Source organism: Artibeus jamaicensis, unplaced genomic scaffold (assembly GCF_021234435.1).
Source record: "Artibeus jamaicensis isolate MK-2021 breed Jamaican fruit bat unplaced genomic scaffold, CSHL_Jam_final scaffold_369, whole genome shotgun sequence".
NCBI lineage: Eukaryota > Metazoa > Chordata > Mammalia > Chiroptera > Phyllostomidae > Artibeus > Artibeus jamaicensis.
Window position 1 is genome coordinate 767,969 of NW_026522042.1, and position 138,637 is coordinate 906,605.

General features: G+C 56.9%; 3 protein-coding genes and 2 long non-coding RNA genes across 11 annotated transcripts; 3 read left to right on the plus strand and 2 right to left on the minus strand.

The window, feature by feature from the left end:
- Positions 1-1,808: 1,808 nt before the first annotated feature.
- MIER3 (MIER family member 3) lies at positions 1,809-23,255 on the plus strand. Of its 5 annotated transcripts, XM_053657376.1 has the most exons (15): positions 1,809-1,898; positions 2,787-2,811; positions 5,617-5,759; positions 8,032-8,166; positions 8,649-8,720; positions 9,627-9,747; positions 10,721-10,806; positions 10,989-11,061; positions 12,533-12,684; positions 13,721-13,802; positions 15,137-15,231; positions 19,109-19,236; positions 19,319-19,461; positions 19,547-21,081; positions 21,187-23,254. In XM_053657376.1, exons 1-14 carry the CDS (start codon positions 1,890-1,892, stop codon positions 20,002-20,004), a joined length of 1,722 nt encoding a protein of 573 aa, XP_053513351.1. In that variant the 5' UTR covers positions 1,809-1,889; the 3' UTR covers positions 20,005-21,081; positions 21,187-23,254. The 5 variants fall into 5 exon arrangements, with proteins under 5 accessions (XP_053513351.1, XP_053513352.1, XP_036988567.2 ...); XM_053657377.1 differs by lacking the exon at positions 8,649-8,720; XM_037132672.2 differs by lacking the exons at positions 1,809-1,898; positions 2,787-2,811 and adding an exon at positions 2,831-5,160 and having other exon boundaries at positions 21,187-23,255.
- Positions 23,256-26,092: 2,837 nt separating this feature from the next.
- Positions 26,093-32,193, minus strand: SETD9 (SET domain containing 9). Of its 2 annotated transcripts, none has more exons than XM_037132651.2 (6): positions 32,064-32,193; positions 30,313-30,680; positions 29,114-29,237; positions 28,799-28,914; positions 27,501-27,606; positions 26,093-26,420 (listed from the first exon to the last, which is right to left on the minus strand). In XM_037132651.2, the coding sequence occupies exons 1-6, from the start codon at positions 32,159-32,161 to the stop codon at positions 26,333-26,335; spliced, it is 900 nt and encodes a 299-aa protein (XP_036988546.2). In that variant the 5' UTR covers positions 32,162-32,193; the 3' UTR covers positions 26,093-26,332. The 2 variants fall into 2 exon arrangements, with proteins under 2 accessions (XP_036988546.2, XP_036988554.2); XM_037132659.2 differs by having other exon boundaries at positions 26,334-26,420; positions 27,501-27,602.
- A 7,378-nt stretch (positions 32,194-39,571) lies between these two features.
- MAP3K1 (mitogen-activated protein kinase kinase kinase 1) lies at positions 39,572-95,886 on the minus strand. 2 transcript variants are annotated; one of them, XM_037132640.2, is made up of 20 exons: positions 95,499-95,886; positions 68,719-68,869; positions 66,470-66,670; positions 64,678-64,878; positions 64,211-64,327; positions 63,487-63,635; positions 63,015-63,136; positions 62,225-62,306; positions 61,937-62,120; positions 59,956-60,228; positions 57,107-57,228; positions 55,707-55,798; positions 55,284-55,473; positions 53,768-55,025; positions 53,285-53,437; positions 52,508-52,670; positions 47,001-47,132; positions 43,758-43,900; positions 43,128-43,259; positions 39,572-42,141 (listed from the first exon to the last, which is right to left on the minus strand). In XM_037132640.2, exons 1-20 carry the CDS (start codon positions 95,846-95,848, stop codon positions 41,992-41,994), a joined length of 4,365 nt encoding a protein of 1,454 aa, XP_036988535.2. In that variant the 5' UTR covers positions 95,849-95,886; the 3' UTR covers positions 39,572-41,991. The 2 variants fall into 2 exon arrangements, with proteins under 2 accessions (XP_036988535.2, XP_053513191.1); XM_053657216.1 differs by lacking the exon at positions 59,956-60,228 and having other exon boundaries at positions 95,499-95,885.
- Positions 95,887-96,108: 222 nt separating this feature from the next.
- On the plus strand, positions 96,109-100,765 carry LOC119039776 (uncharacterized). Its single transcript, XR_008390092.1, has 3 exons — positions 96,109-96,890; positions 97,617-98,587; positions 99,843-100,765. It is a non-coding gene; the product is annotated as an uncharacterized LOC119039776 (long non-coding RNA).
- A 22,779-nt stretch (positions 100,766-123,544) lies between these two features.
- Positions 123,545-126,516, plus strand: LOC128626180 (uncharacterized). The gene is made up of 3 exons (XR_008390102.1): positions 123,545-123,736; positions 124,464-124,871; positions 126,421-126,516. It is a non-coding gene; the product is annotated as an uncharacterized LOC128626180 (long non-coding RNA).
- The last annotated feature ends 12,121 nt before the right edge of the window (positions 126,517-138,637 follow it).

Sequence of the window (138,637 nt, forward strand, 5' to 3'; positions counted from 1 at the left end):
GCAAAACCTCTACTTTACTAAAAGGGGCACCTGTAGGTAGATATGGTACCAACTCGCGCAGGTGCATGAGTCTGTGTAGTTCTCAAATGCAGCAGAGTGGGAGCTCGGGCCCAGTGCATCATTTGGACTGGCCGCACTATGAGGTAAGGACCGGGCAGGCGGTCGGACACTCTCTGCCTGTGGCGCAGGCGCTGTGGTCAAGCCCCAGGCACTGTCGTTGGCTCGGTCCACAGGGTTTGCTCACAGCCACGTTTCTCAGGTGAATCCCTTGCACTTAGTTTCAAGCCATTTTTTTTTTTTTTTTACTTTGAAATTTCTAAATGCCTCATTGAGGACAGCATGTACAAAATGAGCCAAGCCTCTGGCTTCAAAGTTCAGCTGTTTTGGGGTTATTTGACTGGACAAAAGGTCGAAAGATATCTTTCTCAGCAGGAAAAGTGTAATTTTCCACGTCTCTAATGATGTTCGGTTGAAGTGATTTCCCCCTAAAATCTCCACAAATAAATAACCTGTTCCAATGGAGTAACTAATCATGAGACGGCAAAAACGTGGGTAGTGACCCTCTCCCCTCCTTCCCATACCTGTCTGCCTGCTCATCCTGAGGGTGCACCTTTGGGGGGAGCCAGAGATCACCCCAGGTTAAAACTCAGACCTTTCAAGTCTGTACTAAGGGCACGGAAAGCACTTCTAAAAAGGCTCTAAACCGGCGGGATTACGGCAAAACCCACACCTCCATTAGGTGCTAGTCTGGGTTCCACCACCAGCTGGGAGAAGAGCCCTGGTATCTGAGACCACCCAGCGCCCCATCTGCGCAGGTGGGGCGCCACCTCGCTTCGTGACTGTGCAGGCACCATCCTGCTCGTCCACGGACTTCATTTTCCGTGCAGAGCTCGTTCTGGCCTCCCGTGCCCTGGTAACTCGGCTCACTTTGTTGAACTTGCAGCATTTACCATTGGGGGCGGAGTCGTTTTTAGTGTTTTTGTGTAAATTGCTCGATATTGCTCAGTATGAAGTTGAACCTGCCGGGAGTTAGACTTGGGGCTCCCAAGACAGAGAGGAGGGCCACGGGCACGTGTAGGAGCAGGTCCGCGTGGGAAGCCTCGTCCTCCCCCCCTCCGACCGCTGTCCCCTGGCCTGCAGGGCTAGCTGCCATTTTGACCATAAACAAGTGTTGGGCTCTCCCCGAGGAGGTGGGAGGTGGAGTTTCTGAGACAGGGTTGGCCTTGACGGGCTTCCCATTCCTGCCCCCAGGTGTCTCAGGCGTGTCCCTCTGCGTCACCAATGGACTGTCAGGTGACTGACAGCCCCCAGGACTGTCGCAGCTCCTCTCCTTCGAGCACGATTCCCATTTCACGAGTGTCTTCCTCGAGCTGCGCGAGTCTGGCCGTGCCCGGATCTGGGCCCACTCGACGTCGCGGTCCTCCGAGGCCCCCCACGCTGCTGCGCGCCCAGGTCGGGCAGGCGGGGCCCGGGAAGGCCCAGGGGCCGGGCCTCCCGCCGCTCCGCCGCGCGGCTCCGTCCCCCGGGTTAAAGAACGTCTGCGCCGCGGCCCCTGCACGTGCCCCGCCCGCGCCCCGCGCCCGCCGCGACGTCGGGGGTCTCGGCCGCGCCTCGCTGGACGTGAGTCCGTCGGGCGCGCGCGCGTCCGTGCGCGCCCCGCGCGCCTCCGGCCGGGCAGGAACTTTTCTGCGGCCGAGGCGGGGACCGAGTCTGGCCGCTGGGCCGGGGGCGCGCGGGGCGGGGGGCGTGGGGGCGGGGCGCGGGCGGGGCGCGGGCGCGGCGCGGGCGGGGGCGCGGGGCGGGCGGGCGGCGGCGGCGGCGGCGATTGGCTGGGGCGCCATCCGGGGCCTGCTCGGCGCCGCTCGCTCGCTGGCCCTGAAGGCAGCAACATGGCGGAGGTGAGCGGGGCCCGGCGGGAGGCGGCCGAGCGGCCCGGCGTCCCCGCGTCCCCGGCCCGGGCTTCGCGTCCCTGGGTGTCCCGGGCTTCGCGCGTCTACCGCGGCGGCGGGCGGGCGTGGGCTGCCGGTGGGACTAGGCCGCGGCGGGCGGGCGGAGGCGGCGGGCGGCGAGCCCGGGGCCGGGGACGGCGCCGAGTCGGGGCCGCGGGCGGACGGGGAGCCCGGGCGCAGCCGGCGGGCGGACTGCGGGGCGGCGGCGGGGCCGCGACAGTGCCGGCGGGAGGAGCGGCTTCTGGCTGCGGGGTCTTTGCTGCGGGCGCGAGAGGGAGCGGAGGGCGGGATGCGGGCGTCCGAGGTGCGGGGCCGGCGGACACCCTGCGCGATGCACTCCGGGGCCCTCGGCGGCCCTGTCCCCTGCAGGCTGCCGGCCGCCGGCCGCGTCCCCCGGGACGGGTGAGCCGGGGTTGGGCGGGTGGCGGCGAGGCCGGGGGGCAGGACCCCCGGGAGGGATCAGCGTCTCCGCTCTCTGCACGGAGGATGCATTCGTGTTCCTGTTTGGGGGTGCTGTCTGGTTGCGCTCCGATGTCCGCGCGGCCCGGACAGGGGTCCTGGGCGCAGGGTGCGCAGGTGCCGGGGAACGAGGACAGGACCGGGGACCCAGGACCCGGGGGTTTTGGGGACCTGAGATGCGGCTTGGCGCCGGTTGTTCGGACCCATGCTCTGGTTGTAACTCGCTGAGCGCCCGGAGGAGCAGCACCCGCCTGTTACGTTCGGGTCCGCGCCCGGGGCTGGGGAGGGGCCGGGAGGGCCCGGGGAGAGCCACCTCCTCGCCAGCTGTCCCGCTCCCCTGGTCGCCCGGCTAACCGTTCGCTCTCTTCTCTCTCCTAGGCTTCTTTCGGGAGTTCCAGTCCAGGTGTGTCCTATTTTCTCACCTCTCCTGTGGGCCCCCCCGGTGATGGGGCTCAGAGATCAGCCGCTGAAGGGTTTCCCACAAAAGATTGTCCTCCGGGCCTTCTTTTATCGTTTGTTTTTAAGAGTTTCAGTGCCCACTTTGGTAATTAAGTTGTTGTGATCAGCCCAGAATAACAGAACTTTTTGGCAACACAGTTGAATCGTAATCATCTTTTCTATTTTCATGCTTTTATACTGTTTTTCTCTTTTCTCGCCTGTGTAAAAAAATACCGTGTTACAAAGCTGATAACAGACAACTGTTCTTTAATTCTAAAACATCGTGTTCTTTTTTCCAAGCGGGAGACAGTTAAGGTGAAGCCATCTGCTCACAACTCCGGAAATTTGGTGTGGATGTTACTTTTTACTCTATTTGTTAGAACATCGGGGCTGCTATCAATAATTAAGCACTGTGCCCATCTCCCTGATTGTGTCTCATACGTTTTTCATAGTGGAGAAGTATCTACAGAGTGTGTTAAAATTGAAATCTGAGAGTTAGGTAAAGCTGCCTCAACCCGAAGCAACACCAGATTTCCGAGTTTGGCAGGAGAAGCAAGGGCAGGTCTGAGGTGAGCCTGCTGAGCAGCAATGTCCAGCACACCGTTTCTGAGCCTTATGTGGCCACAAAGCCCTGCTTTGTGGGATGTGATGAGGCCCGGGGACTCGCCCAGAACTCCAAGTGTTGGCACCATGCCACCCTTCAAAGCCTGGGGACCCCTGAAGCCGTCCCTGGTGAGGGCCTGGCCTGTGCTGCCCAGAACGTGCAGGTAACTTTGTGTCTGTCTCTCACCCTTCCAGCCCCCTCTGGGCTGCCTGCCACCTCCCCCTCTGGGTCTGCAAGACCAACTCTCTGACCCCGAGTAGCTCCCTGGGTGACCCTGGAGGACCAGGGGGCTGCTGTGCAGAGGCACCTGGCTCACAGGGGCTAGGGGTGCCCAGGCCCTGCACGGAGCCCCACCCCCGCAGGTCCCTGTGTGTTGGGTCCACTTTTGGGGTCTCACTGAATTCTCACCTAGGGTATTGTGAAGTAGTTAACACTATGGACAAGAAATTTGTGGTTATTTAAAAATAACTGCATACATCTTCACATTTAACAGTCGTTTTAGGATGTCTCTAATTTTGAGACAAACATTCCTTTGTTACAACTGGTTCTAGGAAAAGAACGTTTACGAGCACAATGCCAAACATCTGGATGACAATGGGGTTTTTCCATCTCATACCGCTGCCCTTTCGACGCTGCGGTCCGAACAGCAAGCGAAACGAATTCATAGTCTGTTTTCAGGCGATGAGTCGATTTTAAAGAGACTTTCAGAGCTCACAGAGACACTCGAGGCCTCGTAAGCCAGCTCTGTGTGCCTTACAGAGGAGAAGCTGGACCAGGCCCCTTGCTTCTGGCTGTCATCACCTGCCTCCCACTCTAACAGGGGGCCTGTGGGGGGTGCCCAGTGGTGTGGGGGCCACCCTGACACAGGGATGTCCAGGAAGGCCTCAGAAAGTTTTGTGAGGGTAGATGTTCTGCTTTTCAGCTATATAATATTTTTGCTTTAAAGTTAATTAACCCACCTATACTTCCGCAAGTTTTTTAAATAAGCAGGTAATATTTTCAGCATTAAAAAAGTAAGGTGATGTAAACCTCCTAAAGAATAAAGTCTCATAGGAAGTATGTGTATTTATTTTTTGGAGCAAATGATCAGGGATATCTATACTCAGAATCAAGACCATTGAATCATGTCTGTGGTTTTTTTTCCATAGTGAAAAATCTTAGGTCAAGATCAGCACTTTATTAATGATCTCACACTGTCCTTAAGTGTTTGAAATTTCAAAATATTAAATAGCTTGACTAAAAAGAGATTAAACTTTCTGTATTAAATACGCATCTGTGCGCCTCTCCCTCCATTCACCTCAGGGTTCTGATACTTTTTTCCTTCCTGGCTCTGAGACTCACTGGTCTAATCGGATTAGATTCTGGAGCAAAACACATGGAGAAAGTCCCATTTTTCATCATTTGATTTCATTCACGGGATTATGGATCTTATTTATCTTTCCACTTTGTTTTCAGAGTATCTTGTAACTTCATATTTGCCATTCAAATGTGTTACGATCACACAAGCAGCTCACAACGGGCCACATCATCCAAAACTACGGTTTTCTGTGTCCCCTTCATGTGAGCTTCAGGATGCTTTAAGTCACCTGGGGAAAGGCAAGCTCTTGCAGTGTGACGCCGCCCGGTTCACGCCCGGGAGGCGGAGAGGCTGCTGCGGACCCGATCGCCGCACAGCTGCTTCACAGAGGCCGGAGCTGGTTCAAAAACCAGGTTTCTGTTGTATTTTGCACCCTTAATTGAGGTTTGGAATTTGGGTAATATATTCTCTTCTCCCAAAGTGTCTAGCCTTAGTGTATTTCTGGAATCTTTGATCCATTAGTTTTATACACATGTATTACACTAACCCCATAAGCAAGTTTGACTTTTCTCTTAGAACGTTTATTTAGGAGCACTGCGTTTAGAACTCACTCTGCTGCTATTTAAGTCTTATTCTTACGGACTTGAGTCCTTATGAGTATCGTTGAGTTCCTCCGCCTGCCGCCCCTGCTGGGTTCGAGGTCTTCGCAGCCCTGTGTGGTCCGGCTCTGCGGCCTCTGAGGGGCGGAGCCAACGCGCCTGCGGGGCGCAGGCGCGGTAGGCCGGAGGCGCTGGCCGGGGAACGCAGGCACGGGCTTCAGTGTGTAAGCGAGCAGACCTGCAAGGCCATTGACCTCGTTCGTCCCACAGGGTCTCTGTCCTCTGAGGACCACGACTTCGACCCCACCGCGGAGACGCTGGCCCAGGGCTACGATGAGGACAGGGCTCTGGAGGAGGAGGAGGTGATGGACGGGGGCAAGGACTTCGGCTCGGAGATCGAAGACCTGGAGAAGGTACAGGGTGTGGCTTTTACTGCCAGCGAAGGTTTTTGAAATTTCTGTTTAAGTTATTTTCCTCTCTGCTGGTTTTGATCTAACTTTTACAGAGTGTCACTGTAAAAGTGACAGCCTAGGAAGATAGCCTAATAAGTACATTTTTACTTAATTTTTAAAGCTTATTCTGTTGCCTTAACTTTTAAGTGTACGCCAGCACAGTGAAGGAAGGCGGTGCACCTGATGACGGACGGACTGTGGGGACTCCAGTCCGGGGGGCCCGAGACTTGGTCCTGAGCCCCTGCCCGGCACCCCTGTGCCAGCCCAGGCTGCCGGCTGAGGGCCGGGCCGAGTTAGCGGCAGGGCCCCGGGGAGCGGCCTTTCCCACAGGTTGTGTGCAGTCTGGTAGATGAGATGTCCTGAGAGCGTCAAAGGGGAAAATGGTTTACTCTTAAATGTAAGTCAGCAACATCTGATTGTCTCCCCCACCCCGCCCCCGTCATCTTTTTAAAAGTTGGCAGGAATAAATGTTTTGATTTGATTTTCAAGTCAAGATCGATGTGATTTCAGATCAGCTGGATTTGAAACTCACATCTGTCCCAGGAGTGCAAGGAGAGGCTTGCGTGGGGGGCTGGGAAAGTGTCAGGTCATACTTCCCCATGTGTTGACCTTATTGCACATTTGTGATCAGCCCAGAATCACAGAACCTTTCAGGAATACGACAGAGTAATCACCATCTTCTGAGTTGTCACATCCGTTTCCTCAAAGACAACACAGCACATTCTGACAGCAGTAGTCTCCTCTGCCGACCCTGCCCAGCGGGTGGGCCGCGGTTCCCGCCGCTGCACATGGGTCGGGCGCAGAGTCTTCTGGGCTGGGCTTGCTCTGCTGGGCCTGGCATTTTCCAGAGTTGTTCACTGGCAGATGAATCCACTGCCATTGCAGTTAGATTCATTCATTTAAAAAACGCATAGATCTGTAAAAGCCAAACGTGTTTGACAGATAAAATTGATAGGAGACACACAGGAGGAAAAGCGTTGCTTCTTTTAGGGGTGATGATAAAATACCAGCTGTGGGTGAGAAAGGATGCCCGAGCCTTGAGTCCTGCCCCTGCCCTATTCCGGCAGCTCCTTCCTGCCTCCAAGGCGGGTGTGGGGGGACCCAGAGCACCTGGGGCCTGGCGTGCAGCTGGCAGTATCAGCCCTGCTCTGGGGCAGGGAGCGGCTTGACCCTGCCCCTGAGATCCAGGAGCTCGGGGCGAGTGTGGGGACAGCTGGGAACACAGAGTGCCGTACGCTGCACTGAGAAGCACAAGAGCTGTCAGCAGGGCATGCTCTGAGGGGCAGGGGGCCTGCTTAGCCCTGGGGAGGGTGGTCCATGGACGTCTTTTGGGGGGCGCTGCTCGTGGAGCGCAGATCCAAGGACCCTGCCAGGGTGCAGGTGCAAGACACCTGCCGCCCCATGCTTGTTGCTGCAGGCAGGAGGTGGCAGCCTCAGCACGTGATGTGGGAGGTGGTGTCTGCATGCTGGGCTGTGCTTGGGCAACACAGGCAGCTGTTTGTCAAAGACCGGCAGGGACTGGACTCTTCACGCCACGTGTTAGCGGCCACCGGAAGGCGCGTGGCCCGGTGGAGGTGCACATGGTCTGGCAGAATCTGTTACCTTTTAGAGGTGGTGAGAGCTGCCTTGATCTGTGTCCAGTGAGTGTTAAAAGAGGAAACTGGGGGAGATTTAGAGAAGTAATTGGGAGCAGAGTTCCTCACTTGCCTTCCCGCAGGAACAGAGTCCCCATTCCAGCGACTTCGCTCCGTTGGTGAGCACCGGTCATTAAAGCCTTAGCTTCCTCACCCGTGAGGTGGCGTTAGTAGCACAGCCGCCAGCAGATGGGTTAGGAAAATGAAGGCAGAACAGGAGGCAGACCCAGCGAGTGGTAGGAGGTGAAAGGCTCGCTGTCTTTCCAATGGCGTTGGTGTCAGTGACTGTTCAGCAGGGGGTCCGATCAGGAGTCAACGTGCGGGATAAGTAAGCGGAGCGGTGAACTGCGCATGGCGGGGGGGGGGGGGCGGCGGACGGGAAGTCACAGGAAGTCACTGACTGAGTGGAATTGTTTTCAAGGTGGTCCTGGGAAAGGGGGACCAGGGGGCTCCTTGTGGGGCGGCTGCGCTCGTGTTAACGGTGGCTCTCGGGGCTCGGGCCTGGCATCCGGCAGGGCGTGGAGAGGGCACTGGAGGGTGGCCCCGCCTGACTCTCCCCCGCGCGCCCGCGCCCCGCTCACGAGTGCCCGGCCCCGCAGGAGGGAAGCCTGCCTCTGGAGGACCTGCTGGCCTTCTACGGCTGCGGGCCCACCCTGCCCGCCACCGCGGACTCCAGCGTGGACAGCTCCCCGAGTGGCCTTGCGGATGAGCTGCCAGACATGACCCTGGACAAAGTGAGTGCGGGCGTCAGAAAGAGGGATTCCAGGGCCACGGCCACTGGCTGTTTTTGGTAGCGTTTTCCTTAAATGAAAGGGTGTTAGAGTTCTGAAATGTAAACTCCGTCTCCGTCCATCGCTCTTCCCGCTTTGGTGACTGATTTGAATGTTGTTTGGCTTTGATCACACCATGGTAACAGCGGTGGTGGCTTCCTAATGCTTTGCATGTTTGCGGATCCGTGATGTCCCGTCTTTCCTGCGCAGACGTGTTTTGCCTGAACGTAGATTTTGTTCTAACCCTTTTTGACTGTGAACACCTGGAAGCACTGCTCAGTGGAGCCCGGGAGCCTTCCGACGGAGCTGGCTCCAGCGGGGGGGTTGGAGACAGGTTCCGGGCCTGGGGCCCTGCGAGGGTCAGCGGGCCCGTCGCTGGCAGGCTGCCGTGGGGCAGGCCCGGTCCCTGCTGAGGAGCATTCACACCGCGCTGTCTCTGCTAACAGATCCCCGGGGAGCCTCCCTCGCCTTTCCGCTCTCAGGCAGGGAGAGGAATCCACATCTTGGAGCCTCTTCCTGTGAGTTACGTTCCCACTTCTCAGTCGAATGTCGTGTGAATGTGCCGCCCAGAGCCGGTGACTGTGTCCGCTCGGCAGATGGCGTGTGCCAGCCAGGCCCCGGCACTGGGCGGTTGCCACCCGCACGGCCTTGTGTGCGGGCCCGTGTCCGCTGAGGTGGCATCGCTGCTGGTCAGGGCTGCTCACTAGTGGGCTTTCCACGTGGTGGGAGGGTGTTGCCAGGCGTTTCCGTTTGTTTCGGTCATCCCTCAGTGTCTGCGGGGGTGGGGTGGCCCCAGGACCCCGGGGACACCAGCATCCGAGAAGCTCAGGCCCCTGCTGCGGGTGGCGGTCACCCCGGTGGCTCCAGCCCCTGACACCACAGTGCTGGGAGCAGTGGCGGGCGGCCCTGTTGTGGGGGTGACGTGCGGAGGGGCCTGGGTGTCGGGGCGGACTGCCGCCTGGGCCTGGCTGCCCAGGATGCGACAGCGACAGTGGCACTTTCCCAAGTAGTTCAGGTCCACAGTTGGCTGGATTGTGGATGTAAAACCCTCAGATACTAAGGGCTGACTTTATTCTGGCAGAAAGTGAATTTAATTGTTAACCACTTAGTAAGATTATTTTTGTTCTGAAGTCACTGAAGGTTAGCCTGCAGCTTCAAATAAGCTCTTTGCATACCCACAAATTAGGCAAATTGTTTTAAATGTATAATAGTATCGTTATTAAATATAATTGTCTTAAGTGTTTTTAAATATTTACGTGAACTAAGTTACAGAATTTCAGATCTTCTCAAAGCTGAAGGAGCTTCAACTAGTTCTTAACTACAATACCACAATAATGTCTATGAATAAGGTTATGAAAAGATGTCTTTAAAAGCTGGCGAGGGGCTGGTTTCTAACTCTGGCCGCTGTGCCCCTGCCCTCACAGGAGGAGATAGCCAAAGACCTCTTGTCCGGGGACGACGAGGAGACGCAGTCTTCTGCAGACGACCTGACCCCGTCCGTGACCTCCCACGAGACGTCCGACTTCTTCCCGAGGCCGTTGCGATGTAAGGCTCGGGGGTGCCTGCCCGGGGGCCGTGTCGCCGCTCTCGCTTAGCCGGGTTTCAGTGCGTGCAATGGCCTGTCAAAATGTTCTTAAAGTTTTACCTGGTTGAAATAAAACGCCGTGAAGACCTAGTAGGAACATAAACTTTTTTACTGGGATCCAGGTTCACTGGTGCCGTGTTTGGGGACCGGCCACGCGCACGGTTGGGCATAGCGACCAGCTCCCCGGGGCCGCCTGCTCCTGGGAGAGTCGGTCCTGGCTCAGCCGTGGGGCTTCGCTGATGGTGAAAGGCCCGACTCTCCCGTCTTTAAAAACTATCGGTCGCTCAAATGTTATTTTTTACTTCTAGTGATTTGATCATTTCTTTTAGTTCTCGGTGTTATCCCTTAACACGTATCAGTAATACTCAGAAGGTCCTTGCTGGGGAATAATTTCTCACGTGCAGCTTATTTCCCAGGCATTTTTGTGGTCCAGCTGTTCAGTTCACTAGTACAAATGCACACGCGTGTGTGCAGACACTTAGTGTGCGGCCCGGGCTGATGAGCGGAACTGGGCCCCAGTGCTTGATCTGCCTTTTCAGGGCGGCCCTCGAGGGCGCCCCGAGCCTCCCCAAACTCCCGGACCGAGCACCAAATAACCGTAAGGACACCGCCAGGGGCGTCCAACCTGCGGCCCAGCACAGAATGTAACTACTGGAAGACTGAGGCTCTTTTTGGTTCCCAGTCTCAGTGTGTTTAACGTGTGGCCCAGAGACGCCCAGAGGCCCGAGCGCCTGCACACGCCCTCCTTGTCTTCTGGGCCTTGGTCAGCGTCAGAAGTGTGGGAAAGGTGCGGGAGGGTGCGTGTGTTCGCTCTGCCTCAGGAGTCAGCATGTTCTAATAAACGCCAGGTTACGACAGGTGCCAGGAACTCTTGTGTGGGCGCCACAAAAATAGGCGACAAACGCCTTCTGAATTGAGTTTCCTTCCTCCAAGCGAACACGACCTGTGACGGGGACAAGGAGTCAGAGGCGGAGGGCGTCGAAGCAGACGGCGGGGAGGCGCCCGAAGACTTGAGGAAGGTAAGGTGAGCGGTCACCAAAACTTAGTGACCATTCGGACCGACGAGTTAAAGTGGCTTTTTAAATAATTTAGGGGATTTTGTTACCACGTGATGCAGTTCCTTTTGACCTGCAGTGACCGATTAGCGGGCTGGAAACCTGCAGTGTGTGTTTCTGTAGTGAGTTGTCCGCGTCCCCTGCAGGAGATCATGATCGGCTTGCAGTACCAGGCGGAGATCCCCCCTTACCTCGGGGAGTACGCCGGGCAGGAGAGAGGTAAGGGGCGTGGGTTTCCACACCGCTCGGTGGGCCGGATGCCTCGTAACACGGTTATTTCCGTGGCAGTGGGAGAGTCTGGGGTCCCGGAAGGGGTGGCCCGGCTCCGGACGCTGCCTCCCGTGAGCGCCACCCCGCCCCTCGGCTGGCATCCGGCTGCAGCTCGGTGGGGTGGCACCGCCGGAGGTAACGGGAGTGCCAGGACGCGGTCCTCTTGGGAAGAAACCCCGCCCGGGCCTGGAGGGGGGCGGTGGGACGGGGGGCCGTGCTCTCGGTCCCACACTCCGCTTCAGCGTGATGGGGTTCTCCTCACGTGGCTGGCAGACCCCTGCGCTAGCAGGTTCTGAAAGTGGGGAGAAATAGAGACCCGGGTCTCCTTTCCTGGGTGAGCCTGGGCAGGCAGGTGTGGCCGCGTGGCTTTGGCCTCTTTCCTGACGAGCGGCTCGGTTGAGGTCATGGCAGCAGCAGAGCACATCCCGAGCTCTCCCCTCCCCCTGGGCGGGCAGGCAGGGGCCCGGCCCCGGCGCCCCAGCTTGGCAGCCTTGGCGGTCTTGGCAGTGCCGTCCCCCGAACGGCTCTCGGAGTGCTGGGGGCAGCCGTCCCGGGAGGCGCGCGGTGGCTGGTCGTCTTCAGATGCCCCGCCTCTCCACGCCTGCCCCCCAGTGCCCCCCACTCACACTGGGGAGGGAAGGTGGACCTGCTCTGTCCTGAGGGAGCACACCCCAGGTGTTTCACCCGGGTCCATCTTGACCAAAGTGCGGGCACGTCCTGTATCAACCTTCCCACTGGCTGGGAGCCGTGGTGCCACCGTCCCCAGCTGTGAGCCCGATGCACTGGCCCCGGTCCCTGGTGCACGGCGGCCCCGGCAGCTATTTTGTCAGCTCTGCCCAGTGCTCGTCCCACACCCAAGGAACAGGTGGCCCCTGGGGCAGAGCTCCATGGGGGGCAGGGGAGCGGTGGGCACTCTCCTCCTGACAACACTGCGGCGCTGCAGCTGCCCCAGGCGCACTCCTGGCTCGGTGACGGCCCGCTGGTCCCTGCGGCCGCCTCTGTAAGAGTGTGGGCCGTTCAGTTCTCGTACTGTCTCATTCTTGACTGATCTGACCTCTACAAATAAAAATTCAACTTTCGGGACAAAGTCAATGAAGGGAAAACAGGCCTTTCTTGGGTATGTCATCGTTGGCGAGTAGTTTGGTTTTCATTTGTTTTTGTCTGCCAGTTTGCAAGTTCTAGACCTTCGCAGGGCCCCGTTAGGGGTTCGGGAGAAAGCCCCGTTGAGGGTGCAGACGAGGCTGAGTGGGTGGCTCCCGCCCTGTCAGGACTCGGGTGACACCGCTGGGCCTCACGGCAGAGGCTGCCGGGCGGGGCTGAGTTTAGCCGCCGAATACTTACTTGGTCCTTGATCAGGCTGAGAAGCTGGTTCGAAGCTTTGCCGGGGAGCTTGGCACGCTCACCGCTCCCGTGTCCCCAGGGCCCGAGCAGGAGGACCAGCTGCTCTGGCGTCCCGGCGCGGTCCTGGAGAGCAGAGTGACGGAGTACCTCGTGGAGGCTGCGCTGCGGACCGGGGGCGAGAAGGCGGCCGCCCGGGGCGCGGCAGGCGCAGCCACGCGGGACAACGAGCAGGTGGGTCTGCCGAGCACACGGCTCCCGGCGTCTAGTTCCCTTCGCTGTTTCACGTTATTTTTACTTTTGGATAATTCTTTCTCTGGTAGGTTTTTAAAACTTGGAAAATGCCGGTTTATAAAAAGACTCGAGATGCACATTGTGTCTTTTCTTCCGGTCTCTCCTCTTCCGTACGCGTCCTGCTATAGGTACTATCCGTGCTCTTCGGTCACTGAATCTCGCCTTTCTGTGCCGTTGAGAATCCTTAACACGCCGTTCCTGACGGCCGTGTGTCCCATTCCGTGTCCCATTCTTCAGACCTTCCCTCTGGGACTTTCAGGTTTTTGGTAAAGGTCTCTCTGGGTTACTCTTGAACTCCCCTCTCCTGGTGGTGTGGTGTGGGGGCAGGGTGTTGTCTGCGAAGGACTTTCCAAACAGCCCCTGTCTCGCCCCCTGACATCTTCGTGTCCCTCCTGCCCCTGGGCTCGGGTGTTGCCAGCCTGGGTGAGTCTGACCAATGGGGACGCGGACACACGTGGAGAGGTCTCGCTGCTGACCCGACAGGGGCGCCACGGGCTGTCAGTGGGGTCCCGCGGCTCAGTGCTGGTGCTTCCCGACCGCCACGCGGCAGCTTTGGAAGAGCCAGCGCCTCCAGTGCAAGCCCTTGCCCACCGGGGGCACGGTCTCCGGCTTCCGTTTGCCTGCCGCGGTGTCCCCGCTGAATGCGGTGCGTGCCTGGTGGATGTAGTGCCTCAGTGCCCCTCCCGTGTGCACGTGTGCCTGGCGCTGTCCCAGACGGGGTCTCTGTCACCACGTGATTGGATGTCGTGGGTCCAGAGGGTGTTGGTGTCCCGCGCTTTTTCTCCAGCTGCTGGTGTCCTGCAGACTGAATGTCCCGGCACGTGTGTTCCCGGAGGCACCGAAGTCGAAGGGCGTTTCAGCCTGTAGCTGTCAGGACTTTCAGATACACCTGGCTGCTTGGCTGGTTGTCTTTTAATGCTGTTAAGTATGAACTGGTAGTTATTTTTATTGACTGGTTTCTTTCTCTCTCTCTCAGGCATTGTATGAACTTCTCAAGTGTAACCACAACGTCAAGGAAGCCATTGAGAGGTACTGCAGCGACGGAAAGGCGTCTCAAGGTGAGGAGCCCCCGGACGGGGTCAGACCGAGCAAGCGCGGTGGCGGGCAGAGCGCCCTGCAGCACTTCCGCGAGGCCTTGTCCGTCTGCGGGGCGCCTGACCTCTGCTTCTCCCTGGCCCTCTGTTTTTAGACAGACCAGAGGTTGTGCCAATAGAGTTAGCCCCTGTCACCTCCGCTTTCTGGAAGAACTAGTTACAGAGCAGAGCAGACCCCAAGGATGGCAGGAAACCCAAAGTAATTAAAAAGAACACTTTATGATATCACTGGGAAAAAAGGTGTTCTCTTTTTTGGGGGGAGGGCGATGGACAGGAAATAGAAGAAGAATAAAGATTTAAAAAAGAAACGTGGTTAGTATGTGCCATTGAGTTTATTGCAAGAAGTGTATTTTTAGTGATTACGTGACATTTTTCCAGGGCTTAGGTTTTGTGTGTGTCGAGGAAAGGGGTTCACTGTAACCTCCGTGTTTCCGTCACCTCGGAGACGGTCGCACGTCCCTGGTCTTCGTTACTGTTGCCGAGTGAGGTGGGACTTGGTAACGTTCCAGGACCGGCTGGACACACACGGAAGGTGAAGGCAGGGAACTGCAGCCGCGGGTCGAGACAGTCTGTTGAAGCATCTCCTTGTAAAAGTTGCTTCTTTGAGAAGACATTATTTTAAGCTCTTCCAACTGTCAAAAACTAAGCTACTGGTTTCCTTCCCAGTTCAGCCTGCTCTTCCCTGTCTCTTGGGCTCCCGTGCACGGCCTTGGGGGCTGCCCCCGCATCCCTAAGTGTGCACCGCCCGGCCCCTCTCTGCCTCCAGAGCAGGGGCTGGGCTCCCGAGGGCGCAAGCCCTTTCCACGTCCCTCACCTCCTCAGAGCACAGCCCTCGGGGCCCTGGCTGCAGGGAGCACATGCTGGTGGCTGTGGTCTCTGTTTAAAGACTCACAGTTCTGATGTGAGGTCAAAATAAAGCTGCTTTTTTTGAGTAAAAATCCTGTTGCTTTAATTTAAAAAAAAAGTATATATATAATGTATGCATATAGTATTAAAAAAACCCAGAACAGCAATGAGCATAAATTGCAGAAAAACATTAAATTTTTTCCCACCGTGCAGTAGAAAACGCCCCAGTGTCTGTATTTTGGTATTGTAGGCTCTTTGGTAAGATTTATAGTGTTTGTCCTTTCGGTGATTCTAACAGAAACCTCCAATACATAGAACGTGTGTGTGTGCATGTGCGTGTGTGCGCGAGAGAGAGTGTTCATGGCCTTTTACATGGCAGACACACCGAACGTAAATCGCCGCTTTGTGCAGAAGTGTTTGAGGCCAGTGAATTCTGTTCTGAACCCCCCTAGACGGGATGACCGCGTGGACGGAAGAAGAATGCCGCAGCTTCGAGCACGCGCTCATGCTCTTCGGGAAGGACTTCTATCTGATACAGAAGAACAAGGTGAGGCAGGCGGGTCAGGTCAGAGCGTGCTCAGTGGGCACCTGGGCAGGGGAACGGCAGCGGCGCCCGAACCCTCCCTGCCGGGAGCGTGTCCACCCCGCAGCCGCCCTCGGTGGCCCGCTCTGCACACGACGCGGGCTTGCTGGGGCCTCTTCCGCCAGTTTCCTTGGCTTTCGTTTCTTTCCGAACTGTGTGGCCTCAGAAATGCCTTTCTTCTGCAAGAAGTGCAGTTGCTGCAGACACGTCGGTTCCAGTGACACGGGGTGTCGGCGGGGGGGCAGGAGCCTTGCTGCCAGGGGGCTGCAGGGGACTGCACTCTGTGGGGTCGGCCCTGAGGAGGTGACAACTTAGGGCCACCCAGAACCTTTTACACAGACGTTCAGTCATAATCGGTCGAACTGGGAAGCAGTGAAGAGGCCCTTTGAGTTGAGCCGATGACTGGCCTGTCCACACGATGGACTGTTGCGCTGCTCTGAACAGAGGCCAGCTGTCCAGCCACAGAAGGCCAGGGAGGGCCCTTGAATGCGTCTTGTGCACCTGCAGTGTCCTTGTGGCCCCGGTCACCGTGCAGAACGGGAAATGGTCACAAGGGCGCTGGTTCCCAGCGTGAGTGGGAGGGAGCGGGGGCCCCGCGGAGCTGGAGTGTTCCAGGTGGGTGGGTGGGTGGGCGTCCCTCAGCCCCCGTCCACACCCACAGGATTCCCAGTGCAGGGACCCCCACACAGATGAGGGGTCCGGGGCCTCGCAGGAGGGCCTCTGGCTGGGGGGGGGGGGCTCGCTGAGCTTTCTGCTCGCTTCCGTTGTGAGCCTGGAACCCCTCTGCCTGCACTTTGTTTAAAAAGCGCGTGTTTGTGTTCTGTTGGTTTGGAAGCGTTAGGTGTTCTCGGAGTTGGTCATCGCCAGCCCCGGGAAACCACAGGTCTTTGGTGCTTCGGTGGGGCCGGACGGTGCGATTCCTTTTCAGACCGGCTCTTCTCCCTTGGCGGTGCGTTCGCGAGGCCTCTGCGTGTCCTCGGGGGGGTTTGACTGCTCGTCTCCTCTCTCCTGCTTCTTTTCATCCCACCTGTGGGGGTGCAGGCTTGTCGGTCCGATCACCCCCTAGGGCGTTGCGGTACCTCCCAGGAAGGGCAGCGCTGTGGTCGTGGTGGTCGTGATGCCGGCTCGCAGGCAGGGAAGCCGCTGGCTTGGTCCTGCCAGCGTTTGGGGTCCTGGCTCCAGGTCGCAGCTGCCCCAGCGGGTGTGCGGCCGTGTCTCCGTGGTTTGATTGGCGCTTCCTTGACGACAGGGCATGGATGCCTGCACCCCTGCTGCCTGATGCCATCTTCAGCCCACTTTTCAGTTAGATGGGGTTTCTGTCCTTACTGTTGAGTTTCAGGGTTTCTCTGCGTGTTCTGCATAACAAAACGCTGCATCAGACACACGTTTCGGAAGAACGGGGGTCCGGCAGGAGCAGGGCCTGCTCCAGCAGTGACACGGGTGTCAGAGTTTATAGCTTTAGTGTGAACGTGTTGGCTAAGATGTCACACAGTGTGCTTGAGTGGGTGCTGTTGTGTTACAGAATGACACACTTACGGATTTTGTAGTAAAAAGATTTTGTTCTTGGTTGGTGTGGCTCAGTGGGTTGAGCGCCGGCCAGCAAACCAAAGGATCGAGGTTCGATTCCCTGTCGGGGCACATGTCTGGGCTGCGGAACAGGTTCCCAGCAGGGGGTACACAATAGGCAACCACACACTGATGTTTCTCTTCCTCTCTTTCTCCTTCCCTTCCCCCTCTCTAAAAATAAATAAGTAAAATCATAAAAAGATTTGTCATAAAAAAGGCGTTAATCTGCGCCAGACCCTGTGTTTTCTCCCAGTCCGTGGCTCGTCTTTTCCTTCTTTCAACGGTGCCTTTTGGAAGCAGAAGGTTTTAGTTTCCGCTGAGTCCGACTGACTGCCCTCCCTCCCAGTGTTACGTCTGCACAGCCTTAGGGCCGTCAGTTGTTCTCCCCGCGCTGTCTCCTGAGCCGGCCGCAGTCTGCCTCCGGCAGCCCGTCCGTCCTGCCCCGGCCGTCTGTCCGTCCTGCCCCGGCCGTCTGTCCTGCGTCCCTCTCCCTGGAGGATGGCAGGTCTGTGCCCCACTCTCTTTTTCTTTTGCTCGTGGGCGTCCAGCCATTCAGCACCATCTGTGGAAAGACTGCCTCCCTCCACCGCTTTCCGGGTCTCGAGTGTCAGCCGCTGTGCGTGTGTGGGCCTCCTCGGGCTGTCGGCTGTGTCCCGTTGACCTGGTGCACGCCCGCCTCTCCCCAGCACCACCGCCCGGTCCCTGCAGCTTCGTCCCCGAAAGTCGGGGGCGTGCGTCCTCCGGCTGTGCCCCCCTCCCATGCTGTGTTGGGAATCACAGGTGGGTTTTGTTTGGTTCCCACGTAAACTTAAAAACTAGTTCATCGGCATTTAATAAATGATTTGCTGGGTTTTGCTCAGGATTGCGCTGAGTCTGCCAATGAAGCTCAGAAGAACTGACGTTCTAACGGTAATGCATGTTCCCATCCGTGAAACTGCTCCCTGCATCTGTGCAGGTCTTTGGTGTCTTCAGTCCGAGCGGGAGGTCTGGCTCACGTAGACCACACGTGATGTCACGTGTTCCGTCAGACTCGCACCCGTGCTCCGGCTCCGTGGCGCAGACACGGAGGGCACCGCAGTTTCCGTCTCAGACGCGGGCCGTTTGTGTTGGCGCTCGGGGAGCAGCCTCGTGTGCGGTGGCCCGGCCACAGCCCTTCCCTCTGCCACGTGTTTGCAGGCGGCTCTGGGCTGTCCGTGCCGTCCGCACGCCTGTGAACAGGGGCCGTTTCTGGTCTTTGTCTCTGTGTGTTTTTTAAATTTTTCTTACTGCATTCGCTGGACTTTCCAATGTGATGTCAAATAGTGTCACGTTTTTTGTATGAAAACTTAATGTTTTCTCAACGATGCAATGACACATTTAATTTAGTGAATACGTAAGAGATTTTAAAGGAGTCTGGGTTGCCCCCAAAGACCAGTTTTGCAGTGACTTACGAAGTTTATCTATTTCATGAATAATTAAGTCCTGTTGCTTACTAGGCACAGTTTTAAGCACTTAGCAATGTATTTGTGAGTGAGACAGGGAAGGCCTCGTCCTCGAGAAGCCTGTGTTCTCGGCAAAGACTCACAGTTCCTGATGCTTGTTGGAAGCTGCGCTCTGTCTTTCGGTGTAAGAGGCTCACCCTGTACCACCCCTGCTGTCGCGTCCCACCCCCGTCAGGGCGGAGGTGCCCGGCCCCCATCCGGCGAGACAGTGGAGGAAGTGGCTGTGGGACAGCAGCACGGCCCCCCTGGGGCTGAGCGGAGGCGGACTCTGTGCGGCCGGGATGCCGCAGCTCCCATGTCGTCACTGTCGTTCTCTCCGCAGTCTGCGGGTGGGGGAGCCGGCTTCCAGGGGCAGTAGGGCGCTGACCCCCTTTCCCAGGGGATCCCAGGTCTCATTCGGATCAGCAGCCCGTCTTCCCAGGAAGGGGTGCCTGCGTCTCTGAGTAGTAGGTAGCTTCTGGTGGAGCCCGTCTGGGATGGAGCCCTCGTCCCTCAGTGTTAGGAAGGGCCTGCCGCGGTCAGGGTCCCCGGGAGAGGTCGGGGGGCAGGCGGCGGTGCGAGTGTTTTGGGGTTCTCCATAAAGGTGTGAGATAACGTCTAGATACACATTTATGTCATAAACACATACATCATGGCTTAAATAAACGTAGGGCTTTTGAAAGTAATTTCCTAAAATGTTCAGAATTTCATAATTCTGAAAATGGCCCATGGATTGAAGTTACAGTGGTGTAAACAAAAGTCAGTCATAAAAAACACACAGGGTCTGCTTTTAAAAGCCCCGCTTGCTCCGCCAGGTGAAGACGCGGACGGTGGCCGAGTGCGTGGCGTTCTACTACATGTGGAAGAAGTCCGAGCGCTACGACTACTTCGCGCAGCAGACCAGGTTTGGGAAGAAGCGCTATAACCACCACCCTGGTGTCACGTAAGTGCCGCGGGCCGGCCCCCGGGGCTCCACGCTTCCGCCGGGTGCATGTGCGGCCCCACAGTCACGGGTGTGTCTCCAGGGACTACATGGATCGCTTGGTGGACGAGACGGAAGCTCTGGGCGGGGCGGTCAACTCTCCGGATTTAACCTCCAGCCGGGCTGAGCCGGCGCCCGAGCCGCCACTGAACATCCTCAGCTCCTTCACCGCCGGGGACCTGACAGGTAAGGCAGGGCCCTCGGTGGCCAGGTGAGGCCCCACTGCCACAGGGGGGGCCGAGGGCTCAGAGCACTTTCCTCTCCCCTCCAGCTCTGGCGGGGGGTGCTGCACCCGGCTGCGGCCCTGCGGACGGGAACTGCCTGGACGACGGCTTCCCGGCGCTGGGCAGTGCGCCCCGTGCACAGGCAAGCCACGTGCCGGTGGGCACCGAGGAGCTGCTCGCCCTGCCCAGCAGCGGGGAGGGCGACTGCTTTAACTTATTCGAGACCGGCTTTTACCCCTCGGAGCTCAACCCCATGCACCTGTGTGGCGAGGAGTCAGAAAGGCCTGCCAAGAGGCTGAAAGTGGGCATCGCCGTCCCCGACCCTTTTATGAGTGAGGTCTCCGTCAGTAACTTGGGTGTGGACTTCGAAAACCACACGCACCGCATCGCCAGCGCCAAAATGGCCGTGTCCGTGGCCGACTTCGGCAGCCTGGCCGCTGGAGAGACCCACGGCTTCATCAGCACCCACGCCCTGCACCAGCACGCTGCCCTGCACTCCGAGTGAGCGGCCGCGGCGCCGGGCTCGAGGACAGGTCAGGGGTGCTTAGTCTTTCACTGGAAGTGCGACCGCCTTCACTATGACATCAGTGATGTCAGTATGTATCAGAACTATGTCTTGATTTATCAAGAGTATTTCCCTGTTTCAGTCCGTGAATGTGGGACGAACTGTGATGGGCAGAGTCGGGAGGGGACTGAACTCTGCGGTGCAGCTCCCAGCACCTCCCCCCACCCCTTCTCCTCCCGCCCCCCCCCCTCCCCGAGGTGAGACCTGCAGACAGGCCACCAGCCCAAAACCAGCACCGGAGTCCGCGCGAGCGGAGCGGCTCCTCTGCGCCTCAGCCCCTTTGCCGCGGCGGATGCCGTGGGGTCACAGTGTTTACAGGGACTGGTCCCGAGCCCTGCTAAATGTAGCATTTTTTGGTTTTCTTAACTCAAAGCAGGGGTAGGTTTCTTTAACTGCACAAACATGCAAGGATTTTTTTACACGGAAACTTCTCTCATGTTACTCGACTGGAGCACTTCGGTTTACAAGCAGCGCGGCCCCTCAGGACACGCCGGACCCGGGTCGGAGCCTCCACGGGGCTGCCTTCCCCGGGGCTGCTCGCCGCTGCCGGGAGGTTTTTACGTAACTCCGTCTATTGGCTGCAGACTTGGCGTTGGGAGGTGTGGTATCCAGGTGGGGTTTTGTCCACCATTGTCCAGACTGTAACTGTGAAAGTCGTACTGGCCATCGTAGTTCAGTCCCCCGGGGGCAGTCGGCCGCGGGGCCCCACCAGCCCCGCTGGGGCAGGCCTGGCTCGCGGTTCACAGGCTGTTGGCTAGGACACCTCTGCCGTGTCGGAGGGACTTCTGGGTCTCACCTGTGACGTAGGAGAGCCTCGAAGTATGTCCAGGCGTCTTGTTTGGCTGGGACAGTCGACGAGAAAAGTGTGAGTTGCTCTCTGAAGTGGTTGCGTCTGCAGCTCCTGTTACTCATGCTACGACCACTGGAGTGCGAGCGAGCCGCCTCCCTGCCCCGTAGACGCGAGTCTTCCTGTCGCGAGGCAGAGTCGGGCCACGCGTGATGCAGTGTTAGGACGCAGTAAGCTTTGCTTTTATGTTTCACTTAAAACAGAATTTTCCTGTTTTAAAATTTTCGCCACTTTAATTAAAGTTCTCGGTTTCTACTGGTTGTTTTGCTTTCCAGACAGCTCCGGTGCCCGGCTGCACCACCGGTCTCTGTCGGTGGCTGTGGCGTCCCGGCCATGTGTCAGGCAGGAGCCTATGGCGGCGGCGGGTGTGTGTTCCAGACTGAACCGCCGCACCGCCCTCCCTGGGGGGGTGTGTGCGCTCGCTGCTCTTTGCAGCGTCTCAGCGAAGGTGGGTCTGCAGTTCACACGCAGCACAGCACGCTCACCGTCAAACGCAGTTCAGCGCAGTGGACGCCGCAGGCGGAGGAGGGACCCGGCGTCAGTCCTGCTGGTGCCCCGGAGCCAGCATTCCCGCCCGTGCACGCCGCACACTGCCTGCAGAGGGCGCCAGCTGGCCGTCTGCGCCACGGGGCTGTGGGCTGTGCGCTGTGCGGGACGTGGGCCAATCAGTGCGACTTCTGTAATTCAGTAAGATACTGGCCACAGCCCCCGCTGTCACACCTTTAATTTTCTCTCTGCGTTTACAGTGGCTGCTCTGTGTGAAGTGACGCCCACAGGGCGCAGGTCCCGTCCCTCCCGGGCGCCTTCGCTCTGGAGCTGCCCCCAGACGGCTTCGGTCCGTCTGCATCGCTGGCGTCTCGGTACAGGATGGAAACGGTGTTTCTTATATAAAGTTTTGATTGTCAGCAAGTTGAATGGACACTTTAGTTATTATTTGAATAAAGGTTTTTGACCAAATCCAGAAATTGATATGAGAGAAAAATAAATTCCAGCTACTTTCGTAGATGTTTAAATGCCAGTCTGGTCAGCCTCTTAGAGAGGGCTGGCTGGCTGGCTGGTGACGTTTACTTTTAATTCCTTGTTAAAATAAGGCAATAATTTGCAAGATTTTTGTATATATGTGTAAATTCTCCCTATCTTTTTAGATCTGACTCACTATTTTCTGACTGTTCTGCCACATACGCGGCCATCTCTGTGTGTTGCTGGGACGTACGCAGACTGCCGCTGCGACTCCACCGTGTAAAGTAGCTATTTATTGAGTTGCCTTTTGAAAGTTGGGTTTGCCGTTTTTCCGCCTCTCCATTTAAGTATCGTAATGCAGAATTTGTTACTGTTTATTAGAAGAATTGCGTTTGAGAGCACGAAAATAGCCAATTTGCAGTCGTATGAAGAAATGATAATGCCTTTGTTATCAAGTATTAAGCACAATTCTTATAACAAACTGTGATAAATTCTTTTGGGGTTTTGTTTGGTGTTTTTTGTTTTTCTTTTTTGTGTTGTTTTGCTGCATCATCTTCACATGAACAAACCAAAAATCCACAATGAGCAGTTGCAGTGTCGGCCGGCGCGTTTTCGACGCCCAGAGCCTCGGAGGGGCTGCAGGCGTGGCCGCTGCCGGGACCACAGCCGGGCTCCGGCCACTCTGCGGGCAGCAGCGTCTCCACGTGGGCTTCCTCCGCGTCCGGGTTTCCTCTGGTCACAGTCAGCTGCTGGGTTTACTTGAAGGATGTACAGTACTCTTTAAACAATACTAAAGTGTATACAATTAGGTCAAAGCATTGTGCAATTGTTTCCTTTTAATTTGTAAAATCAAGGGGCATAAATACTCGAGAACATCGGCTCTGATGGAGCGTGGTGATTCTGTTAATTTAACCAAAGCCTCTAGTGAGTCTTTCAACTTTGAATGTAAACTAATGAAGAAACCTGACCACCAAGGAGATTGTTTGCCCAGAGTTTCAAAGCACATTGTCTACAAGTGGGAATCGAAGTAATTTATAAGAATATTGACATGACTATGTTTTTTAAAAAGTTCTTAATTTTTTCACTAAAAGGAGGAAACTGTTAGTTTTATTGTTAAATATGGTAGATACTAAAATTCTTCTTAGATAAAAGCAGTGATTTCAATGGTCCCAGTTTGAAATATGCACCCTGTGAGTATGAGATTAATTAGTGACAATCAGAACGAGTTTTAGTATCAGAGGTTCAAGAGGAGCTGCTCTTGCTGCATTGGTTTTAATATTTGTACATAAGCACCGATTTTTTTGAGCATTACTTTGTATTTGTTGTACTTTAATACGTGTACAGCGCCAGAAATAAAAACCTGGGGATCTTTCTGTTCTTGGTTTGTGTGACTGTTTGGCACGGATTCTGATCTTATGACTTGTAAGCCGTGACACGTGGGCGGACTGCTTTAGGAAAGAAGGTGCCTGATTGGTAAGTAATCAAGTTTGAAGGTGTTTCCTGTAAATTGATTGTGAAGCTCTGTTTACGATGATGCTGTAGGTGCCCCAGAGTGAGGACCACGCTGTCGGTTTAATTCAGGAAGCACTTGGCAGACGTCTTGTGTTTCCCACACGATTGCAGGTGACCATGTCTTTTAGGAAAATGTCCAGAATCTGATCACCTTATTATCTGACAATGTGTTTGTGATAAATTAGTCTTCTTTATAATATTCACAGTTCAGCAGACTCTGGAAATACCTTCCCTAAGTCTTTGTCTTTCAGACTGAAGTTCTCTGACCTCCCGAGTCTGTGCCTGCAGCTCACATGCTTGGCCCGGAGCTTCCCCGGCAGCTGGCACTTGGTGTGGTCTGGGCGGAGCACACGGAACGTTCAGATTCTGTGTCAGACTGAGCGGGGGAGGGGGACACGAGACCCGACTCCTCCGCCTTCGCTCCTTGTCCGGAACCACGTTCCTCCCCGTGCAGACACCCAGGAGCGGGTGCCTCCTGCAGGGTGGGGTGGGGCTGCGGGTCTGCAGGCGGCCGGGTGCTGTGAGAGGCGTGCGGCTCAGGCTTTCCCAGGAGCAGCAGAGTGACTGGTGGCGCCTGCCGGCAGGGTGTTCTCACTGCACACACGTTTGATTAAACTGGCCCCTGGGGCCGGGCACGGTGCACACTCACCGTCCAGGCAAGTGCCCCGGAGCCTCCCCCGTCTCTGTGTCTGTCGGGGTCCTCGGGGCACTGAGTTCAGGGTCCGAGGCAGCAGTGCGTGCGTTTTCCTGGGGGGCACTCGCCAACACTGGGGAGGCGCAGCCGGGCGGTGCTGCTGGGTCTCGGGGCCCAGACGGGGAGAAGCCGAGACGGCCTCCGGGTTATTCCCCACTGGAGGGTTCACCAGCGTTTCACGAGCATGTTGGCAGCGAGAGTGGCCGTTTATAATCTAAAACATTGTTTTAGTGAGAAAAAAATGTGGTTCTGCTTTTAAAAGAAGTTTTTTAATCTTCACCCGAGGTTATGCTTACTGATTCTAGGGAAAAGAAGGCAGAAAAACACTGATGTGAGAGCGAAGCCGCACTCGGGTGCCTGTCGTGTGTGCCCCAGTGGGGGACCGAGCCCGTGATTTTTTGGTTTACGGGGCGACGCTGCACCCACATGAACCACCCGGCCAGGGCGAAGGGTCCGCCTTTTTTAAATGCCTGCAGCGCCACGCGCTCAGTGCAGTCGGTGCCCTGGGTGAGCTTTTCACGCCCTGTGAGCGTCTTCCAAGTGGGGTCTGCGTTTCAGTCCTGGACTCACCCAGCGCCTCTCGCGGGGCAGGGAGGTCTTCAGTAAGTGTTCAAGGACATGGTGTCACGCTGAACAGAGTGGTATAAAGAATCCAGGAAGAAAAGTAACATTTACCACGTTTGACCTCTGTAATAGGCATGTTTTTCTGGACTACTGCTGAAGCCGTTGACGTTGTAACACTTCACTCTCGGCCCGCACGCTCAGCGTGCCCACGGGCGCCGGTGTCCGGGCTCTTGCCCAGATCTGGGCACCAGGCTCGGCTCCACAAGGGTCGGGCTTTTTCACGGGCTGGGTCCCCCTGGTGTCACAGGGCCGGGGTGACACATGAGTCTGAGAAGAGTCATGAAGGCATCTCGTGGCTGTGTCTGCACATGTAAATGCCCCCGGGGGAAAGAAGAAAGTGGAACAGGGACGCTCCGGGTGGGTGGCAGCTAGGGACTGAAGTCTCAGTAGGGGCGGTAGGTGAGGTGACGTGGAGATGAGCTCCGTGGCGACGGGGGAGATCGGCAGGCAAGGGGGCTGTGCGCTTGTCCCGGGGCAGGTGCGGCTGGGTGGGGCACTCTCCCGCACCAGAGGGTGAAGTGGACTCTCCAGCAGGGGGCAAGAGCCGACTCCGTGCCTTTGTGAGAACCCCACCCAGTGACCACCTAGTGACCACCTAGTGACCTGCTCTGGGGGGAGCAGGAGGGTATCGGGACCACCGCAGACAGAGGTGCTGCCGGGGAGTGGGGGGGGGGCGAGCCCCAGGCCATGCGGACTCCACGCCGGGGTGGGAGGGCCCAGGACGGAGCAGCGCCCTCGGCCTCGTCCGAGTTGGGAACGGAGTTGGATGCAGGCACTCGGGCTGATGGAGAGCAAAGCCTATTACTGAGAGAACCCTCTGGGAAAGGTGACCTCAGGGCCAAGGGGGCTCACGCACCCTCCGTCACTGGAGGGCAGGGCTGCAGGCTGCCCCAGGACACGCTGAGTCCACAGAGGAGGACCCGGATGGCCCGGGGGTCCAGCCCCCCCCAGAGATCACCCCAGAAAGTCAGCCCTCCTCTGCAGGTGCAGGGAGGATGCAGGCATCGCCATCGGAGCCTCCCGCAGGGCGAGAAGGGAAAAAGGCTGGGTGTGCCCGCCACCACCGGCACCGCCGGCTTCGCACGACTTCCCCACCCAGCGACCTCCCAGGTGCTGTTGTAAACTCGGTGTGTGTGACATACGTTCAGATGACACAGAGAAGATAGTAAAGTGGCCCCTCCCCCGGTTTCTCCCTCAGCTAAAGCAGTCTTTAAATTTCAGATACACGCCTGCACAGGCAAACTCCAGCTAATTCGCAGCAACGCAAACGAATGTTTGGCCTTATTCTATAAAAATTTTTACAGAAGTTCGTACACATCAACAGTAAAAGAATTGCTGGAGATGTGGCTGAAATGTTATAAAGCACCACAGATAAATGAAACATTGAAATGGTAAGTTCAGGCAGTAGGCTTTAATAAGCTGCTGTGTATTTAGCTGAAAATTAAATAAAATTGGAATTGCACTGGAAATTTGAAATTGTAATGCAGCAAACAGCTTTTATCATGGACTTGAAACAAACAAAATATCGACAAAAATAGCCAGTTCCGGCTCCAATTAGCTGTAACACTGGGCTCTGCAGGTGGGATTCAGAGAGGACCACCTCGGGCGCCGACGCCTCTCCCCTCCCAGAGTCAGCCGACGACCGTGTAGTAGTTGGAAAGGAGCTCCTCCCCTTGTCCGATGTCCCTCAGCGCGACGAGGACCACACACCGCAGGGGGCTGCGAACGAGAACACACGCGTTACCGGGATGGGCACGCACCAGCACGTGTGTTCATTCAGCCACTGCGGGCTTTGTCAATGTCACGCTAGTCACATCCCTCACTGTCCCCTTCGTTTCCGCACATCCACGAGGGAATTGCTCTCGGCCCCGAGAGAGCATTTAAAAGTGGACCGTGTCTGCTCCGTATCACGTGGAAAGACCGCAGCTCAGCGACTGCACACAGCCGACCACGCCCTGTGTTCCGGTCCTCGAGGCCAGAGCTGCAGAAAGCACTGTAAAGCCACACCCGCTATAGTTTAACACTCAAAACTAACTGGCATCTTCGAATTCTGCAGAGCAGGAAACATTGCTTAGAATTAACTGGATGAAGAGGACTTTCTAGGACACGACAAGACGTCCTCGATGCCCCGCTCATTCCATGCCTCCCGGGCCCGTGGGACAGCACTGCCATCGAGCCCCGGAGTCCACGGCTAACAGCCTGGTTGTCAGGTACGCAGACACACACGGGGAACGGTCACCGAGTCTCAGGTGCAGGCAGTGGTCTGTGTTTCAAACGGCCTGGTGTTAAAAGCGCGGTGAACTAGGACCCCTCGCGGTGCAGTCTGCCGGCAAGTGGCAGCCAGGGATGTGGCCCCATGGGGCAGGGCCCCCCCCCACCTGCCCATTAAAAGCCGTTACTTGAGTCTTCCCAGCAACCACACCAAAGATTAATGTGACAAGAGAAATGTCAATCTCGACTACTTCTTTTTTCACTGTTTCCTAAGTTGTATTTTATCCCGTGGTTTAAGTATGTCCGGCATACTCTTGTTTTCTCACCAGTTTCAACGCTCACAGTGGAATGAGCGGAGGCGCCCGTGTGAACCGGGCTCACGTCGGGTGGGGTGGGTGATCCTTGCAGTGACTGGGGCGAGGGTGTTTCTGAAGGACTCGTAAGTAGGAAAGGCGGACATAAAAGTCCAAGTTGCAATTTCCCCCTAAAAGTCCTCACCCTGGATTTTGTATAGCTTCTTTCAGGCAGAGATGTCTGTGAAGTGCACCCCGAGACTGGGGCAGGGCCAGGCTCTGCAAGGAGACAAACCTTTGCTGGTCGCAGCTGTAGGCGACATTCGGGAGGTACTGCTTCAGCTCCACAGGGAAGGCCAGAGGCACGTCCAGCTCCTGGTAACAGACGTTGGCGGGTCTTTCTGGGGACAAGTGCACTGGGTTTAGAAGCCGAGCATGTACTGGGCAAGGGCACGGCAAACAGTGCCGAGTTACGGCGCTGACGCACGGATTTCCCCGTGATCAGAGCATGCTCAGAGTAGGCTTTGCACATAGGAAACATTACATATGTGAGTGAGTGTGTGTGTGTGTGTGTGTATGCTTTCTGAAAAAAGATTTATTTTCAGAGAGAGGGGACGGGAGGGAGAGAAAGAGAGGGAGAGACACATCAACGTGTGGTTGCCTCTCAGAGGACCCCACCCGGGAACCTGGCCACAACCCAGGCAGGTGCCCTGACCAGAAATGAACCAGTGACCCTTTTGGTTCGCAGGCTGGTACTCAATCCACTGAGCCACACCAGACAGGGCTATCCATGCTTTTAAATTCACTTTTTGAAGATCAGGAAACAGGCTCAAAAGGTTAGAGGGCAAGTAGAAAAGTCAGGTGCTTGAGTTCCTGCCTTCCAAACGCCCAAGCCTGTGCCACGCACGACCAGACAGTCGAACTCTCACTCTGGGGGAGCGCAGCCCCAGGAAGGTAAGCGACTCACAGACTGAGCGCCCAGAAGGGGCGGCCAGTCCCGTGGTTCAGCTTCGAGGCCATTCCGAGGTACGGACCACATCATCTCTGAGTTGACCATGAAAGGATGATGCTGGCAGTGATTACGAGGGCAGTGACGCACAGCATATATTCACTGCGGAACCAAACCAGTGAACTACGAAACCGCAGTGGATGCTGTCAGTTTCTCCTGCTTGTCCCTGCTGTTTGCCTCAGAGGGTTACAGTCCAAATCGCTGAGATGCCAACTCTACGTTCTGGCTACGAGGCACCCAGAACAGACAGACCCACAGCAGCAGAAAGCAGATCAGTGGTTGCCGCAGACTGGGAGCTTCCGGAGGAAATGGGAACCGACTTCCATAATATAAAGTGGACTGTGATGATGGTCAAACAACTCTGTGAATTATACACTTCAAATGGGTGAATTGTCTAGTAGGTGAATCATATCAATACAGCTGTAAAAAAAACGAAGTTAGGATCAAGGAACTATAATTTTTAATAGGAGACATAGATAAGAGAGGGAATAGAACGAAAACAAGCCATGGAAGTGACGGGTCCGAAGGCACCCCGTCACACGGCCGTTCTCGGTCGCTCTCCCGGCCCCACGCAGCCAGCTCACCGTTTGAACAGTTGTTGACATACTGCCCTACAGCCAGCGGGTTCTGAACGTCTGCCGTCAGCCAGGTGCTGTCGCTCATTTGTAAAGGGCCGAGGCGGTCCCTTCCAGCGCAAGACCTGAAAACGGGCAGAAGCACCAGCTGGAGGAGTCCGCTTCTGGGCCTTCAAACTCAGCTGTACAGATCAGGCCTGCAGATTTCCAGAAATTGCCTGGAAACGGGCAATTTCTCAAGAAAACTCAGTCTCATCAACAGGACAGCTAAGGCCAGTGGCCACAGTCACCTGTGGTTAAATCTGAACATGGGCATCAACTCACCTGTACACGACTTTGGATATTCCTCTGTTATTTCCATCAATGAGTATGCCATCCAAGCATCTAAAAATAAACGGATTTCCAATAGACTGGAAAAAGACTGGCTCGTATTTCTGATATACTGTACCTATTATAAAACGAGACGGACATTACAGCAACACGTGAAAATCACAAACACTTTAAGGACCTTTCTCTGGAACATACACACAACATGTATGAATTTGTTTTAACTTCTCGGCCTTTTTTCAATCTCTTACCTCCAATCTAGACCATCGCATTGTCTTTGGCTCTTTTCTCCCTTTAAATGTGTCCAAGAGCAGACAGAGCACAGGGCCTACATCCCCACACGGCCAGAGAAATCAACTTGGGTGGCAAAAATGCGAACACGCTTCAGGCTCGGTCCCTCAGAGTTGCGGTGTGTGTGCCAGTGTGTTTGAGTCAAGTGTGACCAGACATCTGTCAGCGTGTCACTCGGGAAATGTCTTCACCGGCAGCCGGTTGAATACTGCAGGCATGTGTGGGAGGAGGGGAGTCTGTGCTCAGCCGTGTCCCCTCTTGTGGGCCGCAGTGGGGGGGGGGGTTGCACATGCCTTTTGGATTCCAGGCACGTTATCTGTGCTGTACACTTTAATATGAATTTGTTGCTGGCTTGTTCTGTTTGGTCTTTACAGAGTTAATTGTACAGGAAGAAATTGAGACGCCCTTGCTTAGGGATGAGAACTAGAAAATCTTGAAAGGACTTTTTGAAAACATAGCTGTATTTGACTTAAACATACACATATATTTTCCATTATACCAAATAATATGTTAGTTTAACAAATGACATATTTGACCGAGCATTCTAGTTAATGATTTTGTGCAAAGAAGCTTCTTTACTTTCTAAGTATAGCAATGGCAGGAATGTCTTTATTTGGTGACTTACAGGATTAAATTCTCTCCTGTTTTAACCCATATCATTTTTAGCTTTGGTTATCAATTATCTAAGTCAAAGTGATATCCCAACAAATACTTATGGATACTTTCTCACACATAAGATAATCTACAAACAGTTAATGTCCAAATCAGGATTTAAACATCTGTGGACATCTGAGTTTGCAGTTCAACCCCTTGCTCTGCCATCCCAAGGCCAGGTGTTTTGTTTTTGTTCTTTGAACTTATATTTATATAACAAACTCTCGGCAAAGTACTACTTGGGCCATTACCAGGGTACATGGATACAACTGCGCCTTTTGGTGCTGATCCTCTAGAAACGAAGACGCCTCTTCCGGCAGAGACCAATGAGCTAGTTGCGCAGGCAACGCTGAAACCCAGCGTCTGATACAGGATTTCTTCTGGTTTAACAGTACGTCCCCGATGATGTCTGTATTCAGGCAGGCTCACCCTTGGAGGCTGGGCTAACAGCAGGTCTTGATACTTCGACTGCACGGGCTCGGGCAGCACAGTCAAGGTAGCTGACTGCTTATAGAAATCGTGGATGAACAGAGCCTGGAAAACCCTCAGTAACGTGACTAGGACGTCTTCGTCTGAGATAACTTTGTCTTTAAGTTCCACTGGAACATACCGGAGGGTCCTGAAAATGGGAAAGGTTTCCACTCACTCCCCTTCAGTGATAAAAGCCAGCCTGTCTGGATGCCTTCTGGGCCTTCAGGAATATTACTTTCACGTGTTTGAAGGGTGGGAAACTTTCAGAGAAGAGATGTCTGGGGGCTGCGTTACTAACTTCCAATAAATACCCACCCAAGTTTAAAACGGCCAAATTTATGGAAAGGCCCGGCGTGTGCCAAACGCGGTCGGGGCCTTATGTTCCTTATCTCCTTTTTTCCAGACCAAGAAACCGAAGCACGGAGATGTTAGACACTTGCCCCAGGTCCTAACGTTAGTGAGGGGCGAGGTGGGGGACGAGGGAGCGGGGCAGAGGCAGCGCTCACGGCCACCTGCGAAGGTGGCCACCGGCGAAGGTTGTCGTGAGAACCGGCACATGCAGTGAGCTCTTTCTAGGCCTGTAGTTTCAAACACAGATTTAAGGGAACGTTATACAACTCGTCACATTCTCTTCCAGGAGTACTTCCTTAATGAGTGCATCAGTTCATTTCCATAATAGTAGGATGTTTACTTCTGCACAAAAAGAAAGCTAACGGCCCGTCCGAACACTCTGGTTATCGGCTGCTTTCGTGGACATGCCGTGGCGTTGCCCGCCCCCAGCTCGTCCCTCGCCGGAGCCGGCCCCGCCCGGCCCCAGGCCCCGACTCCGCGCTCTAAACCCCGCACTCCTCCGCTTCACTGTCCTTTCTCTCTCTCCCCAAGCTGTTTCTCGCCGCGCCGGGCTGGGCGGCTTTCACCGTCAAGACTAAACCCGCTCGGCTTTTCTAAGGGGTTCCAAGCTCCTTGCCCGCGCTCTCGCTGCCCGCGCTCTCTCCTTTCTCAAACGTTGCTCTATTTCACTCAGACAGGCAGCCTGCCAGCGCGGACGGCCAAGTGGACCACACGCGCTGTCCCCGCGGGCGACCCCGAGGACTCTGGCCTGTCAGCGCAGGGTACGACGGGAAAAAGGCCCCAGGCCCCGCCCACCTAAAGATCCGACCCAGGGGTCGGGCCCCCGGCCCGCCCCCGACACGCCCCCGACACCCGCAGCCTCAGCCGCGGCCCCGCCCACCACCAGCCCCACCCACCACCAGCCCCACCCACAGCGAGCTGGGGGCGCCAGGCCCTTCGGCCGCCGGAAGGCCCCGCCCACTTAAGTCTAGGCCCGCCTTTGGCCACGCCCACCCCAGACCCCCTCCCGTCTCGGGCTCCACCCACCACCGCCCAGCGGCGCCAAGCCCCTCGGCCGCCGGAAGCTCCGCCCGCGCGAGGCTCCAACCCCACGGTGGGCCCGCCTGTGTCCTGTCCCGCGACCGCGGTGGCGTTTCCGGGCCGAAGGAAGAAGCCCGGAGCAGCCGCCTCGTCTCCTCACCTGGGGTTGCGGCTTAGGTTCAGCGCGATCCAAGGTACGAATCGGTACTTGTAACGGCGCCACCAATGCCCCAGGCTCTGCAGCAGAGTGCGGGTCATGGCGGCCCAGCCGCGCCGGGACGACGGCCCGCCCCGGCGGGGGGAGGGGCGGTGGCGTGTCCCGCCCTCGGCTCCGCGCTACACTCGCGCGGGGTCCCGGTGGCTGGCCTTGTGGCCACGGCCACCTCACCAGGGACGCGGAGCGGAAGGAGCCCGAGCCCAGTTCCCGCTCGTGTGGCCTCCCCACCCACCCACCTCTCGGCCCCGTGGGAACCGCGGACCCGCCTGGCCTCCGCGCGGAGTCGGCCCCGGCACCCAAGTCCAGGGGGGCCAGCCACACCCGGTGCCCTGCAGGCAGGGCAGGTGGCCGTGGCGCGTGTATTCCGTTCCAAACTGGAAGGAAAACACGCCGCCCAAGTCTCCACTTCATTGTGACGCCACGGAGCGTGCTGGCGCCCCGGGCCCGCAGCATTTGCTGTGAGGGTCCCGGCTGCAGGTTACCCGGTTTCCCGGATGGGGTCCGCAGTGCCCGCGAAAGGAGGGACTGTGGTCTCTGAACCCAAGAGGAACCGGAAGGGCACTAGTTGAAGCCTTAACCATAGTTGTATACTGAACCTAAAAATAAAAAAGCAGCTTTTGTGTGCACAGCCAGTGCTGTTTTGTTTTCTACTTGTATCATGCAGTGTAATCCAGGACAAAGGCCTGTGGCCTAGACCCTATTCCTACATTTTCTGAACTATAATTGACATGTAACATGATGTTTGTTTCAGATATAAAACATTGCATTCAAAATGACTGAGCGAGTAGAGCAACGGGTCTGCATCAAATTTTGCGTTAAGCTTGAACATTCGTCTGCAGAGACTATTCGGATCATTCAGAAGGTTTTCGGGGACGATGCGATGAGTGCAGCGCAAATAAAAGTGTGGCACAAACGCTTCAAAGATGGTCGAGAATCCGTAGAGAGTGACCCACGTTCTGGAAGGCCTGCAACAAGCAGAACCCCTGGGAATGTTGAGCGTGTGCGGGCCGCCATCAGCAAAGGGCGGCGGCCAACAGTGCGAGAACTGGAAGCGGAGCTGGGGATTCCAAAAACTACTGTGTCCCAGATTTTGACACAGGATCTTGGCCTGAAACGTGTCACAGCAAAACTCGTTCCGCAGCTTCTGCTACCAGAGCAGAAGGAACATCGTGCTGCAGTCGCTAATGACTTGATTCGAACCGCTAGCGATGAGCCCGATTTCCTCAGGAAGGTCATAACCAGAGATGAATCCTTGGTCTACAGCTGTGACCCGGAAGCAAAGGCCCAGTCATCTCAATGGAAGTCACCTGGTTCTCCACACTTGAAGAGGGCGAGGCAAGGCCGAAAGATCAAGAGCATGTTAACTGTTTTTTGATTGGAAAAGTGTTGCCCGTCAGGACTACGCCCCTCCAGGCCAAACAGTGAATACAGAGCACCACCTGCACGTTCTTCCTCCGTGGGGAGATGCAGGATGGAAACAGCCACAGCTGTGGGTGACAGCGGGTGGGCAGCTTCACCAGGACAACACGCCCGCTCATGCATCATGTCTGACGCAGAGGTTCTTTGGTCAAACATCAAATCGCACAGGTGACTCAGCCCCTACAGCCCAGATTTGGCGCCCTGTGACTTCTAGCTTTTCCCAAAGCTTAAATGACCTTTGAAAAGGGAGAGATTTGAGACCATCAGTGAGATTCAGGAAAATAAACAGGGCAGCTGGTGGTGATTGGGAGAAACATGTGAGGTCCTAAGGTGCCTACTTTGAAGGGCACTGAGGTGTCATTGTCCTGTGTGGTGTTTCTTGTGTCTTGTGTCTCCTTCAGGAAATGTAAGTCTAGTCATCACACGTAGCTACCCATTTCCTTTTCCTGAGACGAGAATGTTAAAGATTTATTCTCTTTCAGCAACTTTAAAATATGCAGTCCAGCATTATTAACTAGAGAGACTGGGGGAGACCCGTGGGCTGTTTCCAGAATGAAGCCCCAGATCACCGGCGCCAAGCCAGCGCGCAGGTGGAAGGCGGAGAGAAGATCCGGCCCCAGCAGAACGGGCTAAATTCCACGGCTTCTAGGTTTGAAACAGGATAAAGTGTTCCCCCAAATCGCTTCATCGAATTCAGCTCATCAGCCTGCCCCAAGCTACAGCAGCATCGACAGGCAGCTATAAAACAATGGCCGGAGCTACCCCGACTTCTCTTCAGTTTGATCATCAGTTCTAAAGCCAGGCCACCAACAGAGACAAACCCAGCACCTGGCCGGGAAAGTCGCTTCCCGCAGCCCGTAAGTCCTGCACCTTCCCAGACTGCTCTGCTCTGCTGACCCATCCATCCCGGAACATCAGTGTAGCAACGGAGGAGAGGCCTGCTAATCTACTTCCTGATTGGCAAGCCCCAGCAACTCCCAGGTTCCTGAGCCTAACGCCCCTCAGCCCCTCCTTCAGGGCGTGGCCCTGGGACTCAGCATTCCCTCCCTGTGCAGTCTCAGTACGTCGCCTTTACTTTTGTTGTCCCAGGTCCAGATTATTTTGTGTCAGCGGACAAGAACCCAAGCTCTTTGTGACAGTTTCTCAGTGACCTGCGAGGAGACCTGCATCTGTGCAGAGTTTCGGGGAGTGGTGGGCTTGGGGAGGCAAGCTGTGCAGCAGCCCAGAGCTCACCCTGGCCGGAGGCTCAGCTGCTTGGAGCCTGGTCCCAAACACCAAAAAGTCGCAGGTTCAGTCCTTGGTCGGGGTGTGTGTGGGAGGCAACCAATCAATGTTTCTGTCTCTAAAATCATTGTTTTTAAATAAAGGAAACAGCCCTGAGTGGGTCAGCCACCTTGTAGGGAAAGGGGGGGGGATTGCTGAGGGGAAGTGGGGCCCGGTGTCTGTTCCCGGGCTAGAAGAAGGGGCCTCTTCCCGCCCACCTGTGGGAGGAGAGGGCGAGGGGTGGGTGTGAAGGAGCTGGCTGCCGTGTGGACAGGCGATGGGGCCCTGCGTCACCGGAGCCCCCGGTGCTCCTTCATGGGGGCAGTCGGCAGATGGTGTGGAGCTGTGGTGCTCTGTCCAAGAGAAGTTTCTCCGACTGTAAGCGGCTGGGACAGGCTCACTTTGCGTGGGTCGGGGATAGATTAGCAGCCCCTCTTCCATGTTCCCAGAGAGGATTCACGTGTGTGTGTGTGTGCACATGTGTAGGGGAGGGCTGAGTAGGAAGGGGGGCGTTTGAACAGCACATTGTCTAATGTGGGCAAGACAACTGGCAAATCCCCACTCACTGGGAAACGTGTGCAGCTTCAAAAGGTTACAGTCGAGTTGAGGGAACATAATTGAGAAATACTGAGTGTCAGTTACCCCAGAATTTCGGTGCGGAGCTAGGGCATGTGTCGGAGGTCTAGGTGGGAGAGAGGTGGAAGGAGGGGGTAGAGAGCGGAGCCAGCGGTTCTGCCCGGTGCCGGGACCCTGGAGGTCGGAGCTGTTTGCACACTGGAGCCCAGGCGCCCTCTGTCTCGTCTGCTCCCGGTCTCACAAGGTGCGGTGGCCTGCGAGGGAACAGACCGAATACGGAAGCAGAGAGGAGAATCCATCTGTCTTGGAGTAAACCAGAAATAAAGTAGATTTGCAAAAACATAAAAAATGCTACTTTTCTCAGTGTTGGGGAGATTTAGCTGCTTTCTATAAGATACCCCTGCCAACATGTACAAGATTTTTAAATTATTTAATACATTGATAAGCACACATGTAAAAGCAACCTGTTTTACGATGACACAGTAAATGTTGGAGCCGTGACCCACAGAAACACAAGGCCACTGGGGTGCTCAGAGACCATTACAGGTGTCACAGGTCCGGCCACACACCTGCTGAGTGAGGCATGTGTGCCAAAGTGTCTGAGTGGGCGTGGCGGTGTGTGCAGGCTCCACGAATCAGAGTGTTGGAATCAGTGTTGCGTGCCGAGGAGCTTAGACACCAAGCGTTTCAGGTGGTTTTGTGCTGCGGGACGTACCTACGGTGGTGTGTGGCAAGAAGCCAGCAGTGGTGTCTGCTGGCCCCTCTGAAGTGGCCAAGGCCACATCTCCCAGCCATGTGACATCCATATTGTGGAAGACATTTGCGGTGACCATGAAAGTCCAGTGGGACCGTGACGGGAACCAGGCCGTCGGGCTGCGCTGTGCACGGGCCACTGTGGGCCTCGGCCGGGAGTCCCTCTGCTGTCGGCTCCTGGCTGTGGCCTGGACCAAATGGCCAGCGCAGACGTCTGAGAGCTGCTGGCACGGGCAGGGGTGCAGGGGCGAGGCTGAGCGCAGCGGGCCAGAGGACGGGCGGTCCGGTCAGAGTGGACCCTGCGTTAGTGAAGTCGGGTCATTAGGAAATGTGGACATGTGAGGGAAGCTGGAGGTGACAGGTAGTCACTGGACGTTCTTTAGCAGAGTGTGAGCGTGAAGAAACCGCTGGGCAAGCTCAGAAGAACAGTGGCTGGCAGGACGGATGGAGGGTGGGTGGGTGGGCAGGTGGGGGTGGTCTCGCGAGCAGGAGACAGGGAAGAAGGTGTCACCTGTGTGGACGCAGCCTCTCCTTGGCTGTGACTGTCGAAGATGTGTGAATGCACGTGTCATGACTAGGTTTCAGCTGGGGAAAACAGAAGTCGCTGACTGCCCTGAGAGTTTTCACTTCCCCGAGAGGGACAGAGATGCCCACTTTGCTTCTGAGAAGGCAGGAGGTAAAGTCTGCTTTTCCGGTGCTTGGCCAAGGTAACAAACAGGCTGTAGAGACCTGTTACCTTGGTAACAGGAGACTTAATAAAAGAAAGTCTCCCTCTGCTGCCCTCTGCTGGACGTTGTAACGGCCTGCGTCCCTGCCCCAGCGTGGGCAGAGTAGCCTGGGCAGCCCAGAGTCCAGACGCTCACAGCAAGGGAAGCAAAGCAAAAAAAAACAAAACAGAAAAGGAAACCAGGCTACCATGCAAAGAGAAATTAAGCCAAACCAAAATAGATACAAACTTGGAAATACTTTTCCAGCTTTTTACTTTGAAAAATTGTAACCAATAGAAAAATGCCGCAAACCACCATTCTCTTGTATGTAGGTTCACCAACTGTTTCCATTTCCTGTGTGTGTGTGTTTTCTTTCCATTTCTGTGGATGAGAGCCCAGGAGTGCACTTGGGTTGTACGGCAGTCCTGTTTCTAACGTCCGAGGACCCTCCAGACTGGTTCCCACCGTGGAGCCCGAGCCTGCGTTCCCCCATCGGGCACGGGGGTCCCCTTTTTCTGTGTCCTCGCCAGCACTTGTTGTGTGTTGTGTTGTGTTGCCTTTTTGATGACGGCCGTTCTGACAGGTGTGAGGTGGTGTCTACTGGGGTCTTAATCTGCATCTTCCTAATGATTATTGAGTGACATCAAGCATCTTCCCATGTGTTGGGTGGCGATCTGTTTGTAGAAATGCCTGTTCAGGTTTTCTGCCCATTTTTGAATAGGACTGTTTGGGGTCGGGGTTTCTTTTTCTTTTTTTTTTTTTAGTATTTCTTATACATTTTTTCTTTTCACATTTTAAAATTGTAATTGTTGTTCAAGTACAGTTTTCTCTTTTACTCCCATCCCAGCCCACCCCCCAGTCCTCCACGCCGCCCTCCCATTTCCACCCCCTCTAGTTTTTGACCATGCGTACTTTGTACTTGTTCCCGTTCTTACACATATTAGATATTAACCTTTCATCAGTTAGGTCTTCACCCATTCAGTTGGTTGTCTTTTTCATTTTATCGGTGGGTTGTGTTTTGTGTTGTGTATTTGTAGGAGCTTTTTAGTTTGGTGCAGTCCCATTTGGTTACTTTTCCCTTCTGTTGCCCTTTCCTGAGGAGGCAAACCCAGAGGGTGTTGCTAAGACCGGTCTCAGAGGTTTATGCCCAGCAACAAATTGGAGAGTCTAGATGAAATGGATACATTCCTAGAAACGTACAGTCTCCCCACACTGAATCAGGACAAAGAAGGAAATCTGAAGAGACCGATTACAACTAATGAAATTGAAGCAGTAATAAAAAAACTCCTAATATCCCTGGCTGGTGTAGCTCAGTGGATTGAGCACGGGCCTGCGAACCAGACAATCGCGGTTTGATTCCCAGTCAGGGCACGTGCCTGGGTTGCAGGCCAGTTCCCAGGCAAACACAGACAGCGCCCAGAGGGCCACAGGCGTAGGTTCTCTTACTTCTCACAGTGCTGCTGCTTCGTTTGGTGGCTGCGGAGATGGGGTCCTGAGTCACAGGTCACTCGGCCGGCAGTGGCACAGCCAGGTCACACCTCGGGCTCTGGGTCCCCAGTCCGCCATCACCTCTGTTGTGTCAATTCATCACACACGACAACTCAACCAGCCCCCAAATGGTCAGGACGCAGGAAGGTGGTGCTGTTCGGAAGTTCCTGTTGGTCACTGTTTCCCCCGATGATGGCGGTTCTGTGCGTTCCATTTTAGAACCGGCAAATCGCAACGTCCGCTCAAACGCACACGTCGGCATTTTCACGTGAGCGTGATACCTCCCCCATTTTTCTAGATTCCGTGTAAGAAACCTGCATGTTTGTGCATCTTATAAAATTATTAATATCATTTAAGCAGAATCAAGAAACAACAGGATTAGTTTTTCTTAAGCAAAAAGCTTTTCTCCAAGTTAATAGATTCCTAGTGACGGCCATGTACACTTACACAGAAACTTTACACAAAATGGCTTTCAACCCACGGCTACCAAGGGGCATTTCCCACCTTGCAGGGTCAGACGTCACGTTTCTGCTGGAGTCTGACCACGTGAGGGACAAGCGCTGAGCAGAACATGCGGGTGAAAGTGGAAAACAGCGGTCCCGCCGCAGGTCCCGCCTGAGACGGAGCCAGCGGCCCGTGGGCGGGCGGGGGTGGGGCTCCAGGGCGGCAGGTGTCGGGTGGGCCACCGCCGCTGTGCCCCAAGGGTGCTTGACGAGACCGGTGACTGGATATTCGCTCTCCTTCCCACAGGTGTGTCACCAGAGGACAGACTTCATGCTTTTTTTTTTTTTAATTTAGAAGGGAAGGGAAGGAGAGAAATATCAATGTATGGTTGCTTCTGGTGCATCCTCTGCTGGGAACTGGCCCCTGCTGGGAACTGGCCTGCAACCCAGGCATGTGCCCTGACGGGGAATCGAACTGCGATCTTTTGGTTCGTCAGCCCGTGCTCAATCCACTGAGCTACACCAGCCAGGGCGACTTCATGCTTTTTAAAAGCATCCTATTACAGAGCAGAACCCGTTGAATCTGACCTTGGCTGCCAGGGGCCCAGGGCATGTTTATGTGCAAGTAAATGATGGGGATGGTCAGGAGGACGGAGGGTCGGCTCGGGACTGACCGGGGCTGGCAGACAGGACGTGACGAGCGGCAGGGGAGCCCTGGGGGGAGGCCGAGGGAGCTCGTGGTGGTGGTCCTGCAGCCTTTTGTGAGTACGACGCTATTTCAAAATACGTAAAAGTAACCACCTTTGTTCAAAAACTTTTATTTACTATAAAGACAAAACACCAAAATAGGTACAAATACTATAAAATTCGTTCAATGGGGTAAAAATTTTAATTAAAATATCTTGATATATTTAAAATAACAAAGGATACATTTAAGCCAAATTTTCTTAACCCAGAGATTTTTTTTGTAACATTTGCTTACACAGTAAGGTGCTAAGAGGAGTCAGCCCTTAAGCCCTGGAAGTCTTAGGGATCAGACACAGGCAAACGGAGTTCGCTGGGAAAGTGAACTTTGGTAGAAGAGAACTCTAGACACCTGAGGTAGCAGAGACTGGAGTACACAGCAGTACACATGATTCACAACTCGAGTACCAAATAACATTAAGAACGCAAAAATAATTACACAATATAATTTTCAGTCCAGCTTTGATCCAAAGAAAATAAGAATATTACATCACATTTGCATTGAAAATAAAACGAACGAACAAACAAACACCACCGTTAGCAGCCAGCCGAGGGACTGCCGACCACCTGCAGCCCCGGATGCCGACCCCGACCCCCAGCGCCCGGTCTGCATGGCGGCGGGCGCGGAGCCTACCGCTAACACTGACCAGTGAGCTTCCTCCGCCTGCGCGGTTTGCGCCTCCACCCCACCCGGGGCCCACCTGACCGGAGACCTTGCGGGACGTACAATGGCAAGAGTGGATCTGTGAAGCCTGCACAGGAGAGACATGGAAACGACTGCATTAGAGCCGTGAAAATTCTAAGTGTCCAAAAGAGGAGAGAAAAATAAAAAGTCACGTACAACACATTTAGAGCTACCAAACTTCACATTTCAGCGCAACTTTTAACTCTTCAAATATTGCCAATCTTCCAAAAACCAAGGAATGTAAAATTTCACTAAGAAACACATTCACATTTAAAAACTGCCTTTTAAAAATCATATGTGATGCATCCCTGTAAACTCATCTGGTAACTTGTTTTACTTCCAATTTGTGTGGTGCATGTAAAATGCACTCTATATAGCTTATTTAGTTTATCCTGAGTCTTTGAGAACAACCAATTGTTTCATCCTGCAACAATGCAACTGGCTTCTGAAGAGTTAAAACTTAACATCTCAAAAAATTGTATTAAATACTTAATCAGTACTTGATTAAAAGAGTCACAGAACAAACAAACAAAAAACAAGAAAGGACAAAAGAGCCGCCATTTCCCTCCAGGATTCCATGCGTCTGAACTCAGCTGCACGGGGACCGAGGTGTCTGTATGAGGTCCAGGGAATAGGCATGTAAATGAGACTCAATTTCACTTTTCTTTATGACCATTTTCCAAGTTCAAAGCCAACTTTTTGTTGAAAACCTCATTACCCACTGGTGGCTGAGCAATTCGGTTTGTTTTTCTGCCGTGAGCCATCAGCGGCCTCCTGGCCAGACGGAGAACAGCAGCCCCGCACCCCTCAGTGGTGAGGGGCTGTGACGCATGAGACTAACCGCTGTGACACTGCCTACAAGCCAGGCCAGGACATTACAGACGCTGACCGATTTCAAGGTGACCTTGATCTTGGCTGTGAGCTGCACTGAGAGAACAGTTGCTTTTCACTTACATTAAACCTGCATGAGAAGGGCAGTGACAGACTCAATAAAGGTAGTAGAAATCCCAATTTTAAAAACAAGTAAAATTCTGTATTAAAAAACTCTTGCCATAGCAAGATATTCAATAAACGCTAGTTCACACCTAGTTCTATTTTTTTTTCTGGTTTGAAAAGATCACCTTTCCCTGAATATTAAACAAAAATGAAGGTGAAATGAAAATACAGAACCATAATTTCAAACAATGAAATAACTGGGCCAACAGTAAAATGCACAATGAACCACAACTGCTCAGGCTTTTAAAAAAATAAAGGTCAACTGTGGCTCATAAAGAAGTTACAGCTTTAAAAAATGTATTTTTTCACGGCTACTCACAGCATATTCTGACCTAAAAGAGGCAGACACCGATTGGTTTCGCCAGGGACAGGGACAGGAACCGAAGGATGGCAGAGCCCCACTGCGACCACCACGTGACATGGGCGGGAAATGGAAACGGGAGGACAGACCCTGAGCCCCTCGTCGGCCAGCACTGTGGAAAAAGTGCTCAGACACGTGAAGGGATGACAGCGTCAATCAGGTGCGCACCCGTCAGCGCTCTCCTGTGCGCCCAGGGCCGGTTCTCCCTGAAAGGCACGGTTCGAGGTCCGCGCAGCGGGTGGGCGTGGGTGGGCGCTGTGGGCCGAGCGCCGGCGCAGGCCATGATTTGTCGATCACATGCTTAGGTGCGGGCTCGCCGCTGGGCTGCTCTGCTCGCAGCTGCTCAGCGGCTGGGAGGCCAGCAGATTTACCAACGTGGCTGCCCAGGGAAGTTCTCTCGTTGAGCACCCTGTCTCCATCGCAGCTGGTCGGCCGGCTACCAGGTCGTGCGGAAGACGGGGTGCTTCAGTAGCTCTCTTGACGGAGGTCTGTCCTGAGGCTGAAGTTCTAGACAGCGAAGAGCCACGTCCCGTAACCCGGGCGACAGGTGGGGCGGGATGGCCGGCGCCGTGGTCGCACTCGCGATCTGCGGGAGGAAGAGCAGAGCTGCACCAGCCCGCCCGGCGCTGGGGCCCCGGCACGGCTGGGCCCGCGCGCAGAGTCCTCGCCTCGCACCCACCGGCGCAGGGAGGGCTGCCATCCCATGGGGGCCGCGAGGCGAACGGGGTGCGAGGCAGGTTCCTTCTAAGAAGCCCGCAGAGTTCAGGGTGTCAGAATTTGGTCAGACACACCCTGACCAGACGGACCCACGCGGGCCCTCCTGCCTCCAGTGAACCGAGGTGAGCGCACGTCAACAGCTAGAGGAGTTCGGCTGCCCTGCGGGTGATTTCCGCGCGGCCCCACGCTGCTCCGCACCTTCTCTCTCTCTGCAGCGCAGAGGCGGAGGAGGAAAGGTTGACCCCTGCCAGTCAACTGAGCCCGGAAGCACACTGCCCCGCCCACCCGGGCTCGCTGGGCGGGGCGGGGCGCGCAGAGGCGGGGCGAGGGGCGGGGCCACAGAGCTCCTTCGGAACCAGCCCGGGAAGCGGGTGCTGTGCTACAGCCGCTGGACGGCCAGCCAACCGGGGCCAGCCAACCGGGGTAGCGGGCAGGATGAGTGCCTTTCCCAGTCCTGCGGCCGTGGTGAGAGGACCGGGCAGCCGCACACCAGCCTGCCCGAATCCGGTCCCCACCCAGCGCACGCCCCCTTGCAGAACAGAGAGCGCACGACTCGCGTGGTCAGGAAGGGAGAGCAACCAGGACCCGGAGGCTCACGGGGGCGTGCTTTTAAAATACAGAAGATAGTAAACTGGAGTTTCAAACGAGCTTCGGGTTTAAACTCGGAAGTTTGTAGTGCGTTTCAGCCGGGAGCAGGGGTTCGGTGCTCGCTCGTTGCCGCTGGGAAGAAGGGGCCCGCCCTGCCACGCGGCGTCCCAGCGGTGCGTCTGTGCGCGCACGTGCGTGGACTCCTTTATTTCAAGATCAGAAGCACACGCCCCCCAGTGAGATCGGCAGTCACAGAGGACCCGTTACCTTGAATATGAGCGCAAGGTGGTTGGAATGCTTCTCCGCGTTCCACGGGGGTTTGGCGCAGGCCATCTCTATGATGGCGCAGCCGACGCTCCACACGTCGCAGCTCCGCCCGTACTGCTGGCCTCGCAGTACCTGGGGAAAGCAGGTGTCAGCAGGGGAAGGGGCTGCTGGGAAAGGCGGGGTGCCGCTCTGTGGCGTGAAGATGCGACCCGAAACCCTGTGGACTGCCCCGTGTCTCGTTTACTTCATGGATGAGCTTTAACCTGCGCGTGGCACAAGACTGTCTTGGAGAACCGTGAGGTACTGCAAAGCCGCCTGAAACCACACAGCTTCCTCCGGCCCCGACCCCGGGGAGTCGCTGTGTGGCCGAGGAGCTCAGACCAGCCTGACCTTCGACCTCGACCCCGTGAGACCTGCTTCTGTTTTGTGTGTTGTGTTCTACTGCAACACGGCCGCTGCCAATGCCCCGATGCTTCTTTGTTAAAACAGCCCGTGAGCACCTCCACTAGACCACCCTTAAGAACTGTGTTAAGACAAAGGGGAAAAGCAGGGCACACTGGACAGCGCTGCTAGTGACCTGGGCGTGACGCTGTCACCGGAACTCTCGTCACCCGCAACGCTGCTCCTCACCTCGGGTGCCATGAAGGCGATCGTCCCCAACAGCTGCCCCTGGAACTCCCCCGCGCCGGTCCCCTTGGAGGCCAGCCTGGCCGCAGCCCCGAAGTCGGCGATCCTCAGTCTCTGCCCGGTGCTGTCGATCAGCAGGTTGGCACCTGCCGACCAGCATGAAGGACAGATTACAAACGGCAAAGTGCTATGAGCGGCACAGGACAATGACAAATGAAAGGAGGGGACCGCATGCCAGAGGTCCAGAGAACTGACTCTCAAGTCCTGGCAGGTACCCAGGGCTCTGCAGTGCAAAGTGGACGCAACCCGGACCCTCGGAGGGAAGACCCCCACCAAGGCCCAGACACGAGGAGATCAAGGTGAGATTTAGGGAAATGCTGAGTGTTAAAATCCTTTAACAGAGTGATTCCCAGCAAAAATCTTCCTTCAACATTCAGATTTGAGTGTAGTTTACATTTTAAAATAAAGTTCTGTTGAAATATACTGACACAGACCAAGTCAAATTACTATAATTTCACCATTATCGCTTAATAAGAAATTAACATTTTTAAAAAGATTTTATTTAGTCAGTTTTTAGAGAGAGGGGAAGGGAGGGACAAAGAAAAACATCAACTAGTGGCCCATCTGGGATTGGGACCACAACCCAGGCATGTGCCCTGACCGAGAATAGAACCTACAACCTTCAGCTTTGTGGTACAACACTCAACCCACTGAGCAACACTGCCCAGGCAAAAAAGAGTAACGTTGTGAAATTACTTGAATATATTATGTCAAATACTAGATAAAGACACTCATGTCAGAAAATCAAAGCTGCGATCTAATAGAGACTTCTGGCCAAGATGGAGGAGTGGTAGAAACACTTTGCCTCCCTGCACAACCAAAAGGACAACAACCAATCCAAAAACAATAATCAGAACTGCCAAAAAAACAGACTGCATGGAACTCTGACAACCCAGGAGTTAAAAAAAAAACACTCATCCAGACCAGTAGGAGGGTTGGAGATGGGCAGTCGGGGAGAAACTCCCAGTCTCACAGGAGAGTTCGGTTGGAAAGTGGGACTTGAGTGGAGCAGGCGGGCCACACTGATCCGTTTCTGGCTCCTCCCCCACAGACAGTGCCACAGTGCAGCCCCACCCTGGCGAACACCTAAGGCTCCGCCCCTTACAACATACCAGGTGTGCCTGATAAAGAAATATGGCCCAGATGAAAGCACAGATCAAAACCACAGAAAATGAGCTAAGTGATGAGGAGAGAGACAACCTATCTGATGCGAAGTTCGTAACACTGGTGATCAGGATGCCCACAGAATTGGGTGAGTATGGTTGCAAAATAGAGATAAAAAGTGAAGGCTATGCAAAGTGAAATAAAGGAACATGTACAGGGAACCAACAGTGAAGGGAAGGAAACTGGGACTCAAATCAACGATTTGGAACAAAAGGAAGAAATAAACATCCAACCAGAACAAAATGAAGAAATGAAAATTCAAAAAAGTGAGGAGAGGCTTAGGAACCTCTGGGACAACTTTAGATGTTCCAACGTCCGAATCATAGGGATGCCAGAAGGAGAAGAGGAAGAGCAAGAATTGGAAACTTATGTGAACAAATAATACAGGAGAACTTCCCCAATCTAGCAAAGGAAATAGACTTCCAGGAAGTCCAGGCAGCTCAGAGAGTCCCAAAGAAGCTGGACACAAGGAAGTATACCCGAGGTACCTCATAATTATATTACCCAAAGTCAAAGGTAAGAAGAGAATCTTAAAAGAAGCAAGAGAAAAGGAGACAGTTACCTACAAAGGAGTTCCCATCAAACCGTCAGCTGATTTCTCAAAAGAAACCTTACAGGCAAGAAGGAGCTGTGAAGTATTTGAAGTCATGAAAGGCAAAGACCTACATCCGAGATTACTCTACCCAGCAAAGCTTTCATTTACAATGGAAGGACAGATAAAGTGCTTCCCAGATAAGGTCAAGTTCAAGGAGTTCGTCATCACTTAGCCCTTATTGTAAGAAATGCTAGAGGGACGTATCTAACAACAACAAGATCAAAACCACATACAGTAAAATTACAACAAACTCATAAATATCAACAACTGAACCTAAGAAACAAAAAGTAGGCAAACAACTAGAACAGGAAGAGAATCACAGAAATGGAGATCACGTGGAGGGTCATCAGCGGGGAGGGGGAGGAGAATGGGGGGAAAAGGTAATGAGAAGCATAATTGGTGTGCATGGACTAGAAGGGAAGAGGTGAAGAACAGTAAGGGAAACGGAGAAGCCAAAGAACTTACATGTATGACCCACGGACACGAACTAAGATGGGGGAATGCTGGTGGGAGGGGGCTACAGGGCAGAGGGCAATAAAAGGGAGGAAAAACCGAGACGACTGTAATAGCATAATCAATATAATATACTTAAAAGTACAAATTGGTAGGTACAAAATAGGGAGGTTAAGAACAGTATAGGAAAATGGAGAAGCCAAAGAGCTTATATGTACGACCATGAACATGAACTAAGGGGAACATGAACTAAGGGGAAATGCTGGAGGGACAGGGGGTACCGGACAGAGGAGGGCAAAGGGGGGAAAATTGGGACAATTGTAACAGCAAAATTAATAAAATACATTAAAAAATTTTTAAAAAGAAAGAAAAGCCACTATTAATTGGACTGCAAAAGACTTGAAAGGACTTTCCTTAAACGTTTGTAATATCACAATTATTCTAACTGAAACTGGGAAGAGGACCTTTGGGGGGGGAAGTACACTCCAAGATCGAGGCTGGGACTTGGAGACCTGGTGTCCACACTGCGTCTGCCGGCTCAGGGCAGCAAGGCTGCAGAAGTCGCTGCCTCCCTGAGGACGCAGGGGACGAGGCCCTACAGGTCCCTTCGGTCCCAACAGTGCTAGTGAGTCACTCCAGAGAAACTGCCCTGCAGTTGATCTCAAGTGAGAAACCATCAACAAAGGTGCAGGTTTCAGAATTACATTCATCTTCTACTTACTGCTGATAAATAATAATGAAAAGAACTTCTATCTTTGCCCTGGCTGGTGCGGCTCAGTGGACTGAGTGCCAGCCTGAGAACCACAGCATCACCGGTTCCAATCCCAGTTGGGGCACATGCCTTTGTTGTAGGCCAGGTCCCCAGTGGGGGGCGCAAAAGAGGGAACCAGTAGATGTTTCTCTCCCTTTCTTCTTCCTCTCCCCTCTCTCTAAAAATGAATAAATAGAATCTTAAAAAAGAAAAGAATGCCCACCTTTGACATCTCTGTGAATGATCTGGTTTTCGTGGAGATACGAAAGGCCACGGAGTAACTGTTCAGTGTAGTTAATAACTACCGACTCCTTGAAGGCTCCATATTTACTGAGCAAATGAGCCACAGACCCCCCTGCAAGACAAATACAAAACAGGAATAACCGTCACAAACTTTAGCCAGAATTAACGTTACTTATTATACTTTAATAACGTAAGGTTGTATTTATTTCTGCACATCCACACCCACATTTGAAATGTTCATTTACGCTCTGCATCAGAAGTGAAACTGAGTTAAAAACTAACACATTTTACTAAAAGTAACCTCAAAACTTATCAATTAGGAGACTTTCATGGAACCCTCACGGACTAGTTTTTCGTAAGGTCAAGATTTCAGAAAGCCTCAACAGTTAAGAATTTTGTACGGAACTGTTTCTTAAATGCACAATTCGCCTGTCTTTTCGACCGAGATGCACAGAGTGCCTGTGTTAGTGCTGTAAGTAAACGGTGCCAACCTGTGGTGTGGCAGAGGAGAAAGCGTGGGCAGAGCCGCAGACCCGGCGGAGGCTTGGCAGCCAAATGCTTCCCAGCCGTGACCTCAACGAGCCTCAGTAACAAGTGTTCATGCTCACCAGCCTCCACAGCACCATCGACCCAGCCACAGCCCACACCGAGAATGCACTGAAGAACAGATGGTGGAGGTGAAGGTCAGGGTGGGGACCCTGGGCCCTCTCCTGCCACAGACACACCAAGCTACAATCAGGCAGGGCCAGCCACTGCTGAGAACCACCAGAGACGAGCCGAGCGGCGCTGCCAGCCTCACGGATGCCGAGAAGCCGCGTGGACACAGGAGGGGCAGAGACAGGCTTGACCAGGACCCACGCCACAAGTGTGGGGACTCCTGAGTGGGACGGGTGCCACAGCCCAGCTGCCCTCCACGAGGGGCGCTGCACCAGGAGGATGACCCCTGACCACGCCCCCCAATGAAGGGAAACTGTTGGTGGGACCCCAGCAGTCCCGGCCCAGCTTTCCCGGAAAGGGGCGTTTACCTGCACAGGAGACCCTGAGGCACCTGCCCTGGGGACCGGGGGCCTGGGCCGCCGGGCCCCTGGGACACCGTCCACCTAGGACCACTTACACGGGCTCGGGAGGTGCAGCTAATCTGCCGAACACACGGAGGAGAGACGGAGGGAGGCGAAATGAGACAGAAGAGCGTCTTCCACGTAAAAAACCGTGAAGGCCGAGAAAAATAGCCCATGAAACCGAGGTGAGCAGCCTGCCAGGCGCGAACTGAAAACGACGGTTAGAAGACGCTGGTGAACTCGGGGGAAGAATGGCCCCACCAGTCCGAACTGAGGGGAGGTAAGACCGCACTCCGGGCGTCAGCAGCAGGTTGGGGGGCGCAGGAGAGCCGACCCGTGACCTGCAGGACAGAGGCGTGGGCAGCACTGCATCTGGGCAGGCAGAGGAGCGCGATTTTTAACGAGGGCAGTTGAAGGGGCCCTCGGGGACAACACCGAGCACCCGGCAGTCATGTCACTGCGGGGCCAGAAGGAGAGGAGAAAAGGGACAAGACCTGTTTGAAGAAAGAATGACTAAAAACTACTCCACTCTGATAAAGGGGACAGACAGCCAAGTCTGGGCAGCACAGAGTCCCAAACGAGATGGACCCAAAGAGGCCCACCCAAGACACACCTTAATTAAAATGAAGAGAGAATCTTAGAAGCAGCTAGTTTCGCACATGGCAACACCTGTAAGGCGACCCGCTGCAGGACAGGGGAGGGGAGGGTGGGTGGTACAACATATTCAAAGCGATAAAAAGGAGACACCTGCGCCCAGGAACACCTGACCTGGTGCGGTTCTTACTCAGACACGAGGAGAGAAAGAGACTCAGACGAGCAGAGGCCAAGGGAGGGCACTGCCCCTAAACCGCACAGAAGGCAGGAAAGGACGGGCCGGAGGCACAGACGAGAAGGTGCAGGGAAAAGAGCTCAGGGACAGAGGCGAGCACTTAGGAAAACCAGTGATCGGCTGGCGACAAGGCTGGTGTGGAGGTTACAGGACAAACAGAAAACCACGGGCATGTACAGCAATTAACGCAGAAAAAGACTCCAACCACATAAAACATGGGAACGTTTAGGATGCGCTCCAACCTCAGCGGCCATCGAGTTGAAGCGCTCCCAGCAACCACAAACCAGGACCCCTGACACACAGGGAAAAAGAGGGGAGCCCACCGAACGTGACCCCGAGAGATCGCGGACGCAGGAAGAGAGCGGGAGGAAAACTACCAGAAAACAATGACTAAGGTGGCATCAAATACATCCCATCAACAATCATGTACATGTAAGTGGATTGAATGCTCCGGTCGAAAGGCACAGGGTGGCTGAATGGACGGAAAAAGACAAACGACCCGTCTACAGGCCACCTGTGAGCAACGCACTTCAGGTGCAAAGACACGCGGGCAGAAGGGAAGGGGGGCAGGTGGCTGGTGCAGGTGGGGGTGGACAGAAAGCCGGTAACTATGGTAACTGTGCTTCTACCGGACAGAGCGGACGCTAAAACGAAGCCGGCGCGGAGAGACGGAGGAGGGCGCCACGCGGCGGTGCAGGACCATCCAAAGGGGGCGGGGCGCACGGGGCCCCTCCGGGCAGCTCTCGCATTCCAGAAGGTTGTGGGGTCAGTCCCTGGTTGGAGTGCGGATGAGAGGCAACCGACAGACACTTCTCCATTTCACACCGATACCCTCTCCCCACCCTCCTCTCTCTAAAATCAGTAACATCTCCTCAGGTGAGGATGACTAATAAATAAGTAACAAACAAAATAACAGCGGGGGACTTTGATGAGCCATTTACATCAATGGGTAAATCATCTTGACAGAAGACCAAGAGAGAAAGACTGGTCTTAAAACCCTCATGGCCTTGACTGGTGTGGTCAAAGCGTTTCATCCAGAAGGAGCAGAAGACCCATTCGCCTCAAGTGCGCATGGAAGGTTTTCCAGGACGGACCACGTGTTAGGCCACAAGACAAAGTCTCAGTAAAGTTAAGGAGACTGGAGTCACCCCGACCATGTTCTCTGACCACAGAAATATGAGACTGGAAATCAGTTACAAGAAGGAAACTAGAAAGAACACAAACGCATGGAGACTAAACAACATCCTACTAGACATTCAACAGGATAACAAAAACATCAAAGAGGAAGTAAACACGTATCTTGAAACATGACGTAACAATCCCACTGACAACTGCATCTCAGAGAATAAGGTACCTGGAAAGAAACTTAACCAAGGAGGTGTACGGCCCGCTCTCTGAAGTCTAAGATCTGGAGGCAACTGAAGAGGACCCAGACGGAAGGACAGTCCGTGCTCACAGGCTGGGAGACTTGGTGCCTTTAAAATGCCCAGGCCGCCCAGGCAGCACACAGACCTGGTGCAGCCCCATCAAAATACCAGTGGCGTCCTCAGAATCAGACGAATGACCTTAAGTTTACATGGAGCCACAAAAGACCCCGACGGCCGAAGCGGTCTTGAGAAGGATGAACAAGGCTTCTGGAGAAGCATGGTCCCTGATTTCAAAACTATACTACAAGCTACAACAATCAAAGCAGCGTGGTACTGTCATGGAACAGACACATAAGTCGTTGGAACAGACTAGGAAGACCAGAAATTAACTGACACTTATGTGGTCAATTAACCTACAACAAAGGAGGCAGGAATGTACAATAAGGAAAAGATGGTCTCTCTGATAAATGGTGTTAGGAAAACTGGACCCCTTTTTATTATGCCATACACAAAAATAAACTCCAAATGTATTAAAGATCGACATGTAAGACCTGAAACCATAAAACTTCTAGAAGACAAAACAGGCACAAACTCTTTGACATCAGTCTTAGGCATATTTTTTTTGGATATGTGTCCTCAGAAAAGGACAGCAAAAGAAAAAAAAAAAACAAATGGGACCACGTCCAACAAAAGCTTTTGCACATTAAAGGAAATCATCAACAAAACAAAAAGTCAGCTGCTCACTCACTGCAGGGGAGAAGTAGTCACACTGATGCGTCTGATGGGAGGTCAAGACCCAGAACACATCAAGAACCCATACAGCTCAACGTCAAAAAACCAAACACACCCAAAAAAGAGAAAAAGGAACCCCCCAACAAACCTTCTAAAAATGGGCGGAAGACCTGAACAGACGCTTCTCCAAAGAGGACACACAGATGGCCAATGGACACAGGTGCTCAGCATCAATAACCAGAGACGTGCAAGTCTGAACCACAGTGAGATGTCACCGGTCCGAACGGCCGTCCCCAATAAATCCACACCCAAGTGCTGGCGAGGACGTGGAGAAAGGGGACCCTCGTGCCCTGCTGGTGGGAGTGCAGATGGGGCGGCCGCTGTGGGAGTGCAGTGTGGAGACGCCTCAGAACTACGAAGACTACGTATGACCCAGCAACTCCACTCCTGGGCATTTCTCTGAAGAAGGCAAAAGCAGCAACTGGACAGGAAGTGTGTGCACCCCCATTTTCGTGGCTGCACTATTCCCCGCACGTGAGAACCGGAAGCAACCTGGGCGTCCAACGGCAGACGCAGGGGTAAAGCAGAGGGAACACGGCTCAGTCGTAGGGAAGGTGAGCTCTTGCCATTGTGGGAACAGAGACGGACCTGGAGGGTGTCGTGCTCCGTGACCGGAGTCAGGAAGAGACAAACTGTAGGGTCTCCCCCGCAGGCGGCAGCTGAAGGACAGGCAGATGAACAAGTGGGACGGGGCAGCGACGGGTGCCCAGACCGGGCGCCATCAGGGACGGGGCGCCGGAGGCTGTCCGGAAAGCTGGGGTGGGGGGGCGAGAGGCAGCAGCTCTCGACTGTAGAGTCAGTCGGCTGCAGGGACGCAGCGCGCAGGACAGGGACGGGAGAGCACGGCGTCGCCATGACTCTGGTGACGGGTGATCAGACTTCGCGTGCCGGCCCCTCGTCGGGTGTGGAGTCACTATGCCGTGCACCCGTGCACACACTGTGTGTCACTGCCCCTCCGCCGGAAAGCAGGGACTTGTAAGTGGACACACGCCCTTCAAACACGAAACGCAGTGCCTTCTTCCCTGGCTGACAGGGGGACAAGGCTCACGCTCCAGTGCCAGCTGCCTAGGATAGACTCTCAAGTCCTGTCTTAATCAGTTTTAAGACATCGCTTGTACCTGTCCAGTTAATGAAGGCCACTTGGAAAAACATGGATCTTATACCTAGAGGTTAAAAAAAAAACAATTCCTATAAAACAGTGCTACGCAACCATTTTAAAAGAAACTCTGAAAAAGCTTAAGAGGTAGAAGCGACGGGTGATTTATTTGCCTCAGTGAACGACAACGCAAACTATTCACAGCTCATCCCACTGTGTCAGGACAGCTGGCTTCTAGAAACTATTAATAAAAAGGTAAGTGTTCACGAAGACGTTTTCCCTGAACACCAAGCAGGACGCCACACCCACGCGCTGCGTCCGCGCTGCGGCTCCGAGGGCGCCCACCTGCCATCCACTCGATGAAGAGGTTGTAGTTGCTCTTCTCGCACGTTGCCCCCAGCATCCTGACCACGTTGGGGTGGCTCAGGTGGCTCATCATCCTTATCTCCTCCCTCAGAGCTTCCACCACCTCCTCCTGCTCCGACGACGTGTTTCTGACGTACGTCACCTGTGCCAGGAAACCCCACGCTTACAGATCCTGGTGTGGCGACGAGTCTCCGGTCGCCGCGCCCACCAGCAACCTGACCCAGAACAGAGAGACCCCCAAGAGCCTCTCTGTTCACAGTCGATGGCCTTTACGCTCGTGGACCAACACTTTATAGAAAACCTGGTCCAACTCTCTGAGAGAATAAGAATCTTGCTTTAGAACCCCAGTGAAACAATCAGGAAAATGACCACAAGAAAGAAAAAAGGGGCCTGGCCAGTCCTCCCAAACTGTCCGAGGTAAAACGTGGGGTGAGCTCAGTCCTGGGGGCACCTGCACTGTAGAGGGGAACCACAGAACCCCCGGGGGGACCAGCGCCGGTCCCCTCACTGGAGGGGGGAGGAGAGCCCAGCCCCCACCTGCCAAGAGTAAGACACGGACAAAGCCCCAAACAGCCTGCACCCCACGCTGCGCCCAACAGCTGCGCCCCCACTTCCACGGTCCGTGAGGCTTTGGCACCATCTCCGCTGAAACTGAGGTTTCTGAGAACGTGAGGAGCTGACGCCCAAACGCACAGGGCTGCTCCCTCGCTCTCAGGCTCACGGTCTCAGTCACTTCCGTCCACACTGCACACGCACCTGTTTCACAGCCATCAGGGTGCCAGTGCCCACGTCCTGGGCCTGGTAACAAGAAGAGAAGGCCCCCAGGCCTATCTGCTGGCCTTTCAACCACTCCACGTCTTCTCGGTAGGGGAGCTTCGCCGTGGTGTGCCCCGGCAGGGTCTCTGGCGTCTGCACGGTAAACGAGAGCATCTTTTGTTCGTCACGTTAGAAAAGGGACTGGCCAAATACTGTGCGTGTTCGGTCTGGCTTCCATGCCACCCAGGGACCGTGCTGGTCACGGTCAGTCCCCCTCTGCGGCACAGTCTCCTACGCAGTGCAGAGGGGGCCGCCATGATGAGTCCCAACCAGGAAGGCCTGACACAGGCAGGAGCGTTTCCGTTCAGTGACACAAACACTAATTAATTCTACACGGAAAACCCACTTTCTAACGAGGAGCGGAGCTCCTGTTACAGCGACGCTGCTGCGCAGACGCACTGTGGCCCCGGGACCCGCACTCACGTCCGGCTGGATGATGATGACGTCCTCCCCGCTCCCCACCTGCAGCTGCGGCACGGTGGGGAGCGCGTCCTGAGACGCCGACATGGCCATGGCCATGGCCAGCGCCTCCTCCTCCTCGGCCTCCAGCTTCTCCTTGCACTGCTGGTTGTGGGTCACGTCGTCTTTGTAGGTGTCATCGCTTTCGTCCTTTTCGGGGGAGAGGACGGCCACTTCTGACTTGAAAGTGACCGTGGTGTCACTCGAGGGCATGGACGCCTCGAGGAGGTCCTCGATGCTGGAGTTGAGCTCTGCGCTGACATCTAACCTGCCCTTGTCCTCCACGGGGGTGAACACTGTCTTGTCGCTGGGGATGACAGCGTGACTGTCACTGCCGAAGCTGTCGTCACCCCTGCACGGGCCGTCCAGGTCAAGGGTCAGGCTGTGCTGGGCGGCGTCACCCTGTTTGCCAGAGCCACCTGGGGGCGGCCGAGCCGGCTTTGGCCTGTGGACGGTGCTGGAGGGCGGGGGCCCGCACTGAGTGAAGACCGGGGAGAGCTTGTCCGAGTCTTTGTTCTCGGAGCAGTTTCTCTGGAACTGCAGGGAAAACTTGCGCTGCGCTTGGGGGGGTGCAGAAGGAGCTCTGCAGGGAGCGAACCCCTGAGGTCTGGGCCTGGAGCTGTCAGGCACGGCCGGGGCAGAGGAGGCCGGGGCCGACGGGGCTGGGGGCGAGAAGGCGGAGTGCAGGGAGAGGGGGGGTGAGCTGAGACACTGGCTGTGGGGCCTGCCCTTGGTCTGCACCACGGGCTTCGGCTGCTCTGTCGTGGCCGAGCCCAGAAGCCCCATGGAAAGGCCGGCCAGCCTGTCGGAGACGTCCTCAGAGCTGGCGCTCAGCCTGGCAACCCGCAGGCCCCTCCCAGTTCTCTCTGTGGGGTCCGTGCGCTCGGTGGAGCTGTGCTCTGCGGCTCCCGGGGGGCTGTCACGCCCCGACCCCCGCGGGAAGCTGCCCTGTCGACTGTCCAAAGCGTCCTCGCCGTCCAGCTGCAGGGCCTCGGCAATGTCCACCTCCTCCGCGATGGCCATCAGCCGGCGGCGCATCCTGGCGAAGTGGGTAGAGCTGGACACACTCAGCATCTCCAGCAGCTTGGAGAACACACGGGGCACGGCGGCGACCATTCGCGCGGAGCTCAGGTAGACCCTCCGGGAGAGCTTGCCCACCATGGAGTGGGGGTTGTCGATGGACTGCAGGGCGAAGCTCAGGAGCGAGAGCAGCTTCTGGTACCTGCAAGGGAGACGTGCCAGGTCACTGTGCAAGCCACAGTCACTGCAAAATAGCACAGGTGGAAGGAAGATGGGGGCAAGTTACAGCCGCACATGAAAGAAAATTGAAGTAACGAGCCTAGACTTCAGGTCTTAGCGTGCATCAAATGGCAGTAACTGTGTGTTCACCCTGCAACGCCTGCGTCTTTCACGCATCTACAGCGTCTTGTTCGTGGGGGCCGGGGTGTGCAGTGGGGCGGGGAGGTGGAGGAGAGCCCACCTGACTTCAACAGGCTCAGCCTGGGCAGCCTCGGGACTGACGACATGGGGGTAAAACTCAGCGGGGAACTCCAGCAGCAGCCTGTCGATCAGGCAGAGGCGGCCCAGGAGCTCCTGCCAGTTGTTGGAGTCAGTGTGGTTCCCGAGAATACAGCTCACGACAAAATCAACGCCCCCGACACCAATGGACCCTACAGAAAGGAAGGTGGCAGTGAGTGACCGAAGTGGAGTGACGCTGAGTCCTCACACAAAACGGGAGCACAGGGCGCCAGGCAACCCGGCAGCAGAGCTGCGCTGGCGGAGGAGCTGCTCTTGGGGTCACCGTGAAGTCCCGCAACAGCGGGATCAGAGGTCATGAGACTGGACAGTCTGCTAAGGAAAATGGTAAGTCACGTGATGTCAATTTTAAGTAAAAAGCCATTACCAGCTTTGAGTATCTCTCTGCCAACCGCCAGCTCCCCCGCTTGGCCCTTGCAGAGCTCCAGCAGCGTCGAGACGGACAGCTGGCTGGTGCGGCTGAAAAGGAAAGGATGCGGTCAGACTCACTGCTGGGCGGACGCGCACTGGCGGGGGCCGGGCAGGGCGGGGAGCGGTGGTCCCCGGACTGCCCGCTTTTCTGCTGCCGAAGCTGCATTCACGGCGTCGCTACAAATGACCACATTCATTAGTGGGTCTGATTTCCTAAGTTCTGCCTTCCCTCCACTGTGAGCGGAGTCTCTGCTCCTGGCTCTCAGACACAAGTGCTGACTTCAGTGTCCAACACGGTAAGAGAAAAAGCTTCTTCTCATTAGCATATCTTGTTAAAATAAAAAAGACTCAAGATGTTTTGGTTTCTTAATTTTCACTAGATTTTCTTGGAGCGAAAATAAGACCTTCCTAATCCAACCCTTTATATTTTCTCATATGGCAGAATGAGTTCCAAATATGAAACTCTCTTTACAGTATTTCTCACAGTGTTTCATTAAAGCAACCCGATAAACAACCTGAGTTTAAAATTTTAGAAAGCAGACAACGGAACAAATGCCACAAGAGCACTGACGGTCTCCAAAAATCTCACTCTAGTGCTGAAGTGCCCTGAGTTTTCGGTGCGTCTCACAAACCGTCAGCCTGCCCAGTGGTTCTCAGGGTCGCAGCCCCGAGAAAGCCTCCGGCGCCGCCGGTCTGCGGGCTCGTGCTCCTGGGCAGGTGGAGGGCAGGCCGGGCAACCTGGGCGCCGGGCTGCAGCTGAGCACCGGGTGCTGAGCCCCGCACACCACACCACGTGACTGAGGGACGGGGCGCAGCGAGCAGGGGCGACCTGGGACCCCTGACGCTTCTCACCGCCAAGGCCTAGCAAATGCCGTCTGCGTGGCTGTGCTTGCTCAGCGACGAGGGGCCTTCCCGCCCACGGGGTGGGCACGAAGAGGGGCCCGGAGTCTGGGGGACACGCAGCCATGCTCGTCGTTCCTGTCCCCAGACCTCACCCCCCCCCCGAGTCCCCACCCTTTAATGAGGGTCACTCTGGTCCCTTGTCGATGTTTGAGGAGGGTGCAGGGGTACGTGGAGTTGGGGGGGTGTTGTTATTCGATATAAACTCTCACAATTAGAATGAAATTCCATGACACGGGAACTAACGACACTGCTTTTCCTTTGGGCAGGGTCCCGATGACCAGGCAGTCGGACAGACCCCCCGGACCTGCCCCGAGTCACCCAGGCTCTGAAGGGAATGAGGCCCGGAAGTCGCGCACGTCGGCCGTCGTCCCGTCAGCTGGCCTCGAGAGGAGGCTGTCAGTGGACGCCCGAGGGCCCTGCGCGGACGGCGTGGGGCAGGTCCCCAGAGCTCACCTGTTGGAATCCGCGCACTTGACCAGGACGGTGTCCACCACGGGCCGCAGGAGCCGCTGCAGTCGGAGCCTCTCTGCCGGGCTGTGGCACGGCGTGTACACAAGCATGGCCCGCAGCGTTTTCTGGGGGCGAGACCGGGGCCGGGTCAGCGCCCGAGGGCGTCCGAGAGGACAGGCCACCCGGGGCCGTCTGAGTGACGGCAGACAGCGTGGCCACACACAGCTCGAGACTCCATGACGTAAGTGTGTGACTGGGCAGGCAGACGGGGTGGGGAGGGGCTCTGTGACCTCTTCCTGCAGTTCTTTATGGTCTGAGTCAGTTTCAAGATGGGAAGTCAAAGTTATTTTAAAAAGAAAACGAGAGCAGAGCCAACCTGACTCTCGCCCCCAAAGGCCAAAGGAGGGGCCAAAGGAGGAAGGGCTGAGCAACGGCATACACGGTGGGGGTGCTGAGTCGGGGGGCCGCTGGGGTGGCCAGGGGCAGGGGTGCGCAGAGGGGTCAGCACCAGCCTTCTGAGTAGGACAGCACACTGAGACAGCTCGAAGACCGCATTTTGTGTGCCACGCACTCTAACCCATTTGTGGGGAGTGTCCTGATGCCGGCGAGAGCTCTCAAAGGGTTCAGCAAAAATTACGCAACAGAGGAAGCGGGACGGGGGAGGAGCTGTAAGGCCTGGGGCTGTCTCTGCTGCCACGTGCTGGACATGCTGTGACTGTGGAGGCAGCAGGCCACTGTGAGACCCGGAGTCCCCTCACTCTGGGGGCCCGCAGACAACTGGGGAAGCCCCCGCCCTTCAGAAGAGACAACCAGACCACAGTCAGCGTGTGGAGCGTGCTGGCCCCCCCTGAGGGCCGCGTGGGAGAACAGCCTGTGTGGGGGCAGACTCGGGAAGTGACGCGCCTGCCCCGCGCTGCCCAGCGCACACCAGCTCACCGAAGGTCTGCCAGCAAACAGACCCAGCCCGACAGACCTGGTGCTCGCAGGCCCTGAGCACACTGAGCCCTGTGCACACCGAGCCCTGTGCACACCGCCGCACCCGCCCAGAGCCCCGGCGGCAGTGGGTCACAGCCTTCAGTGCCCTCCCACTGCGCTTGGTGTGGGGCGAGTTTCCATTTCAGACCCGAGCAGAAAATGCTTTCATCACTCTACAGGTAAGAAAGCGTGGGTCTCGGAGTCCTGAGGTCACACTGCCAGCAGACAGGAGACCCAGACCTGAGTCAGGGACTCTGTGCCTTGGACCACGTGTGCCCCTGGTGTCCCGAGCGGGTGAAGCTGGGGCAGCGACTCGGCCAGGGGTCTGTCACGGAGCCCGTCTCCGTGGGAGCGCGGCTGACCTTCCACACAAGGACGGTCACTGGGAATAGGCTCTCGTCAATGTCCACCAAAGAGAAATCTGGGTAACTGATCACCCTGCTCTCACCTGATTGAGTGCTTTGCCTTGGTCGTGTGTGAGGGAAACGTGAAAAAGTGAACAGCAAACCCCTGCTGTAACAGGATGCAGCCAGGAGGGGGGCCCCCCAAAAAAGGGATTTGGAATGGGGTCCAGAACTCAAGGTGTCCAGGAAATGTTAGAAAGACATATAAGATGTCCTCACCCACTACGCCCCCCCAGGTGTCAGTTGGGGGAAGGGACACATGGAGCAGGACCATTGAGAGCTGTTTTGCACAGCAACAGTTTCGCAGCTAACTTCTAGGATGGTCATTTAACATATCTATAACCTTTAACTGGTTTCATGGATATGTTAAATAGCTGTGGCCATGCTTTGAGCCAGGGAGAAGGGAGTGACTTCCACCCAGGATGTAATTGGGAGGCAACACCCCCTGCTTACAGCACCTGCGTGAGAGCGTGGAGTTGATTGGCTCCACGCCATGGGGACCCACCTGCCCTGACTTACTATGGTAGCCCAGTAAAGCTGGGAATATATGAGAGTCCTGGCAGGTGTAGCCGCTTGTGGGAGGAGTCAGAAATGGGGCTGCAAAGGAGGACTGGCGCGGGTATTTAAAACCCAGATGCGGCAGCCATTGGAGGCGGACCATGCACTTCTGCCAGAGTGGGGACGTTCATAGCCATGTGAGAAGAGAAGAAGAACCATGGGGTTTTGGCCAGAGTGGGTACCCCGCAGCTCTGGTAGAAGAGGACCACACGGCCTTGGGGTGCTCCCTTTTGCCATGTGGCCTGGGAAGCAGCAGAGACTTTGCCTGGAAGAAGGTGAAAGAACTCTTGCCAGTGGACCATGAGAAGGTGCCACATGGCTTTGGATTAATCGGAGATCCTGCCCGGATGGCGACACAGCTGACGGTGCCAGGAACCTGAAACACGATGTGTGCTTCTTTTCCTGAGATACGGTACCCGGAGTTAGGATGGGGGAGAGGGAAGTGCTGTGGGTGTCTGTGGTTATCCTAAAGGACTTTGATATCTTAATGGGGACGTTGGGTCACTACTTAAAGTCTGTGTATAGCTTTAAATAAACCTTTCCTTTCCTTTTCACAAATCTCTGGCATTGAGAGATGTTTTTCCTCTGGCAATGGACAGACGAGCCCAGTAGGCATTAGTATACTGTCCTCGGGAGGGGCCCCTGTTGCTCTGTAGCAGTTTTTAGCGTCCCTGGGCGGGCCAAATATTGCCCCCCGGGACCTTCCTTCTGTAACCCTGCTGCAGCACACAGCACACGGGTGCAGAGGAAAACAAGCGAGCTCCGGTGGATGGAGAGATGAATGGGAAACTGCAACTTCCCGGGATCGTGAGAGGAAAATGACGTTTCCCTGGACCCCGGCAACGCTCTGCAGTGACCCACCGCAGCCCGGCCGACCACCCCGCAAGGCTGTGGTTATGGAGTGAAGCTACTTACTAAAGCCGCAACGTACACTTTGTACACGGGGTCCGCACACACCATGGACAGGACGCTGCAGCAGGCTCCCACCACGTCCGCCGAGGCGCTGGGCGCGGGGGGCCCTGGGGCAGCCCCAGCGCTTGGGCTGCCCCCGCCCCCGGAGTGCCCGGTGCTCTCCCCGTGGGCCAGCAGCAGCGCCCCACTGACGTCGTGGGAGAGGCGCCGCAGAGCCATCTCCCGGACGCTCCAGTTTCTAGAGAACAGGCAGCCGACCAGTTCCATCCCAAACACCTGCAACCAAACAGGGGGAGCTCAGGGCAGATACGGGGCGAACTGGCGGCACCTGAACTTAGCCTGCATCTCTGCTGCCGAAGGCAGACGGGCAGGGCTTGGGCCTCCACTGCACCACACGCTCCGGAGCACGTCAGCCACCCCAACACCTCTGAGCAGGGGGCATGCTCAAGTTTGGGCGGTCTCTGTCAAAAGTCCTCAACACCTACCAGTTCAGGTAAAGTGAAGCGTGAACTCCGGGGACCGGATGGACGGGTACATGGGAGCAGACTCACTTCTGCACCCCCACGCCCACCCCAAGACAAAACTCCCCCTGAAGAGCGCCGACTTCGTGTCCACGGTCAGGCAGCTCAGGGGAGGAGGCCAAACCGAGAAAGGCCTGGACGCAGGGCGCTCTCCTGGGGAGCGGCGGCCAGTGGAGGTCTCGCGGGGGCTCGGTCTCGTAGGAGGAGGTCAAACAGCAGATGGAAGAGGTGGGACCGCAGCTGGCAGAGTGGGAACAGCCCGACAAAGGAAACAAGGCTTGTGCTCCCATCAGCCACGCTGCACGTGCTCCACCCGCAACGGACCCGCACGTGGCCACGGCCGGCAGCCCGGCCCGCAAAGCCGCAGCCTGACGAGGAGAATGGGGTGCGGGTGCTCCCTGGGGGCTGCTCCCCGGGGGCCACTTCACTGAGAGGAAGCTGCCTGCCTGTCAGCCTGCAGGAAGCACTTCTGAGGACCAGGGATGAGGGAGCAGTTTCGGGAAAACAGATCATGGCATTCACACGTGTGTGCATGACCAGAGTGACAGTGGAGGAGAATGCACCCCCAGGGCACAGCGCCTGGTCTGTGCTGGCGCTGGAAGGCAGCAGCCCTTCTCTGGGGCTCAGCGCTGGCTGGCGGGACAGTGCTCACAAAACACCAGGAGTGTGCAGCCCGGTGCGACCTGAAGCATGAGCAAAGCCCACGAGGCCACGGCCCTGCAGCACCGGCACCCAACACCCCAGCGTCTACCTGAAAGTCCTCTGGGGGCCCGTCAAGGGGTGGGAAGGCCTGTGCCAAGTGCCATTAATGAACGAGGTAAAAAATGGTGGGTCCTTAAGTTTACCAACCGCACTGGACTCGTCACAGGTGCGGACGTGCTGCCACGAGGTGTCGATGCAGCAGGACACACCACGGGGAGGAGGCCACCCCCAGGGTCTCGGGCAGACGCTGCCATGCCCATTCCAGCCGTGAGGGTGCAAGACAGGGCCTGACGGGCCGCTGTGCTCCCTGTGGCCCCTGAGGACGCCGTCTGGTTCAAATCCTGTTTAACACCGGCCGCACCGAACAGCCCGGCCCCCAACAGCCGGTCTACCGAGGAGCGTCTCCGCTCCTGCTCTTGTGCTCGCACCACCAGGACACAGGAGGCAGCGGCTGCGTCCCCAAGTCCACAAGCGAGAAAAATGGCTGCTCTCTTCAGGGCGGGCACGGGGTCTGGGAGGCGGCTCGGCCCCCGAAGCCGCAGTCATTCACGTTCGTCGTTCAGAGAGAGATGGCTCTGGAGACTGTTAAGCTCTGGGACGAGTGGCCCAGTATGAACATGGGCAGTAAAATTAACGTTTTGTTGGTGGGAGAGTCCCGACTAGAGGGACGAGAGTACTTTCTCTACGTGTGAGCGTGGGGCGGACAGCGGCAGTCACTGGTCTGCAGCCCTTTCTTCTAGGGGGGGAGCGAGGTCGCTTACCTGGATCCAGGGCTCGGCTAAGTCCTTGTGCGCCGGAGGGACCTGCTGGGCCCCGTAGTGGGTCAGGTGGAGGCCGCTCTCCTGAGTCCTGCGCTGTGGCCCGGCCAGGGGCTGCGCCTGGGCGCTCGGCGGCTGGGCAGCCCGCAGGGAGGACGGGGAGTCCACGCGGCCGGGCAGCTCGTGACTGAACAGGAAACAGCAAGGCAGCTGTCAATGCCCAACAAGAACACCGCGAGGACGCTGTAACTTCCCTCCAACCCGTCAGCGCCACTCAGGCAGAACTGGTACCTGTAGAAGTCGTGGGACCTCCACTTGGACCTACAGAGCGGACAGATCAGAGGCTCTCTGTTCCTCCTGCACTCCTCCGCCCCTGGGAAGGGGGAGACAGCGTGTCACGCGTCGGCACCGTGTGTCAGGGCAGGGAGGGCTCGGGAGTGGGCGCCCGGGTGTGCCAACGCCGCCATGTCACTAGCTACGGTGTGCGCTGTGCCGCCTGCACGCCACCCCCTGCACCGGCCGCCCCCACCTGCGTGCGCCGTCAGGTGGGTCGCAGTCATGCCTCAACTCCCTGCACTGCTCCGCCCGCCAAGCTGACTCCACGCCTCCCCCAATGGGACCCCAGACCCTAGACGGCCATCTGCGGTGGTTCACACCGCGCGCCACAGCGGCGGGCAGAGGCGGCCAGAGGCAGGCTGACAGCTGTGTGTGCGGCAACAGTAATCGGTGAGCGACCACCCAAGGACCAGCTCTGGGTTTCGTGTGCGCAGCCGCGGCCCTGCTTTGGTCCCGCCCTGCGCACTTTCCCTCCCTCACCAGGCTCCTCGCAGGCCGCGTTCGAACCCTAAAGAAGGTGCAGGTGACCCCTGCACCACACGGGGGTCGGGGTGCTGGTCTCCCCCCTCCACCGGCAGGGAAAGCAGGAGGAACTGCCGATGCCCAGATGCTGACTGCAAGGAGCTTCTGCCGACAGAGCCGCGAGGCTCCTGGGCAGCACCCCATCCCACCGGGACCCGCCCACCACGTGCAGGGCCGCCCCTGGCCCCGCCCCTCGCCCCGCCCCGGGGAGCCAGGCACCTACAGATGGACATGCAGTGGTGGTGCAGCTTGTTCCGGCAGCCGTCCTCGCACACGGTCAGGCTCTCCTCGTCCAGCATGCCCAGCAGGCAGATCGGGCACAGCTGCTCCTCCTCGTCCTTCATGCTGTGAGCGCGCAGACGACGGCGGTCAGCCCGGGGCCGGCGGCAGTCCACCACGCCACCGAGTGGCAGCAGGGGCGCCGCGGCCGCTCACTGTTTATCCCACACTGGCCACACTTGTGACACGGACACCAGCTCTCCTCTGACGAGGAGAGTTAACGTGCCGCTTTCCACGCTGTGGCCTTCGGGGCACAACGTCTCATATGTCCACACACACGCAGTCACACGTGGCCTTTAACTTGCTGTTAACTCGAAAGCCGAGACGCAATGGCTTTGGAGCACCGCAATGAGGAGGGTGAAAACGACCCTCAGCAGACGAAGCACCACTGCCCTCACCCCTGCAGGCACACGAACCTATTCTCCGAACCCGCCGTGGACGCACTGGGCGAGGACGCCGGGTGCGAGTTCGACATGCGGGACACGAACTTCTGGATGGTGCTGCGGGACGGGGCCTTGATGCGGGAGCTGCGCCTGCTGTGGTACCTCTGGAACAGGCTCTCCACCTGGCCAGGAGAGACGGTGCCCACCGGTTCGCACGCGCTGTGCGCACGAGCAGCGCTCGAGGTTCCACCCCTCGTCTTTCCTCCCAGAAGTTTTTCACAAAGCCAACTTGAGAGGTTCAAAACTAAGCCCTGGCTGGTGTGGCTCAGCGGACTGAGCGCTGGCCTGCGAACCAGAGGGTTGCTGGTTCGATTCCCAGTCAGGGCACAGGCCTGGGTTGCAGGCCAGGTCCCCAGTGGGGGAACGTGGGAGGCAAACGCATATCGATGTTTCTCTTCCTCTTGTTCTCCCCCCCTTCCCCTCTGTCTAAAAAGAAGTAAATAAAACCTTTAAAAAAAAAAAGAGCTTCAAAACTAAGAACACACACAGCTCACTAGGGACAGTATTTTTACAGCCAGTGTTTCCTTGCTTTCCAGTTGGGAAAGAGACACTAATTCTTCAGTGAACTGCAAGAGAGCCATTTCCACCCCCAGACCTTCTGGACACCACATCTATTAACATCTGGAGCTCAGGAGAAGTTCAGGAAACACCCTGTGACATGGTTGACCATTTACACTACAGCATTCACCCAAGTCACCTCGAAATTCTTCAGGGTCTTCCGCCACAGCAGGGGGTCCGAGGGCTCCAGCTGGAACACCCGGAGCATCACGAAGAGCAGGTGGATGCAGAAGGCCCCGCGCCCGCAGCTGCAGTTCTGCAGGGCAAAGCGGCGACCACTGAGGCTCACGTGGCTCCATCGGAACCCCTCAGTCGATCACGTTTAAAAATATTCCCAAGCTCAGCACACTAAAGGTTCTAGCGACTGGTGTGCAAGAAAAGTCCACAGCTATCTCCAACAACCAATCTCTCAGTTTGGTGAGTTTATTAAAAAGACTCAATTTGTATCCTAATGTGCGTTGAGTCGCAGTGCAAACCTTTATAAACACGTTACACATATTCAGCCCAGAACCTACTTGGAACTCGCCACAGCTCACTGGGCTGCGATGGTGCCCAAGCCTCAGCTCCCACCAGACACCCCAAACCCACGCACGCAGCCAACCCTACCTGTGGCCCGATGAACACCCGGTACTTGTTGTCCGGGCTGTCCCCGCCCACCAGGAAGGAGTTGGGCCCGATCTGCTGCAGCAGGTAGAGCCGGGCCCGCATCACCTTGTTGACCCGGCGGCCAGTCTCCTCGGGGCTGTACGGGGAGAAGCCGTCGGGGGAAGGGGCTCTCCGAGGGGGCGTGGTCCTCCCACTCTGAAACTGCAGGAGAGTGGCACGTGTTAGGAGACCTGGTCCCTCCTTGAACCGGTGCACTCGCCCAGAAAGGCCCCACTTCAAGCAGCGCCTGGCCTCGAGTCTGAGCGGAGCAGGACAAAGCGTGTTCTGCAAATGCTTTCATCTGACAGGCTCACTGAGCATGACCCTGTGGAGTCTCAGCCGCCCCACGCAGCCCATGACAGCTCTCCAGCTGAGACGACCACGTGGCGATGTTACAAATCAGGACGACCTGCGTCTTTCGACAAGCACCACGTAATCCAGAATCGAAAGCACAAGTTCACCTTGCAGGCCAGCAGAACGACGTCTTTCTGCGGGACCTGAACACCAGCTGCTCCCACTAAAGGTGCAGCAGGCACCCCACCTCAGCTCCTGGCAGGTGGCTCTTCCGACTAGGTTGCCTCCCTGCAGGGGATGGGCACTCCCCGGGGGCAGGGTGGCCTGTGCCGCTCCAGGGCTCCCCAGAGCTCAGTCTTCCTGACGGGGGCCTGGGGCAAGTCCAGTTAGCTGCCTCCAAGGCCTCTGGGAAGGGTGAGGGAAGAGAAGTGCTGGTGAGACGGGGACGCGTGAGGCTCCAGAGACCTGGTGGCTCAGCAACCAGGCTCCTCTGTGCAAACCCAAGGGAAGGGAGGGACACGCCCACACAAGTGTCCAGGACAGCACTGTGCCCAGCCGCCAGAGTGTGGTAGCCGCCCCCGTGTGCAGCCACTGAGGGGCGCACCCAGCGTGCTCTGAATCTGATGGGACCAGAGGTGGACAGTGGGAGCCTCGGGCTAGGGAGGGGCCCACACTGGTTTGGGTGTCCTTCTGGGGAGATGAAAATTGCCATTTGTTGTCGTGACAGGTGCACCTCTGTGAACACACAAAACCCGGAACTGCACGGTTTCGACAGGCCAGCAGTGCAGCACACCAACTGCAACTCAACGCAGCCGATGGTGTCTAACAGGCAGCTACTCAAAAGCAACAGCAAAACCAGTGAACGAGCCCACACACGTGCTCCCGGCCTGCTGAGCACTCGGACTGTGGACGTGCTCACAGAGGCACAGAGTGGCGTGCAGATCACTGAACAACCTACGATTCGTCCGGACAGCAAAACGCCGTGCAGCCGCTGCAGAGGATGAGGGGACCTTTGCCTCGTGTCTGCCCCAGCGTGGAGGTGCGACCCTGGGGCCACCGCAGTGCCCGTCCCCTGTGCCGCGCCAGCTCGACGAGAGCCTCCGTGTTGGGACAGGCCCTCCTGAGACACTTGTCTTTGGCTCGACAGAAAGTTGCTGTCCCACAGTCCCCGAAATGGCACGTCCACGGTTGAGGTGCCGGGGAGGGTCCGCCCCCCGCTGCACGAACACCTTGGTGCAGACCCTGCTGCGCGCTCTGAGCAGCAGGTGCCGGGAGCCCCCGACAGCTGGGCAGCGGCTGAGGAGCCGCCTCGGGTACCGTGGCTGCACCGGGTGCTGCCGAGCTGCCAGCCCTGGGGGTGCAGGCCACACTGTGAGGGCAGCTGTGCCGACTCGGGGACAGAGGACCTCCCAAACGTCACAGAAACTTCACCTGTCTTAATGTCAGCACGTCAACTCACCGGCACCGGGGAAGCCCTCTTCCTCCTCACTCCTGGGGATTCCGACTTTGCCGTGCGCCCTGAGGGTGAGCTGCCGGGGGACGGGCTGCGGCGGCCTTTGGGAGCCGGGGACGCGGGGCTCGTCTGGCCCTCTCCTTGCGTCTCGGCGGCGAAGGCGTTGATCTCGGGTCCGTCTCCTTTAACGGGGATTGGCTTTACCACCTGAATTAAACACCAACACACTGATCACTTGCAAACATACAGACAGTAAGCAAGCCTGAACTCGGAGAGCTCTGTTGTGCAGCATCAGACAGACTTAACAGACAGCCCTCACCCTGCGTTTAGCACCGCAGAGCCGTAAGCATCAGCCTGTTGTGCCCGCACCGATGTCGGCCCCGAAGGCTTCTCCACGGGCTGACATGTGGCCCACACACGCTTCGGGAACGTGGCGTTACCTGCCGCTCCAGGCTGTGAGCGTAGCACACCAGTGTGAAAGGCAAGCGCTCACAGTGCCCGCAGGTAACTGACTCAGGCAGACGGAGGCACGTGTTTCCCCCCCACTTGCACTGGCAGCTGCAGGCCTTGCAAGCAGGACTGGTGGACACGAGGCCACCTGTGCTTCCTCTGGGGCAACGTTCCACCAGAGCAGATGGCTGGGGCAGGGACTTCGGAAACCGAAAGAGCAGCTGGAAGCCCGAACACCCACCTCTGAAGTGCAAATGCAGCTTACGAGGCCTGCTGTTCGTGAAGCCCAGCCCAGCTGCGACCAGAAGGTCGAAGGCACTCTGCGGCCTCAGCACAGTCCCCGCCCCTCCGTTCCACTAGGTGGGCGTTCGTCCACCATACACGCCTTGCCACACCCCACCCCCCACTCTGCCACACAGCTGCCCCGCCCCCTGCCTGTGGCCCCCACCCCACACGCCAGGCGCAGCCGCAGCTGCTGGGAGGGCCTCAGCCTCACTTCCCGTCTGTTTACTGTGCACCAGTCGAGTTCCACAGCCAGAGCTGCTGGCGCCTCCCTCACCTGTCACACCCCTGGGGAGACAGCAGCTGTGGGCAACGGAAGCCTGCCCTGGAGAAGGTGGGGGGGACAGCGAGCCCTGCCCTCCCCGCAGGACCAAGAGGAAGAACAGAATCTGGTCCGCAGACGGTGGGGGTGAAGAGCTGGCTGTGGTTTCTGCACTGTGACTTCTGGGATGACCTGGACCCCGCCCGCTCCCGGGCCCCGGGGAGCCTGCGCCAAGCCCTTCTAGACGCTGGGTGGGCAGGAAGCCGCCACCTTCTAGGACGTGCTGCAACAACTTCCTCTCTCCTCAGACCAATCCGGGGCATGTCCTCCCGGTCCGCTGATGGACGGGTGAGGACTAAGCGGGGCACGCGTGCAGACTTAGCTGGAAAGGGGGGCACTGGTGGGCGAGGGGCAGCCGTGCACCCGAGAGAAAGGAATAAGCAGCCCAGGTGGGCTCCGGGGGCCCCAGCGGGTGGCTCAGTGAGGGCTGCAGGGGTGGGGGGGGTCTGGCTAGCACAGAGCCGCCAGCACCTGCCTCTGACCCGGCCTTCTGAGCCGACAGGGAGGCTCGCTCCCTGCCCAGCCACGGGGGCCACCAGACAGGCCCCTGGGCTTTCGAAGGCGGCTGGTGGGACAGCAGCGCAAGTCTTACTTCCATCCCCTCTGAACCTGCGCAGGCGCCTGGGGGGGGGTGTCACCTGGGGGGTGCTTGACTGACTTTACGATCGTGCCCACATCCCCTTGCCCCTGGTACACACACGTGCGCGCTCACACACTGACACCACGGCCGCCTCTGTGCACAGAGGCCACACGGGACTCGTGGTGCTGGCCGGCCGGGGCGCTGGGCCCCAGAGCACGCGGAAGCCGTCTCACGGGTCAGCGTGAAACCTTCACCGTGGCAGCGTGAAACCACAGCCACAACGTCTCCAAGGGGCACCCGACGCTGAAGAGGAAGAGCGTGGCCGCGGGTGGAGCCTGTCCTCATCTGGGACCCAGGCGCCTCCCCCAAGCCCTGGGCAACCTGTCGGTCTTTCTCAACCCCATGAGATATTTCATCTTTTGTGACTTCCTCTACCTTTGAGATAAAACCCCAGGATAAAATTTGCAACACTGCTTTTGTGTTTCACGTTTTCAGGAAGCTCTCCCAGGAGAGGCTGCCTGCCAGACGCCGCCAGCAGAGGGCAGCGTGGCCTCGTGCCCCAACGCCACGTCCACCCTGCTGGTGCCCCCACACCCCGCACGCCCCCAGGCCCCCGCTCACCACCGGGCCCCGGCGGCCCCTCCTCTCCAGCCACTCGTGCCGCCAGGCGGGCATGCAGGTGGCCTTGAGCTTCTCGCGGATCACCCGCTCCTCGGGGCGGTCGTCCATCTTGTGCAGGCCCCGCGGCGTCTCTCTGCTCTCCATCTCGGGGCTGCAGCAGGTAGGGAGGGGAGAGGGTTACAGGCGGGAAGGAACTGGCCAGGACCAACGAAACGAACCGCCCTGCGTGACGAGTTCAGTGGCCCGGGGTCGGCAGGGACGGAGCTCACAGGGCACCCCATGCTGCTCCGGGCCCGTCCCCACCCATCCCCGGGGCAGAGCGGCGGCACCTTCAGGCGCCCAGCAAGACAGACGTGCAGTGTGGGGAGCACAGGACGCTGGTCCTGCCCGTGGGCAGAGGGATGGTGTGCACTACACCACAGGGGCGCAAAGTGTGTGACGGACGAAGAACGGCGCAGCGTGGGCAGGAAAAAGGTGAACCGGGGAAAGGAGCGGGGAGGAGGAAAGAAAAAACTGATTCTCTGATTTACTCTTTCATTTAGAAAAGACTGATTCTCTTACTCCTTCACTCGGCTGCTTTTCCTGATCTGATTTGATCATGAAACATCGTGTTGGGGTTGGGGAGGAGGGAGAGCAGAGGGAGGGGTGGAGAGAGAGGGGAAGGTGTGCCCCAGACCTGTCCTGCTCGGTCAGCATTTGCCCAGGGAAGTCAGGCCCACAGGCAACCAGACGCCTAGGCTGGCGGCCCCTGGACGTCGCTGCTCCAACCTGTGCAAATGGCAGCCACGTTCCCTCCAGAACAATGGTCCGGGGAGGTGAAGCGCAGGGCTAGTTCTCAAAGGTCAGTCCCACTTCCACCAGAACCACCCCCCGCCCGGCCCAAGGGGCAGGAGAGCCTCCCTAGAAGCCACCCCCCCCACAGATTGGCACCATCAAGTGTCTCTGTCCGTCTTTTCTAGTCCCCTCTCCTGGCACCCAGCCCAACAGGAGGATACTCTCGGCCTAACCAAGCCTCCCTAGGTCCCGGGGCCTCTCTCAGGCCAGCCGGCCAGCCTCTTCCTCACCACCTGTGAAAGGAAGACCCTCTGCTGCACCAATTCTCACTGTCAGTAGCAGCACACTTTGCACGGACCTCAGTTTACTGCTTTAGAATCAGTGTCCTGAAATAGGGCTGCTGGGTCAAAATGTACACTTTTTGGTACCTTAACTAAGACTTTTGATAGGAATGGCAAATTACCTTCGGGAAAACGTATACCCATTCACAATCCTCCAAGTCCAGTTGCCAACTCAGCTGGTGGGAACTAGCAGGCTCCTGAGGGAGCTGCTGCAACCAGAGTCTCATTCCTTCCCCAGCTGCAGGGGGCACAGACTCCCCCTCCCCATCAGCGCCCTCCACAGCGTCCCCCACACTCGGACCAGAAGCCAAGATGCTCAACATGGCCCATGACACCTGCCACGCCTGGTCTTAGCTCACTGCCAAAAACGCCCTCCCGCTCGGGCTCTGCAGAGGTTGCTGCTCACCTGCCCACGCTCACCTTGCTGGTGTCCAGCCCTCTAGCTTCCTTCAACTCCCTGGAGACCAACCTCGACCAGGAATCCCGAGCTCCCTCTTGCACTGTCCCTTAAAGCAGCAGGCCCCACCTTTTTGGTGCCAGGGACTGGTTCTGTGGAAGAGAATTTTTCCACAGACCTGGGCTGGGGGCTGGTTTTGGGATGATTCAAGTTCACCTCCCGCTGTGCGGCCCGGTTCCTAACAGGCCTGGACCCCAACGGGCCCGCGGCCCGGAGCCTGGGGACCCCTGCCTTCAGGTGCTCACTGCCATCTCCAAGCCCCTCCCCCCCAGACTCCCCCATCTAACGACCCTGGCCACACGGACACTGTGGCGCTGACACGCTGTCAGCCCTGAGGACCTTCCTCCTTCCAGACGTGAGATGCGTTCATGTCATTTCAACTTCGCGTGGTTCTGCATTCAATGAACGTTGCACCTGCAACCTAGATGTTACTCGGAACCGTTTCCACTGTTCCTGAGTTAACACGCAAATATAAACCAGCGTGCCCGCGTCTTCGTAAGTAACAGGTGTAATTAACTCCACAGCATGGACTTTCCGCATTTTCACCTCTGAAGTCAGAGCGCCCGTCACCATCAGCCGCTGTGACCTGATGGGCAGGGCTCACCTCCTGCCTTCACAGGGTGCAGGGCACCGTCTCGCTCACCACCCATGGGACCGACCCCACCTGCCAGGAAACATCGTCGCTTCTCAGTTCCATTGGTCTCTGAGACTGAGACCGAACCAGGAGTAAACACTCCTTCTGACGTACTTTCACTGTTTTCTCAAAGCCCTGACATGCAGTCGTCATAGGTCGGACACGTGGAGCACTCGTTTCTACCAGGTGTGTGTGTGACTATGTATGGCGGTGACCTGTCACCTGTCCGATCAGTACCACGCCTACAGCAGGAAACGCCTTTCCAAAAAAAGAGGAGGGCACACGAGCTCCACCTGAACCAAGAGCCGTTGTAAACCCCCGCAGTCTGAGGGCCTCCCGCCCACTGCCCAGGACCTGTGACTCTAACTAAAACCGCACCTGGTCCATTCGACCTTTCGACAAAGGAAATACACGTACTGCGGGAATACCCTGAAGACTTAAAAACACCAAGCTTTTGGCCAGATAAGTGTGAAGTGTGAACAGTTACGGATTAAGCTCCGCCTGCCTTTCCTGCTGGTTCTGCTTCCCGACCTTCCTGGGAATGGACCAGCGACCGACCCGAGTCCCACGGGCACTTCCCCAGGTTGGGTTCCCGGCTCTGCCCCTTCCCAGATGACGGATTCGCCTGCTACAAAGGCCATCCCGTCCCCAGGGGAGCAGCCCAGCCGCCCCACCCGCCCCTCCACAGGCAGTCGAGGGCCTCCCTCCGGGGGCCCAAGGACTTTTCCCCACCTCTGCCCCTCCTACCCACCTCGCGGGTTCGCGCGCCGGCCCTGCCCTCCTCCCTCAGCACCAAACATCCCTCTCCGGCACACGGGTGTGTCCCGTCCACACTGCAGGCATTTTCCTGCTGGCACCTCACAGCCCCAACATGGCGACAGTGATTCTCCCAGCTGACGAGGGAGGTCTGCTCAGTACCGGCCTCCACTCCTCGAGAGCTCCCATCGGCTCTCATTGTCAGTGCGACCGGCCCAGACCGGCCAGACAGCGCCGGCATGGAGCCTGGGGCCTGCGTGCCATCTCCCCCCACGGGGCCCGACGCCCAGGGTACCACGCTGGACCCGCAGAGCCCACCCCTTGGTCTGCATCATGCCCTGACCACAGACGCTCTGTCCTGGGTGGTCTGCGGGGTCTGAGCAAGGTGCGGGGGGCAGGGGGTCCTTTGGGGACGAGGGGAGACAGAGCAGAGCAGAAACTGGGAGTGAGGACGCAGGACTGAAGGAGCAGAGAGCAGGGGTCAGGGAGGGCGGGGACTTGAAGCTGCTCCCCCGAGGGCTGGAGGGTCAGCCGCCCTCTCCACCCGTCTAGCTCACTGCCCCAGCACCCGGCTCACCACGGCTTTCAACATGCCTCTGCAGTGTTCATCTTTAGCACGGATGTGTCTCTCCGCAGTGTGTGACAGGGAGGGACACGGACGTGTCCTATGAGGCCAGGCGTGGCGGCGGCAGGTGCTCGACCTCCTCCCAGCAGCCCACCCAGCAGCAGCTGACACACCAGTCAGCAGCAGGGCCTGGGTGCGAAGCTTGCGTCACTGGTGCGGCAGGTGTCTGCGGTCGGAGCCCACGCTCACGCAGGAGTGCCTCTTGTCGAGGCAAAGGGGCTGCCCCCTGTGGCCGAGACCCGGGTGACCCAAGGGGAAGGCACAGGGCTAAAGGGTTTCCGACCCCCGTGCACACCCGCCCAGCCCCTGGGGAGGGCGGAGCAGCAACGCAGGACTCGCTGCTCCCAGTGCGTCCAAGTCTCCCCGAAAGGGAGCCACCCGTCCAAGTCACTGACGTGCCACAAGCAGAGTCTGACACACACACTGCCGGTGACATCGCTGAGCAACGGAACTGAGACGCTCCAAACAAATCTGGAAGAAGAATCGCTTTTTGAAATGTGCTAAAACGTGAATGTAAAAACCAACCAGTTTCGGGAGGACTGAGACCAATTACGTGCCCTCAACCAAGCCGGGAGACAGGGAAGATGCCCATCACAGGCACTGGCGAGTGTGCCGCTGACTGGCTGGGACAAGGTGCACCCGCGACGGGTGCCACGACTGCCGGGACGACAGGAGGCTGCGGGGCCGCGCAGCCGCACAGCCAGCGGGGGCAGGAGGACACGTGGCGACCAGGAAGCCGACACAGGTTTTAAAGAGAACTGAGACTGACGACTCGAGGTAGGTGCGTAGGAGTAAAGATCCTGGAAGACCAGTAATTTGCGATCAGAAAATACTATTTTTTTAAAAGCCATCAAGGAGACAAAGCAGAGAGGGCCAGGGCAGCCAGCCCACCAAGGGCCTCAAAGAACAGAAGTCAGCCCGAGGCGAAACCAGTGTGCTGTAGGGTGTCTGGCCTTCGGTGCGGCTTACTGGTCGCAAGTCACCAATGAAAACCCGATGGTGATCTCCATGCAGACAAGTGACAGTGGGGAGAGGGTCAGAACCGGACAGGAACCGCGCTGTGACTGTGAGACGCGTCACATCGCAGGAACAGGGCTGTCTGCGCGACAGCGGAAGGCAGAGGCACCAGCTGGCCCAGCAGTAGGGGTGACCCGGACTCGGTCCTGTGGGAGACGCCCCCCTTGCTCTGGAGAGCACTCGCCTCTGTGACAGGGACCCGACACCATGGCCGCTCCACACCCGGGACACAGACGCACGCTCGCCTTCCCCTGGCCCGTGAGTGGGGAGGCCTCCCGGGTGAGACGCTCTGCTCTGCGAGGCTGAGTTCCACAGGGTTCGAGACCAGCAAGGTCCCATTTCTCACGTGCCCCTCCCAGCAAACCCCGTGAGGGCTCGAAGCCCTTCAGTGCCGCAGGCTCCCATCCTTTTGACGTCAGCGCTGAACACGCCGCAGTTCACCCCTCCCTCTGCTGTGTCTCCCACTGGACCCACCGAAGAGATGGACGTGAGCAGCCTCTTCCTTAGCTGTCGACACATCAGCTGACGGCGGCAAGGAAGAGGCTGCTATTCTACCGGCGTTCGCCTGTGTCCGTGCTTCCTGTCCAGAAGTCCCCTTCGTGCTCCTGGACGGACCCGGGGGTGGGAGCGTCTAGAAGGCAGGTGACGCCAGATTCACTCTCTGGCGGGGGTGTGGGGCAGGACTCCGCCACCCCCACAGGGGCGCGGCCTGCAGTCCCCGCACAGGGCAACTATCGGAGGACGTGACTGCTCCCACACCTCGTTCCCGTCAGAAAGATGCCAAGTCGGTGCCAGATGGAGGCTCCTCCGGTGCACGGATCTCTCTGGAACCTTCCTTCTCCAGTGGGTGTGTGACATTTTCACTGGGTCCATTGTCCCCAAAGACACGTCACAGCCCCGACCATTCTGCCAGGAGACTGAGCGGGCAGCGAAGACCTGGCACGGTGGCCTGCCACCGTCCCCACCCCTAACAGTTTATGAAACCTGCGGGGAGTGAAAAGGGTGACGTTCTGCGTGTCTTTGAGGTTAATGAAAACCCCGGATGGTGTCTACCGTTCCCAAATGAAGAGGAGGGGCCGGTGCTGCTTTCGAGCCCAGAGCCCTCCCCCCCGCCTCTGCTGGAACGGGCTCCTTCGGTGCCGCTTCCGCGCCTCCTCCCCACGGGTGCCGTTGGTGTTAACTGGACGCCCAGCGGGGAAGGACGACTTCCCGACGGACGGGCTCTCTTCTCCGTGCGTCCAGTGCTGGAGCCCCCCCATCCGGTGAGTGCCGTGCGGCGGCGGTGTGGACCCTCTGCCCAGGCGACGGCGGCCAACGCGAAGCGGTAAAGACGGGGAGACAGACAAGGCGGGGCCAAATCCTTCGGGGCGCGTGGCCCAGCGCCCTGAGAAAGCAGAGCCTCTCGGCTGAAACGAAGGCATCTGAACACTTAGTAAACAGGGTCACGGGCGGGGTGGGTCTCCCTCCTTAACGTTGTCGGGGACCCTGCAAAGACCCACAGGGGAGGCGACGCCTGCGTGATTTTAGAGAGAAGCACGGGACCTGCAGGCATGCAGCTGGAAGGACGCTGTCCAAAGAAGAGTCCGCTCCGGGGAAAGCGACGTGCCATAAAGCACTGAGCGGCGCACAGTTCTGCTGTTCGGGAACCACCAGACAAACCCACTTACGCTGGTTCACCTAAAACCCGCCGCGCTTCCCGATTCCCCGCAAGGGCAGAAACCCACCCCCAGCACTCCTCACAGCCGCTCGGCCCCAAGCCCTTCCGTGAGTGGCCCTGGACACAATGGTTCAGACTCTGCCCCGGGCCAGCTCTCCGTCCCTGCTGGCTCCAAGAGTCAACACACATGACACGAAAAACCCAGAGAAGCAGCCGACACCAGCTGTCACGTGTCAACACGAGACGTCTCCAACCACCACAGACCGAGCACACCTGGAGTGCAACTGAGGACTCAGCTCCAGGGAGACTGACCACCAGCTGGACAGATGCACAGAATCAGCTGGTGCCAACCCAGCCTGAGAGACTCGGGGTCGGGCCCTCCTTCCTGACCCGGTCTGACCACTAGCACAGGCCCTGGTGTGTCTCTCAGACCTGTCCCTGGCCAAGTCCACTCACTTGCCCAGGACTGAGGTCTGCGGTGAAGACAAAGAAGACATCAGCCAAACGCCCTGGGGAACCGTCTTCTCAAGGGAGGCCTTGGAAGGTGAGACACACGAGGGCCGAGGGCTCAGCGCCCGCCTGACCAAAGCCCTGGAGCCCGAGCAGGGGGACCACTTGGTGGCTCCCACCCTGACGCCACTTCCCTGGCAGTGATTCGGGGGGTGGGCGGGAAGCAAGTCATAGCGGATGCAGCAAGACCACTGGGCAGTCCTGGTGAGGCACCCGCGAGACCACGCAGGGGTTCGGGAAGCACCGGTCAGGTGATGTCTGGCCGTACACACAACAAAACCAAACGGATGCTTGTCCTGCAGAGAAGGCGGGACCCGAAGGCCATGTCCTTGGACGGCATCTCAAACACCAGTCGCACCGGGACGCAGGCAGTATGGACAGTGACCAGACAGGAGCTGTGTTAAAGCCCAGGGTCTACCACTGCGTGGCTGCTGCCCCAGCCGGGCAGCTCCCACACCCCACTTCCCTTCTGTGAGATGGGGTGACGCTAACTGCACAGAGTGGGTAGCAGGCTTAACTGAACTAATCCACAGGTCTGTCCCGGAGGGGTCCAGCCATGCACTATGAAAATCAGAGACATTTACAGAAGGTGATACAAGAAACCTTGCACACAGGACAATGACGCCTCAGTCCCCCTCAAAGCAGGCACCTCGGGACCTCACACAGTTCTCCCAGTCACCACAGCTACCTCACCGTATTTTCCTGAATTTCATCAAAGCTCTGAAGTCTCTTCCCTTTCAAAGGTGACTTTAGTTTCGGGAAAAGCCAGAAGCCTTAGGACCTCAAATCTGGGCTGAGTCACCTGGGTGAGCTGATGTTTCACCAGAGAACCTCTGCACCAGGCGTGATGCAAGAGTGGCGTGTCGTTACAGTGAAGCTGCCCACGGCTGCGGCCTCCTGAATCGTCTGAAGTGTCCACGGAGGAATGTTCAAGCCTAACACAAAATCTGACGCAGACGCACTGCTCTACTCACCCGCTCATTTTGAATGTGACGGACACACAACACACACGCTCACTCAACAGCGTGCACCGCCCCCTCTGACCAGTGCGGTGAGGTCCTCACTGTTCACACATGCGCACTGCAGTCCACTCTCCTTGGCTGCCGGGTCACAGCCATGATGCTCAAACCGTTCTCGTCACGTTGACGACGGCTGGACTGTTTCTAAACTGCCCACGCACGTGCTGTGCTCAAAAGGAAGTCGCCGCCCCGATGCCTCTGTGGAAAGAGGACGAGAGCTGGCGCTGCACACGCCTCTGCGGGGGACGCCCTCTGCAGACGGCCCGTGCCTCAGGGAGGTCCACGGCGCGTGGCCCTGCAGCAGGGGGAGCGGCGGCACGAGCTCAGGGCCAGCGTGGCCACCGGGCTGCCGCTGTCACCGTCATCGTTGATGACGACCGCTGAAGCGACAGGTGCACCGTCCTGCTGCAGGCGAGGAGACTCGCAGGGAGGCCGAGCGCCCGGAGGGCCCACGGTGGCAGGCTGCCCCCCGCAGGACCGGGCTGCTCTGGCTCCCACGTCCTCTGCCCCCCACCCTCCATGTGCGGCTGCTGCCCAGGCTCTTCTGATCGCGTGTGCGTTGAAGAGCAGGTGCGAACAGCAAAACGCCACTTGCTTCCAGTTTCAGGAGGGAAGAGTGCTGACCAGAGAGCACTGGAGGGGAAGACTTCCCTGCGAGGTGACCACGGCCCCTCGCCCACGGGCGGCCGGAGGCAGCTGGGAGGCCCGAGGGCCCCTGACCGGTCTCTTCACGGCCCGACACAGCCGGGGCCGCAGCCAGGTGACGCGCTCAGGGTTGTGAGTTGCAGGTGAGGGTTTTGGGGCTGCTCACCCTGCACCTCTCTGCACGGCCAACATGCTTCCTTACAGATGGGCGTGCGCCCCCGAGCCACACCCTGCATGTGGCTGGCTCCAGGGACCCGCAGAAGGACGACTGGGCTGGGCGTACGGAGCCAAGTCCCAGGCCCACCCTGAGCGCGCCTGGTCCCAGGACTGGCCGCCCTCCCGTACTTGGAGAATTCAGCAGACAGACCAGATCGACCGCAGAGTGGTGCTTCACGGAGGGGACACCAGGACGCATCCCCAAGAGCCTCTGTCCTCAGAGCCAGTGCGACAGGCCTGCGAGGGGCCCTGACACACACCAGGCCTCTCTGGACATTCCCACCGCCCCCTGCGCGGACGCATGGGTTTGGAGACCCCGGGAACAACCAGGCTGGAAAACAGGAAACTCTCGGACTCAGTCCCCCAACGGTCGCTGCCACCAAAGCAGTTCAGATGCCACCGTGAGGGGCGTGGCTGTGCGGAAGGGCGCCTTCAAAACGCTCTCAAAGACGCTGCCAGGAGGTGCGTCTGAGAAAGCAGAGGCCGCAGGACACGGGCTGTGGGGCTGTTCGCCAGTAAAACCACGGACTTTAAATGAAGGGACCACCGACCTCTCTTCCCGAGAAGACACGCAACCATGCTGCAGGCGTAAGTGCCCAAGCCGTCAGGTCGAGAAGCAGTGTCCTGAGTGAGAGGGGAGGCGGCCCCCCAGCCAGTGTCTGGTTGGGCCGTGACAAGTCCCAAGCCGGGCCCTCACCCGGGCCTAGACCCTCGGCCGCCGCGGAGCCTGCTTCTGGCCCACCCTGTGTCCAGACACAAGGGTCAGGTCGGCTTCGGCAAATGGGGAGCGGCTGGGAGGCGGGGCTGCTGCTGAGCCAGGCTGAACGCCAGTCCGCAGACCCCGTGACCGCGGACACACCTCGGCCTGGGCGCCGTGAAAACTGTGACGTCTGCAGCGAACGTCCGCCCTCCGGCCAGGACTCCTGACGTGAGAAAGAGGGACAGAGGCTCTTCTGTATGTTCTTAAATTTTGAGAGCTGTTCTCTGAGATGCAATTTATTCTACAAAACTAAAGAAGTGACTAATTTTGGTTAAAAGGGTGAAGGGACCAAGTAACCAAGCAGACCCTCAGAGACCCAGACAACAGTGTGGCGGTTGCCAGGGAAAGAGGTGCAGGGTAGGAGGTAGGAGAGGGTGAAGGGGCAAGTGGTGAAGAAGGAGACTTGACTTGGGGTGAGCACACGGTACGACATACAGATGATGTGCTATGAAAACACACACCCGAAGCCCGCGGTTTTATTAACCAACGTCGCCCCAGTAAAGCAATAAAAGCCGTATGAAAAGGTGTGCATTTCACACAGAGTAAGTTCTCCTACACTGCGTTGCACGTGTTTTCACGCCGCACTCCAGGACTCCAGCGCAGACCCTGCACGTCAGCGAGTGTGAGCTGGCCCCGCACACCCGCCTCCCCTCACCGACAACTGGGCACAGCTGGACACAACCGATGCCCAGCAGCAGGTGAGGCCAGACGCCGCTGGCCCGACAAACTGCGGACTGCAGCCACGTAAAGCCCCCAGACGGAGCCTCTCGGGCCGGCAAGGGCGCGTGCTCGCCAACGAGACACTGGCTCCTCGTGAAGAACCAGCAGAGCCACCACGCGGGTCACCTGCAGCAGGCTCGCAGGTCTGCAGCTTGGGGTCTCCTCAGTGACCTCCGGCCCCACCCAGGAGCAGACCTGGACCGACGCCACATGCCCCACAGCCCCCTTAAGTTCTTCCTCGGAGCGGCTTCTCCCCAGACATCTGTCCCGTTCCCACTCGCCCAGCGCCAACGCCCCACCGGCAGCGGGAGCCTGCGTGCGGGACAGCAGCGTGCGGACACGGCGATGGCTCGGGCTCGGCACCAGCGTCCTCTGAGTGACGGCTGTGGGGCACAGACGCCCCTGGAGAGAGAGCGCGCCAGCTGCCTGCTCCGCCCACAGGAAGGGGGGCTGGGCGACCCTCACCACTGGGGTCGCTGTCGGGCAGTCACTAGAGCTCGCCCTTGGAGACACGGAGAGTTCGGGACGGGACCGTGGGGCCACACCCTCCACGCTGCCGCTCAGGTGCGCGTCACTGCCCCTGCTGCCCCTGCTGCCCCTGCTGCCCCTGCTGCCCCTGCCCGCTGCTCGCGGAAACAGAAGGCCGGTCGCCTGACAACCCGCCCCGCCCACCCGCCCACCGCGGGGCTCCGCCGGCTGCACAAACGCGTCAAGCGCTCGTCACTGCACCAAGAGCTACACTGTGGAACCAAACTGCGTTTATTTTAAACTGGCAGGTTTCGACTCAGGGCTCAGCCTGGCAAACACTTCGGAAGACATTCGTCACGACCGTGTCCTGGTTTTAACAGATTCACTTGTGAAAGAACAAGTGGGCGGAGACACGGCAAGTGACTCCTTTATGGATACAAATCGTATTACGGTGTGACTTCTGTTTTAAAACATGACAGCCACTGCTTTTCACAATCAGACGTGTGAATACCCTTTTACCTAGAATAACTCTGACTCAACCCATCATCCCTCTGGCTGATGCCAACCTGCAGACTTCCAGGTGAAAAGCGGAAACGGAGGCGCGTTCACAGCGACAAAACAAGGAGACAGCGCCGTCCGCCCGCTCCCCGGGGCCGTCTCCGGGTCCTGGTCCAGGGCGGCCCCACCTCCCCACTCAGGCCCAGGGCGGCCCCACCTCCCCACTCAGGTCCAGGGCGGCCCCACCTCCCACTCAGGTCCAGGGCGGCCCCACCTCCCACTCAGGTCCAGGGCGGCCCCACCTCCCCACTCAGGTCCAGGGCGGCCCCACCTCCCCACTCAGGTCCAGGGCGGCCCCACCTCCCCACTCAGGTCCAGGGCGGCCCCACCTCCCACTCAGGTCCAGGGCGGCCCCACCTGGGAGAAACTGTCAGGGACCCCGCCCTCAGCCACTCCACCCCCACCCAGCACGTGCTCTAAAAGCCTCACCCTGGGCTGTGACTTCCTGTCCCCCATCCTGGAAGGAGCTCGGGCAGCACACGCTGAGTGGAGCGGAGGGACAGAGCCTGTGTCCCGGGTCCTGGCTCTGGCACGTCTGCACTCACAGGCCATGGGCTGCGGGCAGGCCTGGGGCAGGAAGGCCTTGAACATAAATGAGCCTCCCTCAGGTTCCACCTCCAGTTCTAGGGAAACCGAGGCAGGAGAGAAGAGCTGGGGTCGGCCTCACAGGGCTCCTGTCGCCAGCACCGTGGGCCCGGTAGGAGCCGTGGCCGTGGCTGGTGTCCGCATCCCCACCTCTGCTTGCGCTGGTCGCTCTTCCTGAGGCCGAGGCGAGGGCGTTGGGGGAGCCCTGCGAGGGGGGAGGCAGAAGCCAGGAGGCGGCACCCACGGCAGGGAGACCAGGGAAGGGCCGGGGCGGCAGGAGGGGCCCTCGGACCTGGCCTCGCCCAGCTGGGGGCACAGCAGGCAGGAGCCTTTGGAGCCGAAGCATCTATGCCAGACGCCACGTTCCCTCCGAGACTCGGAGTGGGCGCAGCGACACATCCCTGCTAAAAGCCAATGGGACTAAAATGCAAAATTCACACGCGTTCAGTAAAGTCAGCCATGAATCTGGGGACTTGTGTCGATGTTGGTCGCTGTTCCCAAGGATGCTCCGAGCCTTTCTCTGCACCAGGTGTGTGTGAGCAGGTGACCCGAGTGCCACTAAGGAGTGAACGCCACGGTTCTGGACCATCCTCCCATCACAACCAGACGTCCACACACAGAACAGACCTTCAGAAACGGTGGGGGGACCTAAGCCTCCAAGGGCACAGCTGGCCGCGTGCAAGTGCCCAGGCGGAGGGCCTGCCATGCCTCTCATGCAACCTCATCAGCCACGTGGGACCCTGAATAACACCTGCAGGGTCTTTCTAGACGGGCCCTGACTCACGCTCCAGAAAGCAACCACTTACACCACTGGTGTTTTGTCAGCACCAAGAACGTGCTCACAGACCACCTGCCGGGGGTCAGCACGCCGGGGCCTTCAGCGCCAGTCTGACTGGCTGGCCACCGGCCCACAGGCCGGCCAAAGGGGAGTGTGGCCAGGACAGTACTGCCATGACGACAGTCCTCCCACCAGTGACGATCAGGAAGAGGATGGAGAAGTCAGAGCTCCCAAGGGTGTGGACAGAGCGCCATCCTCGGACCGCGCAGGAAGGCCCTCCCGAAAAGGCCCACGTGCCCCTGTGACGAGCCCACGGGTCATGGGCGCCACGCAGGCGGGGCCACAGTGGGCCGTGTGTGTCCAGCACACGTCTCGGTCAGAATGGGCCATCGCTCCTGGGGTCCCTGCGCCAGCCTGTCGGGCAGATGTTCTGTGGCAGCGCGAGCCGAGATGGCCAGGGTGTGGAGGAAGCGGGCTGCATCCTCACTCCCTCTGTGGGGACTCCCCCTCGCAGGCAGCTCAGCATTAGGGAAGAGTGTCGGCCACAGTAAGACGCGCCCTCCTCTTCCTCCACCTTTCAGCCCGTGAGCATCCTTCTTGCCTTGAAAGAAGCAACCCGACCGCCCACTTCTTCCCTTGGCCCGCCCACTTCTTCCCTTGGCCCGCCCACTTCTTCCCTTGGCCCGCCCACTTCTTCCCTTGGCCCGCCCCCTTCTTCCCTTGGCCCGTCCTGGGCTCCCCTCCCCCACGCCCTGCTCCTCTGCCCTCTCAAAGGCACCCCCACCCACTAAGGGAGTGGGGCACTCGGACAGTGTCGCACCCGAAAACTGCCGGTGTGGAGACGACCCGCCTGGTGCTGCAGCCCCGGGGCACCACTGCGGGCCACCTCCTCCTGGGACAGAGTCGTCCCCCCCCCCCCCCCCCCCGAGGAGCAGGGCTCTCTCCGGGGAAACCCCACCGTCAGAGGGTGGGGGCCGGAATTTCCCCGCCGGCCTGGAAAGGGCGCTGAGCAGGGCCTGGGCCTGCGGGTCACAGAGCTCGGTGTCCACAGGACTTCCCGCTCTGTCACAGCCCAGTCCCGAGCAACCCAGGCTGCCACCAGCAAAGGCAGACTTCCCAACAACGTGATAAAACAGAACACTGAGCATACGCAACTTTCCGCAAGTTATTTCCTTAAAAGCTGTATATAAACAAAACACAACAAAACCGCTTGCAAGACCCTGGCACCGAATCATTCTGGACTTTGCAGGGTGGGGTGGGGGGCGTGAAGTCACATTTTCATTAAGTATTTCTCTCTCCACGTTTCTTCCCACCGCCCACACCAGGTGTGACTCCTCACAGCCAGGCCTCGGGGGCACGGCCAGGCCCCCGTGGAACCTGCAACCCTCTGTCTCTGGCGGGGGCTTCCCGTGAGCCCGGCCGCACACAGTCCCCAGTGGCCGGAGGGCAAAGACAGCAGGTTAGCAAGGTGTGTGTGTGTGAGTGTGGTTGTGTGGGTGTGCATGAGTGTGAGTGTGACTACACACGTGAGTGCATGACTGTGTGACTGTGTATGTAGGCACGTGACCGTGAGGCTGTGTGAGTGTGGCGTGTGTGAGTGTGGCCTGAGCGTATGACTGAGTGTGTAACTGGGTGGGGCTGTACGTGAGTGTGTTGGGAGTTGGTGAGAAAGAGACGGAAAAACAACTCCATTTGGCTCAGTGATGGTCAAAATATGCTCTACTCAGATAAGAAAGCTCTACCAACCGGTTTTCAGAAATGAGAATCTGTGGCATTCAGCATCCAGGGGGACCTTGAACAAGGAGAGAGCGCTGCACGACACTGTAATTCTGAACACATTTCTTCGGCGAGTTGCTGCATTCAGAGATAAGCTGACTTCAGACACTGATGGTTTCATTCCTAATCTCCGAAACCTGGCCCAGGAAGGAAGAGGCAGAAGAGAAAGCAAGAAATCTCGGGGCATCGATCTCTTCTCTTTGACGCCCAACTGCCTTTCCAGACCTGAGCCCCCTCCTCCGTCTTCACTGTATTGAAAACACCAGGCGCACCCTCCTGGCGCAGCAGGGATGCCCTGCTGGGCTCCTGGAAAACCACAGATGACTTTGGTTTGCACGGTGCCAACGCCAGGCGAGCTGCCGTATTTTGTGGAGTTGCAGCCAGTTAGGACAGTCACGGTAGCTAGAATGGTGCCCAGGCAACCAACAGGCGAAGGGACTTTGCTCTGATTCTCAGCAGCCTCGTCTGGAAATGAAGAATGTAGGAAATGCTCCCAAGGGGCCGAACGAGGGGTCCCAGCAACCAGAGCGCGGGCTGTGCCTGGTGCGCAGGGAGGCAGGAGGGGCCCGGCCGCGGCCCCACCGGACCCTGGACGAGCAGTCGGTGTGGCGGGGGTCCCTGTGTGCAGCGAGGGTCTGTGCGGAGGCACCAGCTGGAGTTTCGTATGAATACGCTTCGTGGTGTCCAATCCCACAACCAGATCAGTTAAAAAGTCTTATTCCAACTCTATTCCAAAGTCAAAACTGTCTAGAACTCGAGCCCCAAGTCACAGATTAAAAAGGAAAAAAAGGATAGTGAAACTTTTACTTTCCAGTAATTGCTAACTCTGTCCAAACTATGCGAAAGGAACTCCCCAAATGTAATTAAGCCTGAAGTTCCACAATGAGTGAAATGATGGTCACCAGTTATGTATGCGCTGTACATATAACAATGTGTCACAAAGTGAACCAGTCACGTGGACTTAGGAAGAGGTCATTATCAAGGACAGGAAAAGTCAAAGGACCTCTGCGTGTGGAGGTCATCCCTGGGGAACGTCCCCTCCTAGTGAGACTAAAGCTGAGGAAGGAAAGAGTTTTTAATGCTACAGTGACCAAAACTACACTTAATAAGTTATTTTCAAAACTGCTCTCTAAAAATGTTTACTAAACACAAACATGCTCACTACTTTGCCCTAATTTATTTTCTCCACTTTGCAAAATACTATTCTGCCAGCAGTTACATGTTTTTTAAAAAATAAAATACTTTCTCATCATTAAATGTCAGTTAACAAATACGATTTCTCTCTTTTCTAAGCCTTCACTGCTCTTCATTTGTTTTTTCCTCAGAGTTGGCACCCAGATTTAAAATACCACAAGTTTACATGCTCACAAAACACTGTCTCAGTAACTACAACTAAGCAACAACTTCCAGGTGAAGTCTGGGAGGTCGCTGGCGCGCGAAGGGCACACAGAGGCCCTGGTGGGGCGGGGACCCGGTCACCCTCTGCCCCACGCCGTGCGGTTTTCTCAGGCACAGCCCTCCCCTGTTGTGGCAAGAACCTCAAAATAACGGGGAAACAGGCTGCTCTTGTGGCCTTGCCGCCCTGACGGGAACCATACAGTGACGACTGTGCGCTCCTCGCAGCCGTAGGGGCGGGAGCGGCCGGTCCCAGTGGACTTCCACAGTGTCATCTCTTCACTCCCACCCCAGCCCCGTTTTCTAGATTGGAAACGTGCGGGTTAGAGAGGCGAAGGGAGGGCCCAGGCCCCCAGCAGCACCACACTGCCTTGGCACAGCCCACGGCACCAAGGCCTCTCCCAAGGCCTCTCCCGGGCTGTGCTGCCGCCCACGCAGGATCCCCGCCCCACCGGGCCCTGAGGCCCAGCCCCCACGCAGCTCCCGCTCTGGGCCTCCTGACCCACTTCCCAGTGCTTGGCGGTTACCTGGCAGGCGACAAAGGATTTTATTCTGTCTGAAGTTGGAGATCTAGGGACTGGCAGTGGAGGCACTGAGGAGGCAGAAAGGGCTGCACGTTCTGCAACCCAAGCCCAGAACCTCGTCCTGGCCAGGGTCAGGTTCCCGCCTGCTCGTGCCCTGCCTCCATCGGAGGGCGCTCCTAGAGCCTCACCTGCTCTTCTCCAGATCACACTGGCTGCCCGCCTGCCCGCCTGGGCCTGTGAGCTCCCCACACAGCCTTTGCCCCGAGGCCACGAAACTTGCCTGCAGGTCCCTTTCACCTGCCTCCTCCCCCGCATTCCTCAGGACTTGGCAGACAGCTGCACCGCCTTGTCCTGTCCTGTCCTGTCCTTGGTGGACTACTACCTTGTCATCCTCCCAACCTTCCTCCCTGCTGGGTCCCCGGGGGGTGGTCCAGGTTCTGGAGGCAGTGGCAAGAGCCCTGAGGCAGGCGTCCATACACGGAGGTACAGAGATTGGAAAGGCCATGGAGCCTGCAGCCCAGACCAGCCACCTCCCTGGGGGTCACCTCCCTGGGGCCTTGCCCACTACGACCAGGCAGCCAATGCAAACCGTGACGGGCCACAGTCAAGCTCTGGGCTTGCAGCCGGAGCACACTTTTCTCTGAGTTGAGAGGCCCTGGACTATCCTAGATGACATCCACACACTGCCTGGTGCCTAAATACTTCCCAAAGACTGCACCCCAGAAATGTTAAAACGGACGAAAGGGGAAACATGATTCAGCTCATAATGAGGTGCACTTCACAAAACACTCTTGGTCCACACTGGCTCAGCATGGCACAGCTGCATAAGCAATGACAGAGGGAAAACCACGAAGGCCACAGCAGCGGGTCGCAGTCGCTGCCGGGGCCGCGTGCCCAGATCTCGGCCGCACTCACAGGGCAGGCCGGCCTCTGGACGCATGCACCTTGCAGACCAGCAGCAGCTCTTCACTGCAAAGGGAGCAAGACCCCACGGAAAAGGCCTCACAGCGGAGGCACCGCGAGCGCTCAGAGAGGGGACACCCTCAGCACTTTGAGACAAAGAGGGGTGAGCCAAGGGGACCGAGTGACGGGGGCCGGGTGCCCGGGAAGAGACAGGCTGCTACTGGTCGCCCGGCCGGCGTGTGGCCTGCACAAGTCAGACATGCACTGCGCACGTGGACAGCGGCACAGACAGAGGGCGAAGACGTGTCCAGGGGCAGCAGGCTGCTACCAGGGGGTTCTGCAGGGACTGGATGAGGGATATGGCCTGACCCTGGGCTGGCAGCTGGGAGGTCGATTCCGAGGCCAGCAGAGAGGTGGCAGCAGCAGAAGCGGAGGCTGGGAGGGCGGGCAGGAAGCCGGGGGTGGGTGGAAGCCGGGGGTGGGTGGCAGGTCGGACCCAGGGCACCGACAGCTGGGGAGGGGCCTGGTCTGCGGGAAGGACTGGCTGCAGCGCCTGGCAGGCTGACCCTCCTGGAGAGGCCGTTCTGCGGGCGGCTGTGTTTGAGGCTATCACTGCAGCCCAGGCACTCGAGGCACCAAACTACACCAAGTCACAGGACTCACAGCCATGAGCCCCTCACACAGCCTCTGCTCTCTGGTCGGCGACCTGCTTTCATGGTGGCTGTTCAGGAGGTAAGCCGGTGATGCACAAGTAAGTAACTATGAAAGAATGTATTTGGAAACTTCCAGGTATTTGAAAATATTGAATGTGCTAAACTCTTAACCGACAAACAGTGCTGCTGTGCCAGGTTGGTCCTCCGGAGAAAACGGGGCCAGAGCCCTGGGCCACTCTGACACTTTGGGTGGGTCTGAGACTGAAGTTCTGTTTCGAAACCCACAAAAGCACCACAGGAAGATCGACAACCTGTCTGTGACTCTGCAGCAGGAAGCAACGGCAGCCGTCACTCCCTCGGTGGTGTCTCCCGCTCACCTCGAGCCGCACAAGCACTCGGTCCTCACGACCCGGAAGCAGAGCCTGCGTCTCACAGCCGAGGAAATGGGCAGGCGTGGGGTCTCTGCGCCCTCAACTCTCCCCCAGGCCTGACACGGAAGAGGGCCGCGACTGAGACCCCTGGGTCGCAACGCGGAAGTGGAGGAGACCACCTGCAACGGTGGGCGGGGCGAGGAGCCGCCGGGGACCAGACGAGGGCTCGAGAACCGGCAGGAGAGCACGACGGCCTCCCTCCCACGTGCGGGAGGGAGCACACGACCAAAGTCTGGGGCCGTCGACATGCAGGTTGTACAACGACCCGAAAAGCTAAGAAGCACAAGGACGAAACCACCCGTCGTCCACCAGCCAGGATGGTGTGGGGCTGACACTGTCGGGGGGGGGGCAGGAATGGGGGCCACCAGCCTCTCACACCCTGGGGGCCGCCACGAACCAGCTACAGGACTAGGTTTCTGCACACGTGCGTCCTTTGACTCAGCAGTCCTGCCTCTGAATCCTCACGTCACAGAACCAAATGCACGGATGTGTCACAGTGTGTGACAGCGGCAGTGCCTGACTGAGAAGCCACAGTGGAAGGGACTAAAGCTAGGAGCCCAGTTGACGAGACACCCCTGTGCTGGACCACAATGCAGCCACCAATGGGGCAGCTCTCTGTCACCGAGAAAGCAACCACCAAAACGCTGCTCAGAGACCAGCAGGCTGCACAGGACAGCCCTTCTTGTCGGATGACAGGACAACAGAGACACTGAATTTTGCAACAGCTGTTCTGTTGCTTTCAGAAGGACTGACCAACCACTTTATCAAGGAAGCCTAGCCCTCCTGTGCAAATCCCAAATCCCAGACACATCATGAGGACTTCATGTAGCTGCATGGAGGGACCACTGTACCAGAATGGTAGGAATCCATTTTCAAAACTCAAAATGAATTTAGATTAGAACAATAAAGCCTTTTCAGAAATACTAACATGCACATTAACCTGTCACAGCTTTCAAAACCTAAGGCTCAGTGAAAACCACATGACTTCTTGCCAGAGGGCAATTTAAGAACACCAGTAGAAATCCAGAAAATAAATGACAGGTGCAGCCCATTACTCCGAAGGAGAAAGAAAACAGAAATGTGAAATGTCTTTCAAAACATTTATCATCTTAGGACACGAAGACATTAAAATGCTTTCACAAGTGGCACCTCATCGAACCAGAAGCCCTGCAGAAATCCACAGACCTGGTCAGTGTTGCAAAGCTGACCTCTACTGCTGGACCCCTCTCAGTCTAACCGGGAGAAAAGTCAGTGCACTGGTGGCGATTCATGCTTGAGTATTTTAAAGAATCGCAGCACATAAAATGGCCAATAAATAGAGCCAACACATTTCCCAACAAACAGTCCACACGACGTTTCCAACCAGCATACCTGTCTTGCACACCCAGTCTCACGTGAGCTGACAGACACCGGTTTGCTCACTGTTAGGAGACTGGGGACGGACCCCTCCAGGTGATGCAGACCCCCCCCCCCCCCCTTTGGGATCACACTCCCCGAAGCTGTACTGGACGAAAACTCCTCCTGAACGCCCTGCTCTCTGGCTGCCGTCCCACGAGGGAGCAACAGGACAACCTTGCCGGCATTGTAAAAAAATCGTCAATCATGTCACACACAAGGAAACTGATGCACAAAAGGCAACACTGGAAAGTGCTGTGAAGTGACCAATTGTAACCTTAGAAGCCTGCAGGTAGGTTTGCAACCGAAGTGCCCACCCCAGGCCCCACGCCTGCACGCCTACAGGCACTCACGCAAGCACGCTGGCGCCGAGGCCCCGCCCCCTCCTGGCTTCCGGCAAGAGCAGGTCTCCAGCTCACATTGCCAGCGCTTCTCATTGGCTGCTTGTAACTGCTGCCTGTCCGGGAGGCCACGTGGTTAAGTCTGCAAGAATAACATCTCCAGTAAGCGCCAGCGAATCCGGAGTGAGTGCCCTTGGAACTCTTCTCCGTGTAAAGCCAAAGCACTTCAAAGCACAGATTCAGTTGCAGCCCCTTTGGCGGCTGCACGCCTTCTTCCCTTACTTCTGAGGGTGAAGCATGCTCCAGATAAGGGAGGCCGTGGGGTTCAGTTACCACCAGCAAACCTGGAAACGTGTCCGGTTACCTGGGTTTTGGCTCCTCAAGGTTCCTGAAATCTCATAAAGTACTTGACTAGCAAATCTCTTCTTAGATGCAAATGTGAACTTCTACTATCCCAAGCTGGACTGTTGTCAATAATTAATAAACATCAGATGAAGAACAGTTATTAGGATGAGAATCCTAAAGGTGGCATCTCAAGTTCACACAACATCTGAGGTGAAAAAGGAACCATTACCTTGTGTTAAAGCTAACGTCCTTCTCTGAGCACTTATACACACGTGCACAAACACACTTCTGACCCCCCAAGAGTGCAGCACTGCACACAGGCGGCCATCCTCTCCTCTGTGCAGGTCACTGTGAAGGTGGCTGTCTCCTCCCGGCCAGCGGGGCAGTCCCCTTCCCCGGAGCACCTGGCGTGTCCGAGGGCCAGACACCTCCCAGCAGATCTACCTCAAGCAGCAACCTGGAAACACCAAGTGCCCGGGCTTCTGCCTCGTCTCAGCCACGTCCTCACCTGCATCTGACCGCAGGGGGCAAAGGGGACCCGCCAGGCTGGACGTGCCATGTCACTAGAGCCCTCACCCGTTCATTTGACAAACGTTCACCGGGTGCTGCGCTGTGCCAGGAGTGCTGCTGGACCCTGGGTCCCTCCCCAGCCACAGACTCCATCCGAGTCTTCGTCTTCTGGGAGAGGCATGGACAAGATAACAAACCACATTAAAAAATCACGTCCATAAGCTAAGACCTGAACAGTGACCCTGCTGACTGGGGTGTTCTGGGCAGAGAGTGCAGGAGTGTGCAAAGGCCCTGTGGCAGGTGGTGCTGGGCTGAGTCTTGGAAGCAAAAGGAAGCAGCTCTACAGGGCGCAGGGCCTTGGGGTCGGCGAGGACAGGTGCAGGGCAGGCGGGCCAGACCCTGGGGGTACTGCACCACCTCTCAGGTCTTTACCCACAGGAAAAGCATCTAGGAATTTCTAGATTAAATTAAACTACTTAAATTCATTAATTTTTAAAAAGTAAATTAAATTTCTTGTTCTAGAGGAAAATGGCTATAATCAGGTTTGCATTTTTAAACGCTCACTCTGGCCACACAATACGGAGAACAGACTGGGAGGGGCAAAGTGCGGGGCCAGGAGGGAGGGAGTCTGCAGACCACACAGTGGCCTGTGCGGGGCTGCCGACAGGCCAGGCCACCAGCGTCTGAGGAGGCACCGGATGCACAAAGGTCTCGAGAAAACTCATAGTCCTGGCTCGGCCATTCCACGACTGAGGGACATCCTAGTGGGACATGATGGAGAGGAACCCGGACCTGGTCTCCAGAGTCTGACCATGAGTGTGTCATGTAGACAGGGAGGGGTCTGCAGTTCAGGGAAGGTCATGGCCAGAAAAATGAACTCTGCGATCACTTGTGAATGGTCAGTTATGGGTCTAAAGGCACTGATGACACTGGCCTGGGGGTGGAGGGGACAGAAAGGAGCCCTGGGACAGCCAAGGGCAGGGTGGCGGCGAGCCGGCCGGGATGGCTGTCAGGTCAGCAAAGTCGGGGGCACTTACCCATCAGCCCCAACGACTGACCAGGTGCCTCCAAATACAGCAACTGATATTCTCAATATCTGACCATGTGATGAGCATGGCTCCAGTTACTTTGTAATACACTTGGTTACTAAACTAATTAAGTTTTATATTATGTAAAATTGGTCAAATATCAACCATCTGTTAAACACCAACCACTACTACTAAGTATCATGCAATGCACAAAACCTCTAAGAAACGGTTCTCGCCTTCAAACCTCACCGTAGGCCAGACCACGATCAAAATCACATCACAGTATGTTATTGCAATCTTCTGACACACTGACTTTATAAAATAACCACCTTGAGAACAACTAACTCATCCTAGCACTCACAGGCACCTGGTACCATTCCTAAGTGCCAGACACTAGACTGGGTGGCAACAGAATGAATGAGACAGACGAGACGTCCTTGTCTGTCAGCAACTGGTAGTTGTTACTCGGAGAGCTGGAAGGCCAGCCGGAAGATCGCCTGGTAATACAACGGTTAACTGGTTACCTGGGCTCGAAAGGAAGGTGGTGGCCACATCTCTGCAGCGGGAGCAAGGCCTACACCTACCGACTGCCCTGCATCTAGCCTCCGGGCCGCGGGCAAATACTCACCGCGCTGATCTGCCACCAGAGGAGTTAGCCGCCGAACTCCAGCCCAGCAGGAGCCCCGGGGAGGGCTGGTGGGCTCAGCAGTGGTCTCCAGGTGACAGACTGCATTTAGGAAAATGTGTTTGCTGGGCCTAAGGACTTAACAATCCTGGACACATAGCAACAGCTCAACCCGGTAAACCAACCAGGTGGGTGCGCCAAAGCCCTGGTCAGGAACAGCACTGGACCTGCTCCACCAAAACAGGACCCCCGGGAGGACCACAGAGCACGGGAGGACCGCAGAGGACGCGAGGACACGGCTGTCCTCCCACCGGACTGTCTTCCACCCTGGAGCCTCACGTCTCCCCACGTTGTGGGCTTAGCCAGGGAGCTGCTGTTTCAACAGGAGAGGCTGTGTTCCAAAGCCACCACTGGGGAAATGGGGCTCCTTGCTCCCTCTGTGCCCGTTTTTGTTTTCTATTCCAAGAAAGAAAATTTCATATCTGAATTTGCAGCGTCATACGTTCCTGCTAACTTGAGAGGCAGAAAGAGTTTGAAAATGGTCTGTATTGAGATTCCATTTTTTCACCACTGTGGAAATGGGAAACCGGTAACAAGCATCTGCCCTAAGAAAAAGGAAAGGCGCCAGGGCAGAGAGTGGACAGGGGCAGACCACGTGACGAGCAGAGGCACAGAGCTGCCACTCTCAAGCCCTCGGGGAGCACGGCCCCTCCTTCCGAGTCAGAGAGGTGCTCGTCTCACTGCAGGCTGGCCTGCACCTCGGTGGGCGAGGCCACCTGGAGCCCTCCTGCCAGACCTGGGCGTCCGTCTACCGTCGCTGCACTTGCTGGGCACCCAGGGCTGCTGGGTTGAGGCTCCTGGTACCAGGAGTGAGATCTGGAGCAGGGACAAAGGGTCAGGGCCAGCTCCCAGACCCTTTCTCTTCCTGTGTGGTGTGATCAGCTTCTTCACTTTCCTCTGCTTCCGATTTAGGACAGCACACATCAAGAAATCTACACAACAGTCAGCACTAACGACCCCTCTCCTCTCCTGACACGAGGGCTCGGCCACCTCAGCAGGAGGTCCTACCCGTGTCCCGAGCAGGCGGCCAGGTGACAGACTCAGGGCACGACCTGCACAGCAGGACGGAACACACTGGTAGGGCACTGGACGGAAACCTACCAGCCCAGCTCAGCACCACTTCCTCCCTAAAATCCACCCTAAAATCAGCAGGGAAGGGGTGAGCTGCGGCTGGCGGGGCGGCTGACCCCCAGCTGTCTTCTGGCTGGGGGACAACAGGCTGCAGCATCACCAGTGCGTGCCCACCTCCCACAAGCAGCAATGATGGTGCCCTGGAGGGTGGCAGGGGTGGTGATGCACATGGAGGGCAAGGAGGGTGACCGTATAGAAGGTCCCCAAACACGGGTCAGCACAGCCGAGACCCTCGTCGGGCAGTCCACCGCCCGACAACGCCCTGCGTGCCTCCCGTGTGTTCCTGACTGCTTTCCCCAGTTTGAACCGGCCCTGCATTGCCCCGAAAGACAGCGTCTGCTCCTCACAGTGTCTGTCTGTGGTGCAGCAGCTGCCACTTCTGACTCGGTGTGAGGGAGGTCAGGCCGGGGGAGACCGCCGGGTCTGGGGACAGACTCAGCCGTGGGACCCAAGCAGCGCGTCCCAGGTTACAGGCCCAGCCCTGCGGTGGGACTCCCCCATGCCACACTCTCCTGCTGCCGTCCCCACAGAGAACCGACCGCCTTTCCACCCAGGAAAACGGGTTCCACAACGCAAAGGCTGTGCTTTCTAACTCGCACGCGGGGAACGCCCGCCCCCCAGGGGAGTCCGGCAGTGAACTGTGAGCTGCCTGGCCACCCGGCGCGGCCTCTGGAATGCTCAGGGCGGGCAGGCTGCAGCTGGCTCCCGCCCTCTTGCTGAGAGCAAAGAACACTCCTTTCTCTTCATATTTTGCAATCTTCAAGTCAACAAGCCAGTGACCATTTCTGCAACACACGATGTGTGTCTGAGATGTGAGAGCAGACCCGCAGACCACGAGGGGGGCCGCTTCCTGCCTCCTGCACCTCACAAAATGGAGCTATCTGGTGTGTCGGGAGCCGTGTGGTCAGGAATGCTGGGTAACCAGTCACCCCTGCCAAAATCAGATATGAAAAGAAAACAAAAGCTGGCAACAATTCTAGCTCTCATATTTCTCTTTCAGAATTATATTTAATAAGGTTAATCTCTGAAGAATGCATTAATTCTCTTACCTGATTTAAAATAGAACTTGGAGACAACTCCCAGCTACAAAACTTACAAATTCATGTAAGACTAACTTATGTAACTATCTCCAATTGTTTTATAAAATCACCCACTTAATTTTTTAGAAGTGGATTTTTAGGTAGTAATGTTCCTATACCTCTAGTTTAAAAAAAATCACTTCATGTTATTTTTAGCCTCGCAGCCTCTAACCGGAAGTGAGCTGCAGGAGGCACAAAAGCAGCTTCAGAGCAGCTTCGGTTTTAAACGAAAACCAGCACAAACCAGGACAGCACACCTTGTTCTTTCAGCAGGCCAGCAAACTGGCAGTTGGGGTTTTTTCAAGTTACAAACATAGGGTGGAGCACTTATATCCACCAAACTCACAAGAGCCTGTCCAATGGAGAGTAACACTGTAATTCCTCTTCAAACACAAGAAAATAGGAAGAAAAAGCCCCTAACCCTCGGGCGCCACTTACGTGGCGAGCTCTCGCTTATAGTGGTCGTGACCCTGAAGCAGAGGGACAAGCTCAGCGTCTTCTGCTCTCAGTGGGTTTTATTTCTGTATCTTACACTTTAAAGGTGTATTGCCTAAACTTTCACTTCCTACATCTAAAGACGAAAAACTGAAGGCAAGTCTGAAACAAACTCCACAGAATTCTCTACAGACAGAAGGGGTCCCCAGGCCCCCACTACCACTGAAACAAAACTAGTTCGAAATCCTTTAAAATTTTCCTCCCGCAAATATGAAATGGCCATTGTCAAAAAGTTGAAATGTAGCGTTCAACTGAGATTTATTGAACAGCTTACAATAAAAGTGTTTATGCCAGTTTATAGATTCAAATACATTTTAACCCTATTGACAAGAAAATGGGGGGGGTGGAATTCACTTTATTTCAAAAAATGGAGAATACACCTTTACCATAAACACAATCTTTAGGTATGACATTTGGGGTGAACAAACCAGCATTCTGGCTGGTGAAACTCACTTGATAGTAACGCACCCTGCAAACAAAGTGGGGGAGACGACCCGGTTCATCAAATGCAAAAACTTATCGCGGGTGGCTGGCTCAGGCCCCGGGTTTATCTGCCTCGGCGTCAGACCTCTGACCCCGCACGGAGCAACCCGACTTCCACACTTTTACTTAGTTGCTTATTCTGTTTCACCGCGGCCGCCGTTCTGCAGCCGCAGCGCACTCAGGCGACCAGGTGCGGACGCCTGCCAGTCCCTGCCCAGCACCCAAAGCGTGAGAACGGGGGCAGGTAATCTCCCAAATCTGGGGTTTCCTATTTTTATCTGGAGCTTATTTTACTGCCCGAAGCAGGAAGGCGCACCGGACACACCCGGGGGGCCCACGACACGACGCGCGCAACTGCCTGTCACGAATGTCCTTTCCCCCCGCACGTCGCCATGGCGCGGTGGGAACCCTAGTTTTTAGGGATTTTCTTTTGCGGGGTGCAACCTCCAAGTAATACACTGTGGTTTTCAACAAATAAAAAAAATCAAGTTCCAAAAAAGTGCCAAGTCACTTGAGAAAACCCGCCGACACAGAAGCCGCGTCGCGCGGCGGCCAGAGCTCGCCGCACTCGGATCAAGGTCAGCAGCGGCTCTTGCCGCGCGCACCCGCGCCCGGCTCCTCGGCCCCGCGGCCGCCCCGTCGCGGCGGGAAGGGTTTCCTTTCCGGAGAAAGCGCGCGGTCGCCGCCGCGGCCACCGGCAACACCCGCGGGTGCCGCTCCGGCGCTCGACGGACGCGCCGTCCCGGCGGCCGGGACCCGGGGCTGCAGGTCGCTGGGGAGACTGCAGGACGGTCGCCGAGGCCGGGACGCCCTGGACGCGCCACGCACCCTGCGGTCCCCGGAGGCCCCGCGTTGCGGTCCCGCGGCCGTGACAAGCGTCCCCGCGCCGCCCCCGGGGCCCGGGCCGCACCTGCCCGGGGGCTCGCCTGTCACCGCGCCGGCCCCGCCGCTCGCCCCGCGCCCCGCAGCGGCCCCCGGGCCGGAGTACGCCTGTCACTCGGCTGCGAACAATCGGGAGCCCCGATCCCCGCGGCCGGATCTGCCCCGCTCACCGCGCCCGCGTCCCCCGTCCCGCCCGCTGCTCACCCGGCGGCTGCTGGAGGCGGCTCCGCGGGTTCCGTCCCCGCACGGCTTGGGTCGCCGCGGTCCCCCGGCTCGGGGGCGTGGGCGCCGGCGCTGCTCGCGGCTCCGGGGGGCGGCGGCTCCAGCACGGGCTGCGCGGAGCTGCCGCCCGCGGGCTCGGGCGAAGGGGACGGGGACCGGGACGGGGACGGCGGCGCGGGCGGCGGGTCCAGCTCCACACTCCGCACTTTGCGCAGCTGCCGCCGCCGCCAGTCCGCCCGCTCGCGGCCCCCGCCCGCCTGCAGGGACCCTCCGCTAGCCTCCGCGCCCGCGAGTCCTGACGACGACGCGCGACTCCCCGCCGCCGCCGCCATTTTCCGTCGCGGCCGCGTCCGCCGGGCGGAGGGCGGGGCGGGGGGCGGGGCGAGGGCGGGGGCGGGGCGCGTAGGCCGCCTGCGCAAGTGCGGGAGCGCGCGCGCCGGGGCGGGACCCTGGGGTCGCGGGGACGAAGGGGGGACACTGGGGTCCGGGGCACCGGGGTCGGGGAGACAGGGACGCCGGAGGATGGGGGACGGGGTCGCCGAGGTCGGGGGCTCAGACACCGGGGTCTGGAGGACTGGCCTCGGGTGCAGGGAACGCGCGCAAGGGACTGGGGCACCGAGGGCTGGGGGACGGGCCGCAGGTGGAAGTCCGCCGTGCGCGCCGCCGCCAGGTGGTCCCGCTGCTTCTGCGACAGGAGGGGCCGCTGCTGCCGCGCTCCTCAGCCTGGCCGCCACTCGGACTCCAGAGTGCGGTGCGTGGAGGGGACGCCCGCCCGGCCGGAAGCGTCCGGACGTCCTGCCGAAGCGCGGCCGCGGACCAGAGAATGTGATTTTTCTCAAAGCGTTCCGAGTCCTCCGTTTCCGGACTCGCGCTACGTTCAAAAAACCTTCCCAGTGTACGCCGCTGCTGTTCCCAAGCCTAAGTCACGAGTTTGGGACCCGACCCCGCGCCCGGCTGGAGAGACAGACACCTGCGCCGGGGACGGAGGGCCGCCCGCAGCGCGTTTGGGGCGAGAGGGCGTCGGGCCAGCAGGTACCCTGCGGGGCCTCTCAGCCAGGTCTGCCCCCCACCCCCAGCCGATGCCTGAATCGGCACGTCCCTGCGCTGCGCCCCGCCCCGCCGCGCGGGCGGGCCCTTCAGTCCCTGGGGCGGGGCCACGAGGTGCTTCGCAGTGAACACGAACATTTGGGTGTTGTTCACGGTTTTCGACCTTTTCTGGGTGTATGGAGCCGATAACGCAGCAGCGACCCCGGACTTACTGCGGAGGCGGGGTCCCTCCGGAGCAGGGAGGGTAGCGCTGTCTTGACCCCCTTCGTGTACTGAGACAAGAGTCCGAACTGATCACAGAATCGCCCTCTGACTTCTTGGAATCAGGTCAAATGGCAGCTCCTCACTGGGGGAGGACGGGGGTGCCCGAGGGGTTTTTAGAACTGCCCCGATTTCATCCTAGCTTCCTGTTTTTAGTATCCTACTTTTCCAGAAGATACTTTTAGGCAGTTACATCCAACGGGACAAATTTTGAAAGGTGAATCTGTTAAAATTGCAAGTGCACATGTAGGCTGTAATCATGCGCTTTTCTCCTGGTAGCCGAGTGCTTTCTCGGTCTTCCCGGATGCCACACCCAGTGATTCTAAGGTCGAAAATGATACTTTCCTCTTTCCTGTTTAAATCGAAAACCCCTTACATTTGCGCTCACACTAAGGCACCTGTAACCGAGAAAAGGAGGTGGATTCCATTACCTTTCAAAATTCTGAAGTTTGGCCAGAATAGCAAAGCAGAAGTGGTTCCAGCAAGACATTTCCTTTTGCCGCTTTATTTATCCGTAGCGATTAAAACGGGACCAAGTGACGGGGGTTCCCAAGGCCATACTTCCCACTAGCCAGGTTCTCTGGCTTCCCGGTCCACCAGCCCGCCATGGACACACCTCTATGGTGGGCTTTCGCCTGGTATTTAGTGCTTTGAGTCATTTTCTCCTTAATCTTTTGGGTAAATATTTGGGTTGTCATTATGCATCTATATACACTGGAAAGCTGATTTTTTAAAAGAGGTAGAAACATAATCAAAGGATGTGCTTGACTGAAGGGTGCTCTTCCTCTGCAGTGTGTTAACACAGTCTTCTTGGGAGACTGACACGGTTGCTGCCGAAGTCTGTCTTGCCCCTCAGTGGGATTCCAGCCCTGGCTTTGGAGCTGTTGGCTCCTGCTTCACATGCCTTCAGAAAGCCACATGTCAAACTACCTTCATCTGATTTCTTTAATGACATAGAGGAGGCTGGTGTCCCTTCAAAGGTGCCTGTCCACTGAAAACTCCAGGCGTCATTTCCAAGCCCTTCACTTGCATCTTCTCTGACACAAATGCTGCAGCGGTTTTATCGATGCCGTGACAAGTCCAGAGCCATCGCGCCAGTGTTTTCCAGATGGCTGCTTCCCCAGAGTGCTTCCGGAATCACCCGCCACACTTCAGTTCCTGTGCACATTCATTCGGAGGGTCCAGTTTCACATGGGTGCGTTTCCTCACTGTGCACGAACACCCCCGACATCAGCATGAACAGATGTAATGGGCCCTGGCAGAAATTTTAGCTGTGCCTCAGCATAGATTCATTAAGCACCTATGAAGCATGTGCAAAGAGTTTGCTTGTTTTCTGAGAATATTTTTTGTTGTTTCCCATCCACAAATTTTATTAGTGGGTATTTATCGAGATCCAGCCATGTGCATGTGTTCCTGCCTCAGGGAGACCCACGTCGTAGGGAAGCACGAAGAGTGAGCTTGCAGCCCTCAAAAGCTGGCGTTCTAGCAGGTTTACACGTGCAGGGCAGCTGGGGCTGGGACTCGGTTTCCCTCTGCTCTTTCCAGATGCCCAACTTCCCAGATGTTCCAAGTCAGAAATTCTTGTCATCTGTGGGATAACTGGCCCTGGCAAGGGTACCTGTAAGTGACGTTATAGCAGAAAGTTTCTTAAGCAGCTTCTGCTCAACTGGCTCATCCGGGAGCAGACACCTGCCATTCCCGGTGTGGCTCAGACCAGCAGAGGGACGAAGGCCCGTGGCCCCCACACCTGGTCCTCCCAGCAGGTGAGTCAGGGCCCCGGGAGGCTCCGCCGCAGTTGTTCTCAAAGCTGATTGCACTGATTATACTGTTCTGAGGGAATTTAATGGAATTCTATTACATTGATTACTAAACTAGTAAAACATGAGCATGTCAGTGCCAAAAGAAAATTGTTCCAATGAAAACCGAGTTAAATGCTGAGAAGGAATGAGCACGAGGCACAGAAAAGTCTGTCGAATTAGTTGCGGGAATGATGAGTGTTAAAAATGAGGAAAAAAGCATTTAAATCTATAAGAAGTTATTTGGCAGATATCTTTTCACTTTGCTTCTAAAAAACTAGATGTGGAAATTGCAGACAAGATTTGTAAGAAAGGCACATGGGGCTCTTTCCACGTTTGTAGTGAACTCACATCCAAAAGACCAAGCCCCTCGGCCAAATACTGGGTAAAAATCCCCAAACTCCACACAAACCTTGTTATTTATGTGTTAAGCTGAAGTAAAACATTTAAGATATACAGGGTGGGGCAGAAGTAGATTTATGGTCATGAGAACGTGAAACACCGGCTTCATTCTTGTGTTGTTATTAGTTGTGTTATTTTCCATATGAACAACTGTACACCAGCTTTTGCCGCACCCTATATATATAAATATATACATTTTCCCTTTATTAACCAGCCACCTAAACGTTTCGCATGTTTCTGCATGAACTTAAAATCAGAAAGTAAACTTCACCTGCCTGGTGTGTCTCAGTGGATTGAGCACAGGCCTGCAAACCCAGGCATCGTGGTTCGATTCCCAGTCAGGGCAGGTGCCTGGGTTGTGGGCCAGGTCCCCAGTGGGGGGCATGTGAGAGGCAACCACACATTCATGTTTCCCCCTTTTTCCTTCCCTTCTGTGCTCTGAAAATAAATAAAATCTTCATAAAAACCTTAAAAAAAAAGAAGGTAAACTTCATAGTAAATAACAAAAAAAAGCAGTTGAATTGGGATTTTACCTTTCAAATTAAAACTACAGCATGGAAATTTCATGTGTCTGACATTGGTGCAGTTCTGCTCACTGGTCCCACCCTGCACTCATTCTCCAAGGTCTCTGAGTGCGCCGCATTGGCGGCTGTTTTTTGACGTGTGATTTTGACGTGTGATGAGATACTCTTTTCCTGTTCAACTTCTGTCTTAGTCATGACTATCGTTTTTACTAAACGTGTTAGGAACTCCCGACCTTTTCCCGAGGCCCTCTAACAACCATGGACTTTCTTTGAACCGCTGTCCTTGTTTCCCCCAGGCTCTAATGGCCCGACGCGCCGAGTGCCAGCTGAGGAGGCTTTGTGTGACCAGAGGAGCTCGGTGCCACATCCAGGACACACACAGTCGACCTCAGCTGCGTGTGCGACATTTGCACCTTCACTTTGCAGTCGATGTGCATTGTTTCGGGTCAAGGATGCTAACGGGCCGCCACGTGGCCCCCACTGGTGCAGTGGGATCCAGGACAGTGCCCACACAAAATTCACAATTTCCTAGTAGCCACATTAAAAAAAAAACCTAAAAAAAGCAGGTGGTTAATTTCAATACTAGATTTCGTTTTACATAACATATCCAAAAGGTGAATTTCCATGTATAATCGATTTATTTATAAGTCACCTCTCATGAGATCTTTCACCACGTATGTTGCACTGGGCCTTTGAAATCTGGGGTGCGCGCCACAGCACAGAACATCTCGAGTGTCATTTTGGGCTGGCGGCACCTCGTGCAGTCAATCGAAACCCGCAGCTGGTGGCTGCTGTTGGAGATGGCCCCCCTCCCCCAGCCATCGCCCCCCAGGTCTATGAGGTTGGTGGACAGCTCCAAGCTGGTTAGGCCAGATTAGTGCCTAACTAACATGCCCAGAGCATAGAGAACCGTAACAGACACCAATCGGTAAACCACACCTACGACAATCAGCCTCTCCGCTTCCGGCAGCGAACCGGACCTTCGGATCCCGTTGTCGAGTCTCCCTCCGGACTGCAGTCCTGGTGCCGTCTCTGCTTTCCCGACTCTCCGAGTGACCCGCAGCCCAGACTCCAAGCTCCCTCTCATTCGGCAGACGCAGAGGGCGTCAGCTCCTCCGTGGGGGGCACTCTGGAGGCTGCAGAGCCCCGCAGAGACAGAGCCAGGTGGGGCACCCAGCCCACCACCTCCCCCAGCTTCCCTCCACAAACTTCAGTCGTCACCACGGAGCCCTGTCCTCAGGCCCGGGCTCCACCCCAGTGCTGGCTTCCTGGGCCAGGTCCGTTTCCTTCAGACCTTCACTTGTGGGGCCCCTTCCGCAACCCCCACTCCTAACCCCTGACCCCAGCTCGGGGCCAGGCTGGCTCCTAACACCCAGAGGGCTGGGGCAACTACTGATGGGGCCCTCAACAGCATTTTTAATTATTTAAAAGTTGAAATGTAAGCCTTCGGTAAAATAAAAATATGCTCTGGGCCCCTCCCTTGATAAGTATATCTTCATAAAGAACACTGGACACTCTGTGTAAAGCTGCAGTTTTTAAATCACCCACATGACAATACCGTAGATAATTGTGTTTAATCGCACATTTCTGGGGGCTCCATGGACGGAGGGGTCTGTCCTAGAAAGGCCCCGTGTGCCCTCGGAAAGAGCGGGCACCCTGCTGCTCCGGGGTGAACAAGGCCATGATGTTTAAGGGAGAGAGGAGACACTAGGTGACCCAGAGAACTGTTTTCGTGGAAAGACTAAAATTAGGGACCGATGCATTCGTGAGAAGGAGTGATTTCAGATTCCACTCAGGCAATGCTGCCGAGGGCTCGAGTATGGGGCCCACCACCCCTCTGAGTCCGCCCCGACTTTCCCCAAGACAGATGCCCCCCATCCCCCCCCCAATGGCGCCGCAGGGGGGTTTCGGTCTTGCCCCGAATCTGCTCGCTGGCAAACGAGCAGGGCAGGCTGCTAATTCTACACTTGGCGCTCTTCCCTACACTCACCACCGCGTCCAGGAAACACAGGTGTTCTCTGAGTAACAAGGAGGCATCATCTAACGGGTCACACAACATCCTCCTGGTGCCCGTCAGGCGCTGTGCACCCGCAGGTTGGTGTGTAGTGCCGGTGCGGCGCACACTTCACCAGGGCTACAGCTCAGTCGGGGGCCAAAGTTACACAACCCTTCTGACTGGTGCTGAGGACCTTGAACCGGGCTTCTGCCCGCCACAGCAGCACCTTGCTACACTGTACCCTCTGTCACTGCGGAGCCAGTGACACCCAGCACGGCCCCGGAGCCTCCTAGCAGACTCTCGTGCACTTCCCTAGGACCATCGGACACGAACAGTGGGCACTCGGGGTGCTCAGATGTGGATAGGACACTGTTAGTTCTGTGTTTTCTCAGTTTGGAAACGACACTTCACCTGCACCTGCTTAGTGCGTCTGTTTCAAAGTTCAACTCTTTCTTGTCTTTCTTTCTTTCTCTGGAGCTATTCACGTGGGTAAGGAAGAAAAAATCCAACAAAGGTGGCAAGAACATGCTTTGCTTCATAAAGGCCTCGCAGCTGAAGGGATGCTAATCAAACTCTCTCCCCGCGTCAACTTTTGAGCCGACTCCGATGTGGAAGGCTCCAGCTGCAGAGGATCCCCACACCTCATTCTATTGCGTGTTGCTTTATGGCGCTTCCCTGACGTCGCATTTTTGACAAATGGAAGGCAGGAGCCTCCACCAGCAGAGAGCCCACAGCTCGCTTCACTGCGGCGCCTGGGACCGAACCGGCAGGGTGTCCAGGGTTTGCCTTGCAGCAGGGAGAGGTGCCCTGGGGAGTGATGGGAGGTCTCTCCAGAAGAATTATGTTATGGAGAGCTACAGGTGTCACTCCCCGGTGCCCAAAGGACCCAGTCTATGACCTGGGTGAGTGGGACACTCTCACCTGCCACAAGAAAAGGGCTCCATGCACAAAGAAGGAGACATTAGGGAGAAATGTGAACATGGGAAGCACGGAGCAGGTATGTACACAGGACGTTTCTGCATTTAAGGAGGGAAGTCACCCACACAGACAGGCCATCGTCGCCTCCCCGGTGAGGACGACTCTTAAGGGTGTTACTCAGACCGGCTCAGTGACGGGACTTTCGGGAGCGGCCACCACCTGTTACCTTTCTGGAGTCACATCGGAGCCGGCACTCAGGCCCCTGCCCCGAAGCCCATGCTCACAGATGCAGTACCCCAGGGGCGGCCGATGTCGGGAACGGACAGGGTTCCGCGGGTGTCTGCTCTCAGGGACACAGCCTGACTCCAGCTGCAGAGGCTTCCAATGCCTGATCTGGAGTCATTTCTGCCCCTCCCTTTGGGACTGAGGAGTGGGAAACGAGAAGTCGGCTCCTCAGGGACGTGATCCCTCCTTCTCTCTGATCTGCCGTATTCGCACTCGACGCCCGCAAGTGCAGCGGCCCCTGCAGACGGATCCGCAGCCATCGGGAGAGGCACTGACTCGAGGCAGCAGCTGCTAGGACGGAAGAGCCTAAGGCCTCGATCAGTCCCTTGAGCTGCAGGGCGAATCCACGAAACCACCCCAGGCCAGAATTTCGATTTGGACCTGACACGACGCCCTATCTGGAGAGTCACTTTTTCGTAGGCGTTCTGAGCTGCAGCCAAGAGCACTCTGATTAGGGGCCCTCCCTCCGTGGTTCCGTCTCACGGACAAAAGGAGCGAGGCTCTGAGTAGCAACTCGCTGGACACCCACAGTGATCAAGTGGCAGGCCTGCAACCCAAACACTGGTGTCCTCGTTCTTTCTGCCAGTCCTTGGAGAACATTCCAGCTGGAATCAAAGGAAGCGAGGGGGGCAGTCTCAGGCACGGCGGGAGAGGAGGCGTCTGCTGGTAAGCTCAGGCCAACAGGACAGGACTCCAGCCAGCTGTGAGGGACACTCCTGCCTCGTTCCTGACCTCTCAGCCCACCCCCGGGTCGCCGAAGCCAATTAAAAATAAGCACTGACCAGTCACTGTCCTAGATACATAAAAATAACATTACTGTACATGACCAAAAGTGAGCCAGATTCTCTGAATTTCTTTCCAACTTCCAAAAATAGTTAGGACTCTCTGCCAGAGAGAGCGGGGCTTGAGTTCCCATGAAAAAAAAAATCAGTCTATGGCATTTGCTCCAGTGTAGAAATAATTAAATGCACACTGGAGACTGGAATTCTCAGTGCTCTCTCACCCCACCAGCCTGCTTTCTGAAAGTAAGAAAAACTGGACTCTAGAAAAGTGGGTTCTTGTCTGTAGAAAACATTTGCTGTTCTTTTCAGCCACCCAGGATCTGACCCTTTCTTTACAGGTTTGCAGAATCTCTCATCTTAAGACAGAACCCACCTTTCAGTGCGTAAGTTTAAAAGACCAGAGACTTGCTTTCCCAGCCTCCCTTGCAGCTAGAATCTGGGCACTTGGCTTAAGGGCCACTGTGATGACTAGTTTTATGTGCCAAGATATTTGGTTAAACAGTCTTCTGGGCGTGTCTGAGGGTGTGTCTGGAAAGGTGTTTCTGAGCCCGAGGAGCGTTTCCGGACAGCATCACTAGGCTGAGTGAAGCATTCGCCGCCTTTGGTGGACTGGGCTCTATCCGACCCATGGAAGGTCTGGATGGGACAGAAGGGCAGAGGAAGAGACAGCTTATTTTTCCTGCCTGGCCTGCATCAGTCCAGGACGCCTTTCTCCTGCCTTTGGACTGAGGCTCTGACTGAGTCTCCGGGCTGGCCCACAGCTGCATCTCAGGCTTCTCCGCCTCCGCAGGCACGGGAGCCAGTTCCTTACCACCAAACTTTATCAACTCTCATTCCTTATCTTGTAATTCCTTACGATACATCACAATAAATCATCCTGTTCATATGAAGAATCCAGACGAATACATCCATCCAAAAAAAACAAGAAACCGCCCCCCACATTTGGGAGGGGGGAGCCAATGTGGCAAGAACAGGTCTGGAGAGAGGGACCCATGGGGGGAGAGGAGCGCTGATCAGACAGGCCTCGGGCAGAGGGGACCTGGAATCGCTGGGGTCCATCCGTAAACAGAGCAGGGGGTGGGGCTTTTGTCTGCCTCCTGGGGCCGAGGAGGCAAACACCCCACGTGGTTCTCAGAGGCGTCTGCCAGCATGAAACGCTTGCTGCTTTTCCCTGCCCAACTCCCAGTGAGAGCTGTGCGTTTGAGGTGAGGTCACTGCCCTCTCCCATCCCCCACAGTCCCGCACCCAGGCGCCCCCGGGAGGCTGGGGGGGGTCCTGGGTGCACAGCTCAGAGGACGCCCGATGGCCCGCCTGAGTGCCAGAGCCCACGGCAGCCTTGCCAGCAGGTGTGCGGCCTGCATCTCGGAACCTGCAAACGGAGGCCGATGGAGGGACCAAGGCCGTGAGGGGGCTGGGCCGGCTTCCTCCGGAAAGGGCCAGGGCTGCGTCCGTCTGCAGGTCATTGTGCACTCACCAGTCGCTGCGACGGAGGCCGAAAGAGAAAAGCCCAAGGACCGGCTCTCAGAGAGGCCGTCCCGAACAAAACGGACCGGCTGCACCCGGTTCCTGGAGCCGGGCCGAACGCCCACACCACCCAAAGCTGCTTCACCCCCCAACTGGCCTTCGAAATGCGGGGTGGGCCAAACACAGCGTCCATTGTCGCGCTGTTCTCCATACGAACAGCGGCGAACCTACTTCTGCTCCCCACTTGCACCTAGAAAGATAAGGGTCAAGTGATGCTTCAGAAAGTTACTACACTGACCTGACCGAAAGAACAGAGTGGGCATTTGGGAACCCTAATTCACAAGTGATGTTATTGGCTGTCAAAAGTCACAGGAAAATCACGGCTACTGCAGTCACTGGCATCTTCCGGAGACGACGCAGTAACACAGAAGTGTGTGCGGTTCCACAGATGACGGGGAGTAAACGGAAACCGGGCCGGCGGCCCGACCGTTAGATGTCAGGGTACGGCCCCCACCCCCGCCCCGAGACGGCAACTCCCGGGTGTGTGGGCGCACACCACACCCTGTTCTCCGACCGAGGGGCCTGGACCTCGGCCTGGCTTTCACCTGACGCCCAGCGTGGTGCTGCTCAACCGAGTCTTCTACCCGCCTCCTACGGTCGGTTTGGCTTCCTCTTTTACATGTAGCAAGTGCTACCTGGGCAGTGAGGATATGGCCCGTTTAATATTAATTAGTTCTTTAATGCTGATCCGTTCTTAATGTTACTATTAATGTTAGTTTTTCTTCATATTTAAACACCTGCCCTTCCCCTTGCTCTAAAAATAAAACAAGTAAATACATTTTTAAAAAAGCCCTGGCTGGTGTAGCTCAGTGGATTGAGTGCTGGCCTGTGAACCAAAGGGTCACTGGTTCGATTCCCAGTCAGGACACATGCCTGGGTTGCAAGCTGGGTCCCCGGTCGGGGGTGTGGGAGAGGCAACAACACATTGATGTTTCTCTCCCTCACTTTCTCCTTCCCTTCCCCTTTCTCCAAAAGTAAAATAAAAAAATAAAAATTTAAACACCTGGTTACACTCTTCAAAAGTTAAACATCATCACTCATTCTATTATTCAGGAAACTGGGGGAGGGGGGAGCAGCCACATCAGGGCACAGCAGGAAGGAGGACGTCGCGCAGCAGAGTCTGTAGGAGCCGGGCGGGTTCTGCCCACTGGTGCAAAGACTCTGCGGCCCATTCGTGGCCAGTTGATTTTAGTGAGGCCAGCCACTGTGTTCTAGTTTTTTAGAAATGCTAAAATTTAAAAAAGCACTTCAAGATGCACTAGAAGAAGATGCTGCGTGCTGACCAGTTACTGGGTTTGCATGAAGTCGCTGCAGGTTTGGGCTGTGGGAGGCCCCTCCCTGGGGCCACGGGCACTTCTGCAGGTCCCAGCTCCCCACCGAGTGTGGTGGCTTCATGTTTTCCGTGGTCCGGCCTCCCAGGACCTTGAGCGACACACCAGCCCCCTGCGCTGGTCTGAGCTCAGCATCAGCGCCCGGGTAACCCCAGCCGCAGTGAGCGGAGACAGAGGGACAATGTTTGTGGAGCCCAGTGGCCACCGTACACCGCCACCGAAGAAATGCCCCCACTGTCTCGGGAGCAAAAATCACCGTGATTCCCCATAATCAAGCAGTTGTCTGCTGACGGTTATAAATAGACGTCAATGCACAACCCGCTGTCTGAGAGGGTGTGTGACTGTTGACCGAAGGCACAGTCGGGAAGGGACATGGGACACGTCCGCATGGCAGGAGAACAGCCCATCTACGCGAGCACGGAGGCGCCGGGACCCCCCCAGGGGGGGGTCCAGCTTGTTGGCGTTTCTGGGCCACACTGGAGGAAGAAGAGTTGTCTTGGGCCGTGCATTAAATGCGTCGTGACATGTAATCACAAACAATCTCATCATATCTTCAGTAAATTTATGATTTTGTGTCGGGCCACACTCACGGCCACCCCGGGCCGTGTGGGCGTCAGCCTGGACTCCGCGGAGTGGAGCTGGGGCAGCGCCATGCTTGGCCTCCACGGGGCGTCCTCCCCCTCGGGCAGCCTTGAGCTCGGGACCGAGGGGGCCCAGGGCAGGGCCAGCAGGTGTCCTGCACACTCCTGGGCGGAGGCATCATTTCAGCGCTGTGATAGGAATCCTCGCCCTGTCTCTTCCCCATTTCTTACCCTGCCTTCCTTTACCTTTTCCAAGGTGACCCAGCCTCCCCAGAGAAACACTGTGTCCTGTGCTCTGAACAGTTTGGGTGAGCCGCAGCCAGAACCGATCCCTGGGGCAAGATGGTGGCTCAAAAATCCAATGGGGAGTGAGGGCGGCCCTGAGCAGCCGGCCAGGACCACGTGCCTCTCCGACCTGCCCCAGGATGTGACCTGCCCCAGGATGCCACCCGCCAGCCGGAGGCGGCCGGCTGAGGCTGCGGAGCTCAGGGACGCTAAGCAGGGAAGGACAAACGTGCCCGACAGGAAGAAAGGCGGGCGTAGAGGGGCAGGCACAGATGACAGGCGCAGGGAAGGGCAGAATGTTTCCGCCCCATCATATAGGTAGGGGTGAAGGAAGAACAAAAAGACCACTTTTAAGGAGAAAATAGTACACCGTATGCATTTAAAAATGTTCTTTTTCTCAAATGTCTGTGAAATGTGCTTTGAGACACTGATTTATTTGTTTTTTTCAGATGAGTTCCTAGTGTGCTCTCTACCCCTTAACAATGCACAAGGTCCTACAAATTCTTTTTGACAACTTATCAGCTCCTTACTTTCAGACGTGAGGGCAAACCCACGTTACCTGGCAGAAAAGAGCTCGCGGACCCGGGAAGGCCGAACCTGCCTAGCACAGTGTGGGGCTGTCTGCGGCTAAAATGCCACCGCCAAAAATCAGCGGCAAAAAGCTCAGGAACGAGCCTGGAGGGGCCCCCCCCCTGCCTGCTCTCGGAGGCGGGGCCGCCCTTCGCCACCTGAAATGCCCAGCGCAGGGGTGGACCCTGGTCTGCTCTCCAGCCGGGCTGATCCTGGGTCACTGAGAATCCAGTTCCGGGGAGACAACCTCCCACTCCCAGGGCAACTTCCTGCCTGTGGAGTGGAGGGGCCAGAAGTGGTCCTCCAGAGTTTCTGACCCCAGACCCAGGAGCGCAGGTAACAATTAGTGGATGGATACACCTGTGCACAAGGTAGCACGGCGGACGTTGTAGGGCCAGAGGCCAGCGACACAGGCTGGTGTGGACGCTTCACGCGTTACAGACCGCAGTCCAACTCCGGCCTCTCTGGGGCAGGGCTTCCATGACATCGGCAAGCACCGGAGTTGCCCGCCGGGCTGGGGACGTTCTAGGTTGCTGGCCCTGTTCCCGGCCCTGGGGGAGGCCGGAGGATTGGCCTTGCTCTCAAGCTCCTGGGCCCTTGGACAGTCCACTGACCCTGTGCCAGGACTGGGAGACAGGCGGTGCTGCCCACGTCTTGCTGTTGATTCATGGCAGATAAGCTCTGCCTACCTGTTGTCCAGCTCCAGAATTCTTAACCAGACAAAGAGCAACGACGACCACCACCACCGTCTGGGGGAGAAGGAGGCGGCCCCTGACTCTGGAGACAGCCGCGGAGGTCTGTGTCCACGTAAGAAAAGCGACTGGCAGTTGGGTTCCTGTTTCCCACATTTGTTTTGTTTTGTTCAAGGAGACAAAAATCCTGGATCTTCAAAAATTCAAAAAGAACAAAGACATAAGGAGCCCATCGGTCCCCTCGTGGTTCCCAACACTTCGGGTGACGACCAATACCATAGGAGTCATCTGTCATTAAACACCAGGGGCCGGCACACCTCACTGACAAACAAACCAGTGGTTCTCAGTGGGTGCTTTTCTGAGAAGACGGATCTGTCGACACAAACACGGTCGAGAGAAGAGAAACCTCAGGTTTATTAATTCTCATTAAACAATTCCGAGTGTGTCCCCAATTATATAACTGAGTACGTCCGAGGCAACGCTGACCAGAATGCTTTAGAAACGCTTCACCAGCATCAGCTGGCGGTGAGCCGGGGAGGCAGGCACGGTCCCCCTTGTTCTGTGCACAGGGAAAGTGAGGGAGGGGAGGGCGAGACTCACCCCAGGCAGGCGCGCCAGTCAGCACTGACGCAGAGCGGACGCCATGCGAAGACACTTTGGATTTTTGCCTTTTAAACATCAAGAAATGCAAAAGAAAAGCAAAGGAGCCAATGGCTGAGTTTAGGAAAACGAGCTTGGGTGAGAGGAGCAGACATTGTTTTACGCTGAGAACATAAGCTAATGATCTGCCTGCCCCCTCGGTTGTGGCTCTTACCTGGACCGTTGTGCTTGCTGTCTGTCTCACTGGCCAGTGAGAGCGGGACACAACTCCGCTCCCACAGGCTCTGCTTTTCACTGAGCAGGTTCTGATGGAGTTTCCAGGAAATGTGGATTTCCTTCTGGTTTACATAAATCAGCCTGTGAATTCTCGGCAAGAGAAACCCTGAGTAATCCAAGTGTGAATGTGTTGAGTGAAACCCTCCAGGAATTTTAGTGGCTTTAAATGGCTCCCTTCCACTGAGATCTTGCGCGGGAGCTTGTTGCAGTGACTTGGAGCCGAGCAGCTGCTGTTTGGGGGCACCTTTGGCTTCTGCTCTCAAGGAAGCCTGGAAGCGAGTCAGTAGCGAGGAGGACAGATTGCTCTGCACAGCGAATGTTTCCACGCACCCGTCTGGTGCAGCTCTGGAGCTTCAGAGACGTAAACACCAGAAAAAATCATTCATTCGCAATCACAGGGAGGACACCGCGCCGGCCAGCGCTGCGTTTGCTCCGACGCCTCTCATCGCATCCACGCGTCGCTGCCCTTTCGCTGCGACACTCGCGTGGGCTGGAGGCCCGAAGGCAGCGTCTCCACGTCCTGCCTGGGTAGAGGCTCGAGCGCTGCCCTCCCAGGCCCTGGGCTCAGGGAGGTCTGTGCTCACCGCAGCCTCGGTTCCATCCGCCCGCAGGGGGCAGGAGTCAGGAGCTGGTGAAGGCGCAGGGCGTCTCCCCGTTGCTGGCGGGCAGGCGTGCGGCGCATGTGCTGTGATGCATCCATTCCCTTCTGCAGGGGGGGGGGGACGGGGGACGCTTGGCCTTCAGTGACGCAGGCGCCGCCGAGCCATTGGTGGCTGCTAGTACGAGAAATGGACGCAATGGACGCTCGCCGCGTGTCTGTGCACGTGTTTATGCATCATTAACACGACATAAGTGTGGACGTCTCTACGGATACACAGCGTCTGCAGAGGTAAGGCTCGCTCGGGTGTGGGCGGCAGGGCACGCGAACGGCCCACATGTGCGACACACATGACATATGCATGTACAACACATTTGCGAACGTTACACGGTGTGCTTGACTGTGGCATTGCTATATCACAGAATTACATGCCTATGATTTTGTAATAAAAGAGCCCTGTCTGTAAGGCACACAGAAATAGGCAGTGAAAGGAATAAGAGAAATCAATAAGATCGAGTATTTTCTTCTTGTTCTCCATTCACGCACTAAGGGAACGGTGCGTCCGACCTGAAAACGAGGCGTGACAACTGTAACTGCCGTGTGTGTGCACAACGTGTGTGAGTGCTGGTGCTCCCAGAGGTCACCTGTTTCACCTTGGGGTCAGCCTCTGGCGGGAGCTGTGATTATCATCTGCGCCTCCCCGGTGGTGGCACCAAGGCCCGGATGGTCACCTAACTTGTCTGTGGCGACCCAACCACACAGGAGGAGGGACGCATACACACACAGCCAGACGCAAGCTCACCGGGAGCTCTGAAGCTCTGGCTGATTCCTGTCCTACCCGTCAGTGAGTGACAGGGGCCCCTGTGCGTGAACTCCCGTGATGCCTGCATAAGGACATGCTCGTCACCGCACGTAAGCGCTGCTCTGAGTGCCGGCCTCACCTGAGGGAATGCCGATCCGTGCATCTGTGGACTGAGGGATTTTCTTTGGTGTGAGGCGTCCACCAGGCCGGGCTGGAGGGACAGCTGGGCGAAACAAAACACAGGGTTAACGTCCTGGGCAGGGGTGGCTGGGGTCCCCTACACGGCTCGACAGCCACTGAAACTTGAGTGTCCTGGGAACAGGGACAGGAAGCTCTCCTGCCCGCAGAGACGTGCTCCAACTTCCTTCTCCTGGGACGTCATTGTCGCTCTGCGGCTGAACGGACCACCCACCTGCTCTGTCAGCCAAGCCCACAGGAGCGCTGCGCAGCCCAGGGCCTTCCCCGCCGTCAGCTCTCCCGGGGCTGAAAGGGGCAAGTTGAAAGTCGAAAGGCGGCAACATTGCTTATGGAAACAATGTCTTTCAGGAGCCTTATTTGTGTTTTCTCTTGTAAAACGAATGAAACAAAAAGAATCTGCCCTCATGCCCTGGAGGCAATGGGAAATTTATTTTCTACAGACTTAGCCTGGATACTCGCAGGATAAAAAAAAAGGATGATAAGAAACGCAGATAAAAACTATGGTGAACAACGTCTTTGCCTCCTGTGACAAGGACCGGATGTCAGGTCTCGGTGCCCGGTGTGCGGTCACCCTGCCACCAGCCACAGCTTTGTCCCAGACACAAGACTGACAATTACCGAGACTGGGGGACTCCTGCATCTCCTTCCCTCGTTTTGGGGGGCACAGCCCAGCACCAGGAGATGTTAGCAGAGCCTCAAAAAGTTCCTCCCTGTGCTGGGAGCCGTACAAGCTCCGGGGACCTGAGACCCCAGCACACACTCCAGTAGCTTGTGCCCCCGCCACACCAGGTCCTTCCATGCGCAGTGGACGGTGCGAGGGGCCCCCGCATCAAAACAATGCCTGTGGACCTGCTTTCGCACGTCGTGGATGGTGAACTTAATGTGATATGACGGGTTCATCGAAATACCGCTTAATTGGTTCAGTACGTTAGAAACGTATCATTTTATCTGTTTTCCATTGTTTTGTTGTTTTTCAAGTGAAGGACGATTTTGAAGACGTAGCAGTCTGTGCCTTGACACGGTTGTGTGTGATGTCACTGCGCATAAATATCATCCATGTGCACATACTGCGTGTTTCGACAAGGCCGAGCCATGCTGCTCTGTGGAGCCTTCTGCGCAGTCAGAGGCCTTGGCCACTGTCCCGGACATGCCCGTCGGACCGCTGCTTCTCTCCGAGAGCCGTGTCTGTCTGTCTGTCCTCATTTCCCTCCCGAACAGTGTCGGTAAGTCCTTACTGAGCTGAGTCATGGCCGAGCCCCTTCCACAGGCAGCATTTTCCAGAGGTGTTGTCCACAACAGAGCAGGGGGCGGCAGCGTCCTGCCGCTGATTGGACACGCAGCGCATCCCCATGGCTGGAGCACCTCTCAGCAACGCGGGGTCTCGGAGAGGTCGCTTCCATGCACGGTGGGACCCCCTGAGCAGGCAGGTCCCAACTCAGAAGGCCTAGGATGGGGCCTGAGGACTGGCCGCTCCGGGGGCTCTCACCTGGTGCTGACCTGGGAACCCCTGGGCAGGACAGCGATGGCAAGGACAATGCTGAGTCTGGTGGGGACAGAGGTGTGGCCTGGGCCCTCAGGGGTTGGGGACCTGAGACCGAGGCACCTTCCCCCATGTGGGGCCCCTCAGGGGAAGGGGGTGAGAGGAGCTCTACCCCAGGACGCTGGCCTTTCCCTTAGGCCCTGAACAGGAAAAGGAGGGTTTGTGGGGGGCTCTGGTCGTCCACCGGGCAGGTGCCAGCGTGCATCTAACACCACCACAGGGTGTGGAGACCCCTGGGGGAAGGCCGGCTCTCCGGGCCCAGCAGGAGCAAACACGGACCACCCCCCGGGGGTGTTCCTACCAACCCCACCCACCCCATGGCAGAGCCGTCCCATGAGCCCGGAACCCCACTCTGGGGGTGCACACAAACACTATGCGTGCGTGCTCACAGCAGCGCATCTCAGAACAGCTAAAGGTGGGGCCGCTCCACCGTCCATCGATGGACGGAGAAACACACGTGGTCTCTCTGTACAAGGAAATGTCATCAACACAGCATCGCTTTTCCTACACGCGCCCAGGCGATGCTCACCAGGCATCTAATGGCATCCGTTGGACAGGTGCAGAACTGTTGGCCTGCGGGGGGGAGGGGCGGGGTGTCCCCACAAGTTTCCGTGCAGGCCAGCTTCAGAAAAGCGATTTTTTATCTCCCCCCAGAGGACCCGACCGAGCGTCAGTCTTCGGAAAGCCTTGGCGGGGAGCAGGAGGTTCCAGGTGGCTGCGGGGGCACGTCAGGTCAGAGCAGGCGTCCCCGGCTCCGGGGCAGGTTCAGGGACAAGACTGACAAGAGCACATCGGATGGCCCGGGGGACAAAGAGCCCGATGGGTTCCCCAGGTGGAGGAGGGAGGGCGTTTGTGGGTGCAGCCACCTGGGAAGGCTGAGCGTGGACACGCACACGTGCAGTCGCCTCCTCTTCCGGAGAAGACACAGGACGTCTGCTGTCCCCATTCGAAAGGACCGGATATGTTATAGCCTGGACGGGTGCACATTCCCAGCGACAAACCGGGGGTGTGGGGGGCGGTGGGAAGTGAACCCCGAGCTTCTAGGGGAGGACTTAATTGGCCCTGAGGAGCAGAGCTGGGTGAGGACGCTTAGAGCCCAGAGTGCGGCAACAACGCCGATGTCAGGGAAATGACGGTTTTCCACGGGTGAGCTGTGCGCGGCGGCCGTATTGGTGTGGACGCTGAATTTTCCCAGACGACCCAGGTCCCGGTGTGACTGCTGGGAGGGTGGGGCTGTGGGAGGAGCCTGGAGGGGGAGGGGCCAAACCCTCTTTCTTCCCGGTGGACATCAAGGAGGGTCTCTGCCCTGGGTCGCTGGGGAGCCACACAGCGCACAAGACTCCTGAAGAGAAGCGAAGCAGGAGCAGCTAGGAGAGGGGACCGTGGGGGACCGGCAAGGAACCGTTGTTTTCATAACAAAATTTAGGGAACTGTGTGCGTCCTTAAACTGCTTTGATTGCTCAGATTAAAGAAAGGGAGGAAGGGAGAGGGAGGGAGGGAGGGAAAGGGAAAAAAGTAAGAGAAGGGAAGGAATCTGGGGAATACCCAGGAAACAAAAACCTGAGAACAACTGAACTCTTCTAGAAAAGCTGGGAAATGGGGAAGCAGGAGAGAAGGGAAAGGAGCTTGTTCCCGGAAACCTGGAAACGCTTAGTGCCTGGAGGCGGAGGGAGAGGCTGGCGTGGCCGAGACCTCGGGCCGGTGACCGGGAGGCCGGCGTGGGCGTGGAGGAAGAGGAACTGACCGATATCGTGTTCGCTGCCCGCCGGCCGGCCAGTGCGGCCTTCCCGGGTTCTGAGCACGTGGCCTGACTCCGCCCGGCTGCCTCTCTCACACCGGCCCCACGTTGGGAGACAAGCCCGCACGCTCCCGTGCTCTGCGCCACGTTCGCTGCCCGGCCCCAGGGGCTGGGGCTGTAAGTCAGTCTCTCCAAACCAGCACAGGAAATTGGTGACATTGGGCAGGAGACTCGGGCTGCAGGTGTGAATAGCGACAGGCAAAAACAAACTCAAACCCAGGGTCCTGAAGTTGCTCTCTGTGTAAGCACGTGACAGGGGGTTCCTGTGCCCAAGTGCCACCTGGGACACACTGGCACGCAGTCTCTCTGTGCCCCACTCACTGCTTTAAGTACTCGGCACATTCGAACCCACTCGCTGTGCTCCCAGTGAGGCAGGCCCCCCACGGTGCCGGGGGCGCCAGGGAGAGCAGGGCACACAGAGACTGGTGGTCTGGTCCAAGGCCGCGGGCCCCTGAGATGCAGAGTCAGACCCCAGCGCAGGCAGCCTCGCCTGCCCGCAGTCCCCCGGGCGGGGCCCATAACCAAGCCGAGACAGGCAGGTTCACAGGAGAGAGTCAGGGTTCAACCCTTGCACACGGGGAGCTCACACGGGCGTGGAAGTGCCGGAGACACAAGACGACCACGGGCACACAGGACATTTCTGGACGCGGGACCCCTGGAGGTGAGGAACAGGTCTCACGTTTCGGAGGTGTGAATGGGCGATGGGCAGGCAGTTAGTTGAGGAGAGCGGAGACCAAGCACCTCACAAGGTGCCGAGGACCTGCGGGGCCGGGGCGGCCTCCCGTGTGCCATGCTCACCTCAAGGGAGGCTCAGGTGCATCCCAGCCCCCCTCCTGGAGCAGGTTCGTCCGTCCAAATCTCTTGGGCAGGGAAGGGGGAGTCAAAGGTTCTTTCTGAGTCTTGTTTCTCAACAATCAGCATAAAATCGGTGTCCCCAGCAGCAGCTTCGGGGTGGCCTTTGGTCCCTTCAGCTCCGAAGCTTGCACTCCACGTGTTCACGCCGTGTGGTCACCCTCAGGAGCTCCGATGTCATGTTGCGGTGCGGATGGCCCAAGGAGACCCAGCACGTCCCGGCTTCACACAGAGAGACCCGGAGGCAGCAGGCACAGGGGCCAGCGGAGGGGCCTGTGCACGGAAAGCCTGGGAAAGGTTTGGCCACAGGCCAGTTTGCTGTGAGTCGGTTCACCAAGTGACTCCTTTGCCAAACGACAGATTTACTGAAATTTTAAACATTAATTCACTGGGGTGCCAACGTGCTGAAAGTTGTCAGAAAGTTCGTGGTGCCTGTGCACAAGGGATTCCCGCGAGGCCGGGGCGGTGGGGCAGGGGTGTGCGAACTGCGAGGCAGACGGCAGAGCGCTCGTCGTCCCAACGGGTCTGCAGCCGCAGGAAACGGGGATGTGGGCGCGCGCCTGTGAGGCCGAGAACTGATGGGCCAGTGATGAGATTACGGGGGGATGGCCTCTGGGTGAACTGGCAGCGTGGAGGTTCCGATCCAACCTCCAGAACCGGAGCTCGACCGCCTTCCCTCACAAGTAACCGGAGGCCCAGGGCCCCGACTTCAGCCTGTGCGTTCTGATGGCCTCTGTGCTTCTTCCTTTCACAAAAAAGCACTGGTCACAACCCGCAGCACAACTGCCTCCGTCCTGAGGCTGCGACCTACAGATCAGAAAACCTTGTCACAGACAGGCTGGTGGCTCGCCAGAACCCAGCGGGCAGGTCTGTACCTTTCTGGGGAAAGTAACAGGTAGAATCCCAGCTCAGGCGCGAGGATGCCGTGCTCCCCGGGGGGTGGGGCGGGACACACCCTCTACTCTGACCCTGCTGGGGAGCTGTGAGTGACCCCGCGGCCCCACATGGCAGGCAGGGTTGCCAGGGGCTGGGTCCCCATGTCACTGCAACAGGGACCTGCCCTCCGTCCTTGTTGCCGGGCGCCTCGCTATGGGGTCCCTCCCTTCCCTCCCCCCCCAGCCTGCTACTCTGCTTCCGCCGCCGCTGGGCCCTGCCCTCTGCCACCCACGCTGGCTCTTCCCTGGTCCCATGGAGGCAGGGATGGCCACTGTCACGCTCTCACTTCCTCTCCTGTCCTGGAATCAGGTCCCTGACGTTGGAGGTGGCCTGGGGCAGGGAGTGCTGGTTACTAGGAGTTGCTGGCCTGACCGAAGGGAAGTTGGCCCAGTGTTGGCCTCAGGCCTCTCCTGTCCCCTGGGGCCCAGCGGGGAGAGGAGATCACGCAGGTTGAGGGGGCGGCTTGGAGGACAGTAAAGCTGATGCGTCGTGACGTCAGGGAAAGCCTGAGCTGGGCTGTTCTGACGGGCTTTCCGGCCATGGGTTACAATGACCACTTTATGGTATTATTTCTCCGTCAGTGACAGGGGGAAAATGGTTTAAAAAACCCATCCTAACCACACGGTTAAGTAATACAACGTCTCCTCACATAGCTCCTCGAAGAAACAAATTAAATGCTGATCACACTTCCAGTGTGAAATGCTGAGGCCTCTTCCGCCCCCTGAGCCCAATTAAAATCCAATTACCCGAGGAAGGGACGCGTGGCGGAGGAGAGGCGAGGCCGCACCGCGGGCTTCGCAGACTGGAAGAGCGACGCGCCGCTGCCCACGGATGGGACGCACTGCGCTTCTCCCAGCTCCTTCGCCACACGCGCTCTCCCCCGGGGACCATCTCTGTTTGCCACCTGGAGGGACTCGAGTCAGCCGGCCAGGTGCCAGCAGGAGAGACTAGGCCTGAGAGGTGACACTGGGTGGTGCGGGGCACAGGCCGCCCGGGGAGGCAGCGGAGTGGTTGGGTGCCGGCGCCAGGCAGTGCGCGTCCACGTGCTGCGAGGCTGGACGTGGGTGCCAGAGGGACGCCTCCTCCCGTCCCGCCCCCGCCGCCTGGCGCCCCCAGTCCGTCCTCTGTGCCCCTGCGGCCGTTTTGCTGACTGTGTGGTGCTAACAGGCCTCCTCTCCGAGAGCAGCTTTAGTTTGCAGCGGAACGAGCAGCCCCCGGAGATGTCCGTCCACCTTGCTCTGCACCCCAGCCGCCCCCACCGGAGCGGGGCACCCACTGCCCGCAGACCATTCCACAGTAACAGGGGTTGTTGTCCCAACAATGGGCGTGGAGTGCCACACTCGCCTGCTTCTTTTCTCCAGCCTCAGTTTCCCAGCAGAGTCTGGTTTCGGCCTGCTGCACCTTTGCTCCCCACGGTGTCGTGCACGGACCCCCCCTGGGCGGGCTGAGGCCCTGACCTTGGAAAAGCAGCCTGTCAGCATGATGAGGTGATTCTGTTTCTCCTTGTGGCTGAAGTTTAACCAGGTGTTTCACTGAAACATCCAGGAATTTGGAGCTGGGGCAGTGGAGAGTGTTCATCCTGCGGAGTTCAAAGGCACGTGGCTCTGGGCGGAGGGCTGGGCTCGCATGCACCCAGTCTCCGTGACCCACGTTGAGGCCAGGCCATAACCCCGACAAACGAACCCAGACCGTGCCCACCCGGAAGTCACTCGTTAGACAAAATAACCACAGTGCTCTCGCAAGTGAACAGCAGCACGTGTGTCCTCCGAGGCTGACTGCGGATGAAGCCCTCTCTTCGGGGCCTCCAGACGTGCGGCTGGTTTGGAGAAGTGAAGGTCGACAACCACCTTCTCCCGCGACCCACCTGCAAGGCTGCGGGACCCAGAACAGGATTCCTGCAGGCTCCCCCGTTCTGAAGTTCCCCATCTGGGCCTTCCCACCTCCTGCCCGTGTGTTTTGGAGCCCCAGTGTGGGGTGGCGCAGGCTGGGCCTTGCCCAGGGGCACCCACCAAGGTCTGAGCGAGGTGGGGCTGCAGCCAGGACCCCTCCTGGGGGCTGATGCCCGGCACAGGCCCCCCTGTCTCCCTCACGTCTGTGTTCCCTCCACTCTCTGTCTTCCATTCCTGGGCTGCCTCACTCCCCCGACCAGTCCCCTGTCCTCGTCAGACTGTCCCCCTGGTGCCTCTCCAGCTGTCCCACTGGCCACCCCAGCTCCCCCCTGCCCTGTGTTCCCGAGGAGCCCCTTCCAACTGGAGCACCTTCTGTGAGACGCCACTTGAAGAACCAGAGGGAAAAAGACAGTCGTGGCTGTTTTGCTGTGCTGATGTTCACAACGTAGAGAGACGAAAAGGACAAAAGCTAGGTTGCACTGCAAAGTGAAATTATCAAAAGCAAAACAGGAAACAAGTGTTTGCTCAACCACTCGTTTCCTGCTGAGGCTCTGAGAGTAAGCTGGGTTTCGGTGCCCAGCTGCAGGCAGAGTGAGAGCCGCGGGGACGCCCCCAGGGCTGTGCGGAAGGGTGACTTGGAGGCTCGCGTCTCCGAGGGCTGCCTGCTCAGGGGGTCAGTGGGGAGGGCCCTGGGGGAAGAGCTGCCCCCCAGTGCCCCTGAGCCACTTCCTGCCCTGCTCCTGCTGTGCTGACAGTTACTCCACGGCCTGCTCCGGCTTCAAAGACTTCCTCTTTTCTATTTCTGGACGCAGACGAGGATTTAGACCCTGAGTCTCCCCTCGCACCGTGAACCCCAGCCCCGCAGAGCAGGGCTGCTGCTTTCCGTAGCTGTCAGCACCTCCAGACTGACGTTTGGAGGGAGGACATGGGGTTGTGGGGAGTGACCCTGGGTTTCATGGGGACTTGCTGGCTCCCGGCTGGCACGGCCCTTTCTGCCGCAGGGGATGCCAGCGCCCGTCTCAGCCACGGAGCCCCGCTCCGGCTCCACCTGGAGTGGAGGTGTCCCAGCTGGCAAAGGCACGACCACCAGGGACCAGAAAGTGGGTGACAAGGACGATTCCTCATGTCACAGATTCAGAGCAGTTCCACTTTGGAGAAAAGCAACGGGCCCCTGTGATCTGCGACCGGCGTCCTTCCCGGAAACTCAGCGAAGCCTCGCACCGCACCTTACACGGATGCTGATGCCGACCCTGGCCGGTGGGAGGGAGCCCCCTGCCCCCACGGCAAGCCTTTGTGACCCCACGGGAGTTTAATTTCACGTCTGCCGATTCTGTCTCTCGGGTCGCTGCTGTGCGCCGGGCCTCACCACCGCCCCGCTTTGCTGGGTCTCCGGCGACAGTAGCCCCTCGCATGGGGCACCTTTGTACCCAGACCGCTCAACATTCTTCTAAAAGCAACATGAAGCCTCCAGGCCTCCAGTAAAAACAGGGGGCCTCCCGTTTGGCTGAGTGCAGAGCTGGGGGCCAGGAATGTGCCCCCCCACCCCTTGGGCCCAGCTGCCTCCTCCACGTGGTCTGAATCGGGTTTTCCTTTGCAGCTTTGAAAGGGCGCTGGTCTTACCGCCGAGAAGGGTTACGGTGGGGAGGACGGGAGCCTCAAGGGGCTGCCTGACGTCCCCGGGGTCACCGTCCATTCCCGCCCGCCACGGCCCCTGGTCTGACCTCCGGGAAACCACGAGGCACGCTCCACCAATGTGCCGAATGCTCCGTACGTGCCGCCGATTTTAGTTTGCTTCGTGGAGGACAAAAGGAGCAGAAGCATATTGAAGTGGGGGAGGGGTGGAATGTTGAGAATTAATTCTTGGCACTTTGCAAACCAGATACTTGGCAAGAGAAAGAAAACCAATCAACGCAGTGATATATCGGGTTTCGTGCCCTGGACAGGTCTTTAAATGCATCCTACACAGAAGTTTCGGGGAGCAGGTGGCCTCCGCTAAGTGGGAGCATCGGTACGGGAGCTGCAGAGCTAGGTAACAGTCTCTCCCGAGAGAACGACGACTTCCCTTTTCCTCCTTTTTCCCCGTTTAGTGGAGCAAAATGCTGCTGCTGAGTGAGCAGCCGGCTGTCCCTCCGGAGCACGTCCTCCCTCAGAATTCCTCTGCGAGTGCCCCAGCTCCAGGGCCGGGCAGTGGCCCTTTCTGAGGCGCGCTCCGGCACGTAGCGAGTGAGGGGCTCGGAGCAGGTGCCGGATTTCTATAAATGGACAATTTATAAACAGAGCGACAACTGGGAAAACAGCGGTGGGGACGCTGGCATTCCGGGGCCCCGCTCAGGGTGACTGACAGCTGCCACTCTGAGAGAAAGGAGGCGCGGCCGACGCAGGCGAGGGCTGGGCCTCAGGTCGCACTGGATGCTGCTGGATGCTGCGGACAGGTCGGTGCAGGCCCTGCTTCCAGGAGCAGTGAGATGGCGGAGCCTTCTCCTCCCGCCTCCCCTGCACTGTCAGGTGGGAGGAAAACGGGGCGGAGACAGCGCGGGAGGGTTCGGAGCAGGCCAGTGCCCTAGGCAGCCAGAGCCGGGACCAGCAAGCCCTGCTCAAAGGCTGTGAGTGCCGGGGGTGGGAGGGGGTGGGAGTCTGCTCACCGTGTGGGGCAGAGCAGGGGAGACATGCAGCACACGCGTGGGTTTCTTCCCGTCGCGTGTAGGGGCTGCCTGCGCCCCAGAGGCTCCCCAGCCGCTCCACAGGGCTCCGTGTCAAAGCGTCCCCATAGGGCACTCTGCCGGTCACAGCTGCGGTTTCCATCGTCTCACGCGTGTTTGTGGACGAGCATCCCCCGCAGAGCAGTGCAGTGCAGGTCCCTGGGTTGCATGTGGTCTGCTGGGCAGAGCTCCCTGCAGGGCTGGGGGTGGCCACACCTGCTTGTCCAGCTGCAGGAGTGGCTTCTCCGGGAGATGTTGGCGTGGCTGGCTCTCCAGCTTCTCCCGACCACACCCTGTTGTTCTGTTCAGAGCAGCAGGCAGAGGCCTTTCCTCACCTTCCTTACAAGGAGTGAGCGCTGTGCCCGCCTGAGGGTTCGGTTCCTGAACTGGGTGCTCATCCCGGCCCCGGGGCCCACCCGGGTGGAGGTGGCCCAGACTGAGGAAGAAGCAGCAGGCTGGGTGCCCCAGGGTGGCACACATCCCGGACCAGAGCGGATCGAAGGCGTTGGGGGATGGGGACTTTGGTCCGTGGTGGGAAGTCTTATCTGTGTGTGCAAACTTCTGGGAATCTCGGCTTCATCGGCCGCGGTGACAAATCTTCCAAGGGCATCTCTTCATTACGGAGGCCAGTGCTGGGCGCAGGAAGCACAAGCGTGTGCAGGCAGGGCCCTGCCTGAGGGAGGTCGCAGTGTGGTCTGCAGCGCACGCTCGGGGCAAGGTGACAAGTCAAGGTCACGGGGTGTCCCGCGACAGATTAAACTCTGTCTGCCTAAAGTTTATATAGGATATGTCTTTGTTTTTTTAGAATTATGTTAGGAATAAAGTGTATTTTTCCCTTACAAAAGTATCGTGGTAAATATGGAAGAGTAAAGAGAAAAAGAATCACCCAGTTTCAAAGACCTTCTCTGTTAATGTTTTTGTGTATTTTTGTGCAGACCTTTCTATCAGGAGGGGGTTTTCCTTGTTTGTTCCTTTTTTTTAGGGGTTGGACAGGAAGAATGTGATACACATAATTATTTTAAAATTTAATTCAATTAAAATCAAAGTGGTCGGGAGGCTTCTGCCACCGTGCCGTCATTTGGAGTCCCCGGGAACCCTCCGCTCTGAGGCCCCGCACTCGTGGGGTTAGAGCTGGGGCGGGAAGAAGACACCTCGCTGGGGACTGAGGCGCGGGGAGAGCCAGCTGGCGCTTAGCCGAGCGCAGAGCCAGGCCGGACGCAGCCCAGGCGTCGCCCCAACGCGTCCTTCACGCGAGCCGCTCCCAGGCGCTGACCGCGGGCCTGGCCCCGGAGAAAAGTGAGGGTTGCCTGGGATTCCTGCACTTATCTGCCTCCGTGTAAAACAAGCCAATTCCTTAGCGAGAAAGGAAAACAAGGTGGCAAAATGGTTGTAAGTGTGTGCTCAGGAGTTACACTTCTGGGTCCCAGTACTGGCCCACTGATGACCAGCTCTGTAGCTTCGGGCAGTTTTTTTTAACCACCTGTGTATTCGCCACATGCCATTGGGCCCCCACTGTGTTTCTGTGGTGGGGACATGGCAGTGAGCCACGCGGAGCCCCTTCCCGAGAAGCCTGTGTGGCAGAGAGGACAGGCTCTGACATGGGAACGCAGACGTGCTCAGTCCGTGGCAATGGCGGCCGGAGGAAAGGAAAGCTGGATGGGGGCTGGTGCGGGGGGAGTCGCTGTTTTGTAAGAGTGACCCCTCACAGGCACAGCGATGTTTGGAGGGGACCTGAAGCCCCTCATTTTCCCCAGCCCCTCTCCACCCAGACGTGGTGGCAGTGCCCATAGTCCCAGACAATGACTGTCCCTGCAGGCAACACTGAGAATTCAGCGAGCAGGCGGGTCAACGAAAAGCGCTGCATGGATGGCAGCCATCGGCAGAACTTGTTTCCTCACTCGGCTGGGAAACCTACACAGGTTTGTAGGGACCTTCGCCCCCGAGAGGCCCAGGTGCTGGCCTGTGGCCTGCATGGCTCTGTGTGCTCAGGATGGACAGACAGAATCCTGGACCTCAGTGTGTGCTGAGCCCTGTTGGATGCAGGCCCAGACCCGCTGGCCTCCGGGTGGAGATCTGAGCGCCAGGCCAAGGACAGGCAGCCTCGGCGAAGATGGGAAGCCCAGGTCTCACTCCCTGGGCCACGCGAGGTCTCACTGCGGCCTTTAAACCAAGACTGTGCCCCAGGGGGGCCATCAGTGAGACTCGCGTGGTCAGATCCCCAGGGACCGAGTTTCTGTGGGCACAGCGCTGCCTTGCTGGGAGGCACCATGCGAAAGCTCATTAAACTTTGAGTAGGTGCCGTGTGCAAAGGTTACTGTGAAGACACTGGAAGGCGAGGGCCTTGCCTGCTGGGCATTTCCCAAGGGAATGCACCGTGCAGGGAAAGGCGCTCCCAGAGCTGTGGGGCCCCTCCGTCTTTCCACTGGTGTCTGAGAAACGGCTGCACTCGCAAATTGGATGCAGAGCTTAGGTCGGTATGAAAATGCCCACGGAAATATGTGCATTTTTTCAAGTGACGACAAATCGTCTCCTCAGTAAGTGTCTAGGGCATTTCCGCCCCCTCCGCCGTGACTTCTGAATGTGTTTATGTCTCTTTTGAACGAGAACCGTGTTCTCTAGCTGCTGTGTGGTGCTGCAGTCGTGCTCGGCAGCGTGGGTCTGGGTCTCCCTGGCGGGCTCTGCCATCCACGGTGTTTTCGGTTCACAGGCTGGCACCCCATCCATACCGGCCAGGGCTGATATCCACGGTGCTTCGACCTCCCCAGTGACATTACGACGGATCTGTTTTGTTCTGGTTTTCAGGTGGTTTGCTTCACAATGAGAAGTGGCTCTCTGGGCTGGCTCGGAGCAGCTGGACTCTCGGATGCCCCAGATCCCCTGACGCCCTGGAAGAGAGCTCACCATCGTTCCGAATCGCACCCGCCTCCTGTGGCGCAGCCTTGCTGCGCTCTGTTCTTCTGGTTGAGTGTGGACCTGTGTGCGGATTTGTGCTTGTGGAAGAAACAGCCCCCCCATTTTAAAGGTGCATGTTGGCCAAGGTGCGTTGGCCGGGCAGTGTGTCGAACTGTGGGGACCCAAGCCAGTCACAGGCGATGTGCGGTTCAGGCCTGTGCTTGGCTGCATCAGGGTCGGAGTCTGGGTGCGTGAGGCCACGTGTCCCCATCCCCTTTGCTGGGGCCTCTTCACCACCCCCCCAACACCACAGGGTCTTTAGGAGCAAAAAACGATTGGAATGTAAGGACCCTTCAGCCTGCTTTGCAGGGATTCCTGTCGGAAGGAGAGCTGGGTCTCAGTCGGTCCAGAAAACCTGGGGAAGCGGAGGGTGTGCCTTTGGCACACGGAGCAGCACGGACTTGCAGGAACAAGGAAGGTGTCAAATGTTCTGGTTGTCTGTTCTTTGCCTTGTTCAGACATTAAGTCCCCTGATAATGCAGTGAGTTCCCCAGGACTTTCTCAGCGACCAGATGGTGGGAAGCTAACAAATACAGGCAGACCTTGGAGACAGGGTGGGTGGACCCCAGACCGCCAGGATCGAGTGCAAACGAGTCAGCTCATCTTCCTGCTGGGGGGAGGGTCTTGCCGCCCGCTGTGAAAGCCGCAGCATCCGTGAAGCAGGGCGCAGGACTGTGGGTGCAGGAGGGGAGGTTTCTGACATGGCCGGGAACGTTCGCTCCGGAAGCCGAGGTGCCGTCACAGGTCTCAGCACAGCCAAGCCAGCCTGTCGCAACACCTGACATGGTAAGAGTCGCGTTCTCTTCATTCTAGGAGGTGAACTTCGCTGGATTGTAGCTCCACGGGCTGGGTTGAGAAAGACAGCTGGCTTCCATTTCCGAAGGAGTTTTTGTACCACCAACACATCGGTCTGTTCTTAGTCGCAGCGTTCTACGTTTAATTGGCTGCACTTAAAGTGTCTGATCTCGAAGAACAATGGAGAAGCGCATTACAATGGGTGCAATCAAACCAGTGGCTCACAGTTCCATTCCAAAGGGGAAATCTGTGCACGATTCCACTTAATGTGCTGCACTCAGAATGTTGAATCCTGGGAAGGATGGTGGTTATGCAGTCACTTAAAATCTGAGGCTTCACAGACGTTTCGTGGTTTGAGAATACGACTCACGGCGATGAGGGGAAAGCAGATCACAGACCTGTTTGGGAACAAACCCAAAGAAAAAGGTAAAGGCTTGAAATTAATAAGGAGAAAGATTAACGGTGATCATCCAGGATTAGGTGTGTGATTTTTAGTTCTCTCCTTTGTATTTTTCTGTATATTCTGTTAACGCACAACTTTTAATTTGTTCTCATAGAATTTTTTTAAAGAAAAAATACATAGGGAAAAATAAAATTAAAGGAAAGGTAATCTCACCTTTTATGTGAGGGAGGAGGGTCCTCACAGGCAGGAAGGAGAGCCGGGAGGAGGTGATGGGGTCACTGACGGGGCAGCCTTCTCCCCAAGTCTCACTGCAAGTCTCTCTTTCCGCTGCGGCCACGGAGCTGGCTTTTCCGAACCAGCCTCGCGGGAAACCCCGTCCGCATGGCCCGGCGCCTGCCTGAGCAGTGGTAACTCGGAGAGCGCGTTGTTGCAGGTGGCCGACCTACACACCGCGCTGCGCTCTGGGCCTGTGAGCACGGTCTGCGCCGGTCTTCCGTGGCGCCGCCGTGAAGTCGCCTGGTTTTCCCCGTGTGCCCGCAGGCACCTCCCCCCGACACCCACGCTCGGCTCTGTCACGATCCCCACTCCCGGAGGCTCCAGGCGCCCTGCAGTCAGGACTGACCTCCAGACCTGGCGATTGCCCCACACTCGCCAGGGGTCAGGTCCCTCCACCCCTCCCTGTTTTGCTCCCAGGTACTCTCTCACTCAGCTTGTTCAGAACTGCAGCTTTCATGCAGAGCTCCAGGCTGCTACCCCCCGTCTCCCAGTGACAGCGCTGTGAGGCTGCCCCAAAGGGGCGGGTCCTCAGGGAGTGACATGAGCGTCGGCTGTTGGGCCATGCCTGCCGAGGCTGCCGTGTGGAGAGGCTGGGCTCACTAACCAGCACCTGAGTCTCCAACGAGGGCTGCTTCAGGTGGGCTTCAGAGGGCTGTGCCAGGATTTTTTTTTAAGTCAGGGTTCACAGAGCAGCTGATAGAGTGGCTGTGATAATTTCTGTAAAATAACTTCTTGAAAATAATAATCACTCTCATAGATTCTGTGCTCTAGGCATGAAGGCAACACACCAGTGTTCCAAACACAATTTTCAAAGTGTGATGCGGCCTGAGGTGGGTGGGGACAGCAGGTATGCGGTACCGTGAACTCCTGGGCTGCTCTCGGGCTGGCGTCCCCCCGCAGCCCTGGGCCCGGCGCCGAGCGGGAGAACAGGTATAGCAGCGGTGCCCGGCTCTGGACTAGGCATCTGTCTCAGCCCGGAGATCTTTATGTTACTCACATGCCTTACAGAGGCACTAACTTACAGAGAACATTTTCTCTCGGAGGCATGGGTCCTGGGGAAGGGAGGACGAGATACGCCCCTAACGCGCCTCATCTGACCTGTCCGCCCCCTTTGTGACTCCAAGAATCGCCGGGCCGCACAGCCGAAGAACATCTCCTTACCGAGGCCGTGGGCTGAGTCCAGCCTTCCCAGGTGGCGCGGCGAGGTGGCTGCCGACCTGGTGAGATGCTGTGCTCTCCCAACAACACTCCTCTTTCCTACTCGGTAGGTCATTTACTCAACTTTTTTTCTTACAGTTGGAGACTTGGAGGCGATGGCCGCGGACAGGAGCGAGCTGGGACGATGCAGGGCGTCCGTGTCTCTCCTCTCTGTGCTGGGCGGGGCGTGCACACGGTCAAGTTGGGTAAGTTCCTCCGTTCATGTGGCTGTCATAAAGCAGCCCCGAACGCAGAATCCAAAGAACCACACGTCTCGCAAAGCTGCCTCTCAGAGCCTCTCCTCTGACACAGGAGGGGTCCCCAACCCCCCAGGAGTCGGGCGGACCCTCCCTCTCTTGGTCCTTCCCATTCGGTGGGGCTCGTTCTGGAACCCAGCTTTGGCCTCACTTCCTCTCACAATGGTGTCCTCGGTCTGAAGGAATGAGGGACGCCCTCCTCCTGTCCTTCCTTTTGCTTCTTCTTTCTACACGAGTTCTCTTCTGTCTTTACCTTTGAAGGAACGTACTTCTCAATCGTTCACTCTGTGCCTTTTTAAAAAAGCCATCGTCACCCTGTGAGAGCGCCTTATTTCTGGTTATTCGGAACAGAGACACTCTAACTCCTTTAGTTCTGGATCTTGGAACATGCACCCCCGCGCCCACCACTGTGGGAAGGGCCCAGCAGGACAGCATGACCGCCCGCAGTGGGTGGTGACTTCTCTGTCAGAGCTGGAGAGGGGAGACCCGCCTGCAGACTCCGTGGCACAGTCGTCGCAGTGCTTTGCGTTCCCCTTTGCCCGCGACTCAGGTATTTTTGCAGTCACTCGAAGAACTCTACGAACACCCACCCTGTCGGCAACGATGCGGGTCCCTCTTCTCCCCTAAACCAGGTGGTGCCGTCCTTCCTGGTTCAGAGGACAGCACCTGCCACTGAGCAGCACCCCGGCGACGGGTGTAAAGGAGGCACCTTGCAGGTGTCTCCCTTCTTGACAGGAGAAGCAAAGATGTGATAAAAGCAGGGGCCTGTGGGAAGAGGGGAGAAGGGTGTTGTTTTCTGAACCCCGAGTGCACCTGCCCCAGCACGGATGCGATGCGGGTGGAGATGACCCCGCCCCCAGGGAAAGCAGGCGGGAAAACCGGCAGGTCAGGCAGTTCCAGAGGGAGGCAGAGGCCGGAGTCAAAGCACAGTTGGTGGTTCAGGGACCGGGTGCTTCCCTCGGGTGCCGGGTGCAAGTAACCTCGAGAGGAGCTTCGGCCTCTCGACTGCCGCAGCGGATGCCCCTGCTGTTTGCCCTTGGATCTGATGTCAGGGGTCTCGAGTGGCGGTCCTCGCCCTGGAGTGGGTGTCAGAATCGCCTGTCGGGTTTTTGTGCCTCGTGGGTTCCAGCTCCACCGGAGAGTCCGGGTCTGCAGGGAGGGGCCGGGGCCCAGGAAGCTGCGTTCACGGAAATCCCTCTGGGTGGTTCGGATCCGGGCGTCTGTGGGAGGCAGCGATTTCGTGGTGCTTGTGATTGGTGCCGTTCTGATGGGATCTACGTGAAGAATCACCGGGAAAGGTGGGGATGGGCCGCCCTCGGCCCATAGAACAGTCACTTTATAAGGTCAGTGCATTCGACGCACTGAAGCAAGACTGTACTCACCTCATAACTGTACCCAACCAATGTCAGGGGCATGCCCAAGGGTCTCGTCCCTAGTGTCACGGAGGGTCTTTTTTAGTGACAGTCGGCTGGCTGCTCCCAGGGAATTTCTAGAACACGGCAATTTTGAGGACCTTCCTGCAGCATTAGCACACACATTTGGATGGAGGCTTTGAAATGAACGCGTCTACAGGCCCCCACCTCACTTCACTGAGGACCGACTGCATTGCCACCGTGAGTCCCCTGCCGGGCCACCGCCCGGGTTAAAAGCTGGCAGCTTTGCCTGTCAGGTCTAGTGACAGGAGATGGAAAGAGAGTGTCCCTGATGTTTACAGAGACCACGGTGTGACCAGTGCCACCTGTGATGGGCAGGGGCACCTGTGATGGGCGGGGACCCACAAGGAAGACGCAAGTGATGTGACTTAGCAGGGACAGTCATCTAGGCTGGCAAAACTGGCTTCACAGACAGCTGGAAGTGGGGTCTCAGAATTAGGGAGACCTCAATATCTTCGTCTCCATGAAAGACTTGAGAGGAGAGAGAGCGAGAAGGGCGAGAAGCGGGCGGGGCCCCTCCAGGGGCGGTGGAGGTGTCAGCGCGTGCTAAACCTCTTCACAGGCTCGGACCTGGGCCACCAGAGGAGAAGGGCTCTGCGTGGTCTGTAGCGGCGCCTTGGCCGAGTAGTTTCTGATGCGCAGAGCAGGCGATGAAACTTACGGGGCTGAAGCCGTCGACTGAGCAGTTTCCAGGATGCGGGAGTTCGCGCTGAGCCGGTGGTTCGAGGGCAGGGCAGAGCTGCGGCGATGCGGACCGTCTGCATCCCCGGAGGCGGGTCTCTAACTCGGCGGGGACCAGGCCGCGTTGCCTCTTCACTCCCAAAGGGAGAAGGGCAGTTGCTTACTTGCCGAATATGTTCTCACGACGTCCCAACTTGGTTTTGAACAGTCGGGCCAGTCACGAGCTACCTGCAGAGCGCCTCCCAGTGCGAGTGGGTAAAATAAAATCAAGGGGCCAGCCGTTCGGCCCGGTTGGGAGACTGGGGGATGGGCGGGCACAGGCGCTGGGGGCGCCACACAGAGGGTTTGGAACTGGAGGGACCAGCTGTAAACAGGGCCTGTCACTCTCTTACTGGGTGACCGTGAGGGTGCTCAGCTCCCGAGGGGCTGCAGCCGTCTGGTCTGTAGAGGGAGAAAGTACTCGGAAGGCAGCGGTGAGCGAGCGCGCACCTCGCCGGACCACTGAGAGAACTGAGGGGTGAGTTCGCACGGGCACCTGGGACAGTGCTGGGACCCTGCGCCCACCCACTAGCGTGTGCTCCAGAAAGGGCGACTCTTGTTCCCGTCTCTCGTGGATGGTTGGGACAAGCCACTTAGTCCGCCTTGGCCTCTTTTCCTTTATCTGACCCTGCATTTCATGGGTTTCTTTGTGGTGAGAATGGAAAGAACTTTAGGCAGTGCCTGGCCTTCCACACACAAAAAGACACATGGACTCTGGCCTGGGCGTCTGGGGCGCTCCGAGCCCCTCGGTGTGCGGCTCCCCCTCCGTGCCAGTGTGGGAGTGGGGGCACCACGCAGAGCATGAAACACCTTCGGGGGCCGCCCAGGGGCGTGCTCCAAGGAGGAGGACCGCAGGTTTGTGGGGAGCGCAGCCGAGGCTGCTTGGAGGCAGTGGGCGAGGAGGGGCCCTGCAGGCTCCGGGTGGGCACGGGGTGGGGCCTGGCAGGGCGGCCTCCGTCTACAGAGGTCCCGGGGACAAGGCCACAAGGGCAGAGGAAACGTCGCTGGTTCTCTCCATGGTCGTCAGGAGCGGCAGCCGAGTACCAGAGGATGACGGACGATGCCTGTGGGTGCTGCAAGCTACGTTCTCCTTCCCCTTGGTGATAGAACCCTGGTTCCGATGGACAAACGAGAGGCCCGGCCCCAGAAGTGACTCATGACTGGTCTGTCAGTCACTGTGATTGATCCTTCCTCCCCAGGGATGGGTCTGGGGGGGTCACATGACCCGTTCTGGACAAGAACGCATAAAGAGGACATTTGGTGGCTGTTTCTGGATAATATTTGTGTTCCGGGAGGTAAGCAGTCATCAGGAGAAAGCTCCCCCTTCCACCTTGTCTTTTCAGTTTTTCTCTCATCCGATCACCTTGCTGTCCAGGGCCCTGTCGTCTGAAGAACTTGTGACTCTGAGGGGAACGTGGTGGACACCGTGGGAGCCCGAGTCCTCCAGGTGCCTGAGCTACAAACCAGCCCCGCCGGGTCGTCAGGCTCCTTACTCCCGTCGTGTGTGCGGGCCGAGCCACTGCCGCTCCAGTGGACAGTGCCGATTACAGATGGCCCTGGTGACGACGGCGATGGCCTCACCTGGAGTCCTCACCGTGTGCCTGCCGGGACTCCGCAGGTCCCATCTCCCTGACCCCTCTCGAGAACCGTGAGGGGTCGTGGTTATCGTCATTGTCCCTGCTTTACATTGGAGGAGACTGAGGCACAAAGACATTAACTTGCCCAATGTCACGAAGACAGTAAGTCCTAGAGTCAGCGTCGATGGTGAGGCAGCTGGTCCCACCCCACGTTCAACGACCTTTACGTGGCCCCAAGCCCCCGGCTCAAAACCAGCTCCGTCCCAAGCACCTCCCGGCGGCCCGGTCCTCCCTGCTCCTTCCGCAGCACCTCAGCCCTTCCCCACGGGGGCTCCTCGGTTTTGCTCCTGCGAGCACGTGGGGCTCAGACCACGCCGCACACGCACACGGCTCCGCTGAGCCCCGAGGACACCTGACGAAGCTCCTACTGTGGCAGCGGTGCCACCCTCGCCGGGTGCGAGGCCTCAGGACCCTCCGCTGCGCCCACAGCGCCTGGCCTGGCGGGGAGCCTGCCCTCGGGTCCTGCTGGGTTCCCGGAACAGTGTCTCACACTAGAGCCGTGTCGCGGGTGGCACACGGCTGGCACTCGGAGTTGTTGACTGAACGACTCACGCACATCTTGGGTCCTGTCCCCTGAGCAGCTGTGGCTGCCTCTGAAGTCCCACCGCCCGCTGCCTCCCCAGCACAGTTCTGGCCACTCCGCGTGGGGGTGGAAACAGCCAGCGAGCAGCAGTGGGCGGGAACGATGCCCTTGGAATTCTTCTCCTCGCAGAAGTTGAGCGTGAAGGACGACTTTCTATTAAGAAGTGATTTGTAATACTGGTATTTATTGGATGGGATACATTGTATGCAATGCTTGCGTTTCATCAACCAGGTCAACAGAGAGTCCTCAGACCTGAAAACAGTTCTTCATGTGATAGCATCCGTTCTCACCAGCGGGTGCACTGCTGCACGGGGGTGGTGGGCTTGCTCAGGGCAGCCATGCGCCCGAGTCACCGCCTGCTCCAGCTCGGCACAGGTGGCACCTAAGGAATCCCAGGACGGTCTCGGGTGGAGCGCCCGGTAGCGTGCTCAGCCTGTGGACACTTTCTCCTGTCCCTGCAGGATTTCCCCTGCCATGCCTACCCCTACAATTCCCCTCACAAATCCACAAAGCGGTGACTTTAGACAGCAACTACATTGGGGGGAGGGGAGATTTTCCCCTAACAAGGAAAAAAAATCAGCTTCGCACAGGTGCAGCAACCTGCCTCGGTAAAGAAAGGCCGCCTGGGCACCCACGGCGGAACCCAGTTTCGCACAATGCTCCGGCTGCAGTGCGAGGCTCAGGTAACGTGGCCCGTCCACACGCAGCCCGGCTGCTGCCACTCACTGTCAAGGTTACTGTCTGTCTTTCACTGCGACTACAAAAGCTCACTGCAAAACCCGAAACCTTGCTGGGAAATCGCCTGCCGACACAAAGAACACGGAGCCCGGATCGTTTCAGAGTTCAGTTCTTTCGGAGCCGCTTTATAAAGGAGTTTTTGTCTGCCTCGCGGGGCTCCGAGCGGGGAGGAACTGCAAATCCAGGTTAGCTGGTGGCGCGGAGGGTTTCGAGGGAGGCGGCTCCCCATGGACGTTTCACACAGGTGCTTGACAATGCACCCCACAAAGGTTTTGCAAGACGGCGGTCCTGGCTCGTCTTAGCGGAGGCGGGGGTGTTAGGGAGGGGCAGAGACAGGCGGGGATGGAGGGAGGGGAGGGAGGAGAGATTCCTGCTCAGTGCTGTGTCCTGTGCTTTCAGACCCATCAGCTTTCCTTGAAGGAGGTGGAACAACGTGTCGTTAGCTCCCCTGCTGCTCGCCTTCCCCGCCCTTGGCTCCAGGCTCGAACACTATAATCACACTGAGAGGCTGCTGGGAGAGACTTATTTTTAACCCACCGCCAGCATCACCGAGGCGTGCGGTCGCAACGTGCAGCCGGCTCAGACGGCTGCTGGCCCAGGGCTGAGATGTGGTTAGGACGCAGGTTTCGCCTCACCAACAACGAGGGAGCGAAACCTGCACTCACGGCAACTACTGAACGGACATTGAAACGTGTCCTGAACGCGTGATTTGTTGTTCCGGGGGAGCTGCGAGGCAGAGCAAACAAGCTGTGAGGTGCCTCTCGGCCCTGGGCCAGCACGGGCTCCCTCTCCTCGCTCAGAAGCTGGCTTCCCTGGGGCAGCAGGGAGCCCCTCAGAGACGGCGTGTCCCCAGAGACAGGTGTGGCTGTGGCCAGGCTCTGGCTCCCTGAACTTGGGCAGAGTGCTGGGGGAATTCCAGGAACAGGGGGGCTTCTCAAAAGGGAGAAAGGACAGTTTTGCCCTTTGTCCTCCCAGTCCCCACTGCTGCTGGGAAGTTGGTTTGAGGCCAGGGCCCCGAGCGGCCGTGCCAGACTCAGCAGTGACCTTGAAGACAGAGCCCTGAGTTGAGACGCGAACCAGGAAGCCTCAGGCCCTGAAGACTTGCGGAGTTGTCATGGCAGCCCTGACCTGCCTCCTTCATAAAATTTTCTACGAGAAAATATACTTTTGTGCTTGGGTCATTATTTTGGGGGTTCTCTGTCACAAGCAGACAAATTCAATTTCTAACTGATCTGTCAACCTGAGGTTTAACCTTACCCGAGGCATGATTCATGGGGTAATACAGTGTAGAGGAGAGGACCTAGCCCTGAGGAAGTGGGTACGGTGTTCATGCCCCTTGGGGAATCACTAGCCTGACCAATCATTTCTGGGTTTATGCCTTGCTGTAGAAATTTTAAATTGGCTTTGTACTGTAATTATGAGGTCTCTATAAGAGTGTGGACTGAGCTTGGCTGTCCGACTTGACCTGTTTGATCCATGAAATTTAAATGTGCGTTAGCTTGTTCCATCATTTATGCATTCCAGACACACTGACTTGGTATCTGTTACATGTGAGGCGTAACTAGATACTGGTGAGTATCATAGGAAGGGTTACATTACAAAATAACGAGGAGACTGTAGCCTTGAATCTACGGACTAGGAAAAGAATGAATTGACAAATAGTAAAGTAACAGCCCATGTTTACTGAGCACCGACTGCCAGATGCAGTAGTTCCCACGCATTATGTTATTTAATACTGACAGCAGCCCCGGAAGCACACGGGCTCTGTCATTTTTCTCGTTACACGGGCACGGACACGGGGGTACAGGAGATGAAGTGCCTTGTGGAAAGTCACAGGGGAGGACTTGAAATCTGCAAAAGCTATTTGGGGGCCCTGAGTCTCTCCGAAGTAACTGGAATAATCAAACAACTTATGCAGCGTGTTCTAAATGCAGGGCCCCACCTTCTGTTGCAGGACAGCAGTTCTCAAAGTGCGGTTCTAGGGCATTTGATGAGGTACCCTGGGAAATCTGAGACATGAAAACCACAGGCCTCACCTGCTGAATCCAGGTGATTGCACACCTGGTAAGGTTTGGGAGCCTGGTAGGGGATGAACAGGTGAGTGAGGAAAAACAGCCATACATATAACTACACGTCACAGCACAGAGGATAATGTGCAGAAATGAGAAGTAGGATCCTACCAAGTTTGAGTTTGCTGACAGATCTTATGATTTTTCAAGAGAAGCCGGGAATCCAGATTTTAATGGGAAATCTCCCAACTTGACACACATGGGGAGCCAAAACTAAAATTTACCCCCCAAAATCGAGCAAAATGACATGGTCTGCAAGGCAGGTGCAGGCTGTGCGCCCTGCTGAGGAGGCCGGCCCAGGTGCGCGGGTCCACCTGCTCAGGATTCTGAGCTCGGGACTGGGGCAGGGAGAGGCGGGCTCCGTGTTAGTGCCCTGGGGCTGCCCCCGCGGGCAGGGGCAGATAGTGCCCTGGCCTCCAGGCACCCGGCCGGACCCGCGGATGCCTGGAACTGCTCCGTGTGTTCCGTGCGACCCTCTCATGCGCACCTGTGATCAACTTTGTTACAAAAGTGGCACCGCAGACACTCACAGCTGTAGCTAATCACAGCTGTAACGTACTGCACTGCAAGCTGTGTGCTCTTGGCCTTGCTCTGCGCACCAGCCCGAGCTCCCTCTGCTCTGTAGCGCACAGGCAGCTCTGCCCTTCTCGCTCTGAGCAGCATTGGCAGGTGGGCTGCTACCCGAGGAAGCTGAGAACTGCCCTGTCCCCCAAAGGAGGAGCTCCCAGGACTTCTCTGCAGCTTAGCTGGATAGTCGGCATCGCGGCTCCTGCGCTTTGGGGACGTGTCTAAGTAAAACGGTTACTGGAACGCAAGTGTGGGGACAGCAGGCAGCAGCCACTAAGTAACTCAGGAGCCGATCCGGAGCCGCGAGAAACAGGATCCCAGTCCCGTGAGAAGGCGCGGGCCTCGCGAGATTTCATCACCTCCACTGAATGGGGATAGCGTGGGCCTCGCGAGATGTCAGTACGCAACTCTGGTTGGCGCGTAATTTCAAGCCTAGGAATTGTTTGTTTCTGCAATTTTTCATTTACTGTTTCGGACCGCGGGTCACTGAGACGCAGAAAGCGAACCCCTGGCTGCATGGGGATTCCTGCGCTGAAAGGTGAGTGATTAATCAGCAGAAGTTAATTGCCTCGCCCTCTGGAGGCCGGAAGCCCAAGCCCTGAGGGCGGCTGGGCTCCTGCGGTGACTCGGGCTTCAGGGCCTCGGCCTGCAGGCGCCGCCCCGGCCCTCTGTCCCCGCTGGGCCCTCCCGTAGGAAGGACGCCAGCCTTCTGGGGTCGCCCCCCCAGCCCGGCTCCAGCAGTACCTCCTGCCACCGAGCTACACCGCGACTCCCAGTCCCCAAACGAGGTCGCGTTAGGTGGCGCAGCTCCGGGGTGGCACGCGGAGGCGGCCGCAGCGCCTTTTTCATCACTCCTTCCTCCGGGAAGAGTGAGCGGGTGACGCACTGAGACGGGGGCGGCGGTGCGCGGGCGTCACGTCCTCAGGGCCGGCTGGCCGCGGGCGCCGGGACGCGGGGCGGGAGGTGGAGCCCGGGGCCCCCGTCAGACACGGAGTAGATACGAAGCACAGAGCTCATTTAGAAGACCCGCGCGACACTGGCGGTTTGGGAGCTCGGGCGAAGGGCCACTTCGACAGAGATTCAGGCACCTAGTGGCTGCCGGCGAGGCGACAGGCCCACGGCCGTGACGGTCCGTGTGCTCTCGAGTCCGGCCAGCGGCGGACCGGCGGCGTGTGTCCCAGGCGGGGGGTGTCGCACGCGCCCTTTTCAGCTGTTGGCGCGGCGCGCGGCCTGGACAGAAGGGACCCTCGCGTGCGAAGGCCAACCCTGTGCGCCCGGAGAAGGCCCTCATTTCCCCAGAGCTGGGAGAAATCGGCGAGTTCCTGGTTTTACCGCCCTTGGGAGGCGCCATCTTTAATCGCGTACTTCTAGAGCTACACGTTTTCCCTTGTCTTGCACGTGTGTGAGCGCGTTTTGTGCAATTGAACCCCACGTCTAGCAGCGTGGGCCTCGGGTCCGAGTGACGTTCCGGGTTCCCTGCTTTCCTCCTCCCTGGTTTCTCTCTCTCACTTGTAGCCAGTCTGAGCCTGACCCTTGTGGGCACTGTCCTCATTTTCAGTTTTACATTTCCGGTTATGTTTGTATACAGCCCCAGAGGCCAAATGACGTAAGGAAGGGCACGTTGCAAACCTTTATTTTTAATTGGTTTTAGCAAGATAATTGTGTTTCAAAGGAAGCCCTGCATGTCTAAATCGATGTCTGCACAGTTGGTCTGATTGGACCTTGCAGGGTTCTACCTGGGACTGGTTGGAGCATCTTGAAAATCAGTCCAATAAAATATTCAACTAGTTTCAGAAATAGATGCTGAAGTTCTGATGAAATGTTGCCCATTGCTGGTTGGAAGAGCGCAGCATGGCATGATGACTTGAAACATCCTCCACTCACTCAGTCACTGGGCAGTGAGTGATCTCCAGGAGGGGTGTAAGATATAAATGAGGGTCCGGTCCTGCAGGCGCTGCCCATTGCCTTCTGGGGTGGCCAGCCTGCAAGACCAGCCCCATCTCCTGGAGTTTGAGCCTTTATGGAGTGGTCCCTGCTGCCATGTGTCTGGTGCTCCTTGAGGCTGGGGAGGGTCAGCCCAAGAGATGGAATCCTGCTTCCAACATGAGGTGGTAAAAGACTGTGGCTGCCATCTTGGGCGTGCTCTCTCTTCCTCCCCGTCCCATTACTTCCTCTGGGGGAGCAAGCCACCTTTCTAGCTAGCAGCAACCAGGCCTGTCAGCAGCCATGTGGCTGTGCTTGAGGGGACCCTCCCTTTTAGGGGACTGCAGCCAGCCAGTAGCTGACAGGCCTTCATGGGACATGTGCAGACTGAATCCTGGATACGCTGCTTCTGTGTCCTGTGCCTCAGAAACTGAGATAACACATGTATGGTGTGAAGCTGGAGGTTTTGGGGGTCACTTGTTATATAGCAGTAATATGTAAACCTATTCAAAGCCTCTTCATTCTTTTATCCTCATTAAGTTTCTTTCAAAGCAGCAGTGGACTCAGAATGAAAACAAAACCAAACAGCCAACCAAGCAAAAAAGAAATTACCCGAAGAGAAAAGTGAGACTCACACTATAGACTCTGACACCGTGGACTTTGGCTGCTAAGAGAAAACAGAAGGAAGCAAATAAGAACACCTTTCAGTTGTGTTTTAGACCCATACTTAAAAAAAGACGCTCCCCCCACCCCCGCCCCCTGCCCGGCCGGGGAGCTTTATGTGATGGAGAAATCACCAGACGCTATTTCATCAGTGACCTTCCCTGTCCCACCCTGGGAGCCAGACTGCCAGGCTTGGCCAAGAATAAATGGAATTTGAGTTTCAAAACCTTCCACCCAAAAATGTTTCAAATTTGCAGCCTTGAAGGCTAAGAAGATATGAAATGTAGCAAACTGGATTGAACACGTACCAACAATTTGAGAATTTTCTTGGGCAAGAAACTTTGGGCAGCCATGACCATCGGAACCCTCCTCTCTGTGCTTGGTGACTGGACCGCTGGTGTCCAACCCTCTCGGCTGCCCAGATGGCCCCTGATACCCCCACGTCAGACAGGACAGGGAGAGGTTTGGTGTCCAAGTATCGCCACGCCACAAGTGGGAAATTTCTAGGTTGTGTGTTAGACCAGACAAAGTGAAAACATCTCAAAATAACACTTCAAAATGTGTTGTTCGTAACAATGTGAAAGTGAGTAAAAAGTGAGTTTCATCTTGGCTTAAACAATATTGACAAAAAGTTGTCTCATCGACGAAACTCTTTTCTTCTTGGTGTTCTTAACTTCTCTACTTTCTTCTCCACCTTTTCACTGTTATTTGACATCCTAACTAATTTATTGAAATCAATGAAATTTGAAAATCTATTAAAATCAACTTCTGGTAACTGTTAAAACTGTTTTGTCCTTTTAGGACTTTCAAAAATTACATCAATGTCTTTGATGTTACAGTTTGCAGAAGACTTAGGAAATAAGCTGTGAGCAAAAGAGGAAACTGTGCAAGAGATCATAGGAATGAATTTCCAGCTATGTTTTAATCATAAGGGAAATCAAAATGTCTTTCCTAAAGAAGTTATTGTCAGATATCTAACTGATTTCCTTGGAATAGAGTAAATTAGCAAAGCAATCTGAACTTCTAATCAATTCTTTGGTATTTCCCCAACATATAACTGTCTAGTGACATTTTTGAAGAAGAATTCTGAGATTTTAAAGCAGAATTATGCTGAAAATAAGGCCAAATTTTAATTAACAAAAACAAGAATAAAGGAATAGAAACTGAATTAAATTTCAGGACATTTGAAACCTGATCTGACTTGAAACAAGGTTGAAAAAAGCCATAAAAATTATTACTTCTCTATTAAGCATTTTTCCAAACTCCTTTCTAAAAGACCCATTGCAAAATGGCCTTTACTTTTTATTTCATATTGGTGAGTAGACTACTTAGGGAAATGGACTTTCACATGTGAACAGAATGGATTTTAGGGTGACAAGGTTTTGATGGACATTTCAGTATTATATTTAAGGAAAAAAATAGTGCAGCTAGGAGCCTCTGACATTGTCTTATGTTTACAGGTCTGTTCATAAAATTCCCTTCTTCATCTAACAGAAGACGATGCTGTAAACATTTGTAGCAGCATTTTTAAAAACCAGTCTAAAAAAAGAAAAAAAAGTTTTTCAGAAACAATTTAATATATAAGATGGATTTATGTAAAGCACCAATTGTCTTGTATATTTTGATAAGCAGCAATACAAGCTTTTATTTGTAACCTAGCTTGTGGCCTTGGAAAAACAACTGTGTGATTGTTGAAGTGAATTATGTTATACATGCAAAGAGAAGA

Coding starts and splice junctions, on each gene's coding strand:
- MAP3K1 (XM_037132640.2), bottom strand. CDS start 95,848: ATGGCGGCGGCGGCGGGGAGTCGCGCGTCGTCGTCAGGACTCGCGGGC. Junction 62,307..63,014: donor CCACCACTGCATGTCCATCT/GTAGGTGCCTGG, acceptor CCCCCTTCCCAG/GGGCGGAGGAGTGCAGGAGG. Junction 55,026..55,283: donor GCTGAGCCTGTTGAAGTCAG/GTGGGCTCTCCT, acceptor TCTCCCTTGCAG/GTACCAGAAGCTGCTCTCGC.
- MIER3 (XM_037132672.2), top strand. CDS start 4,872: ATGGATCTTATTTATCTTTCCACTTTGTTTTCAGAGTATCTTGTAACT. Junction 5,760..8,031: donor AGATCGAAGACCTGGAGAAG/GTACAGGGTGTG, acceptor CCGGCCCCGCAG/GAGGGAAGCCTGCCTCTGGA. Junction 10,807..10,988: donor CGCCCGAAGACTTGAGGAAG/GTAAGGTGAGCG, acceptor CGTCCCCTGCAG/GAGATCATGATCGGCTTGCA.
- SETD9 (XM_037132651.2), bottom strand. CDS start 32,161: ATGACCCGCACTCTGCTGCAGAGCCTGGGGCATTGGTGGCGCCGTTAC. Junction 29,238..30,312: donor AGTTGTATCCATGTACCCTG/GTAATGGCCCAA, acceptor GTTTTATAATAG/GTACAGTATATCAGAAATAC. Junction 26,421..27,500: donor TACAGCTGCGACCAGCAAAG/GTTTGTCTCCTT, acceptor TCTCGTTCGCAG/CCCCCTGCGGTGTGTGGTCC.